At 36.9% G+C, this 144,179-nt stretch overlaps 1 protein-coding gene and 1 non-coding gene across 4 annotated transcripts; both read left to right on the top strand.

The window, feature by feature from the left end:
- Positions 1 to 30,218: 30,218 nt before the first annotated feature.
- On the top strand, positions 30,219 to 112,677 carry POT1 (protection of telomeres 1). Of its 3 annotated transcripts, none has more exons than XM_007538040.3 (21): positions 30,219 to 30,347; positions 30,731 to 30,781; positions 31,194 to 31,368; positions 32,870 to 32,942; positions 35,798 to 35,889; positions 46,714 to 46,827; positions 47,253 to 47,300; positions 53,355 to 53,469; positions 63,606 to 63,736; positions 67,494 to 67,784; positions 85,359 to 85,514; positions 88,555 to 88,724; positions 89,277 to 89,365; positions 92,692 to 92,748; positions 96,888 to 97,044; positions 100,153 to 100,358; positions 104,020 to 104,155; positions 107,082 to 107,170; positions 108,755 to 108,846; positions 110,143 to 110,248; positions 111,660 to 112,677. In XM_007538040.3, the coding sequence occupies exons 3-21, from the start codon at positions 31,246 to 31,248 to the stop codon at positions 111,770 to 111,772; spliced, it is 2,358 nt and encodes a 785-aa protein (XP_007538102.2). In that variant the 5' UTR covers positions 30,219 to 30,347; positions 30,731 to 30,781; positions 31,194 to 31,245; the 3' UTR covers positions 111,773 to 112,677. The 3 variants fall into 3 exon arrangements, with proteins under 3 accessions (XP_007538102.2, XP_060052500.1, XP_060052501.1); XM_060196517.1 differs by lacking the exon at positions 30,219 to 30,347 and adding an exon at positions 30,379 to 30,620; XM_060196518.1 differs by lacking the exons at positions 30,219 to 30,347; positions 30,731 to 30,781; positions 35,798 to 35,889 and having other exon boundaries at positions 31,318 to 31,368.
- LOC132540029 (U6 spliceosomal RNA) lies at positions 82,121 to 82,225 on the top strand. Its single transcript, XR_009551311.1, has one exon. It is a non-coding gene; the product is annotated as a U6 spliceosomal RNA (small nuclear RNA).
- Positions 112,678 to 144,179: the final 31,502 nt, after the last annotated feature.

The following is a 144,179-nucleotide window of genomic DNA, read 5'->3' as shown; positions in this document are numbered from 1 at the left end:
TGCCACTCTCAGTTAAACGTTATCTGAAACAACAGTGAAAAGCACAGTTTCAGCATTTATTGACACACTTTGGCCATATTAAAGGACTCTTCAAATTTAATCTTATTGGGCTTGGGAGACTGCATAATGATAATGCAAAAGATGTTCATGCCTGATGCTCTGAGGTTCCAGGTTCAATCCCCAGCACCACCATAAACGAGAGCTCAGGAGTGCTCTGATCTCTCTTTGTATCTTTCTCTCACTGTAGTTTTCTCTCATTAAAAACAAATAAAGTAAATAAAACATGTTTATCCTATCACAAACAATCATGTATATGTTTGGTCTTTAATTCATTGAATAATAAAGCATTCAACTTTTTTTTTAAAAGTAGCCAGAAATGGATGACTTTAAAAAATATGTATCCTTTCATAGTTCTGGAAGATGGAAGTCCAAAACCAAATGAAAGGATTTGTTCCTTCTATAGACTATGAGGGAGATGCTTTTTCCATGCTTCTTTCTTCTCTAGCTTCTGGTGATTATCAGCAAACCTTTGATTTCTTTGTCTTCTATATTAACGATAGAATCACTGGGTTTTTTTTTTTTTTTTTTTTTTTTTTTTGCCACCATGATTATCACTGGGGCTTGGTGCTAGCATTATAAATCCATTGCTCCTTCTGGCAATTGTTTCCATTTTATTGGATACGACAAAGAAATTGAGAGAGGTGGGGAAGAATGAGAGGGAATGAGAAAGATAGACACTTGCAGACTTGCTTCACAGCTCATGAAATTGGAAAGATGATACAACCTATAACCCAGAGCCACATCCAACCCACCTGTTCTCCATACCTCTTATTTAATAGAATTGGAGCTTTATATACAACCCCCAGTCAATGATCTTGGGTTATGTCTACATGACTCCTAAATCTCAGTCTTACCATTTGTACCTAGGTCTGTAAAAATCATAGATTTATTTAAAAATGGGAAGGCATATGCCTTATAAGTGGATATTCAAACTGTAAACATCATGTTGGCAGAACAATCTTGCTTCTAATAGAACTGTAAATAACCACTTGAGAGTCTATCCTAAAAGTATTAAAAAAATAGTCGGTAATGATCTAGGTACAAGAATATTTTTAGTAATTTTATCAGTGATAGAGAAATAAATCTAATTTAACAACAAAAAAATGAAGAAGCCAGGAGAATAGCTCATCTGGGTAATATGCCTGTTTTCTCTGTCTTTTCCATGACCCAGGTTTGAACATGTTCAGCACATTACAGGAGGAAGATTTATTTTATGCTGTGGTATCTTTCCTTAACTCCCTCTATCTTCATCTGTATCTTTCTGACTGAATAAGACTTGGCTCAGAGTGGTAAATCCCCAGTGCTGACTAGAAAAGAAAGAAAAAAAAGGAAGGAAGGAAGGAAGGAAGGAAGGAAGGAAGGAAGGAAGGAAGAAAAGAAGAAAGAAATTTAAATAAAATAACCTCTTGGGATGCCAAGCGGTGGCATGCCTGTTTAAGCACACACATTTCAGTGCACAAGGAACAGGTTAAAATTCCTGGTCCCCCACTTGCGGGAGAAAAGCTTCACCACAGTGTGAAGCAGAGCTACAGGTGTTTCTCTGTCTCTCTCCCTCTCTATTTCTATCCCACCCTTCTCAATTTCTTTCTGTCTCTGTCCAATAATAAATAAATAAATAAATAAATAAATAAATAAATAAAATAACCTCTTTAGTAGGGAGATAATTGAAGGAATTGTTTTTATTAAAAATTGACTTATGTATTAAAATACTATTTGATTTATTTTAATTTTATTTTTATTTATAAAAGTGAAATATTCACAAGACCATAGGATGAGAAGGGTACAATTCCACACAATTCCCACCACCAGAACCCCATATCCAATCCCCTCCCTTGATAGCTCTCCTCCTTTTTATCCCTCTGGGAGTATGGACCCAAGAACATTATGGGGTGCTGAAGGTGGAATGTCTGGCTTCTGTAACTGCTTCCCCACTGAACATGGGCATTGGCAGGTTGATCCATATTCCCAGCCTGTCTCTTTCTTTCCTTAGCGGGGCATGACTCTGGGGAGATGGGGCTCCAGGACACATTGGTGGGGTCCTCTGACCAGGGAAGTCAGGTTGGCATCATGTTAGCATCTGGAACATTGTGACTGAAATAGAGTTAAAATATAAAGCAGAACAAATTGTTGACTAATCATGAACCTAAAGGCAAGAATATTACAGATGAAGATTTGGGGATCTCCATTTTAGAAAAAGCTAGTAAGAATTTTAGGTATATTCCAAGGGATCCATGGCTTCACTAGTTTTTGCCTGAGCTTGACATCTGATATGCAGGTGGACCCAAGTTATTGTCAGGGGAGATGGTATCATAGTTGGAAAAAGCTCTAATTCAAAAAATATATGCACTCCTATGTTCATAGCTGCATTATTCACAATAGTCAAAGAGTGGAAGCAGCCTAAATGTCCATTATCAGATGACTGATTAAAGAAATTATGGAATATATATTCAATGGAATGCTACTCTGCAATCAAAAAAATGATATTGTATCCTTTGGGACAAAAATGAACTGGAAATGATTATGCTTAGCAAAATAAATAAAGAGATGTTAAGACAACTACCAGATGATTTCACTCATATGTAGAATCTAAATGTCTGATTTATATGAGTTTTCCAAAAAAAAATCAAAACAGAAGGAAGCAAACTAATATTTATGAAAATTGTGACGGTTGTCTTTAGGAGATGATATAGAAGGATATAGAACTTTGGTGGTGTGTGTGTGGTATGGACCTATACATTGTAATCTTACAGTCTTGTAACAAACTATTATTATAAAAATTTTTAAAGAAAACTATCAAATACTTAGAGGAAAATATTGGTTTAACTCTTTTTCATTTAAATTTTATAGACATTTTTAATGACATATGTCCAATTGCAAGGAAGACAAAAACAAAAATAAACCAATGGGACTACATCAAATTGAAAAGTGTCTGCACAGCAATAGAAACCACCATCTAAACAAGCAGACTCCTTACAGAATAGGATATCTTTACATGCAATAAATCAGACAAAATTCTAATAACTAAAGTACATAAAGAGTTCACCAAACTCAAAAACAATATAACAAATGACTCCATCCAAAATTGAGAAGAGGATATGAACACCGCTGTTCATGGAAGTACAATTTGCGATAGTCAAAACCTGGAAGCAACCGAGGTGTCCAACAACAGATGAGTGACTGAGAAAGCTGTGGTGTATATATTCAACTATTAAGAATGATAATTTAACCTTTTTCACCTCATCTTAGATGGAGCTTGAAAGAATCATGGTATATGAAATAAGCCAGAAAGTGGAAGATAAATATGGGATGATCTCACTCATGGAGAGAAGTCGAAAAGAACAGAAGGAGGAAACAAAAAATGAAATATGACCTGAGTTTGGTGTATTATAGCAGAGTAAAGGACTCAAGGGAGTCAGAGGTAGGGACATGGTGCATGAGAGTGAAGAAGGACCTAGGATGGGGATAAGAGTATTTTGTAGAAATCTGAGAAATTTTATACATGTATCAATAACTGTATCTACTATAAACTATTAATTCCCCCAATGATAAAATCAAGCTAAACAATTAATCTGAAAAGTAAGGGAAAGACATATATAAATAGAGGAAGAAGCAAACTTGGTCAGGTTCAATAAAACTTCAGTTAAGACAGAAAGGTGCTCTATGGGGAAAATACACTATCTAGAGTATCATATATAAAGTCCAATTGGTCAGGCCTTCATATACTGACCTGCACAATCGCTAGTTGTGGACTTTCCTAGGAAGGGAGTTAACATACACAGTCAAACAAATTGTTTATCAATCATAAACTTAAAGGCTGGAATAATGCAGATGAAGAGTTGGAGGGTACTCCATTTTGTAGATAGATAGTAGGCATATTTTAGTTATATTCCAACGGGCCTGTGGCTATAGTTTTTTTTTTCTCCCTGAGCCTGAAATCTGATATACAGGTGGATGCAAGTTATTATCTGGGGAGATGATATCATGGCTAAAATACTGAACAAAATTCTAGCCAACTGGATACAGCAGTATACTAAAAAGATTGTTCATCATGACCAAGTGGGGTTTATCCCAGGCATGCAAGGTTGGTTTACTAGCTATTTAACGCAGAAAATGCATGGCTCTAAAATATTTCTGATTCACTATTGATATTATTTTTATTTTGTTATTAGTGAATTAATAATTTACATGACTATAACATTACAGTGGTATAGTTCTCACATAAAACTCACCACATTTCTGTACCCTCTCCTCATTCCCACCCAGTTTGATAACCGACATAGTTTTCACAGTCTTAACTGCACTTAGACTATTCCTTATATTGTGAATATGAGTGAAACTCTTCAGAGTTTCTCTCAGAGAAATGCAGGTCATTTGGTGATAGATATAAACTATAGCAAAAAAAGAAAAGAAAAGAAAAAAAAGCCCTTAACACAAACACCAAATTAAGAAGTTCAAGGTATTATAATGATAAGAATAAGAAAAACAAGCAAAAAAAAAAAAAAGATAAAAGAAAGATTAAAAAGTACTAGAGGAAGTTGGGCGGTAACAGCAGGTTAGCCATATGTGGCCCAAAGCACAAGGACCAGCATAAGGTTTGAGCCCCTGGCTCCCCATCTGCAGGAGGTGTAGCCTCACATCTGCCTGTGTCTGTCTTTCTCTCCCCCTCTCTGACATACCCTCCTCTCTCCATTTCTCTCTGTCCTATCCAGGAACAACAATATCAATAATAGCTACAATAATAAAACACAAGGACAACAAAACGGAATAAATAAATATTTTAAAATAATAAATAAATAAAAGTATTATAAATAAAATAACATCATCTAAAATGATATAGAGAACAGTATGCCTGCAAATTTGCTATATCTAAAATTATGATAGATAATTAATATATAAATTCGGCACTCAGGTGGTAGCGCAGCCAGTTAAGAGCACCTGGCACAAAGTGCAAGGACCAGAAGAAGGATCCCTGTTTGAGCCTCTGGCTCCCCACCTGCAGGGAGTCACTTCACAGGCGGTGAAGCAGGTCTGCAGGTGTCTATCTTTCTCTCCTTCTCTCTGTCTTCCCCTCCTCTCTCCATTTTTCTCTGTCCTATCCTACAACGACGACATCAATAACAACAACAATAATAACTACAACAACAATAAAAAGACAACAGGGCAACGAAAGGAATATAAATAATTTTTAAAAAATTTAAAAATTAGTGCATAAATTCATTTAAGAGAGAATCTTTCTTAAATTTATCTCTTTTTCTTCTTTTTTAAAAATGTTTTGTTGGGGGACTAATGGTTTACAGTTGTCAGTAAAATATAATAAATTGTACATGCATAACATTTCCCAGTTTTCTACATAATTCAACCCCCACTAGGAACTTTTCTTATCTCATTATCACCATTCTTTGCTTGAATAGCCTCTATCCATTCCTTCCACCCCTTTTTTTATTTTAGAGTCACATATTTGCATGTCTTATGTTTCCGGGTCTGCTTTACTATGCATTACCTTGCTGAGAGGTGAATGTTATCTGTTTCTTTGTGGCATTCCTTCTAATAACTTTTACAAGGTAGGCCTGGTAATGGTATACTCCTTTAGTTTTTTGTATATCTAGTACTGTTTATTATTATTATTACTGGGGCTGGGGGTCAGAGCTACAAATTCACCGTGTCCAGTAGTCATTTTTTCTTTCTTTCTCTCATTCTTTTTGATAGAACAAAGAGATTGAGAAGGGGTGGTGGAGAGCTAGAGAGGAAGATAGATACATAGTCCAGCGGGAGCACAACAGGTTAAGCGCACGTGGCGCAAAGCTTAAGGACCGGGTGTAAGGATCCCAGTTGGAGCCCTGGCTCCCCACCTGCAGGGGCATCGCTTCACAAGCGATGAAACAGGTCTGCAGGTGTCTTTCTATCCTCTTCTCTGTTTTCCACTCCTCTCTCCATTTCTCTCTGTCCTATCCAACAAAGACGACATCAATAATAACTACAACAATAAAACAACAAGGGCAACAAAAGAGAATAAATAAATATTAAAAAAGAAAAGGAAAAAGAAGGAAAAAGAAGATAGACACCTGCAAACCTGTTTCACTGCTCATGAAGTATCCCCCTACCCCCCAGGTGGGGAACGGGGGCTGAAACTCAAGTCCTTGTGCGTGGTAGTATGTCTGCTTAACCAGATGCTATTGCTCCGCCGGTCTGGTATTGAGTTTCTCTCTTTAATCCATTTCTCTATATTAAATTAAATGCTTTATATTTTTTCCAAATATATTGACAAGAAATTTCCCTAAACTCTTTCTGATAGCTCTTCTGCATTTATATCATTAAGTTTCTGGTCTTCATCTTGGTTTTAGAGAACCAGTGTTTTCCTGCTTCCACCCATCTGTTTTGGCTTCTGTTGCTGGGTTTTGCTTTGGGCATGACTTTTAGAAGGAGCTTTGAAGTGATACATTATGGACCCTTCAGTAGCAGTGTCATCTGGTGTGGGGGCAAGGTCCCAATATCTTTCTGTTCTTAGACTGTTTCCTGAAAGTAGTAACTCTGAGTGAGGTCAAAGTCACTTTTCATGGCTGCAAGGCAGTCCAACTCCAATCACATGGAAACTCTGTAACATATAGGATATTCTAGAGTTTGGTAGGCTTCCCTGATGCCACACAGGTACTATTTTATGTTCCCTGGTTCCTGTGAACAATTGTGAGAAATTTGTTCAGGAGCCTCTGACTTCTACTGCTCTAAATGGCAGTCAAGAGCCACCCCTAACCTCCCCTCCCCATTTTTTTTTCAAGCTACTTGGTCCCTGAATGGTTCTGTGGAGGCCTTTAGATCTATCATTTAGATTTGAAGCTACAGTAAATATAGCGCCCACTAGCAATGTGGGGCTACATTTCTTCTCCAGTCCTTCTCTCCCTCCTCTCCTGCTCCTGCTGTCCACAACCTTAGTTGGATAGTGATATTCCTTTCTTCACCAGAAATCCAAGCTGTTCTCTGATGACATGTACTGAGTTGTTTTATTAAAATATTTGTTTTCTGGGAGGGAGCTGACTTTCCATGACAAGGTGGCCATAGTTCCGCCCCAGAAGTCTTATGTATTATTTTTTAGGAATTAATACTTAAATTCATAACTTCTTCAACCTCCAAGATACATGATTTCTAGAAACAATTGTAAATTTTTTCCAGATCGCTTAGTAAAACTTTCAGGAATGTTCTTACAAGGTATTCATTTAGAGAAATAATTACTTCCCACTACTTTGCAAATTTTTTACTAATTGTCTGAAATTTAATTAGATGAAAAAGAGGTAATTTGACTGAAAATATATATTTTCTTTCTTTAATTAGAGAAATAGAGGGAACAAATAAAAGAAAATTGTTAATATTTTTCTCTATTATGAGTATCAACTTGTTGTTTACCTAAACTTTTACTTCCAATGAAAATTTTAATAAAAGTTATAAGATGTAAGTATTTTAGGCTTGTTAAAAGAGAATGCTATTATTGGGCAACCAACCTAGGACTGTGTTCTTGGAATACAACACATTCCATTCAAAACTGAGGTAAACCAAGGACTGTTCACCCTAAATTGGCATAGCATTATTATATTTTTCTCTTTTTAACATAAACAATATAGTTGAGTTTCTGGATTTTACAAGAATGCATCTCTAAGGTATAGTTAAAGAGAGGAAGGTAACTCAGTTTTGTTTGAAAGGTTGACAGTTTTATGTTGTATTTTCATCCCAGGATGATGATTGTTTTTTATTTATAATAGTTGTAAGGGTACATGGCACTTACAAACTCATAAAAGACAAAGCTCCTATAAGGTTTCCCATCTAACTCAATATACTATATACTATATAAAGGCAAACAGGAAAGCAGAGAAGGGTTGGGAAAAAATCAATAGTGCAAAGCTTAGTGGAAGAAATGTGTTCTAAACTTTCAAGGAGAGGTGTCAAGGAATATGAAGAAGTTTTTTCAAGTACGAATAGCCTTGTTCAAAACCGTTTGAGAATTATACAAGTATAATAAGGAAATGGATTTCTGTATCATTTTTGTGCTATATCTTCCTGGTGAGTATGCTTTATTTGTCATAGTAATGACTATCTTTGACTTTATTAACATTTTCTATCTTAAACTTTTTCTCTGAAAGTTATACTGTAGCACCAGATTTTTGTTGCAAATAGTTGTCAGTTACATAATTTTTCTTCTCTTTACTTGAAAATGTGCAACCTTACTGCATTTTAGATGCATCTTTTTAAATGGAATATAACTGGAAATTTGTAGTCCTGTCATAGAAATTACATCTTTTAAGAGGCAATTTTATCACATTTAACCATTATGTGTGTATCCTTCTGTCTTTTTAAATTATTTTATTATTGATTTATTCATCTGGCTAGGGACGGAGGGGAGTGGGAAGACAGAAAGGGAGAAAGACAGAAAGACACCTGTACCCAAGTTGCAGATGCCACCATGATGCCAATCTGACTTCCCTGAACAAAGGACCTCACCAATGTGTCCTGGAACCCCACCTCTCCAAGAGTCCTACCCAACTAGGGAAAGATAGAAACAGGCTACGGGTATGTATAGAGCTTCCAATATCCAGCAGAGAAGCCATTACAGAAGCCAGACCTTCCACCTTCTGTACCCCATAAAGACTTTTGGTCCATACTCCCAGAGGGATAAATAACAGGGAAAAACCAATGCTTTATCTTTTGCTCCATATCAATATATATATATATGCATGTTTTAATTTTATTTTTTCTGGTAGAACTAATACTTAGCACAGTGCAATTTCACCTTTCCAGACTATCGTTTTCACTCAAATAGAAAAACAAGGAGACATAAAAAGGAGAGACATCACAACAACAGAGCTTTCCCCAAAGTCATGGTATCACTTATAGGTGTTAACTCTTTAACCTCATTGGATACATAGCAAAATGTGCACACTACAAGATGACCAATCTCTCTGGCTAACCCATCATTACATGATATAAACTTTATTTCTGCTGCCTTGCTCTTTCTTCCTTCTTAGCTGTCAGTTCGACTGGTAAAACATCATTACTAAATTTTTCTCCTATAAATTAGTGGAAGGTATGTGTTTTTGTCTTAAATTTCTAATACATATGACATAGTCTGACAAAGTCTAAAATTAACAAATACATTTATGTTCTTACCCATGACATAAGAAAGATGCCTTATGACTTTCTGTATAATTCAGAGGTACTATTATATATTTTGTTTTTACCTTTTATTTTTATTATCATTATTTATTTGATAGAGATAGCCAGAAATCAAGAGAAGATAGAGAGGAAGAGAGACAGAGAGACACCTGCATTATTGCTTCACCTCTCTAGCTAGCTAGAAGTTTCCCCCAGTAGGTAGGGATTAGAAGTTTGTACTGGGGTCCTTGCCCATTGTAACGTGTGCATTTGCCAGGGGCCAACCCCAGCAGGTTATTAGGGTCACCTGAAAGATGAGAGGCACTGGCACGTAATGAGGAAGAATGAGAGATGAGTGAGTTGATGCTGAATCAAGCTCAAGCAGATATCTGTCATACTTAAGCAGAACTTTATTTTTTTTATTTTTTATTTAAGAAAGGAATAATTAACAAAACCATAGGGTATGAGGGGTACAACTCCACACAATTCCCACCACCCAATCTCTATATCCCACCCCCTCCCCTGATAGCTTTCCTATTCTCTGTCTCTCTGGGAGCATGGACCCAGGGTCATTGTGGGTTGCAGAAGGTAGAAGGTCTGGCTGCTGTAATTGCTTGCCCGCTGAACATGGGCATTGACTGGTCAGTCCATACTCCCAGTCTGCCACTCTCTTTCCCTAGTACGGTGTGTCTCTGGGGAAGCTGAGCTCCAGGACACATTGGTGGGGTCTTCAATCCAGGGAAGCCTGGCCAGCATCCTGATGGCATCTGGAACCTGGTGACTAAAAAGAGAGTTAACATACGAAGCCAAACAAATTGTTGAGTAATCATGGACCCAAAGCTTGGAATAGTGGAGAGGAAGTGTTAGGAAGGTACTCACTGCAAACTCTAGTGTACTTCTGCTTTCAGGTATATATTTTGCAGTAGTTTATGGATACGTGTGAACGTATGCTCTCTCTCACAGAAACTGGTGTATATCTAGGTTTTGGGACTTTGTTAGAAAGTGAACCATCTGAGATGAAATTAGAGTATACTATGAAAGGAAAGGTCTCATCCGAGTAATGAAGCTGAAGGGTTGTCATTCCACAGGTGAAGTCTCTGGACACAGTCTGAAGTGAAGCATGTTGAGGTGGCAACTGTTATGTTGGTTAGGTTGTGCTCGGCGGATGCAATATTATTTGATATGGATTGGGAGAGGCATACGGGAAAGTGGGCCCTATCCAAGGGTTCCAGGACTGGAGGAAGCAGGGGCTCTATAGTGGAGATGTGAGGTTCCTGCTGTCTTAGGGTTCAAAAAGACAATCAATAGTTAATGTTATCATCACATTATTTGGTAATTGGGTTAACTTTGAAAAGTCCTTTTGTTAGAGTTTGCTGTACAGCTTCCAGTATCTTGTATACAGCTGTGCTATTGGATGCTTCTAATCTACTTGGTCTAGGCTTTTGAGACAGTCCACATATCAAATACACAGCCTATATATTAAAAAGATTCAGTTTGTGTTTTGAAAAACTTTGAGACATACAATTGATTTTGCCCCTCTCATATTGATTAACTAGTGATTTATATGTCTACATTTTGCTAGGAGTGTACATAAACACCATTCCCACCAACAAAAGACTGTGACCCATCCCTCATACCCACTCCCACCCCCCACTGGCCCAGGAAGCTGCATGTCTACCCCTCACCACAGGGTTTTTACTTTGGTGCCCTACTTACAATTTGGTCTTTTAGTTTCCCTTTCAGGTCTTCTTACTCAACTTCTGTTGATGAGTGGGATCATCCCATACTCATCTTTATCTTTCTGACTTAGCTCACTTAACATATTTTCTTCTAGCTCTGTCCAAGATGGGTCAGAGAGGGTGGGTTCATTGTTCTTGATAGCTGCATAGTATTCCATTGTGTATATACACCACAGCTTTCTCAGCCACTCATCTGTTGTTGAGCACCTGGGTTGCTTCCAGGTTTTAGCTATTATGAATTGTGCTGCTATGAACATAGGAGTACACACCTCTTTTTGGTTGGGTTAGTTATGGAGTCCTTGGGGTATAACCCCAGGAGAGGAATTACTGGATCATATGGAAGGTCCATGTCTAGCCTTCTGAGAGTTTTCCAGACTGCTCTCCACAGAGGCTGTACCAATTTACATTCCCACCAGCAATGTAAAAGGGTTCCTCTGTCCCCACAATCTCTCCAGCATTTGTTGCTGCTGTCCTTTTTGATGTATGCCATTCTTACAGGAGTGAGGTGGTATCTTAGTATTGTCTTAATTTGCATTTCTCTGACAATCAGTGACCTAGAGCAGTTTTTCATATGTTTGTTAGCCTTTTGGATCTCCTCTGTAGTGAATGTTTTGTTCATATCCTCTGCCCATTTTTGGATGGGGTCATTTGCTTTTTTGGTGCTAAGTTTGCTGAGCTCTTTATATATTTTGGTGATTAGTCTCTTGTCTGATGTATGGCATGTGAAGATCTTCTCCCATTCTGTGAGGGGTATCTTTGTTTGTTTAATAGTTTCTTTGGATGTGCAGAAGTTTTTCAATTTGATGTAGTCCCATTGGTTTGTTTCTGCTTTAGTCTTCCTTACAATTGGGTTTGATTCATCAAAGATGTCCTTGAGGTGTAGGTGGGAACTGTTTTACCAATGTGTTCCTCTAGGTATTTGATTGTTTCTGGTCTGACATCTAGGTCTTTGATCCATTTGGAGTTGATTTTTGTTTTTGGTGAGATAACATGGTTCAATTTCATTCTTCTGCATGTTACAACCCAGTTTTCCCAGCACCATTTATTGAAGAGAGCCTCCTTTTCCCATTTAATCCTTTGGGCCCCCATGTCAAAGATTAGATGTCCATAGGTGTGGGGATTTATTTCTGGGCTTTCAATTCTGTTCCACTGGTCTGTGTGTCTATTTTTGTTCCAGTACTATGCTGTTTTGATGATGATGGCTTTATAATATAGTTTAAGGTCTGGGAGTGTGATGCCTCCATATCTATTTCTTTTCCTTAAGATGGTTTTGGCAATTCTAGGTGTTTTCAGGTTCCAGATAAATGTTCTATTCTCTTAGAGAATAGAACATTCTCTTATAGAAGCTTGGTGGAACTTTGATGGGTATTGCATTAAATTTGTATATGGCTCTGAGGAGAATATTCATTTTGATGATATTTATTCTTCCAATCCATGAGCATGGGATATCTTTCCATTTCTTGGTATCAGTTTCTATTTCCTTGAGTAGTGACTCATAGTTTTCAGCATACAAATCTTTCACTTCTTTGGTCAACTTTATTCCTAGGTATTTGATTGATTTTGCTGAAACAGTAAATGGGAGTGATTTATGGATGTCTTCTTCAGATTTAGTGTTTGCATAAAGAAATGCCACTGATTTTTGTACACTGATTTTGTAACCTTATACCTTGCTATATTGCCTAATAACTTCCAGTAATATTCTGCTGGATTCTTTAGGTTTTTCTATGTATAGTATCATATCATCTTCAAATAGTGAGACCTTGACTTCTTCCCTTCCAATCTATACTCCTTTGATTTCTTTCTCTTGCCTGATTGCCATGGCAAGAACTTCCAATACTATGTTGAAGAGTAACCGTGACAGTGGACAGCCCTGTCTAGTCCCCGATCTGAGGGGGAATGCTTTCAGCTTCTGTCTATTGAGTATGATGTTGGCTGTAGGTTTGCTATATATAGACTCCACTATCTTGAGGAATTTCCCATCTATTCCCATTTTTTGTAGAGTTTTGAGCATGAATGGGTGTTGGATTTTGTCAAAGGCTTTCTCTGCATCTATTGAGAAAACCATGTGGTTTTTGGCTTTGCTTTTATTGATGTGGTGAATGACATTGATTGACTTATGGATGTTGAACCAGCCTTGAATTCCTGGGATGAATCCCACTTGGTCGTGATGAACAATCTTTTTGATATGGTGCTGTATCCGGTTGGCCAAAATCTTGTTTAATATTTTGGCATCTATGTTCATCAGAGATATTGGTCTGTAGTTTTCCTTTTTTGTTCTGTCCCTATCAGCTTTTGGTATCAGGGTGATGTTGCCTTCATAGAAGGTGGAAGGGAGTATTCCTGTTTCTTCAATCTTATGGAAAAGCTTCAGAAGTCTGGGTACTAACTGTTTCCTGAAAGTTTTGTAGAATTCGTTTGTGAAACCATCTGGTCCAGGACTTTTGTTGTTGGGGAGATTCTTAAGAACGGTTTCAATTTCTTTGTCTGTGATTGGTGCATTTAAATTTTGTAGTTCTTCTTGGTTCAGTTTTGGAAGGGCATATGTTTCTAGGAATTGTTCCATTTCTTCCAGATTCTCTAGCTTGGTGGCGTATAGTTCATATATATATATATATATATATATATATATATATATATATATATATTAAATGCTCTCTTTATTTTTTGTATATTTATTTATTTTCTCATTTTCTTGCACTTGTTGTAGTTGTTATTATTGTTGTTGTTTATGTCCCAGTTGTTGGATGGACAAAGTGAAATGGAGTGAGGAGGGGAAGACAGTGATGGGAAGAGAAAGATTGATACCTGCAGAGCTGCTTCACAGCATGTGAAGCGACTCCCCTACAGGTTTGGGGCTGGGGGCTCGAACCGGTATCCTTACGCCAGTTCTTGCGCTTCATGCCACATGCGCTTAACCTGCTTCCCTACCACTCAATTCCCTCCTTGAATATATTTTATGAGTGAACAGCACATGCATTAAATTAATCCTCCAGATAATTTGATTGATTGTTGGATAGTATGCATATGTCGATGACTGGATATCCGTGGAGTTCATTTTATGGTTTATGGAGGTAGAGCATGAATGATTGCATGTAACTGAAAGAAACTCTGTTTTAAATTAAGGCATACAATGATGTATAATATATATATAATATATTATATGCATAATATATTATATATAATAATATATAATATACACATAATGATGTATAGTTCTTTATAGAAGTTTCGCGGGATTCTCTGGATTTCTGTGGTGTCAGTTGTGATATCTCCTCCATCGTTTAGAATTCTATTAATTTTTTTTTTAATTTAATTTAATTTTTTTCCTCCAGGGTTATTGCTGGGCTCGGTGCCGGCACCATGAATCCACCGCTCCTGGAGGCCATTTTTCCCCCTTTTTGTTGCCCTAGTTGTTGCAGCCTCGTTGCGGTTATTATTGCCATTGTTGACGGTGCTTTGTTGTTGGATAGGACAGAGAGAAATGGAGAGAGGAGGGGAAGACAGAGAGAGAGGGGAGAGAAAGATAAACACCTGCAGACCTGCTTCACCGCCCGTGAAGCGACTCCCCTGCAGGTGGGGAGCCAGGGGCTCGAACCGGGATCCTTACGCCGGTCCCTGCACTTTGCGCCACATGTGCTTAACCCACTGCGCCACCGCCCGACTCCCTACAATTCTATTAATTTGAGTCTTCTCTCTTTTTTGTTTGGTGAGTCTGGCTAGGGGTTTGTCAATTTTGTTTAATCTTTCAAAGAACCAACATTTGGCTTCATTGATCTTTTGTATGGTTCTTTTATTTTCTATGTTGTTTATTTCTGCTCTAACTTTAGTGCTTTCAGTCCTTATGGTTGCTTTAGGGTTCCTTTGTTCCTCTTCCTCTAAGTCCTTGAGGTGTGCAGTAAGGTCGTTCATTTGAGCTTCTTCTTGGTGTTTAATATGTGATTGTATGGCTATAAGTTTCCCTCTCAGTACTGCTTTAACTGTGTCCCAAATATTTTGATAGGTTGTGCCTTCATTTTCATTTGTTTCCAGGAACATTTGAATTTCCTGCTTGAGTGAATCTCTGACCCAGTGGTTCTTAAGCAGTATGTTGTTTAGTTTCCAAATTCTGTGACTTTTAATAATTTTCTGTTTGTTATTAAATGTTAGTTTTACTCCACTGTGGTCTGAGAAGATACTTGCGATGATTTCAATGCTCTTGAATTTATTGATGCTGTCTTTGTGGCCTAACATGTGGTCTATCCTTGAGTATGTGTTATGTGGATTTGAAAAGAAGGTGTATTCCAGTTTTTTGGGGTGAAGGAGTCTGAAAATGTCCAAGAGGTCTAGTCTGTCAATCTCTTCATTCAATTCTCTTGTATCTTTATTGGTTCTCTGCTTTGTTGATCTGTCTAAGTGTGAGTGGGGTATTGAAGTCTACCATATTATTGTATTACTATTGATGTATTTTTGAAATTCTTTCAGTAGGTGTTTAATGTATTTAGATGGTCCCTCATTCGGTGCATAGATGTTAATATTTGTTAAGTCTTCTTGGCTGATTGATCCTCTAATCATTATGTAATGCGCTTGCCTATCTTTTATTACTTTATTTAATTTAAAATCTATCGTGTCTGAGATGAGAATAGCTGTTCCTGCCCTTTTTTGTGGACCGTTAGCCTGTATGATAGTTTTCCATCCTTTCACTTTAAGTCTGTGTTTATCTTGTTGTGACAGATGGGATTCTTGCTAGCAGCTTATGGTTGGGTTATGTTTTCCGATCCATCCCCCAACTCTGTGCCTTTTGATGGGTGAGTTTAAGCCATTGACGTTTATTGATATTATGGATTTAATGTATTGTAGTGCCATTGTTAAAAAAAAATTTGTTTGCTCTGACATATTGCAAGTATTATAGTGATGTTCTTGTTTATAAGAGGTCTTTTAGAACCTCTTTCAGGGCCGGCTTGGTGATGGTTGCCTCCTTTAACTGTTGTTTGTCTAAGAAGGTTTTGATCCCTCCATCTAGTTTGAATGAAAGTCTAGCAGGATATATTATCCTTGGTTGAAACCCTTTTTCATTCAGGGCTCCATAGATATCTTGCCACTCCCTTCTGGCTTTTAGAGTTTGAGTGGAGAAGTCTGCAGATAATCTTATGGGTTTTCCCTTGTATGTGACTTTTTGTTTCTCTCTTGCAGCCTTTAGGATCCTTTCTTTATCCTTACTTCTTCTCATTGTGACTATTATGTATCTTGGTGTCTTCAGGTCTGGGTTGATTCTGTTTGTACTCTCTGGGCCTCTTGAATCTTGATGTCCTTTCTGTTATTCAGGTCTAGGAAGTTTTCTTGTATTATTTCCTCTAGAATGTTTGCTTCCCCTTCCTCTCTTTCTTCCTCTGGCAGGCCAATTAAAAGAATGTTACTTCTTTTGAGATCATCCCATATGTCTCTGTTGTTGTTTTCAGTGTCTCTCAATCTCTTTTTAAGCTCTTTCACCTCTTTCTTCGTTTTCTCTAGCTCATCCTCTGTCTGACTAATTCTGTTTTCTGCTTCTGTTAGTCTGCTTTCCCTTGCCTCAGCTTCTTTCTTCATTACAGCTATTTCAGCTTTCAGTTCTCTAATTGCCTCAAGATAATCAGTATTTTCCTTGGGGGTCTCAACTGTTGTTTCCCTAATACTGCCATTCCTTTCCTCCAATGTTGTTTTCATTTCTGTGATTAATAATTTTATTATTGCTTGCATACTTTTCTTATCTATGGTTACTTCTGGCTGATTTGTAGTTTCTTCTGGGCTCTTGTCTTCATTCATTGGAGTAGCAGTTTTATTTTTTTTTTATCTACCCATTTTTTTTGATTTATGTGTTTCTTTTTTTTATATGCTCTGTTGTTCCCCAGTTGTTGTGTCTTGCGTACAAGCAACACTGTACTAAATACCTTTATGACAATTGCCCTCACCAACTTCAGGAATTACAGTAGCAACTGAAGCCAGTATTGAAGCAGTTTAATCACTACCAGTTAGCCAATTTCTCCAGTCTGTGAAAGAATAGTAACCAAATGCCAGTGAATAAGAAAGAGAAAAGAAAGAAGGGATAGCAAGAATAGACAGTAATGCAAATCTACTATCCACTGTATATTCTAAGAATAACAAGAGAGGAAAGGGAACTAGAGCAGAGATACACACATAGAAAGTCCACTCTGAGTCAGATTTCTTCCCCAAAATAATTCACAAATTCAGAAAGGCAAAGAAGAAGGAAGGAAGAAGTAAATGACAAGATTAAAAAAAAAAAAGAAGAGACAAGAGAGAGAAAAGTGAAAAGATAAGAAAAAGAGCTGTAATTAAAGATCAGTGAAAGGAAAGGTTTTTTTATTACTTTATTTTTAATTTAATTTAATTTTTTTGATTAGCTAGGAGGGGGAGGGTGGGGAGAGTCTGTAGAGGAGGTAGGATTAAGGAGACAAGTTCCTCCCACAATAGGTAAGATGCCCACTACCCTAGCACTGAAATATATGCTAAGAGTTAATTCTGATCAACCTAAAGGGGGGAAGATATATGCCTTTATATAATATTAATAGTAAAATAGAGCACGGTAAAAAAAATAAAATAAAAACCTGTCCCAGATTACCTCAAACCTTGTGATCAGAGGCAGCTGATTGTTAAGAATGAGAAAAAAAAAAAACCTCAGGACTAGACAAAGATAGCTGAAATAGACAGTTATGCAAATCTACTATCGACTGTATATTCTAGGGTTGGCTAAAGGAGGAAGGGAAGTTGAGCAGAGACACTCGCAGTGAGAGTCCACACTGAGTCAGAATTCTTCCCCAAAATAATTCCCAAATGTGTATCAGTGAATTCAAAAAAGCACACTGTTTGGTGATGTGGGGGCTGGGGGCTATGGCTTTGGAAGCTGTAGGATTAAGAAAGGATGAGAAGAATGAGCAAAATAAAAAAAGAGAGAGAGAGAGAAAAAAGAAAAAGATAAGAAAAAAACAGTCATAAAAGAGCAGTGAAAGGAAAGGTTTTTTTAAATTTATTTATTTTTAATTATTTATTTAGCTATGTGGGGTGAGGTGGGGGGGGGGTTGGCTACTTAGAAAGAAAAAAGGCCAGAGGTTTCAGAAGGGTATAGACTTAGAATGAATGATACTCCCTGGTGGGACAGGAGTTTGGTAAAGAAAGGAGCTCCTAGCAGGGGAGCCTGCTAGGAGCTGGTCCCTACGGACTGGTTATGGGGGGGGGGGCAAGGGGTAGGAGGTATGCTTAAAAATTAAAAGGAAAAAATATTTTCCCCTTTTTTCCTACTCTAATTCTTAACCCAAATTAAGTTATAGTCACCTCCTTGGTGTCACCGCTAGGACCCCTTATTGACTGGCCTACTAAAGGCAGAAAATCCTACCATTTCCAGGAGATGTGGTCAGAGCTCAAGCCATTAGCAGCTTCTCAGTCTGCCATCTTCCGGGAACACTCCAGAACTTTATTTTTATAGTCTCATCATTAAAACAAAAATCACCAAGTAAGAACACCACTGGTAGGGAACACCTCCTGCTTTGTGGAACATTCACAAACCAGGGGCACTTTTCTCCCTAGAGATCACATCACAGTTTCTATGTTTTTTGTTATTCCTATACCTGTGTGCTAGGCAAATATCCTATTGATTAAGATTAATATTCTACCTGTATATTTATGACATTCTCTTGCCCCTATGCATCAGAAGCCAATGGTTCATAGAAAGTTCAAGCTTGTTATGTTTCTAGGGGCCTTAAACAAATTGAGCAGCCCATTTTTCATATAATCTCTTCCACTGTTTGATCAAGGAGTTTTGTTTTGTTCCTTAGGCAAAGGCGGTGCTGATCTGGCCAGCCTATCCATAAAGTTAAGCTCCCTAACTGGAATCCATCTTTCTTGTGTGCTCACTATGTGACTTAGGTTCTCATGTACTATTGCTGCATAAGGAATTGGGAGCATAGTGGTGGGTGGTAGATTAAAAAGCCCATTGTATCTAGGCAGGTACCATAACTTTCATTTATTAATTATGTTATGTAAGGTAGCCTCTCCACTATAGGAACCACCAATCTTTCTCTATTTTAGGGGGAATACTAATAGAGGTGGTGTAGATAAAGGGGAAAACAATTTTTCCTATTGAAGTCTCCTGAAAAATTCTGCATTACTGATATTGCTTGTTCCATTACAGAGTGCAGTGCAGGTTTTGTCTTTATTTTTGTTATTTTTCAGGCTCTGAGCCTGGCCATAGGTAAATAGTATTAAGACCACACAGAGCTTAATCCCAACCCCTATACATAGAAAAAGGCAAAATGGTTTCAGTTTGGCCTGGAGAGTCCAGCCGTGTTGAACTCCCTATGAAGCTGGTATCATGTCAAGCAGCTTGCATGGCGGCATCTGCTCCATGCACTCAACCAGGTGTGCCACCATCCACCCCCTTTTATTGTTTTTAAATCACACACAGTCGTTACTCCCTACAGTAATGTAAATTTAGATTCACCACGAATTATCAATATGTATTCTTATTCTTACCATCTATTTGTGAATACTGATTTTACCTTAGGAGTAAAATTTTCTTCTACTTACAGTAAATCATCAAGTGGTAATTACTATGGTTCTGGGTCTCTAGAGATTAAAAATAAGTCCTCTTCATCTTAAAATATCTCCCCTTTCCAACTCTTGAAAGGTGCTGATTGGTATTTAGCACTATAGGCAAACCAATAATTATTCTCCTGGGGAAATTTTGAAGATCTTATCTATTCTTTACGTCCTTGTCTTTCTCACTGCTTTTGGGATGTCTGCTGCAGTTCAGATATTATTTCTTTGTAGGTAAAATCTCTCTACCCTTGCCCTTACTTCCCATTCTTCTTCTCTTTTATATTTGTTGTTTAATATTTTTCTCTTATCCTCATGTACCAGTAGTTTCAACTAAATATAATTGAGTCTACCTTAACTTTTTTATACAAGCTAGATTTTTTATTGCCACCAGGGTTAGCACTAGGGCTTGGTGCCAGCACAATGAATCCACACTCCCAGCAGCCTTTATTATTATTATTATTTTATTTGATAGGACGGAGAGAAATTGAGAGGTGAGAGAAGAGTAGGCAGAGAGAGAGGGAGGGAGGGAAGGAAGGAGAGAAAGAGAGAGAGAGACCTGCAGACCTGCAGACCTATTTGTGAAGCATCCCTCCTGCAGATTAGGAGCTAGAAGTGAACCTGGGGTCCTTGCGCATGGAAATGTGAGCATTCAACCAGGTCCTCATCATCAGGCCCTATAGAACAGTTTTCTGCCATTAGGACAGTGTGAATGACAGACCTCCCCACAGACATTCAGTGTTCTAAATCATGTCCCCTGGGTGGCTTATTTCAAGTTGAAGACAATAGAGTCCTTACGGTCTCACGAGTAACTTATCTTTCTCTCTTTTTAAACTATTATTTATTTATTTATTTAATAGATTAGACATAAATTGAGAGGGGAAGGGGATATATAGAGGGAGAGAGAAAGAAAGACACCCGCATTATCACTTCACCACTGAGGAAAACTTTCTCCCTGTAGGTGGGTACTAGAGGCTTGAACCAGTGTCCTTGCACATTACTGGGTGTCATTAGCCAGCCTTTTTAAGCACTTTCTAACTACTTAGAAAAAAAAAATATATATATATATACATATTTTACCAACAATTAGTCATTTTAACACAAGTTACCTATTTCATTGGAAAACACTTTTTGAGGCAGAATAAGCATCTTATTAGAGAGTCTCTGATCTTTAGTCATAGAAATTACCTTCTCCTTGTTATAAGTTTCTAATATTTTTTGAAGTTTTTGAAGTATATACACAGTTTAGAATTTTCATTTATATGTAGATCCCCCATGCTGTAATTACTTCTACCCCTCCAACTAATCTAGTTGAGGCAAATTTGATTATGCAACTAACCTGAGAATAAAGGTAGAAGGGAATTTTCCCTCTAACATAGGGCTTTCCATTTTATTTATAATTATTCATTGATTTATAGGTTCCAGTACTATAAAATCAGTTTGAGAACTTTTTATTTTGCTCTGGTTAAAATGGTTTCGGAAGGGATTGAATTTGAGACCCCTTATATGCATGTCTTATATGTTACAACTATGATACCTCCCCTGCCCCAATTAATTTATTTCCAACTTATATTCTACATTTATAATTCATTTCAACTTTATCTCTGATATTTTTGTACCAAGTTGGCTAACAATGAAGATTATAATTATATTCCTATTAAAATATTGTTTGCTCTCTAAAATTTCAAAATTAATTTATTATCAAGTTTAGTTTGATGACTCACATTTTAATACAGCATATTTCTCTCAAAGTGTTTTTTTTTTTTTTTTTTTGCTTTCTCCTCTTATTTTTGTTGGACCATTACTGTAGATGTATGTACTGACATCAGAGCTGGACTCAGGAGATTATGGGAGCAAATTTCTAGTAGGCTCTGCCAGGAATTTCTGTCTGATTATGTCTGGCTTCAATGAGGCAGGCAGTCACCCTTACCACTTTGTTCTGAGGGCAAAATGCAGTTGGTACTCAGGGAAACAATGGGCTCTATGCAGCTATTTCAGATTCACTCACCCAAAAAAATTCTTCCTGTGGGGCTCTCCTTATCCATTTGAGAACACTGGCTTTGAGCTTGAACAACCCTTTGGTAGTATTTCACATCTGTCTCTCATCCCTCTTTTCTATATATTTGGTCTGTAGCAAAACATGAACTTCTGTTTCCTGTATTTAAAATTCCACAAATGATATGGTTAATTAATTTTTAAAAATCTAGTTTTATTTTGTAAAATATTTATGGACATTTAAAGATGACTTAGGCTGGGGTGGGGTCTTGTGTTGTTCATTTTTACAAATTATCACTTTTAATGCTCCCTATAATTAATGGTTTGAAACCCAGTCAGCCCTCACCCCCTCCCTTTTCCCCAGAGAACTGCTCAACTCTGGCTCTGGCTTCTGGTGGTGCAGGGAGACTGAATCTGGGACTTTGGAAACTGAGGTATGCCAGTCTTTCTGCATAACAATTATATACTATATTCCCTGTCCTTTATTCTTTCAAACTTGACTTAAAAACTTGACTTCCAGGAGGTGGGTTCATTGTTCTTAATAGCTGACTAGTATTCCGTTGTGTATATATACCACAGCTTTCTCAGCCATTCATCCGTTGTTGGGCACCTGATTTGCTTCCAGGTTTCAGCTATTATGAATTGTGCTGCTGTGAACATAGAAGTATACATATCTTTTTGGTTGGGTGTTATGGTGTCCTTAGGGTATATCCCTAGGAAATGAATTACTGGGTCATATGGAAGGTCTATGTCTAGCTTTGTGAGGGTTCTCTAGACTACTCTCCACAGGGGTTGGACTAAGATACATTCTCACCAGCACTGCAGAAGGGTTCCTTTGTCCCCATAACCTCTCCAGCATCCTTTGCTGCTGTCATTTTTGATGTATGACATTCTCACAGGGTTGAGGTGGTATACACCTTTCCCATATTTGGGAGCTACTCTCTTCCCTAATCCATCTTTCTGGTCCTTTTTTCAGCCATGACATCATCTCCCCAGACAATAACTTGGGTCTACCAGCAAATCAGAGATCAGGCTCAGGAAAAAAACTAGTATAGTCATGGACCCTTTGGAATATAACTAAAATGGGCCTACTAACTATTTTCAAAATGGAGACCCCAAATCTTCATCTGCAGTATTCTAGCCTTTAGGTTCATGATTATTCAACAATTTGTTTGGCTTTATATGTTAACTCTTTTTCAGCCATCAGGTTACAGATGCTACCGTGATGCCAACCAGACTTCACTGGGCAGACTACACCACCAGTGTGTCCTGGAGCTCTGATTCCCCAGAACCCTGTCCCACTAGGGAAAGAGAGATGCAAGCTGGGAGTATGGGTTGACCTGTCAATGCCCATGTTCAGTGGCGAAGCAATTACAGAAGCCAGACCTTCTACCTTCTGCACCCCATAATGACCCTGGGTCCATACTCACAGAGGGATAAAGATAGGAAAGCTATCATAGGAGGGGATGGGATACAGAGTTCTCATGGTGGCAAATGTGTGGAGTTGTACCCCTCTTATCCTGTGGTTTTGCCAGTGTTTCCTTTTTATAAATAAAAATTTAAAAAAAACTTCTAGGAAAGGAATTTATGTGGGTTTATTTCTTTAGGAAATGTTGGGACTTCTTGTGTTTAATTTTTAGTGAGCTAACTTTAAAAATTTTTTATTTTATTACTGATCACACGATGCTAATATCATGGCACAGACATAATACATTCCATTTTATGCAAAAAAGTGAATATTTGCATTTTCACTTAAATGGTTTTAACATTCTATGTTGTTGTGTTCACTTTCATAAATTTGGGGAACATGTCAAAGATAGTTTGAAAATTCTCATTTTAAAACTTGGAAATATTTGAATAATCAAACTTTTCAATTAAAATTATAATATGCTTAATCTTAAAATGAGGAGTTGTAATCTGTATTTTATTTTATTCTTGGAAAAGATGTGAAATTATGAAATTTATGCAAGCCTATACAAATTGCCGCAAATAAAAATTCTGAGAATATTTTATCATTTTAATATTTAAATCAATATTTTATGCTACCTAAATGAGTTCTCTGGGATTTAGAATGAAGTAGAACTAGCATAACAGAATGCTTTATTTACCAAAAAAAACTTTATGAGGTATATCTCAGAATGTTCTCAAAAGTGATATTTTACTATTTCACTCCAGTTTGTTTATTTATACTAAAATTATTTGTAATAAAAAAAAGTTTCAGAACAGGTTCATATTAAACTAATGTTATCTCAGAATGAACAAAAACAAAAGTAGTTTTTACATGGTTTGTTTTGTCTTGAGACACTTGTTCATTTGTATTCAGAAATCCCTAAGGCATATGCGCTTTAATGTCTAATTCCACGTACCAGAAATACTTAAAAGTCTTCTAAATGAGGAGTAAATACCTAGAAAGGGGAGCCAGGAGATAGCTCTTTAGGTATGGAACACCTAAGTGAGATTCACCGCACTAGATGGTAGTGCACTAACACATGGAAAACAAGAAAGGGAACTTCATAGATGATGGAGTACTATTTTGGTATCTGGAGAGATACCCTCTCTGTGCTATTCTTCTTCCTGTTCTCCTTCTCTGCCTTCCCTTTCTTTATAGTCTATCCAAATCAACTTTCCCTTTTCCTCTCTTTCTAGATATATAGAATTTGAAACCCGCCTCCCCGGAGCCTTGCCCCTCTATGGAAAGAGAGAAAATAGGCTGGGAGTATGGATTGACTTGCTAATGCCCATGTCCAGTGGAGAAGCAATTACAGAAGCCAGAATTCCCAACTTCTGCACTCCATAATATTCCTGGGTCCATATTCCCAGAGGAATGAAAAATAGGAAAGCTTTCAAGAGAGGGTGTGGGATAGGGAGTTCTGGTGGTGGGAATTGTATCCTTCTTATCCTATGATCTTGTCAATATTTCCATGTCATAAATTTAAAAAAAATAAAAAATAAATGAACTAGGGATATTGGTGAGAGGTATCACACAGACATGAAACCCTCATTTTATTCTCTGGTGCCATATTAAAATAAATAATAGAATAAAAGGAAGAATGTGTCTTATATTCTTTCTTTACATTTAAAGAATCACATTTCTTCTCTGACACATTTTTTTTTTTTTTGCCAGAGAATACTGGCATGCAGCCATCATCATTATTATGGTGTACTCTCTGCATTCTGGTTGATTTTGACCATTGAGGAGCCCTGGCAGTAGATGATAGAAGTGCCATGGATCTCCTCTGAGGTAGTCTGCAGTCAACTTTATCACTACACTGAAGACCACATATTTGCCAAGACAACTTTTCTTTTTTAAATTTTTAAATTTATAAGATAAATAAAATATTTATAAATATTATAAGTAAAACAATACATTAGATATTATATTAACATGCATCTATATATTAAATAATATATTAAATAGGTAAGAGGGGTACAATTCCACACAATTCCCACCACCAGAACTCTGTATCCCATCCCCTCCCCTGATAGCTTTCCTATTCTTTGACCCTCTGGAAGTATGGCCCCAAGGTCATTGTGGGATGCAGGTTGAAGGTCTGGCTTCTGTAATTGCTTCCCCGCTGAACATGGGCATTGACAGGTCGATCCATAACTTTTTCCTTGTAAGATCCAGGAATTTTTTCTTGACTTTCTTGCAGATATAAGTGGTCTATAGTCTTACTAAGATTTGCTGACACAAGTGATTTACCAATGGAATGTTAAGATATTGTAGGATGGTGAATCAAAGGGGTGGAGAGGAAGTACTATAGATAAAATCCTTAGGGATTATTTTCTTTAAATTTCTTATCTAGTATTAGTATTTGCTGAGTGCAGAGTAATAGTGATTTTAGATATTTCATTCTAAAGCAAAAAGATGCTCCATTTTTGGCAGTCAATAGCAGAAAATTGAAGACTCCATGTAAAATTCCCTTTAAGAATAAGGGAAATTTGTTAACTCATGTTGCTAGAAATGCACACAATTATGTGATTTCAGAATTGCAAGTTATGTGTATTATAGTGTTACATTGATTAAAAGTTTAAACATTACCCTTAAGATTGCAGATTTAAAAAATAACCTGATCATTCAACACAGTTTTGTTTCATCATAAATCAGGGTTTTTTCATCATAATATGGTTGATTATCACATCTATTTCCATAGAGTAGTTGATATCACCGTTTCCTCACTTGGTACTAGGGTAAAGAGTGACTGATTTGTCATATTTTCTATGCACCATGAGAAAAAAATCTCCTACATTTCTCTTATTTTTTTGTATGAGGAATTTTATTTATTTATTTTAATAGTGATTTAATACTGATTTACAAAATTCCATGATAACAGGGGTATAATTCCCACCACCAGAGCTCTGGATCCCCCAGTCCCTTCATTTTAAGCTACAGAAGTTCTCCCAAGGTTGCAGGTATGGGTCAACTATTATTTCTACAACCACCTGTCTATATTTGTCTATATTTAGCCCTTTTTTTTTCAGGGGGTCCCCTCTTCTCTACCTTCCCAAGTCACACATACATCTATAATTATGTCCAAATGTCCTCCCTTTTTTCTCCTTTCTCTCCAGTTCCTGATGGAGTTGGAGTTCAGGGCCCTCTGGTCATCTTCCTATTATTTTTACCCCACTGGAAGTATAGATCAAACTATTTTGGGGAGGATGTTGAAGGTGGGAGTTCTGGCTTCTGTAACTGCTTCTCTGCTGGACATGGGCCTTGGCATGTGGACCCATACCCCCAGCCTGTTTCTATCTTTCCCTAGTAGAACAGGGCTCTGAAACAGTTCCAAAATAACATAGGAGAGGTCATCTGTCCCAGTCAGGATGGAATCACGAAAGCATCTGCAACTTGGTGGCTGAAGTGCAGCAAGATACAAAGTGGGGCAAAATGATTAATTAGCAGGAAACAAAAAGTAAGAGAAGAGCAGATGAGAACAGAGATCTTAGGGTAGAAAGAAGCTAAGAAGTCCACTCACATTTTCCTAGGGGCCTATGACTATTGTAGATTTTGCTTGAGTTTGACAGCAAGCATGGAGTTGGACAAAAATACTGTCTGAGAAGATGTTGGACTAGGGCAGAGAGTAGCTCTCGTTTTTGAAAGAAAAATCTATGCATAAAATTGTTTACCTCATTCACCTGATCCAGGGCATATATATATATATATATATATATATGATTTATTTATTTATAAGATATATATATTTATATATATTTATGCTTAGCACAAGAGCCTGTGTAATCTCTTGAGTCCCTACTGGTCTGAGCTAACAGTTCATGGCCATGGCTGGGAACATTGCAGACTGCACTCATTTCAGGACCAGTATTCCTTGAATGTCAGGGCAGGATGACCCAGCCTCCCTTCGGAGTAGGAGGAATCCTTACTATCTGCTGTATGATGACCGCCACTAGGTCCTGGAAAGGCCCACAAGACGGCTAATGATGATGTTCCTGATGGAAGTGGTGATTGATGGTGGAGAGAGGGATCCTTTTGAGGTCTAGACCTATCATATTTGTGTGGGACTCTGTCTTTATCTCTGTACTTGGCCTGAATCTGTAAGCCTGACAGTAAGAATAGGAGCTCCACAAACAAAACAAAATAAAACAAATAAAAAATAAATTAAAAAATAAGAGAGAAGGACCAGTAGAAAAACGAAAAAGAGGCAATTCTAATACAAAGAAAACTAAGGAAGGTATTGATCAAGATTAGTATTATTAGTAAATGGAAATCTAATATGAATGGAATTAATAGACAATTAGGAATACATGAAAAACCACTGATTATCAGATGATGAAACAAAAAATCAACTTTCTTTTTACCATTTTTTTCATTCTAATAGACTTAGAAGACTTAAACATTCTTATGATTTGTGGACCCTCTTATACCACTAGAATATGAAAGTAAGTAAGATTGAGAAAGTATTTTTATTCAGTCTATTTTTTCTCACTTTCTAAACTCTGAAACTTAGGTTTTGATTGAATATACACTGTAGGGATTTTTTTATATAATTATATTGTAATCATTTCTATTCACCTGTAATAACAGGAAAGCTATCCTGAGCTAATTTTTCACTACTGAGGATTAGATAAAAAGTAGGGCAAATAGAGATGATATTTCATTCTGTACTAAATGTAATAACTGTGACCCTATCATTTTAACAGTACATAATATTTGATGGACAAGTTGTGAGGAAGAATGATGAATTATCCATTAGCCATAGAAAGGCTCACTGTTTTGTATACAAATGAAAAATGAATAAAATACTATCAAGATTCATCAAAGGTACTCTATGACATAGACTTTTCTATTTCCTGTAAAAATGTATTCTCATAGTGAATAAATGCATGTCCTATTTAAACTAATAAGAAAAATATTTGTCAGAATCACAAAATGCACCTCTGTGCTAACAATGCTTTATGAACACAAAGCAGATTGTTCTCAAGTATTTAAAGCAGTCATAATGAAATTAAAACATGTAATTATTACATCAAATGTAAGTTATTTAAATGCATGCATTATACAGGCTTTAAAAGTGTGTCTACGGTGATTCAAAAGATGAGAATGAAAGCGAAGTAGAATACAGATTATGATTCCGTGTTAGTGACCGTGCTCCTCAGCATTTAGGGTTCAACCCTTAGCTTTTCAAAATACCATTAAATAAGACTCCAACACAATTTTTTTTTTTTTAGTTTAAGACTACATATGAAAGACTATTTTTTTCTTTTTTCCACCTTATTGGTAAGTTAATGGTTTACAGTATGGATCTTGACACATGGTATCTTTTCCCATCTCTTCACATAGTCTGCAGTACACTCTCACCACTCTCTTTTCCATCATTGCACACCAAAGTCCCACAGCCCTTATCACCCCCTGCCACTTCTTCCTTCCCCAGTCTTTTGTTTCAATGCAGTTCACTCCGTCTTGTTAGTCTATGTTTTGCTTTGTTTTCCTTTTTCTGTCCTTGTTTCTTAAGTTCCACCAGTAACTAAGATCATCTGGTATTTGTCTTTTTTTTTTCTGGCTTATCTCACTTAACATAATGCCTTCCAGTTTCATCCAAGATGAAGCAAAGAAGATTATTGGATCACTTATCAGATAGCTGTATAAAAATAACACAACTTTCTTAGACAATCATCTGTCTTTGGACATCTGGACTGCTTCCAAGTTACATCTGGACTGCTTCCAAGTTTTGGCTATTGCAAAGTGTGCTGTTGTGAACATTGGTGTACAGAAATTTCCTTTGATAGATATTTTCAATTTTTTAAAGATCTTATTTATTTTATTAATGAGAAAGATAGAGAAAGAAAGAGATAGAAAGACCCAGACATCACTCTGGTACATATGCTGCCAGGAATTGAACTTGAGACCTTGTCCTTAAGAATCTGATCTAATTGCGCCACCTCCTGGACAACAGTAGTTTTTCTTTTCTATTATTATTATTATGTTTTCTTCTCTTTCTTTCTTTCTTTCTTTCTTTCTTTCTTTCTTTCTTTCTTTCTTTCTTTCTTGTCTCCAGGGTTATCGCTGCTCCTGGAGGCTATTTTTCTCTTTTGTTGCCCTTGTGTTTGTTATTATTGTTATTGCTGTCATCGTTGTTAGATAGGACAGAGAGAAACCTAAAGAGGAGGGGAAGACAGAGCGGGGAAGAGAAAGACACCTGCAGACCTGCTTTACTGCTTGTGAAGTGACCTCCCTGCTGGTGGGCAGCCAGGGGCTCCAACCAGGAACCTTATGGCGGTCCGCTTTGCTCTAAGTGTGCTTAACCCGAGTCTTACGCCTGGCCCCCGCATATATATGATATTTGAGTGGTGAACAGGGACATCAGACCTCAACAAATGACACCTCTTCTGATAATTCTGAGTCCCTTCTCAATTTATTTTTCTTCTCCACTTCACCACAGAAACTTGTAAAGATTCACTTTCTGCTGTTCTACCCACACAAGATGATCTTGAACAAAGAATATTTTTTGAACATGTAAATGATTATGAATGCATTGTCAAAATGAGTGGGTTTTTTTTTTATTCATCACAGTTGTAATTTATTTACTGCTTTTGCAAAGTAGTTTCCGTAAGATGTTGTGTTAATATCTTTTGCTTAAACCATATTATCAGTTTTAGGTCATCCCAATCCTTCCAAGGACCGTGCCATAAAACCTTGTTTCTTTGGGTTCACGACTTCATTGTTCTCACTTTCTCATACCCAGTATTATACTGTTCCCCCATAAATATCTTACCTGTGCTTTTTTGTGTTCACTAAGTGACTGTATATTATTGAAGTTTATGATTAAAACATACGTTTACTATGCATTTATACTTGCGTTATCGTTGTTTCAATTAGGATCGTGGCTTTTGGAGTCATCTGCTAGAAAATTCACCCGAAGTTTACAGCAAAAGATATCAGGGGGTAAAAAAAAAAAAAAAAAAACGGGTCTCTTGTGAGCTGAATCACACGGACTTCAGACAGGAAATGAGAAGCAAGGAGCTCATGGTTCTGACAGTCTTCTGTAAGATGAATGTAACAGGACTCCAGGCAGCTCTAGTCAGCATCCAGGGACAAAATGGTAAAACCTGACGGGGGCGGCGTGGCTACTGGAGTTGCGACAACATGGGCAAAATAAAAAGCCCAGCAGCCGCCTTACACTCTTCCAGGGAGGCCGAGAGTCAGCTCGCTATGAATTCAGGGAAACTTTCAACTTTGAGGCCGTGGGAACTTCACAAAGTTCGTTCTCGGCCGGCGCAAGAGGTAGCCTCCCTTTAGCACCAGCTTCCGTGTACGCAGGCGTGGGAGCCGGGCGTCTAGCGTGCGTATGACGTCACGAGCGCGCCATTCTAAGCGCTTCTTGGTTTGTCGCTAGAGCTTCGGTGCGTTCTTAAGTAGGTTTGGCATCTTGTGTACTTCGGGGACTGAACGGGTATTAAGAGGGGCTTATTTAGTTTGGGTCAATCAGAAGTGGTTGCAGTTATCGTAAGTTCTGCATTTCTCGTGAGCCTGCTGTATTCAACATCTTGGTTGGCGTTTTGTTTGTAGCCAGCTGCAATTTGTCCTGGCCAGTCCTGTCAGTGTCTGTCGTGGTGCACACACTCTAGTGTGCATAGGATTCTGGAAGTTTAAGAAACAGGACTGAATTCACACAAGTGAGCAACAGTTAAGAGAATTACGTTTATGGACTGTGTAGAAAAATGGAACGAGATAACAAATTTCTTGGAGTAATCTATTTTTTTATTATTATTTTTATTTTAACCAGCACACTACTCAGCTCTGGCTTTTGGTGAAGTTGGGCCTTCAGGAGTCTCAGGTTTGGAAATCCCTTTGCATAACCATTAAGCTGTCTTCCCAGGCGTGGAGCTACAAGGGTTGGGTGCACAGTGTTGCAATCTAAAAATTTCAGCTCCCTTTACCAATAGTAGTTCCTTCTATTTAAAACACAATGATAGTGGCAATTTCTAGTGCAGTTTTCACAAATCATAAAATGTTTTCAGAGGTACTGCCTCATATACAAAACTAGGTAGGAAACGGTTCACTTTCAATGAATTAGAATGCTTATATTGATACCTGTAGGGAAAAAAAGACAGCTTAACTCACCCTCTTCTCCACACCCCAATTGTGATAACTAACTTAAAGGAATGGAAAAACAAAATAAGCTTTAACAACCTTAAAGCAAAGTACTGACTACATTTTGAATAAAATTCTGATTTTTGTGTTCTAAGCAACAAACTGTCAAGCTTTCCCACCTTCACAGCAGTGTGAAACAGATCTAATATGCCACTTGAATTGATAAAAGAAGTCCAAGGCATCCCAGAAGTTGAACCTCTCAGTAAATTGCAGAAAGTAGATTTCAGCGCCCTACAGCCAGGTTCTGATTATTGCCAGTCATATATACAGGTAAGAATTTTCGTAACTCAGAATGTATATTTTTCTAAAAGGAATGCTCACATTAATGCTGAACTTATAAGAATTATTTTATGAATGTTCTGTTTAATGATTTATAATTTTTTAAGGTTGATTATTTATGAAAAAGGAGGGGAGAGAGAGAACCAGATATCACTCTGGCACATGTGCTGCCAGGGATTGAGTTGAGGGCCTCATGTTTGAGGAGAGTCTGATGTTTTATCCACTGCACCACCTTCCAGACCACTGTTAAATGATTTCTGATTTACTTGCTTATTTATTGGTTTATTTATTTAGGTTTTTTTTTTGGGGGGAGGGGGAGAGCCAGATTATCAGTCTGGTACGTGCCATGCCAAGGACTGAACTCAGGATCTCAAGCCAGAGAGGTCAAAGGTTTGCCCACTGCAGCCATCTGTTTGACTGCAGGAATGTATTTTCTGGCTTAACATTTGCATATGAATACTTTGATGCTAAGTTATTCTTTATTATTCATCATTTATTTTAGCAAGCATTTGTTGGATTCTTCTAGAATAAGTTTTGGAGTTTAAAGAAATAAATATCTGGATTAAAGGTGTTAACATTCTTCTATAGGTTGACAAGTGCCTAAATAGCAAGCTTTTGATTCTGACAAGCTAGCCTGGAAAGTTGAGCTGGAATTTAGAGGATGACTGAGATTAAACCTTCTCTTGCATTCTGAGAAATGTGGATGTCATTCTAAAATACAGAAGACCATTTAATGTATTTTATGCAGTGAATTTATGATTTAGCTTGAGTTTAAACTGCTCTGCTATCTTGATGAAGAATGTATTGACAAGGGCAAGGTCAGAGAGGATATTTTGTTAAGAGGAAGTTGTAGTAATCTAGGTGAGAGTTGATACTTGACTGGACCAGTGGCATGGAAAATGACAGGAGTGAGACAATACATAATAATAAAATAAACACAACTAACATTTTTACGATGTATTTTTATAAATGAGACAGTATTTTATTTTTTAGTATTCATAAAATCATTTTTGTTTATATTTATTTATTTTTGTAATTAATAGTGGTTTTCAAGCTTGTAAGATTACAAGGTTTAGTTCCACACTGCACCCCCACCACAGTTCACTACCCTCACCTTCCCAACCGTAATCACTGTGGTTCTAACAAAGTCTTAAGAGTTTACTTTTGTTTGACTTCTTAAAAGATAAATATCTATGCCTTTTAAAAATACTATTCCAATTTTTAATTTTTATCTTAGTAATAAGCCCGTTTGGCTTTAAAAAAATCATTTTATTGAGGGGTTTAATGGTTTACAGTACAGTCATTGACACAGTGGTGTAATTTTATTATGCAGCAGGGCCCTCCTTCCTCTCCTTACCCAGAGTCCTTTGCTTTGATGCAATATACTATGCCCAGTCTACTTTTCATTTTATGTTCTCCCTATCTGGCCCTGTTTATTAAGTCCCTCTTATAAGTGAGATCATTCTCTGTGTTACTATGTTCTTTTTTTCAGGGAAAACTTGCATCTATTTCTTCTTTAAATTATGATGAAAACAAAAGAGCTGTTTTGAAAATTAGTCTACAAGGTATGTAAGAAGACCATTTCTACTTAAAAAATTGCCTATATTTTATAAATGTTTAACTGTGTGTATGTGTCCACAATAATTATTTTCATTGGTATTACATAATAATTGGTATAAAATCTTACAGAATGAAAGTTACTCTTCTCCTTACTAAACATTTTTTTTAGACTTTCTTACTTATTTTCCCTTTTGTTGCCCTTGTTGTATAACATTGTTGTGGTTATTGATGTCGTTATTGTTGGATAGGACAATGAGAAATGAAGAGAGGAGGGGAAGACAGAGTGGGAGAGAGAAAGACAGACACCTGCAGACCTGCTTCACCACTTGTGAAGCGACTCCCCTGCAGGTGGGGAGTCAGGGGCTCGAACTGGGACTTACTAAACATTTTTTGGTATCAGTTGTTTCCCTCCCTTGTGGCTTTTATTTCTGATTCCTTTAACCTAGTTGTTAGACTATTGCAGTAGCTAACTAGCTCCTTAGAGTTTTACTAGTGGAAAACAAACAGCTTAACAAACTTTTGGGTTTTTTTTTTTCCCCTTGAAATAATACTGCAAATTTACATCTCTACCTACTATTTTGAGTCCACCAGTTAAAGTCTGGTTCTGTAATTCTCCTATATTAAGCCCATTTACTTGACTTCCCAGTTCCTTTTCCTTCTTTTCTGGTAAGGACTCAAAGGCATTATATAATGGTTTCAGTGTTTGTTTTTGCTTTATTGAACTTCCCTTATTTCTTGATATTTACTGCAAATAATTGAAATTATATGGTTATATGGGATTTGTTTCTTTTTGACTTACTCCACTAAGCATAATACCCTCTAAGTCCATCCATGTTCATGTTGTTATGAATCACAGGATTTCAGCTTCCTTTTTTTTTCCTCAATAACTTAGTACCCATTGTACATTTCATCTTTAAGACTGTCTTTAAGTTCTCAAGTTACTGGCATTTCTTGTTGTCTTAACATCTAAACTATTATTTCATACAGTTTTTTTCTCTTAAATTTTATCTCCTTAATTTTTGTTGTTGTTGTTGTTATCTTTATTTACTTATTCGATAGAAACAGCCAGAAATCAGTAGGGAAGGGGGAGAGAGGTGTGCCACCACCCAACCTTTCTTCTTTTTTTTTTTGCCTCCTCCTCCTCCTCTTTCTTCTTCTCCTCCTTCTTCTCCTCCTTCTTCTCCTCCTTCTCCTTCTCCTTCTCCTGCTCCTTCCCCTTCCCCCCCTTCCTCAACCCTCCCCCTCCCTCCTCCCCCTCCCTCCTCCCCTCCCCCTCCCCTCCCCCTCCCCTCCTTCTTTTCTTCTTCTTCCTCCTCCTCCTCCTCCTCCTCTTCCACCCCCCCCCCCAAAGGCTGGAGTAAAATCCAGTCTTATTCCTTCATCTTGGCTAGAAATAGATATTTGATAGCTCATTTGAAATTTTGAAGTACACTGTATTTGATTAAAAGTTTCTGTACTTTATATTTGAGAAACATTTGTGTTACTATTTTTGAATATACTTGATTTGAGGAATTGGATGAAAGGTGAGTGAAAGGAGCTGATTGGCTGCTATGTTGTGTTGCTTTTGTGCTAGATTTCACGAGATCATAGAGAAGCAGATTCAGTAGTTCTAAGTCATACACAGACAAATAGTAGATTCTGGAGAATCTTTCATTTACTTCATAGGTGCATTTTATTTTAAGTAGTTGAATGCCTGAAAGCTGATAGTAATAACTTTTCTCAAATAATATAGTTGATTTCTTCATATTTGGCCTTTATGTAAGTTGTTTTACTGAATAAAGATAATATAGAGTCTCCCCAAAAGCCTAGAATATTCAAATGAGATTTGTTGTTGAATGCTAATTTTTAATTTCCCAAGTAATTTTCATTAGCAATCTCATAGAATGCAATTTTTAACTCTATATACACTGTCCTTTTTTTCTTCAGTATGTGGGTACTGTGAGAGAAAACCACAATATTTTAGATTAAAATTTAAGGTACTAAAAACTAACTTCAGATTGTTTTTTTTTTTTTCCAAAATGAAATATTTTGGGCGTTAAGTGCTCTACACTACAAAAATTTAGTAATTAATACTGTACTAAGTTTCTTTTCATGATAATTATGGAAAATACATAGAAAGTGGTTATTATTTGATCTTTTAAAAATATATTTATTTATATATTTATTCCCTTTTGTTACCCTTGTTTTCTTCTTGTAGTTATTGTTGTTGTTATTGATGTCATGGTTGTTGGATAGGACAGAGAGAAATGGAGAGAGGAGGGGAAGACAGAGATGAGGAGACTTGCTTCACCACCTGTAAAGCGACTCCCTTTCAGGTGGGGAGCCAGGGACTGGAACTCGGATCCTTATGCTTCCTTAAGCCGGTCTTTGCTTTGCGCCACATGAGCTTTGCCAGTTGCACTGCCTGACTCCCTATTTATTTGATCTTAATGTACTGTTTGCAGAAATTTATGATACATATTCTAGTTCAAACTTATAATTTAGGTCATAGTGCCTAGAGTAAGTTAAAAGTGAATTATATATTTTAATTATTGTTCCTCATAATATATTTTGAAGTAATTATAAGTTTTACAGTGAAATTTTCATCAATTTTTTGAATGTGTTATCTGCTATATCTAAAAAGTGTGTCTGGGACCCAGACAGTGGCATACACTCACATGCTCAAAGACCAGAGTTAACCCCACTTGCAGTGGGGGAGCTTCATGAGTCTTGAAGCAGTGCTGCAATCTTTCTCTCCACCTCTGTTTCCACCACCTCCTCTTAATCTATGTCTCTATCGAAATAAATAAAAAGAATATTAAAAAAAGAAAAGAAATCCTTCTAATAATATAAAAATAAAAATGTGTCTTTTTCTCTGTAGAACAAGAAAGTCCAAATTCAGAAACCGATACCATCAATGTGTTGTTTATTGGGAAATTAGCAAAGGACTGTGCAAAAGTTTTTTATGAAGGGGTAAGATATTTTCATATTACATTATTGTTATAGAGATATACATAAAATTATTGATGCCATATTCATGTTGTAGAGTTTTTTAAATCCATTTCCTGTTTAGAAAAGAGAGCATTCCTCGCTGTCAGCACTTATTTTTTAAATTTGTGATTAATAGTGGGTTACAGTATTTTAAGATTCCATTACATAGTTTTTATTCCATACCCACTATCAAATTTCTGTGTCTCTACCCTCCCATCTCCCAAAGATAACCACCATAGTTCTCAAAAGTCTAGAAACAGTTTTCGTGTGTGTGCTAGGTCACATGTATCCATTCTCTAGATTGCATATATAAGTGAAACCATCTGGTAGTTTTCTTTCACTTCTTTACTCATTCTGCTAAGCATAATCACTTTCAATTATACCCATTTTGTCCCAAAGGACACAATATCATGTTTTGTTTTGTTTTTATTACAGATTAATATTCCATGGAATATATATTCCATAATTCCTGTAGCCAGTCATGTGTTGATGGGCATTTAGGCTGGTTCTACTCTTTGGCTGTAGTGAATAGTGTAGTTATGAGCACAAGGGTGTATATGTTCCTTCACAGTAGTTCTTGTACACTCACATAAATCCCCCATTGGGGCTGAAGCAAATTTAACTGATTGTAAATGTGAAAATAAATTTGATTTTTGTTTTCTTGTGTGCTCTTAGATAACTTCTTTGATCCGAAGGTGTGTCTTCTTCAGTTTTGGGGAAATTTTCAGCTAATAATTTCTTCAAATATGATTTCTCTCTCCTTTTCTGGCACCCCTATGATTTGAGTGTTGTCCCATAATTATCTCATATTCTCTTCATTTGCTTTAGCTCTTTTTTCTTTTGTTTTGTTGGGTTTCCTTGATGGTTTCCTCTGCCTTCTCTTTCCATTAATGCTTTGATCTTTGCCTTTTGTCTTTCTACTCAATATTTTTTAGCTCAACTACTATATGCTTTCTTTCTCCCCACCTCACCCCCTTCTTTCTCTCTTTTTCTTCCATTGAATTTCTCAGCTTGGTGACCATCTTTAGGATATGGTTATGACATAATATTGGAGAAGTTTACATAGCTCTGTTGAAGTTGGTATTTTCTTCCAGTTGCTGCCTTGGTACTAAAATATAGGCAATTCCCTTTGTCTTTTCATCTTCCTTGATCCTGTTTGAGAACTTGGGTCCAGGAACATATATTTGAACTAAGCTGATAACCAGAAGCTCAATTTAGAGAACTCAGTAGTCATTCAGTTGTTGTAAATGGGGCTCCAGTCTGGGTTGTGACTCTGAGGATGTCAAGGAAAGGCTGTGAGCCTTGAATCAGCCTGCAGGTCAATTGTTACAGAAACTGAATTTCAGTTGAAAGGATAGATTTTTCTGAATCCACCCCCAGGGTTCTTAACTGGTCTTGTCTATCTGCATTATCAGTATGGCAGCCTGTGGTCATATCTGATTAATGAACCTTTAAAATGTGGCTCGAAAAGTTGAGGAGCTGAATTTTAAGCTTATGTTGTTTTAGCTTAAATATGTAAATGTGGCTCATTGAGAATGTGTTGGTGGCTCATTTTCAGAGATTAATAAACTATTTGGTATATAGATTAAACATTGTTTGCTATATAACCTGACCTTTTTATTTTAATTCTGCATTTGCTTTTTTTTAAAGAATCAATCGTGACATATTTAATGCTAATTGGAAATCACTTCTATATTTGCAGATATAAATTTGGCGTTTTAGTAGTAGTATTGAAGCATTTAGTATTATTTCTTTGAGTTACCAAGAAGTTTCCTAATAACTGAATTGCAGTTAGATATCTTAAAAAAAAACTGCTCAGAAATATTAGATGTATGGTTGTTACTAGTAAGTAAATGAAGAGAAAAAACTGCTTTTGCAAATCTACACAAATGAGATTGCTCTTTGTCTCCTATTTCATTACATTCACTAAGTTCAGTAAATACTGATTAAGAGCTGGCATTTTTCTAGACACTGTGGTAGGTTTGGGAATAACTAAAATGATTAAGGCATAGTGGTCAAGCTTTTGAAGCTCACTATCTCTAGTTCATCGGAAAGTCATTTAGTGTTTGAACACTCACATAAACACCCCCCCCCTTTGGGGCTGAAACAAATATAATTGATTGCCAATGTCAAAATAAATTTGATTCATCAAATGAATCTTTGAACAACAGCTGTAGTGTTGTGTCATGTGTAGGAATGCTTTCTTTTCTAGTATTTTAACTTAAAAAAATTATTTTCCCTTTTGTTGCTCTTGTTGTTTTTTATTGTTGTAGTTATTATTGATGTCATCATTGTTGGATAGGACAGAGAGAGATGGAGAGAGGAGGGGAAGAGAGAAAGGGGGAGAGAAAGATAGACACCTGCAGACCTACTTCACCGCTTGTGAAGCGACTTCCCTGCAGGTAGGAAGCCAGGGGCTGAAACCAGGATCCTTCTGCCAGTTTTGCACCACATGTGCTTAAGCCTCTGTGATACCCTCCTATTCCCAGTATTTAACATTTTTAGCAGTTGGGAATTGCCATTTATTTATTTGCTTATCTGTTTATGCATTGGCTATCAGGGTTGTTGCTGACCCACAGTGGCTCAGTGCTGGCTCTTGAGCTCCAATCAACCTTTGTTGTGATGAGGTTACAACTTTTACAACAAAAGAAAATTTAGCTTCATGCGGCCCGGGGTCATCCAGTTAAGCTCACAGAGTACAAAGTGCAAGGATCCAGGGTTTGAGCTTCTACTTCCCACCACTCCCCACCTTCAAGGGGAATACTTCACAGGTGGTGAAGCAGGTATGCAGATGTCTTATTTTTCTCTCTCCCTAACTGCCCCTCCCCTCTTAATTTCTATCTGTCCTATCCAATAAAATAAAAAAAAAAAATGTACTCCAGGAGCAGTGAATATGTAGTGCAGGTACCAAGCCCCAGTGATAATCCTGGAGGTAGAAAGAAAAAGAAAGAGGAGAAAGCTCAGTTTCTAAGATGTATAACCTAGAAAATATCCTGCAACTTTCAGTTTTAATATCAGATAGCTACATCACGACTGTGCTGAAAAGCTATGTACCATAATCCATATACGTAAACATAGATTAGCAAACATCACGAAGAGACGAAAATAATTTACTACAGCAGATGAATGAAGAGAAAACTTGGGGGGGGCGTCGGGGGTCCTAGTGCAATAAAACTAAGTAAACTACCTGAAGACGACTTTAAAGCAAATCATAATAAGTTCACTGAAACTAAGAGAACAGTGGGTAAACAAAGTGAAACTTTTGATAAAGACAGCAAATAGGAGCATTGTTCAAGCAAAAATCATAGGGACAAAATTTGCAGTAGTTTAGTGTAAAGAGTGAAATAGAAGGAGGGACCATGTGGTATATAGTTCACATGCTACTACTCATAAAGTCAGGGATTCGAACTCCTAGTCACCACCACCTGCAGAAGGGAGATTCCCAAATGGTGGAGCAGTGCTGTAAGTCTCTCTCTCTCTCTCTGTCTCTCCCCTCCCCCTCTCTCCTTCCCTCCCTCCCTCCTATCTCTCATCTATCAAAAAGAAAAAAGTAGGGAGTCAGGTGGTAGCACAGCAGGTTAAGCACACATGGTGCAAAGCACAAGGATCAGCTTAAGGCTCCCAGTACTTCTACTACTACTACTACTACTACTACTACTACTACTACTACTACTACTACTACTACTACTACTAGCGTTTGCCCTTCTTCCGTAGCCAGTCAACAGCGTCAGGTTGAGCCTGATGTAAAGTTTCGAGACCTCCTTTGAATCTGGAGAGGTGGCAGTCGTTGACTATGTGGGTCATAGTCTGTCTGTAGCCACAGGGACAGTTCAGGTCGTTTCTGGCTCCCCAGCGATGGAACATAGCGGCGCACCGGCCATGGCCTGTTCGATAGCGATTGAGGAGGGCCCAATCATAACGTTGCTAGGTCAAAGCCGGGTTGACGCTTGCAGGGGTCTGTGATGAGGTGTTTGTTCTTTACCTCAGCTGACTGCCAACTCTGTTTCTAAGAGTCTGGAACAGAGAAGTTCAGTGTAGGCATAGGAGACCAGATTGGATGATGAGACGTCAAGCGTTGGACAGGGTGGGCAAAGATATCCGCGTATATTGTTAGGTCCGGTCGAGCGTAGACATGGGAAATGAACTTAGATGATGCCACATCCCGAGGAATATCTGGCGGGGCGATGTTGCTAAGAACTGGCAGCCATGGAACCGGAGTGGAACGGATGGTTCCAGAAATTATCCTCATGGAGGAATATAATTTGGAATCGACCAAGTGGACATGGGGGCTACGGAACCATACTGGGGCACAGTATTCTGCAGTGGAATAGCATAATGCCAGAGATGATGATCATGATCCTAGTGTGGAAGCGCTCGCGCCCCATGAGGAGCTGGCCAATTTTGCAATGATGTTATTCCTCGCACCCACCTTTGCTGCAGTTTTTATGAGATGTTTGTGAAATGACAGGGTGCGATCGAGAGTAACGCCAAGATAGACTGGCTGGGCTTCATGCCGGATTCTCCTATCGTCAAGCTGCACATTAAGCTCATGCGAGGCCGAGGCATGGTGTAGATGGAAAACAGATGATAACCATTTTTGCAGTGCCAGGGATTAGTCGCCATTTTTTACAGTAATCAGATATCAGAGACATGTCTTTCGTGAGTGTTTCCTCGAGGATGTCAAACTTGGATGCCTGAGTTGCACAGCAGATGTCATTGTTTTATTGTCAACAATAAAACAATAAGGGCAACAAAAGGAAAAAAAAAATTTAAACTAGCTGGGAATGGTGGAGGCATGCAAGCCCCAAGCCCCAAAGGTAACACTGGAGTCAGCAAAATAATACACAGTGGAGAGAATCCACAACAGAACTGACTAAATTGATTAAGCCAAAAGTTGAGTATGCAGATTGGAAGACAATGTAGTTTGGAATAGTCCACAAAGGACAGCTAAAAGAAAACTGAATTAGCCAGGAAGAGAAGGATGATATGAGATGATCTCACTCATGGACAGAAGTTGAGAAATAAGCATGGAAAGGGGAGACACAAAGTAGAACTTGGACAGGGTTTAGTGTATTGCACCAAAGTAAAGGACAATGGGGGGAAGGGCAGAGGGGGTGTCTAGGTCCTGGTGCATAATGGTAGAGGAGGACCTAGCCAGAGAGTGAGTGTTTTGCAGAAAATTGAGAATTGTAACACATGTATCAACAGCCATTATTCCCAACAATAAAAATATTTCTTTCAAAAAGAAAATAGAATTAAAGCCAAAGACACCATATTTATGAGACAGCATCAAAAACAAGACTGTATGGCCTGTGAAATCATTTGGTCTGGCCCTGCAGTTGTAGATTATTCAAGTGCCAATCTTCTTCTTCTTAATTGTCAGCTTCTCCTTCTCCTCCTCCTTCTTCTTGTTCTTCTTCTTCTTCTTATTATTATTACAGTGCACTGCTCAGCTTTGGCTTCTGATGGTTTTGGGGATGGAACCTGGGACTTCAAATTGCATAAAAGCCTTTTTGCATAAGCACTATGCTATCTCCCCAGGCCTTCATTGTTTAAGCTGATGATCTTGTATGGCCTACCAATACCTAAATGGCCCTTGGCAGAAAAAAGATTCCCTACCCTTGATTTAGAGGAACAGTGTTCACATAATAGGGGTTTGGAAAGAGAAAAGTGACAGAAACCTTACTTGAAGAACTAATTGTCAAGACTATCTCCAAAACTGTGTCAACAGACTTCAAATCCAGGTTGGTCAAAGCTTCAGATGCACAGGAGAAATATTATTACACTTAAAAGGACAAAAATTAAAGATAAAGTATCCTAACAGCAAGCAGTAGGTTAGTTTATGGGAACTTCCATTTGATTATCAGTAAATTTCTCAGCAGGAACTTACAGGACATAAGGGATTGGCATGATATGGAAAGATCTCCAAACAAGAATATTTAGCTAGGTTATTACTCAGATTTAAGTAAGTGTTTAGAGAGATTTTTCAGACAAACAATAATTAAAGGAATTTTTTATTTCCACTAAACTGGCCTTGCAGGAATTATGAAACAGATTTCTATAAGATAAAAAGTCTAATTGGAAACAGGTGCTAAATTTCACAGATTGCTTTTCAAGTTATGAGTGTCTATTATTATTATTATTATTATTATTATTATTGTTTTATTTATAAAGTGAAAACATTGACAAGACCATAAGCTAAGAGGGATACATTTCTACACAATGCCCACCCCCAGAGCTCCATATCCAGTCCCCTCCCTTGATAGCTTCCCTATTCTTTATTCCTCTGGGAGTATGGAGTATGGACCCAGGATCATTGTGCAGTACAAAAAGTAGTCCTTTTTTTAAAGATACTCTGTAAGAGTTATTTATTGTAATGAATTGCTTTAATTTTTTATTTATTTGTACAACTTTTTATCACATTCCCAGATTCTAAATGACATCTGGCAGGGTGAGGTATTCTCATTGGAAAAGCTTTTCTTCAGAACTTGGGAATTTCTTCTGCCATTTCCTCTGCCATGTATAATTTCTGTTGACAAGTTCCTAGATAATTAAAAAAAAAATTCCCAGATAATTTTATAAGTGTTTCCTTATGTTGTTTTTCTCTAGATGCTTAAAATATTCTGTTCTTACCTTAAGCTTTTAATAATTTATCATTTGTTTTGGTGTGCACCTGTGTTTATTTTGTTTGGCACTCTGACTGAGACTGAGGCATCACAAATCAGTGGTGCTTTTAGCTGGTATTTCTTCATATAGTGTTGCTGCTCCTTTTTCTTTTCTCCTTTTGGGGCCACTCTAATAAGGTTATTGTTCTTCATGTAATTTTTTATTATTACTCTTAACACTTTTTCTGCATTTCAAATGATCTAAAAGACTTTGTTTCTATTTCTTTATTTTAGATAAAGTGGTAGAGAAGCTTTGGTAAGATATGAAGTGAAGGTGTTAGATTAACTGAAATTTCTGAATAGTTCTGACAGTGTATAGTTTCCTAGGTTGTGATGATTTCTAAATAAATTAGTGGAGAAATAATGTCATTATTGCAAAATGACTCATATGTGTCGGGCTGAGCTTCACTGACAGGAGACAGATGACCAGGGACTCATGGTTGAGCTGTAGGCAGTATCTCTTTATTCATGCAGGACGCAACACAATTTAAGCCGAGCTAAGCTAAACTAAAGGTACTCTAAAACTCACAATGCTGTCTTTATATATACTTGCCAAGTAGGGTGGAAACAGGATGTGACATAGAGAGGGTGGAGAGAAAAGTGACTGGTGAAAATCAGAGTGTGACAAGGAGGGGACGGAGCAGGCGAGAATCCTATCACTGAACCACCAGTGCCCTGGAGGGAGGGTGGTGCTTGTTAACAGTGGTTATGTAAATAGAATAGTGTTAAGCAGGGGGGATTTAAACCAAATGAAACAGAAGGGGTCTCATGCATACCAACACATATGGATATTATACTGCTTTATGTTGAGGGAGCTTAGGAGCTATGTTTGTTTGTCTGTTTTCTTCTTCATCTTCATCTTCATCTTCATCTTCAGATAGAATGAGCAAGACAGGCAGAGAGAGGAAAGGAGCCATAGAGCCATATAGCACCAAAGCATCCTTCAAATGATCTTGGGGCAGGACGCATACCTGGGTCACACACATGACAAAGCAGCTCACTATCTAGGTGAGCTGTTTTGCTTGCAGTGTACAGTGGATTCTCTCTTTGTTGTCCTTTCTGCCTTTATCTGACAGAGAGAGAGAGAGGAGGAAAAGAAAAAGTAAAAAAGTAAAAAGAAAAAGTACAGTTATAGACGTCTGCATTTGGAATATAATCCAAAGATTTATTTTCACAGAAATGGTCAGAACACTACTTATTTACTTTATTCATTTGTTTATTTGAGGAACATATTACCAAGTTTAAATCTTACCTTATTTGAAGGAGCTGGTAAACAATTTTTTTTTCTTAAAATTTGAACAAAGAAAAGAATCAATGTAGTGATTGTTTCCTCTTAAAAGCTGTTATTAAGGGAGTCAGGCGGTAACGCAGTGGGTTAATCTCAGGTGGTGCAAAGCGCAAGGATTAGCATTAAGGATCCCGTTTTGAGCCCCTTGCTCCCCACCAGCAGGTCTGCAAGTGTCTATCATTCTTTCTCCCTCTCTGTCTTCCCCTCCTCTCTCCATTTCTCTCTGTCATATCCAACAATGAAATCAATAACAACAATAATAATAACTACAATAAGGGCAGCAAAAGGGAATAAATAAATAAATATTTTTAAAAAAAGACTAAAGAAGCTATTTTTAAAAAACTGTTATTAAATCACTGGTATATTTTAAAGCCTACTGTTCAAATTAAATAAAATGTCAATAGTTGCTAATAGTCCTTAAACTGCTAGTTATTCAGAATCAGAATGATAGTTATTTTAGATGTGCTTTTATTTTTTTTACTTGATAGGAAATAGAGAAAGGGAGGGGGAGATAGAGAGGGTGAGAGAAATTGAGATACCTGCACACCTGCTTCAACCTCAGTGAAGTATCCTCCCCCCCGGCTCCCACAGGTAGGGAGTGGAGGCTCCAACCCTGGTCCTTGGTAATATGTGTACCTAACCAGGTGCACCACCACCACGCCCCCTCCCTTTTTTAACTTTTTAAATTAAGATACAGTTCTGATTTAATTGTCAGATAATGAAGTTATATAGCTATTCTCTGTATGGAATTCTCTGACAGTTACAAGAAAGGCTGCTAGGAAATAAACAGTTAAAATCATGTTTTCGCATATACTTGTATACACATACTGTGTGAGACCATTTAGTTAGGATAAACCTATGTAACTAATTTTGATGAGGCACTTATTCTTCTTGCTCTTGAAGGCTTGACTATTTCAACTAAGCTAAAATGCTTAATGTTCATTGTGACATTTATGAATGATGAGGAATTCATTATTTAAGTATATTGGAAATGGTGCCATATAAGATTACAGGGACATAATTCCACACCTTTTACACCACCAGAGATCTGTGTCCCTATTCCCTCCATTGGAAACTGTATTAGTTCTCCCAAGATCACAGATATGTGTCGACTATTATTTCTATAACTATCTATATTCCTATATATTTGCTCTTTTTTTTTTTTTTCTATGGTCCTATCTTCTCTTCCATTCTAAGGCACACCTATTATTCCTCTTCTCTCTCTGGGTCCTGATGGAATTGGAGTTCAGAATCCTCTGTTTATCTTCCCCTAACATTTGCCCCACTCTGGGAGTATGAACCAAAATTCTTTATGGCATGTGGAAGGTATGAATTCTGGCTTCTATAATTACTTTTTTGCTGGACATGATTGTTGATCCATACCCCTAGCCTGTTTCTGTTTTTCCCTAGTGGGTTTGGACTCTGGAGATGTGAGGTTCTGGGACACATTGGTGAGGTTATCTGCCCAGGGAGTTCAGGATGAAATCCTGACAAGATACTACAAACACAGAAAGAAAATGACTAATTTTCTGACATTTGTATAAGTTGTTTCAAAGATTTCAGTGATACCAAATGTGTTTTCACTTTTATAACATCCATGTGTAGAATATTGATGAAGACATATAATTAGTGTATTTTTAAACTTGTTTCCTGATACTGTTTGATCAGATTGAGGTGAGCATCTATCTACTCTGGCATCTCAGAATAGATTTTAGCGCTGAATTTTGTGATTGATGTTGATGTTTGAACAACTGCAGCATACTTTTTCAGAAATTTAAAACCATGTTAAAATTAGAGGAATAAGTAACATAATATAGCAATACACAATTCATTGAGTAGCATGTTTCAGACTTTGGTAAATAAGACAAGGGCCATTTAGTCACAGAATAAAAGGCAGGAGTAAACAGAGAATGACTGTTACTACACAGTTAAATTGAAAGAAAGTACCTCTGTTCTTATTAGTTACTAGAGTTTCTCATTTATATCTGATACCCTGGATTTAGATGCACATATTTAGCTTTGCAACTACTTATAGTCTGTGCATTAGTAACATGTCTTTCTCAATGAGTTCTCAACTCATATTTAGTTTCATTTACCCTTATTAATGTTGGATCACCTCATTGCTCATTTTATTCAGGCATATTTGTTCACATAAGTTGAAATAAACATTATCCTTATTATTTTTGAGTTCCACTACATTTATTTTGTTTGTTTCTTAGTTTGTGTTACCCTGTTTGTAGAGTTGTAACATTGTGCTTATTTAAGACTGCATTGTTAAATATCCTTTTGGTTGCTGTGAAAATTATCTATTTATTTTCATGAGAAAGAACAGAGCACTACTAACTCTTGCATATAAAAATGCCAGGGATTAAACTGGCAACCTCGAACTTTTAAGTGAAGGAGCCAGGTGTACTCCCACTGACCATCTCCCTGACACTGAATACACTAACCAAGGAGTTAGTACTCTCAGTCAATCTTATTTTTAAAAAGCATTAGACAAATTTAGGCCAAGCAGTTTTTCATCTTAAGTGATTTTTTGTTTTAGTAATAAAATTATATTGTATGCTAGTATTAGAAATGATTTGAAGAGGCCAGGCAGTGGGTGGAGCACCAGGTTATATGTACACATTGCAGTGATCAAGGACCTGAGTTCAAACCCCTGGTCCCCACCTGCAAGGGGAAAACTTCATGAGTGATGATGTAGGGCTGCAAGTGTCTTTCTGTCTCTTTCTATCTCCCCCCTCCCGTCTCAGTTTCTTTCTGTCTCTATCCAATAATAAACAATTTAAAAAAATTAAAAAAGAAATGTTATGGTAACGATTGAAAAAGGATTAATAAAATTTTCTGATTTAGGACACCGTTGCAATAGCTGGATTTATTGTTTCATCACCATCTTCCTCAACAAGCCAAGGTGAAAAACATAACTTAGTTTTGAAAGCATTTGAGGACTTGCAGTCAACTGTTTATGTAAGTGCCAGTTAATCTCCAATCAGATTGTAATTTTACTGAGCTAGTGTGATGGAATAGAAGTGGTATTTCTATAAATCTGTAAGTAAATTATTTAGTCTGATTGACTTATTTTAATTGAGTAAGGTTCAATAAATTGAAATTCCTTTCTTGACTTCATTTAGACAACACCAGAAAGAAAAGAAAAATTTCTTATGTCATTTGTGAAATTTTTGAAACTCTAGTGTTAGACTATGGGTATTAATGAATTAGGCTGATGCTTAAATGTTTGTTCACATTTCACTCTTAACTTTGTAAGACATAACTTTATGCCAATCCAGTGAACCTTGAATATTATGTACTAGCATGGGTAGATTTGCTACAATTAGAGATACATAATCATGGTCTATCATCTGTATACAGACAATCCCTTTTTCTTTTTTCAGGTATTTATTAAATCTGTAAGAGATTTTTCTGCAGAATCAATGTCCTTGGTAAGTTAATATTCTGTTTAAATCAGCCTGTGTACGCACATACATATATGCATATACAGACAGGCACATGTTCAATTCACTTTATCATTTGATCTGAAATAGTACCAGTAAGTGGAAGAGTATAATACCACTTTTTTGACATCTGACATAATATTTGAATTGTATGTTTCACTAGTTATATCTGGTTGCTTAAAGTACCTGCTAATATTTTGTATAATCCACATGTACAAGAGAATTAAAATAGAAAAAAAATAGTGAAGAACTGGGATTTTTACTACCTTTGAACCAACTCAGAACAAATTATTTTTTAAATATTTTATTTATTTATTAATCAGAAATGGAGAGAAATCAGGAAGGAAGCCGGTGATAGAGATGTAGAGAAAGAAAGAGATATCTGCAATACTGCTTCACATTTCACAAAGGGTGCTTCCTGCAGATGGGAACCATGGGCTTGAAACTTGGTCCTTAGACATTGTAATGTCAGCTCTCCCAAGTGCACCATGACCTGGTCCCCAGAAAAATTCATCAGTTGTTTTTAAATGGATTGCATCTGATGATCTGATGAATTGTGATTTTACAGATGTTAGACTTGAAAGCTTATCATGTTTCTGTTTTTACTGTTTTGTTTTTTTTTAAACATTTCATAGCACTTTGTTATAACAGTGAGAGGGCTCTTTTTTTTTTTTACAGGAGTGCCTGTTGTGACATTTGAGGAAAAAGTAACATACCGATAAAGGGGTGTGTGTGTATGTGTGTGTATATATATGTGTGTGTGTGTGTGTGTGTGTGTGTGTGTGTGTGTGTGTGTGTGTGTGTGTGTGTATATGTATATATATATACATATACATATATATATATATATTTTTTTTTTTTAATTGCCACTATGCTTATCACTGGGGCTTGGTGCCTACATGATGAATCCACTATTCCTGGTGGCCATTTTTCTTTCTTTTTAATTGAGAAATTGAGAGAGGGAGAGAACTGCAGTACTGCTTCCTTGCTTGTGAAACTTCTCTCCCTATCCATGTAGATGGGGACTGGGGCTTTGAAGCAGATACGTTCTATTCTGCTATATATGCCGCTGCTGTGCTCGCTTCGGCAACACATATACTAAAATTGGAAAGATACAGAGATACAGAGAGGATTAGTATGGCCATATATGCCACTGCCTGACCCCAAGGGTGTTTCAGATTTTGAACCTGAGCTTACTGCTTGTCCACTTGACAAGACTGATGAGGTACAGATTTTAAATGTCAAGTACTACTATAATAGTATAATTGCATTTTTTAAATTTATTTATTTATTTATTTTATTATTTTATTTTTATTTTTTTATATAAGAAAGGATTAATTAACAAAACCATAGAGCAGAAGGGGTACAACTCCACACAATTCCCACCACCCAATCTCCATATCCCACCCCCTCCCCTGATAGCTTTCCCATTTTACATCCCTCCGGGAGCATGGACCCAGGGTCATTGTGGGTTGCAGAAGGTAGAAGATCTGGCTTCTGTAATTGCTTCCCCGCTGAACATGGGCATTGACTGGTTGGTCCATACTCCCAGTCTGCCTCTCTCTTTACCTAGTAGGGTGTATCTCTGGGGAAGCTGAGCTCCAGGACACATTGGTGGGGTCTTCAATCCAGGAAAGCCTGGCCAGCATCCTGATGGCATCTGGAACCTGGTGACTAAAAAGAGAGTTAACATACGAAGCCAAACAAATTGTTGAGCAATCATGGACCCAAAGCTTGGAATAGTAGAGAGGAAGTGTTAGAGAGGTACTCACCGAAAACTCTAGTGTACTTCTACTTTCAGGTATATATTTTGCAATAGTTTATGGATACGTGTGAACATAAGCTCTCTCTCACAGAAACTGGTGTATATCTAGGTTTTGGGACTTTGTTAGAAAGTGAACCACCTGAGATGAAATTAGAGTATACTATGAAAGGAAAGGTCTTATCCGAATAATGGAGCTGAAGGGTTGTCATTCCACACGTGAAGTCTCTGGACACAGTCTGAAGTGAAGCATGTTGAGGTGGCAATCGTTGCATTGTTTAGGTTGTGATTGGCGAATGCAATATTATTTGATATGGATAGGGAGAGGCATGCGGGAAAGTGGGCCCTATCCAAGAGTTCCAGGACTGGGAGACATAGGGGCTCTCTAGTAGAGATGTGAGGTTCCTGCTGTCTTAGGGTTCAAAAAGACAATCAATAGTTAATGTTATCACCACATTATTTGGTAATTGGGTTAACTTTGAAAAGTCCTTTTGTTATGCTTTGCTGTACAGTATCCAGTATCTTGTATATAGCTGTGCTATTGGATGCTTCTGATCTACTTGGTCTAGGCTTTTGAGAGAGTCCGCATATCAAATACACAGCCTATATATTAAAAAGATTCAGTTTGTGTTTTGAAAAACTTTGAGACATACAATTGATTTTGCCCCTCTCATATTGATTAACTAGTGATTTATATGTATACATTTTGCTAGGAGTGTACATAAACACCATTCCCACCACCAAAAGACTGTGACCCATCCCTCATACCCACTCCCACCCCCCACTGGCCCAGGAAGCTGCATGTCTACTCCTCACTACAGGGTTTTTACTTTGGTGCCCTACTTACAATTTGGTCAGGTCCTGCTTTTAGTTTCCCTTTCAGATCTTCTTAGTCAACTTCTGTTGATGAGTGGGATCATCCCATACTCATCTTTATCTTTCTGACTTAGCTCACTTAACAAATTCCTTCTAGCTCTGTCCAAGATGGGTCAGAGAAGGTGGGTTCATTGTTCTTGATAGCTGCATAGTATTCCATTGTGTATATATACCACAGCTTTCTCAGCCACTCATCTGTTGTTGGGCACCTGGGTTGCTTCCAGGTTTTAGCTATTATGAATTGTGCTGCTATGAACATAGGAGTACACACCTCTTTTTGGTTGGGTTAGTTATGGAGTCCTTGGGGTATAACCCCAGGAGAGGAATTACTGGATCTTATGGAAGGTCCATGCCTAGCCTTCTGAGAGTTTTCCAGACTTCTCTCCACAGAGGCTGAACCAATTTACATTCCCACCAGCAATGTAAAAGGGTTCCTCTGTCCCCACAACCTCTCCAGCATTTGTTGCTTCTGTCCTTTTTGATGTATGCATTCTTACAGGAGTGGGGTGGTATCTTACTGTTGTCTTAATTTGTATTTCTCTGACAGTGACCTAGAGCAGTTTTTCATATGTTTGTTAGCCTTTTGGATCTCTTCTGAGGTGAATGTTTTGTTCATATCCTCTGCCCATTTTTGGATGGGTCATTTGCTTTTTTGGTGCTAAGTTTGCTGGGCTCTTTATATATTATGGTGATTAATATTATATATTATCTTGTCTGATGTATGGCATGTGAAGATCTTCTCCCATTCTGTGAGGCATCTCTTTGTTTGTTTAATAGTTTCTTTGGATGTGCAGAAGCTTTTCAATTTGATGTAGTCCCATTGGTTTGTTTCTGCTTTAGTCTTCCTTGCAATTGGGTTTGATTCATCAAAGATGTCCTTGAGGTGTAGGTGGGAAAGTGTTTTACCAATGTTTTCCTCTAAGTATTTGATTTTTCTGGTTGACATCTAGGTCTGATCCATTTGGAGTTGATTTTTGTTTCTGGTGAGATAAAGTGGTTCAATTTCATTCTTTTGCATGTTACAACCCAGTTTTCCCAGCACCATTTATTGAAGAGAGCCTCCTTTTTCCATTTAATCCTTTGGGCCCCCTTATCAAAGATTAGATGTCCATAGGTGTGGGGATTTGTTTCTGGGCTTTCAATTCTGTTCCACTGCTCTCTGTGCCTATTTTTGTTCCAGTACCATGCTGTTTTGATGATGATGGCTTTATAATATAGTTTAAGGTCTGGGAGTGTGATGCCTCCATTTCTGTTTCTTTTCCTCAAGATGGTTTTGGCAATTCTAGGTGTTTTCAGGTTCCAGATAAATGATTGTAGTGTTTGTTCTATTCTCTTAAAGAAGCTAGGTGGAACTTTGATGGGTATTGCAGTATAATTGCATTTTTAAAATAGGAAAAAAGTATAATCAACACAAGAATTCATCTTTGTTTCAAAATATGAATTAGTCTTAGGTATTCATATTTGACAAAATTGTTACATATCTGCAAATATTTGATACATTGTGAACTCTTAAATAAGGTGAAAATATATAAAAGAACATAGGAACTAGGCAGAAATATTTATTTCAGAAAATCCAAGTATATGCTCTACTTGAAAATAACAGTGGAATGGGGTAGATAGCATAATGGTTATACAAAAGGCTTTCCTGCCTATGGTTCTGAAATCCCAAATTCAGTCCTTACACCATGATAAACCAGAGCAGAGTGATCTTCTGTTTTCTTTGTATGTGTTTTTGACTCTGTATCTCTCTCTCATTAAAATAAAATATTAGAGAAAAGGAAAGGAAGAAAAGGAAACCTAATGGCTGGGAGACAGCATAATGGTTCTATCAAAATATTTTCTTTTTAAAAATATTTTATTTTTAAAAAGGAAATACTGACAAAACCATAGGATAGGAGAGGTACAACTCCACACAATTCCTACCACCAGAACTCCATATCCCATCCCCTCCTTGATAGCTTTCCTGTTCTTTAATCCTCTGTGAGTATGGACCCAAGGTCATTATGGGATGCAGAAGGTGGAAAGTCTGGCTTCTGTAATTGCTTCCCCGCTGAATATGGACGTTGACAGGTCGATCCATGCTCCCAGCCTGTGTCTCTTTCCCTAGTGGGGCGGGGTTCTGGGGAATTGGAGCTCCAGGACACATTGGTAGGGTTGTCTGTCCAGGGAAGTCTGGTTGGCATCATGGTAGCTTCTGGAACCTGGTGGCTGAAAAGAGAGTTAAAACAAAAAATAAAGCCAAACAAATCATTGACTAATCATGAACCTAAATGCTGGTACAGTACAGAGGAAGAGTTGGGGTGGGGGGTCTTTGTTTTGTAGATAGCTAGTAGGCCTATTTTAGTTATATTCCAAAGGGCCTGTGGCTATTCTAGATTTTTTTTCCCCTGAGCCTGAAATTTGATATGCAGGTGGATCCAAGTTATTGTCTGGGGAGATGATGTCATGGCTGGCAGAAGGACCAGAAAGCTGGATCAGGGAAGAAAGTAGCTACCAAATATGGGAAAGGTGTACAAATATTGTTGACTGTAAAGCCCATCGATTTGATCTGATCTGGGGCCCATATTCAGCTATTGTGACCTCTGCATCCCTGTAGATCTGAGCTCACATTCTGTGGTCATAAGTAGGAATGTTGCAAGCTGCCTCAATTTCAGGACCCATCTTCCTCAAGTGTAGCGTAGAGTATGTTGTCCATCCTCCGAAGGGAGGATGGAACATTCTCTACCTTTGTTGATCCAAGTTGAGGGCAAGGTTGGGGGTCCACAAAGGGGTCTATTTTGTTCCTGATAGAGATGACTGGTAACAATGGAGAGAGGGATTTATTCGAGGTCTAGGCCTATCATATCTGTTTGGGAATCTCAGGACTCCCCGGGTAATATAAAAAGATTTTCATGCCTGAGACTCTGAGGTCCCAGGTTCAACCCCCAGTACCATCATACACCAGAGTTAACTAGTGCTCTGGTTAAAAAATAAATAAATAAGAAGTAATTTAGCTCTGTGTATACATACATGGGATAATTTATGCAGAAAGACAAATTATACTTAAGTTATCTACTGATTGAGTTAACTGGAGTATTAATTCGATGATCAGAGTGGTCAAGGACTTTGAGCTATGCTGCTGACCTTTTCTGTTCATCTCTACATTTAGGGATGTGATTGGACATTTTATTAGTTCTAGTAAGCTGATTAAATTAGTGCATATTAGTCACAGATGCTGACCATTATTCTTTGATCATATAACTATTTTATGCAAAGTTTGGTGAGATTTCTAAGTATTTTTTTGTTATGAAATAATAAAATAACATTGTATGGATTTAAAATTTAAAGTTAAATATATTTAGTAGTAACATGATTCTGTAAATACTTAATATCTTCTGTGTATCCTCTGTCTCCTCTTCCTTTAGATTCCAGCGACACATTATGTATATACACCATTAAATCAACTTAAGAGTGGTATGATTGTCAACGTTTATGGTGTTGTGAAGTTTTTTAAGCCTCCATATCTAAGTAAAGGAACTGGTAAGTATCAAAATAGATTGAGATTGTAGTGAGCTGGAATTGCATTGCTGGTTTTAAGAACACAGGTCCTTTAGAACCCTTGTCTTAGAAACTCCATTCTATATAGAATTGCAACACAACATCACTACACTTTTTTGTCGCCATTTATACTTATTAAATAAATTTGTATGTTCACAAGAGTAAAGGATACTATGCTATTATATAACCTGTAAAACTGACTAAAAGTTAAGTGCACAGACATAGAGAATATTTAACAATACTGTAACAAAGGTAGTAAATTTGGTACAAATATTACAGAACAGTTGTAAGAATTATAGCTAAGTATAATATTAATGCATCTATAATGTAAAATAGGTCAATTGTGATTTCATTAACAAAATGGGAGGAATTGAAGTGTAGAACTTTTATATGCAGTACAAGTTTTTATCAGATGAAAATAAGCAGGTAGGGGCTGGCATAGTGCCTCTGTTTTGTCATGCATGTAACCCAACTTCAATACTGACTGAACTTCAGAGCCTAGATAACGTCCAAATTCATATTTTAATGATCAACTTAAATGTCAGTTTACTAGTCTATATTCAGAGCCCCATTGCTCTGAAGGAAGATTCAGTGCTGTGCTTGATATTTTTGTACAAGAACAAATCCATAGCTGTGTCCATACAAGCAATATTATCTCAAAAATACAAATAGATTTGCATAGCTAGTTATAGAAAGGAAAATTACATGTATGAAACTCAAATCTGGATAGATGAAAAGTTTATTCACTTATGTATATTTAGCTAGATTTTTTTTAGCCATAACATCTCAGGCATGAAAATAGTTTTGCATAATTATTATACTGTCTCTCACCCACATTAACTAGAATTTTTGTTTAGAAATCTGTTTCTGTTTCATTTTATTCAAATTATTATTAGTAGTAGTTCCTTTTATTACTGAAATCAGTATAGTTTTTTTTTTTCCCTATAGAGACAAAGAGAAATTGGGAGGGAAGAGGAAGGTAGATTAGTAGAGAGAAAGACAAGACACCTGCAGCACTGCTTCACTGGTCCTGAAGCCTCACCGTTGCACCCACCCCCCGCCCCCCACTCCTTGCACGTGTGGATGGGGCCTTAAGCCAAGGCCCATGAAACATGGTGATGTGTGTTCTACCAGATGCACCACTGCCCAACCCTCTGAAGTCAGTATAGTTTTATATTCATTCTAAAATTCTTAACTATCTTTCCCTTATTTTAAATTCAAACTGTCAAGAAGAAATCATTTCTATTATTAGTGTAAATCCGTAATGCAGGTGTGCAGTCTATGACCTGTGTTTGCTCTAGAGTTGGTCTGGAGTCATAGAGAATTATGAAGTAAAGCTCTCTATTTTTGGTAAAACTTAATTTACTCTAGAATTCCATTCTATATATTCCATTTTATATATTCTATTCTATATATATATATTCTATATATTCCATTTTATATATTCTATTCTATATATATATATATATATATATATATATATATATATGTAAGAATATCTACCTAACCTTCCTATTTCAATAGTCTTTTTTTGTGATGATGATGATAATGATGATGTTGATGGAGAGAAATTATATAACACCCCATTGGCATTACATAAGGAATGATCTTATTTGTGTGCTGGATAGCAGATTTCCATGTAAAACAAATCATTATAAGTACAATGTTGTAGGTATAAAATTGTACATATAACATTGCCTTGATTCAGTGATTTTCGTGCCTGGTTTTTAATTTGAATGTTTCAGTGATAGCTTAACATATGTGAGGGAATATTGCTGAAATGGTGATTGATTTAAGAACAGTATTCTTGCTGTAGATAAGAGGTAAAACAATTTGAATGGAGCTGTTTTTATGGATTACTTAATTTCTGTATGCATATTTCTTTGATTGAAGACTTTGTTTAGTTAAACTACTAGCTTTTCTTTAGAATAAAGCTCTGGTAATTTACACTTAATCATATTGAGGAGATAGGGTGAATTACTCAAGATTGCAGAATATAGGGCTTAAATAATCATTTGTTATTTTCTTAGATTTACAGCAAGTTATAAGAAATATTACTGAGATTGTCAGATACTTTGTCAACAGCCTAAACATGAAATCTTGCCAAAAAATGAAAGTAGTTGAAGTCAATACTTCATGTGTTTTAAGAGTTATATACTATTTAGGTGAAGTTGGAATAGTGATTTACGATAGGTCTATTTTCTCATTCTTCCCTGCCAATATTAGCTATTAAAAATATAGACTATTAAACTGACATTTAAGTTAATTATTAAAATATGAACTTGCAGTTTGTCTATATTTACACAGGTTTTTTTTTTCAGTTTTGACTAAGTAATAAATGAGTAGTAAAATAAATATTTTGTTATTTTATGTAGTCACTATTAAAGGAATATTTACTTGATAGAGCATTTTATTTTCTAGAACAACTTAAATAAAATTAGTTTCACAGTGTGAATTATTAGTACTTGTAAAAATGAGTAACTTGAATTCTGTAGATCTCATAATGTTAATTGAGGGTAACAAAATGCCTTCATTTAAGTGTCTATTTATCTTTATTCTTGAGATTAAGTCATTAACATTTTATACCATCTCATGATTTTGAATTTCTGCTTCTTATAAGCATATACATATTTAAGTAAAAGTAAAGTACATATAAAATTTTACTTTTCTTAAAGATCCTCTTTTTTATAGATGCTATTATTTTGTAAACCCTGTTACAAGAAACTTATTTTAGAATAAATATTTGAAAGATTTATTGTCATGTGAATATAAAAGTGTACCAGCACTAGAATTCAAGCTAATTTCAGTGAGCACTAAAAATAGTTTCCTTCAGTCTGGGTGGTGGTGTACCCAGCTGAGCACACACATTACTGTCAGGTTAGCGTCGAGAGAAGGAGAGATGACCCAGGAACTAAGCTCCTGGCAGCAAAGCAATACAAATCTTTATTCATTGGAGTGCCCCAGAGTCAGGTGGTAGCACACCTAGTTAAGCCACGTGGCGCCAATTGCAATGACCTGCGTCAGCCTCTCAGTCTGCATGCCCGCCCTCCCCCAGGTCGGGACTATTTGTGCTTGTTAAATATAAAGTTCTGGGATTGTTTTATATTCCTAATTTACAAAAGTGATTCATCTTGAAACATTAAAAGTGAGAGGAATAGTTTAGAATTACAACCAATTAAAATAGCATTATAAATATAAGTGGTAAGTAGCATTCTGATACAAATGTGAAATCATGTGTTTTATTACAGATGAATCTGTGATTTCACAAAAACTATCACAAAACAAAATAATTACATATATACAGTCAAAAGTTTGTATGTCATGACCAAGTGAGATTTATCCCAAGGAAACAAAGCTGGGACAATATACATATATGTATAAGTGTAGTCCACTACATCAACAAATGGAAAACTAAAAAAGCACATAATTATTTCAGTAGATCCAGAGAAAGCTTTTGACAAGACCCAACACCCTGTCCTGATACAAACATTAAGGAAAATGGAAATCAGTGGAAAATTCCTCAATCTAATTGAATACAGCAGACCTACAACTGGTATCATGTATAAGGGCTAGAGACTGAAATCCTTCCCTCTTACATCAAGTATAAGATAAGGCTGTCCTTATCTTATACCTGATGATCCCACTCATAAGCAGAAGTTGAGAAAGAATAACAGAAAGGGAAACTCAAAGCAGGATCTGACTAAATTTGTAGTAGGGCACCAAAGTAAAAACCCTGGGTGGAGGTGAGGGTGGATGTTCAGCTTCATTGGGGGGGGGGGGGGTTAGACAGGCAATGGTACACAGTCTTTTGGCAGTGAGAATAGTGTTAAAAAACAAAAAGATAAGGCTGTCCAATGTCACCCCTACTATTTAACAGACTTAGAAGTCCTAACCATAGCCAAGTCAAAAGAAGGGGATAAAAATAATCCAGATCTGAAAAGGAGAAAAGCTGTCACTAATAGTAAATGATTTGGTAGTGTACATAGAAAATCCAATGATTAATCCAGCTGAAAACTCATGGACATTGTCAAACAATATATTAAGGTGACAGGTTACATAATTAAAATATTGGTCTATGCAAATAGCCAAAAGATGAAGAAATTCAGAAATATTTCAAAACAGTCAGCTATCTGGTAGTAAATTTACCAAAGAACTTGAAAGTCAACACTACTTAAGAAAATAGAAAAGGAGTAGGGCAGTAGCTTAGTGGGTTAAGCGCACGTGTCCAAAAGCACAAGGACTGGTTTAAGGATCCCGGTTCAAGCCCGCCCCCCCCCCACCTGCAGGGAAGTCGCTTCACAGGTTGTGAAGCAGGTCTGCAGATGTCTGTCTTTCACTCCCCCTCTCTCTCTTCCCCTCTCGATTTCTCTCTGTCCTATCCAACAACAATGACATCAATAGTAACTACAACAAATAAACAACAAGGGCAACAAAAGGGAATAAATAAATAAACATTTAAAAAAATAGGAAAGACACAAAAAAAATAGAAAGATATTGGGGGCCGGGCGGTAGTGCAGCGGGTTAAACGCACCTGGGGCAAAACACAAGGACCAGCGTTAGGATCCCGGTTTGAGCCCCTGGCTCCCCACCTGCAGGGGAGTCGATTCACAAGTGGTGAAGCAGGTCTCAGGGTGTCTGTCTTTCCCCCTCTCTGCCTTCCCCTCCCCTCTCAATTTCTCTCTGTCCTATCCAACAACAACGACGACAATAATAGTAACAACAACACTGATGAACAGCAAGGGCAACAAAAGGGGTAAAATAAAATGGCCTTCAGGAGTGGTGGATTTGTGGTGCAGGCACTGAGCCCCAGCAATAACCTTGGAGGCAAAAAAAAAAAAAAAGGAATAGAAAGCTATCACATGCTCATGGGTTGGAAGTATTAAATTGCTAAAATGGTATCTGAACCTAGAGCTTTATACATGTTTAATGCAATCCCCATCACCATTCCACCAAGTTTTATTAAGGAAAAAGAACAAATACTAAAGTTTTTGCAACTGAAAATACCTAGAACCACCAAAGTAATCTTGAGAAAAAAAAAGAATAAGAATGGAGGCATTACTGTTCTCAAGTTTATGCTACAGTGCTATCACAATGAAATTGCCTGATACTAGAGCAAAAATAGATACTCAAGAGCAGTGGAATAGATATAAACACCCAGAAATAAACACACACACTTACAGACAACCAATATTTAACAAGAGATGGGACTCAGAATATCAAATGGAGAATATACTGTCTTTTCAACAAATGGTGCTAGGAAAATTGGATTGAAACATGCAGAAGAATGAAACTAGATCACAACATATCACCATGTGCAAAAGTCAACTTCAAGTGGGTCAGAGACAGGGACATTAGACCAGAAGCTATCAAATACATAAAAGAAAACATTGGCCAAACATTCCATGTAGTTTCCTTCAGAAATATCTGTGACGGATCAAGATCAAGTAAAAGAACAAGGGAAATAAAAGTATAAATAAATTAATGGGACAACATGAAACTGAAAAGCTTTTACATAGCCAAAGGAGCCATATCCAAAACAGAAAGGTCCTCTGCTGTATGGGAGAAGATCATTACATGCCATATACTAGACAAAAGAGATAATAACCAAAATTATATAAATAGGTCATGAAACTCAACAAATCAATAGTCAAAAAAAAAACTTAATATAAACCTATATATATATATTGACTTAAAAGGGGGGATAGAGGTGGACCAGTCAATGGCACAGCAGGTTAAGCGCACATGGCATGAAGTACAAGAACTGGCATAAGGATCCTGGTATGAGCCTCTGGCTCCCCACCTGCAGGGGGTTGTTTCATGAGCAGTGAAGCAGGTCTGCAGGTGTCTGTCTCTTCCCCTCTCTGTCTTTCCTTCCTCTCCATTCCTCTCTGTCCTATCCAACAATGACAGCAATAACAATAATAATAACCAGGGCAACAAATGGGAAAAAATAGCTTCAGGTGCAGTGGGTTTGTAGTACAGGCATTGAGTCCCAGTGATACACTGGAGGCAAAGGGGGGTGGGAGTTGAGTGCAAAAATAAAATTTTTACTAGAAAGATAATCTGTTGCCAACAGACATGAAAAAGTGCTCAAACTCACTGTCAAGAGAAATGCAAGCAAAACAGCAATAAGACATTTTAAATCTGTGACAGTGCCATACATCATAAAGTACAGGAACAAATACAGGTAGAAATATAGGGGAGAGAAATAGAGATTCTATACTATTTCTAGGAATATAAATTTGTTTGAATTGTGTGGAAAAGTCTGGAGTTTCCTCAGAACACTGGAAATAGATCTACTCTATAATTTGGCAGTTACACATACTGGTGATCTACCCAAAGAAAAATACAAGGCATCCAGAGAGATCTATGTACACCTGTGTTCATAAACCTAGAAGTCACTCATATTGTCCAAGAACATATAAGTGGTTAAGATAGATCATCGATAGATAGATTAGATAGATCGATAGATCGATAGATCGATGGATAGATAGATAGATAGATAGATAGATAGATAGATAGATAGATAGATATGGATGAATGAAATGCATCAGCTATAGAAATGATGATATCTCCGTTTTCATATCTGGGCTGGATATTGAAGGAATCATGTTGGGTATTATGTGGATGAATACAGGATATTCTCACTTAAGCGAGACAGGAAAAGGGGAAAATGTCAGGCTTGGGCTAGGTAAAGAGTTTTTCAGCAAAGCAAAGGGCTCTGAACTAAGGCAGTGAAGGGGAGATATCCAGTACAGGACAGGGTTGGTGGCAGTAGTTTAGACACCCATCACAATGAGATAAGAAACTGTACCTGTATGTCAGCAACTGTACTATAAACCATTATTTCCGTGTATTGCACCAAAGTAAAATATTCTGGGGTGGGTGGATGGGGAGAATACAGATCCAAGAAGGATGGCAGAGGACCTAGCAGAGGTTGTATTGTTATATGGAAAACTGGGAAATATTGTGCATGTACAAGCTATTGTATTTACTGTCAAGTATAAAACATTAATTCCCCAATAAATAAATTAAAAAAACATTATTTCCCCAGTAAAATGATATGGAACATTAAAGAAAAAAGGCAAATGTGATGTATCAGATAAAAGGAATTATGTAAAAGATCTATGTTGTGGAATTTTTAAAAATATTTATTCATTTATTTTCCCATTTTCATTGTCCTTGTTTAACACTGTTGTGATTCTTAATGTTGTTGAATAGGACAGAGAGAAATGGAGAGAGGAGGGGAAGACAGAGAGGGGGAGAGAAAGACAGACACCTGCAGACCTGCTTCACACCCTGTGAAGCAACTCCCCTGCAGGTGGGGAGCTGGTGCTCAAATCTGGATCTTTAAGCAGTTCCTCGTGCTTTGTGCCACCTGTGCTTAACCCACTGTGCCACTGCCCGACTCCCTGTTGTGGGATTTTTATGGTTGGGAGTTAGAGGTGTTTAATATCAGTAGGTATCAGATTTCAGTTTCCTTTAGTGTCCTTTTCCCTCCTCCCCTTTAATTTCTGAGTTTCTCAGGAACTTTTCCTTAAACATACCCTATGCCTTATAGTTCCCTGTTGTAATATATTAGTATATTACTAGAGCCCTAAACAATGTGAACTGGCTAAATTTGATGATAAATACCTACTTGGGCTTTGTTACTGTTTTGACCTTTTTTAGATATTAAAAAAAAAAAGTTTTGTATCCAAAGCACTTTTTCATATATATATATATATATATATATATATATTTTTTTTTTTTTTACAAACAAGTCACATCTTGTTGTTTTGCGCGGGTTATGTTGTTTTCACCGGGCTGGCTTCACGGGCGGGTAACAGACGACCAGGGACTCATGGTTGAGCTGTAGGCAGTATCTCTTTATTCATGCAGGACGCAGCACAATCTAAGATGAGCTAAGCTAAACTCAAGGTACTATAAAACTCACAATGCTGTCTTTATATATACTTGCCAAGTAGGGTGGAAACAGGATGTGACATAGAGAGGGTGGAGAGAAAAGTGACTGGTGACAATCAGAGTGTGACAAGGAGAGGATCAGGGTGTGACAAGGAGAGGGGGTGGAGCAAAAACATATCATGAAACAGTGGGGATTGAACCAATGCCCTGGAGGGAGGGTGGTGCTTATTAACAGCGGTTATGTAAATAGAATGAAGTGGTTATGTAAATAGAATAGTGTTAAGCAGGGGGGATTTAAACCAAATGAAACAGAAGGGGTCTCATGCATACCAACAACATCTCACTACAAAATGGGTTTATTGTGTCACTACAGATGAGAAAAAGTGACCAAAGCTACGAACACATTATTCACAGTCATTCTAGCAGTAGCAGGTTCAAGAGACAATATTAGCAGTATGCTTGTCAATCTAGCTGCAGTTAACAATTAGTATAGAATTTGGAGGATTTGGGTTGCCATGTAAAATTAATGACATCCTATGTGGAAAATTACTGTGTGTACTAGGATTTATTTTCAGATAAAACATTTCAAGTACGGAGTTAGAATTAGCTATCTCATAGGTGTGGTATAAATCTAGCAATGATAGCTATTATTTTCCTTTTCTTGTCACTAAAAACTCATATGGCTAGAGAATGATTTTATTTTCTTTCTGGAAATGCTACATGGTTCTGATATATTAGGTTTTTTAAAAGCCTTGCCATTCAATAGAGAAAATGATCCATTGCACTCTTATTCAGGTTTGTCTTATATTTCCATTGCTCATCTATTTAAACGCTAAAATTCACGTTGTCAATATCTTTAACAGAAAACAGTAAAAAGCAAAACCAAAATAATTTTTAAAAGAATTGTCTAAACATTTACTGATGTCAGTTACCTTGCAATTAAACCTGTTGTTTTTCTTTCATTCCCAAATCATAGTAGAGATAGACAGGTATGTTTTTGTTTGTTTGTTTCTCCCCTAGGTGTATCTTAGGCCATTGATTCACACAGATACCTCACTTTCAGTTCTCACCCTGGAGTAGAAAAAGGGGTTACTATTTGAGTACTGAGAAGGGTAGTAAGATCAACACATTTATTAAAACTATGAAAGTGTTTGAAGTTACTGCTTTAATGGTACTCTATTAGTTTTTGTTTTTATTTTTTAATTTTTTTTCTTAGTTTTCTTTCTTTCTTTCTTTCTTTCTTTCTTTCTTTCTTTCTTTCTTTCTTCCTTCCTTCCTTCCTTCCTTCCTTCCTTCCTTCCTTCCTTCCTTCCTTCCTTCCTTCCTTCTTTCCTTCCATTCTTGCCTCCAGGGTTATTGCTGGGGCTGGGTACCTGCACCACAAATCCACTGTTCCTGGAGGCTGTTTTTTTCCCTTTTGTTGCCCTGGTTGTTTTATTGTTGTGGTTGTTGCTGTTATTGATGTCATTGTTGTTGGATAGGACAGAGAGAAATGGAGAGAGCGGGAGAGAAAGACAGACACCTGCAGACCTGTTCACTGCTCATGAAGGGACCCCCCTGCAGGTAGGGAGCCAGGGGCTCGAACCCGAGTACTTACACCAGTCCTTGCACTTTGCAGTATGTGTGCTTAACCCGCTGCACTACCACCTGACCCCCGCTATTAGTTTTTTTTTTTTTTGCTTGTTTGCCAGTTTAAGTTGAATAAGATCCTTCTCTTGTTCAAATGTGTCCTCAGAAAGTCATTTTCCCTTTGAGTTTGTTTTAATATAGTTTCCTATGAATTGCACATTTTAACTAGACATTTATGATAAATTCCCATATTTTATACCAGTTTTCATGGGATTGTTATGTAGAGTTTATTGACACTACATGACATTTGCTGAAATTATCTTCTAGTCTTGTTTGTTTTGTAAATTAATTTCATCCACTTTGTGATACCTAAACTTTGAAGTAATGAAATAATTAACATTTTCCCTACATATATATTCATAAGTCTTTTACTAGAGGTTTTTAAATTAAGTTTTATAGAACACTTTTGTAAAATAATTGGCAGGGTATTTTGAAAGGCAGGAAAATACCTAATGTTTTGACTCTATGAAAACTTAATTAAAATTAAAGGAACACTAAGATTACCTGTGTACTTTGAACTCAACATATCTTACTTTGACAAATGCTTTGAAGTTACTAAAAGGTATTTTTTGTGTGTCTTTCAGATTATTGCTCAGTTATAACAATTGTGGACCAGACAAATGTAAGGTTAACCTGCCTGCTCTTTAGTGGAAATTATGAAACCCTTCCAATAGTTTATAAAAATGGAGATATTGTTCGTTTTCACAGATTGAAGGTATAATTTGCACAGCTCAACAACCTAAATATGGCCCCACATGTATATAGCCACCAAATATATATGACAAAGGGGTGAAAACACCTCAGTGGGGAAAGACAGGATTCCTCCACAAATAGTGCTGGAAAACTGGACATCTATACATAAAAAAAAAGTGAAAGCTAGTCACCACTTAACCCCATGCACCAAAATCAGACCTAGAGATTAGACCAGAAACTCTAAAATCCCAGTCTTTGTCTCAACTTTAGATGGAACCAGTAGTAATAGTTTTAGGTGGTGTAAGTCAGGAAGAGAAGGATGAATACAGCATTATTAAATTGACTGCCACTTCTGGAGTCAAGCTGTTGTCTTGAGTGTTTATCCTGCATGCTTGTCCACTCAAGCCTGCACCCGCCTACGGCAAGGTGAATTTCTTTAGAAGTTCCAGTTGTGATGTTAGGAGACTCCAGGTATCTTTTTGTTGCTTTCCCTAGTTGATAGGAGTTGTGATCTTTTGGCAGCTGCTACTCCATCACATGCTTAATGTTCATATATCCAGCTGTGTTATCTTTCATTTTATGGCAGTGTTATTTATTTCCTGTTTAAAAGCAAAAACTTTTAAGATGTTTATAATAAGTATACCTAGAGAGTAAAACAGTGTATATTCAATACACTAAAGAAACGTATCTTTAAATGATTGCAAGATGCGAAAAATTCATCAGAGATGTAGAAACTAGAAAAACTGAACAGCAAATGAGTAACTGCAAAGAACAGCAAATAAACAAAAAGGTGTATGAAATGGGTTCTATTTCAGATTATCTATACCTGTATTTACTCAAAATAAAGAAATAGAAGGTATCTAGTCTAAGGAGCAAGGATTAGAGAAAAATTAACAGACCCTCAGGAGTCTTGGGATAACTTCAAATCATGAATGACATAATTTGAAATCCAGGGCAAAAGAACCTGAATGGGGAATATTTGTATTTGTAATAATAAAGAATAGAGATTTGCCAATAGCCAGGGTTGCTCAACGCTTTGATCAAAGAGAAAGGATGCAGAAGGAGGGAAGAAGCATGATGGAGAGGGAGGAGTGAAGAAAGCCAGACAGATAACTCATTTGGGCAAAGCACCAGCTTTGTCATGTAGATCACCCAGGTTCTAGTTCAGTCCTCTTCACACCAGGAGAAGTTCTAGTGTTGTAGTATCTTTCTCGCTATCTTTCTGTCTCTACCTCCTTCTTTCTTTCTGAAAACTTCATCCCAATGTGGTGTGAAACCTTTGCGATAACAAAGAAAAGCAAAAGTACACTTAACCAAATCCTTGGTGAAACCTTTGAAATAATCTGGTAGAGAACTGACAAATTCCATATAATAGAAAGGTGGTGGTGGTAGCTGTCATTTTTTTTTCCTCTATTGGGAGGATTAATGGTTTGCAGTCGACAATAAAATAAAAAGTAGTTTGTACATGTGTAACATTTTCCGGTTTTCCACAAAACAGTCTAACCCCCTCTAGGTCCTCTTTTACCATCATGTTCCAGGACCTGACCGCCCCCCCCCCCCAAGAGTCCAGAGTCTTTTACTTTGGTGCAATACACCAAACAGTCAGGTCTATTTCCTTATTGGGAATAATGACATCTATGAAAAAAAAATTATGTTAATTTAAAGTGGTTATTTTAGAAAGCTTATTTAAAATTGTATATAAGGGAGCCAAGTGGTAGCGCAGCTGGCTAAGTGCACGTGGCGGGAAGCACAAGGACCCGTGTAAGGATCCAGGTTCAAACCCCGGCTCCCCACCTGCAGGGGAGTCCCTTCACAGGTAGTGAAGCAGGTCTGCAGGTGTCTTTCTCTTCCCCTCTCTGTCTTCCCCTCCTCTCTCCATTTCTCTCTGTCCTATCCAACAACAGTGACATCAATAACAACAATGGCAACAAAAGGGAATAAATAAATACTAAAAAATTATATATATATATATATATATATATTTTACCCAGAACTTAGTGTCTGGAGAAAATATTCTTTCTTTGTCTCCAGGAGTTGGAGGGTATGGCATAGGGTGGTGTGACCCAGGTGACAAGAGTGTTAGACTTAAAAACACGAGGTCCCAAACTCTCTATCGCCAGCCTCACACATGCCAGAGTGATGTTCCGATTCCCTTCTTCTCTCTTTCTCTTGTGTTAATATTCTCTTTTTTAAAGAATATTAGTTTTGTAGGTACACATAGTAAATTTACTTATGGGGCTGAAGTGATAACATAATGATTCTGCAAAATGCTTTTCAAGTCTGAGGCATCAAAATCACAGGTTCCATCTCTAGTACCACCATAAGCAAGAGCTGAGCAGTACTTATGTAAAATAAATAAACAAGTAAAATATACTTGTGAATGTTAATAGGGAAAACCAGAAGACTTAAGAGTTTGAAATGAATACAAAATGAAAGTGAAAATGAAGACATTTGTTTATAAACAAGATAACCTATAACCAATTTTTCTATAGTACAAGAAATACTCAAGGATGGTATTCAAAGGAAAGAGAAGTATTACTCCATAAACTTTATTTGGTAGACAATGACAAAATATAATTCCCAAAGAGTAAATTAATAAATGTGAAAAGAAGTATTTTATGTTATTTCTTCGTATAATTTCACTTGAAGACAAATGACTATGAAAAGAAAAACAAGATTATAAAACAAAAATAAAATTGTAAAGTTGATTTATAAATTAGGTAGAGAACTACAAGGCTGGGTAATATAGTAAACTATACCTCTATATTGTTAATACCTTCAGAGTTTATTACATTTTTATTAGAAATTGTAAACCAGGATATGGAAAAATAGGAAATGTGAAATAGAATGTAGATCAAATATGATAAAAAATATTGGTTATTTCAAACATACTTTGAGATATGATTCTTTTATATCTCTGAGGACGTAAATAAAATACTAATATGTCCAGAATGAGATAGAAAAGGTGCAATAGGAAAGCAAATATTTTCACAGGCTGAGCAAGATGGGAAACGTGTAATAGGATAGTAGATTCAAATATTACCATATCAATAATTACATGTGTGTCAGTGAACTAAACACAAACCCAAGCCCAGCAATCCTGAATTTAAAAAAGCCGGAACTATACGTGTGATGGCAAGAAATGAAGACACAAACATGTTGGAGGTAAAACTGTAGGGAAGATATACCAATTAATATGCATAAAGAAAATGAAATAACTATATGAATGTCAACCACCTATATACATGCTCAAAAGTAGGCACCCTTTCTAGGGACAAAAGATTGCTTTAGGTAATGGAACAGTCACAAGTTCATGTTTAACACCCAAGTCTCATCAGAAAGGCAGAATCCTTATGCAAGTCTGAATCCTCTCAGCTAGATTGATGAAAGCTTTGCTTCATCTACATTTTACTCATTTTAAACTCAAATTTCAAGTGTTCTAGTTTACCCTACAATGTTCACAAGTATATTAAAGGCATTAAGCCTTTAATATTTGTAAGTCATATCTTAATAAAAGCAAAAGTAAATGGACATCTCTAAATTTTCCACATGACTCTTAAAATCAGAAATAAATTTTGTGTAGTAGATCTTATGGATCTTAATGTAGCTCGGTTGATTTTACTACTTGGTGTGATGAATATATGAAATTGTTAGAATCATTCGTCAGTAACCATGCTTGCAAGAGTTTATAATCTCCAATATTTCTCTAGTTCATGTTCTATATCATTAAGCTCTTTCTGTTTTCTTTTTTTTTTTTCTACTGTGTCCCACCTTCTTAGATCCAAATATACAAAAATGAGGCTCAGGGTATCACCAGCTCTGGCTTTGCATCCTTGACATTTGAGGGAACTTTGGGAGCACCCATCATACCTCGCACTTCAAGCAGATATTTTAACTTTACCACAGAAGACCACAAAATGGTTGAAGCCTTACGGGTTTGGGCATCTACTCATATTTCACCTTCTTCGACTCTAGTCAAATTGTGTGATGTTCAGCCAATGCAGTATTTTGACCTGACTTGTCAGCTCTTGGCCAAAGCAGAAGTGGATGGAGCATCATTTCTTCTAAAGGTAGATATTTTTATTTCACTTTAATATTTATCATTTTTGCAAGCAGGGATTTTATAAATTATCTTTATTTATTTATTTTACTCTTTTTTTATGTATTTATTTTCCCTTTTGTTGCCCTTGTTGCTTTTCATTGTTGTTGTAGTTAGATAGGACAGAGAGAAACGGAGAGAGGAAGGGAAGAAAGAGAGGGGGAGAGAAAGATAGACACCTGCAGAACTGCTTCACCATTTGTGAAGCGACTCCCCTGCAGGTAGGGAGCCAGGGGTTTGAACCGGGATCCTTTTTCCCGTCCTTGCACTTTGTGCCATGTGTGCTTAACCCGCTGCGCTACCACCCAATTCCTTATCTTTATTTATTTATTTATTGTATAGAAACAGCCAGAAATTGAGAGGGAAGGGGAGATAGAGAGAGAGAAAGAGATACCTGCAGCACTGCCTCACCACTTGTGAAGCTTTCCCCCTGCAGGTGGGGACCAGGGACTTGAACCCCACAGTCCTTGCTCATTGTAACATATGGGCTCAACTAGATGTGCCACCACCTGGCCCCTCCAACAGGGTTTTTATTTATTTATTTTTAAATTATATTTATTTATTTATTGGATAGAGGCCATCAGAAATTGAGAGAGTAGGGGGAGATAGAGAAGGAGAGAGACAGAGAGACATCTGCAGCACTACTTCACCACTTGCAATGTTTTCTCCCTGTAGGTGGGGATCAGGAGCTTAAACCCAGGTCCTTGCACATTGTAGTATGTGCACTCTACCAGGTTCACCCCCACCCTGTCCCCCAACAAGGCTTTTAAGACTTGCACAATTCCATGGTTCCTGGTGAAATCTTTATTTTCTCTTCTTTCTCTTTCACTATCATAGAGAAATAGGGAAAGAGACAGACAGAGAGAGGAGATACCACTCCACCACTCCTTAAGCTCCCACTGTGCATGTGCAACTGTGTGGTGCTAGGAGCTCAAATTCAAGCCCTCGAGTTTGATAAATGAAGGTTGACTGTTCCCCAGTCCCATGGTATCTTTAAATACTGGAAATTGTAAGTTAGCACTCTCTAAGTAATAAAGCGCTTACTGCAATTTTCTGATAGAATAAATATTCATGCTGTGCATTACATGAATAACTGAAAAATCTAACTTAGCCATTTTATTTTTTTCAAAGTACTTTATTGAGATATCATTTCAGTATTACATACTTTAGATGTGCCTCACTGAAAAGCTACATGTGTATATACTTGCCTTTTTTGATGAGCCTGGATATTCAAGCAACTTTAAGTGTGTACAAACATTGTTTTCGAGAGTCGGGCAGCAGCGCAGTGAGTTTCGCGCAGGTGGCACAAAGCGTAAGGACTGGCATAAGGATCCTGGTTCGAGCCCCCGGCTCCCCACCTGCAGGGGAGTCCTTCACAAGCTGTGCGCAGGTCTGCAGGTGTCTATTTTTCTCTCCCTCTCTCTGTCTTCCCCTCTTCTCTCCATTTCTCTCTGCCTATCCAACAATAACAACATCAATAACAACAACAGTAAAACAACAAGGGCAACAAAAGGGAATAAATAAATGTTTTTTAAAAAAATTGTTTCCGTATTAGAGATTTAATAATGGTTTGTAAGATTATAGGGGTATAGTTTCATACTGCACCAACCACCAAAGTTCTGTGTCAAACGGATTTCCTCTTTATGCTATGAGTCCAGAGAAAAATGCTCTCATCCAATCTATAGTTTAAGTGTAGTATAGTATAGTATAGTATAGTATAGTATAGTATAGTATAGTATAGTATAGTATAGTATATATAGTATGCTTTTATGTATTTCTTGTTTTAGTAGAAATAAAGTATGGGCTTTATTTTACTGTTTTGTTTACTTGTATTTCTACATTGTGTGCATTTCTATTCTCCTGTCAAAATTATCTTTATTTTGTGTTATCACTGGGAATTTAAAATTTTGAATAGCTATTATTTAATTAATGTATTTATTTAGTTTTGTCATCACTGACTGGAATTTCACTGCTCCCGGCCAACATCTCCAGATATAAAGAGAGTGACAGAGCTAGAAAGACACCATAGCAGTGAAACTTCCCTCGGTGTGATAAGGGTCAACAAATCTGGGTCATGCCTATGACAGACAGATCAGCCAAATGAATGGTCTTGCTGACCCTAACGAGTAAGTTTAAGTTAATTTCTCTGTCAAAAATCAGACCAGAAATAATTTTTAACTTGTGTTTTAAAAGGAAAAAGAAGCAGACATTACTTCAAATAAGATCTGGTCACTGTAAATTTAGCCCAGTTATTTCCTTTTTCATCCTGAGTATTCTGTTATTTGGCACCCTTTTTTAGTAACTGTGATATTTTAGTGTTAATTATCTAGTAGATACACCAGTGGTTGGAATTAAAACCATGATTTACTATATGGATTGATTTTATATATCTGTAGACCCACAAGTATTAAACTACATTTTCCTTAATTCTAACACATAGTTTACCTCTCTGAACATAAATGGAATTTCTCATAGGTAATTACAGTTTCAGAAGTCTTGTTTCTTGAGTGGATTATTTGTAGATATCTTTAAGTCAGTGTTACTACAGTAAGTTTGTGTATCTGTATACAGTTTTCAGATTAAATAAATTACATAAGCAAGAAAATCATCATATTAAAACAAATACTCAAAACATTTTTGCAAACCCAAATCAAATACTTAGTTGTTAAGAAAGAAAATACTGGGAGTCGGGCGGGGTAGCACAGCGGGTTAAGCACAGGGGGCACAAAGCGCAAGGACCAACCAGAGGATCCTGGTTCAAGCCTCCGGCTCTCCACCTGCAGGGAAGTTGCTTCACAGGCGGTGAAGCTGTCCTATCCAACAACGACGACAACAACAATAACTACAACAATAAAACAACAAGGGCAAAAAAAGAGAATAAATAAATAATTTTTTTTAAAAAGTGGGAAAAAAAGAAAGTAAGAAAGAAAATACTCCTCTACATGCTGTTTTAAAAAGCTGTTAATTAAAAAGCTTATTAAGAATGTAACATTCAGAAGTTATAAAGACTAGCCAGAAGCATATTCAAAGACATATGTCAGAGCCCTAAGTCTTTATGAAAAGAAAAGAAAAACAGAATTTTGAATAAATTTTAACTCTATAATTTGAATCTATAATGTAATAGAATTAAAGAAAACAGGAAGTATTTCAGTAAAGATATACTTTATTTTATTTTAATTTATATCTAATAAAATATTCAATGTTTCTAGAAAATTGAAAGATATTTAAAATTAATACATAATGAAAAGATTCTCTTCTTGATTCCATCTCTTTTTAAAAATATTTATTTATTTATTCCCTTTTATTGCCCTTGTTGTTTTATTGTTGTAGTTATTAATTATGTCATTGTTGTTGGATAGGACAGAGAGAAATCGAGAGAGGAGTGGAAGACAGAGAGGGAGAGAAAGACACCTGCAGACCTGCTTCACCGCTTGTGAGGCGACTCTCCTGCAGGTAGGGAACTGGGGGCTCGAACTGGGATCCTTATGATGATCCTTGTGCTTTGTGTCATGTGCGCTTAACCCGCTGTGCTACCACCCGACTCCCGATTCCATCTCTTATCTTCATCTTTGTCTCTTCTCCAAAACTATCAATAGGTAACCACTGAAGGACATTTCTCAAGTATCTTTTCAGAAATATTTTACCATGCATACCTTTTTTTCTCTATTTGTATGAACTTGATTATATATTATTCACAGTACTCTGGTGTTGCTTTTTTAACTTAATCCTTTTTCTTTTTATTAAATTTATTTATTTATAAAATGGAAACACTGGGAGTTGGGCGGTAGCGCAGTGGGTTAAGCGCAGGTGGCGCAAAGTGCAAGGACCAGCGTAAGGATCCGGGTTCCAGCCCCCGGCTTCCCACCTGCAGGGGAGTCGCTTCACAGGCGGTGAAGCAGGTCTGCAGGTGTCTATCTTTCTCTCCCCCCTCTGTCTTCCCCTCCTCTCTCCATTTCTCTCTGTCCTATCCAATAACAACCACATCAATAACAACAACAATAATAACTACAACAACAATAAAAAAAAAGACAACAAGGGCAACAAAAGGGAAAATAAATAAATAAAAAAAAATTAAATGGAAACACTGACCAGACCATGGGATAAGAGTGGTACAATTGCCACCACCAGAGCTCTGTATCCCATCCCATCCCATCCCCTAATAACTTTCCTATTCTTTAACCCTCTGGTGTTGTTTTCGACGGGTTAGGTTGTTTTCGCCGGGCTGGCTTCACGGGCGGGTAACAGATGACCAGGGACTCATGTCTGGGTTGTACGCAGTATCTCTTTATTCATGCAGGACACAGCACAATCTAAGATGAGCTAAGCTAAATTCAAGGTACAGTACTCTAAAACTCACAATGCTATCTTTATATATACTTGCCAAGTAGGGTGGCAACAGGGTGTGACATAGAGAGGGTGGAGAGAAAAGTGACTGGTGACAATCAGAGTGTGACAAGGAGAGGATCAGGGTGTGACAAGGAGGGGGGGTGGAGCAAAAACATATCATGAAACAGTGGGGATTGAACCAATGCCCTGGAGGGAGGTGCTTGTTAACAGCAGTTATATAAATAGAATGAAGTGGTTATGTAAATAGAATAGTGTTAAGCAGGGGGGATTTAAACCAAATGAAACAGAAGGGGTCTCATGCATACCAACAATTCCCCCTTTCTTTTTAACTAATGGCCATTGTAGGGTGAACAGAAACGTATATCATACAGGCGTTTTCAAAAGAACTGGCATAAGACATGGAAAACAAAATAGGCGAGCAGCAATAACCAGTGTGATGCCAAGGAGAGCTTTTCTTGCCTCAAAGGGCAAGGCCTAGCAGGCGAAAGGGCATTTCTTGCCTCTGGGAACGCTTCATGCCTCTGGGGGCATCTCTTGCCTCAAAGGGCGTTTCCTGCCTCTGTGGGCATCTCTTGCCTCTTGGGGCGCTTCATGCCTCTGTGGGCATAACCTAATAAGGAGGGGGAGCTTTCTGCCTCTGGGACAGAGCCTGCAGGCGAGGGGACATGGTCTATAAAGTCTCAAGGCAATTGGCTGAAGTTAGTCTTTGAGAAACACAGCTGTGTGTACCAGTAAGTCCGATGGAGGTGTCAGTCCAAAGTAGCTGACCACAGAAGAAAATGCCAGAGGATGAAACGCTGCACGTCTGTCTCGATGGGGAATGTTGGCCACCAGAATTCTGCTTTTCTGTAGAGAGTGAGCTTTCGAGTCTGTGAATCTGTTTCTTCAGGTCGTGCCAGGTCACATCATTGGTTTCCGGGGGCGATGTCAGAGAACGGGTCCAAATGGATTTCCGGGAATTCCATTTGAGTAGATGCTTTTTTATGTGAAGACTTTGACAGCTGAAATTCACTTACTTGTCAAACAAAACTTGTAGCAGATTAGAAGTTTACTATAATTGATAACTCCATTATAATTGGAAGTCCTTTCTAGTATGATTTTAAGGTTGTTTAAACAGTTTAAACTCAATAAAATGTGGAAAGGTAAACAGAAGAACCACAGTTAAAAGCCTCAGGCATGGGAATAATTAACATAATCATTGCACTATCTGCCCCACCCATAACTCATATAGTTTTCAGGATTAAACGTTTCAGATTCATGTCAAGAAGTAAAAGAGAAATCAAAGGAGGGAAAAAACAACTTTTTGGATTGTTTCTGGATGTCTCTAGAAATCATGGCTGCGTCCAGCATTTTTTTTAAGTCAATGTCAAACAAAAATTCAGTCATTCAAATCATTCTCTTATGAAATGCAACTTGAACCAGATTATCAAGATCTCACCATGTAGGATTAAGAATCCCCGGAGGGCGACCTAGTCCAAAAAGGTCCTCGAAATTCCATTTAGGGTGTTTCTGACTGTTCCTGCTGGATTGCTTCAGGCACCCATTTTTATTTATTTTTTTTTTTTTTATTTTTTTTTTCCTTTTTTTTTTTTTTATTTAAATTTTTAATTTAAGAAAGGATTAGTGAACAAAAGCATAAGGTAGGAGGGGTACAACTCCACACAATTCCCACCACCCAATCCCCATAACCCACCCTCTCCCATGATAGCCTTCCCATTCTCTAGCCCTCTGGGAGCATGGACCCCGGGTCGTTGAGGGTTGCAGAAGGTAGAGGGTCTGGCTTCTGTAATTGCTTCCCCGCTGAACATGGGCGTTGACTGGTCGGTCCATACTCCCAGTCTGCCTCTCTCTTTCCCTAGTAAGGTGTGTCTCTGGGGAAGCTGAGCTCCAGGACACATTGGTGGGGTCTTCAATCCAGGGAAGCCTAGCCAGCATCCTGGTGGCATCTGGAACCTGGTGATTGAAAAGAGAGTTAACATACAAAGCCAAACAATTTGTTGAGCAAACATGGATCCCAAGATTGGAATAGTGGAGAGGAAGTGTTGGGGAGGTACTCACTGCAAACTCTAGTGTAATCCTGCTTTCAGGTATATATTTTGCAGTAGTTTATGGATACGTGTGTGCATACGCTCTCTCTCACAGAAACTGGTGTATGTCTAGGTTATGGGACTTTGTTAGAAAGTGAACTACCTGAGATGAAATTAGAGTGTACTATAAAAAGGAAAGGTCTCACCCGAGTAATGAAGCTGAAGGGTTGTCATTCCACACGTGAAGTCTCTGGATACACTCTGAGGTGAAGCATGTTGTGATGGCAATCGTTGCTTTGGTTAGGTTGTGATCGGCGGATGCAATATTATTTGGTATGGATTGGGAGAAGCATACGGGAAAGTGAGCCCTATCCATGGGTGCCAGGACTGGGGGAAGTAGGGGCTCTATAGTGAAGATGTGAGGTTCCTGCTGTCTTAGTGTTCAAAAAGACAATCAATAGTTAATATTATCATCACATTATTTGTTAATTGGGTTAACTTTGAAAAGTCCCTTTGTTAAGGTTTGCTGTACAGTACCCAGTATCTTGTATATAGCTGTGCTATTGGAAGCCTCCAATCTACTTGGTCTAGGCTTTTGAGAGAGTCCGCATATCAAATACGTAGCCTATCTATTAAAAAGATTCAGTTTGTCTCCTGAGAACCTTTGAGACATACAATTGATTTCCCCCTCTCATATTAATTAACTACTGATTTATATGTCTACATTTTGCTAGGAGTGTACATAAACACCATTCCCATCACCAAAGGACCGTGACCCATCCCTCCCGCCCATTCCCACCCCCCACTGGCCCAGAAAGCTACATGTCTACCCCTCACCACTGGGTTTTTTCTTTGGTGCCCTACTTACAATTTGATCAGGTCCTGCTTTTAGTTTCCCTTTCAGATCTTCTAAGTCAGCTTCTGTTGATGAGTGGGATCATCCCATACTCATCTTTAACTTTCTGACTCAGTTCACTTAACATAATTCCTTCTAGCTCTGTCCAAGATGGGTCAGAGAAGGTGGGTTCATTGTTCTTGATAGCTGCATAGTATTCCATTGTGTATATATACCACAGCTTTCTCAGCCATTCATCTGTTGTTGGGCACCTGGGTTGCTTCCAGGTTTTAGCTATTATGAATTGTGCTGCTATGAACATAGGAGTACACACCTCTTTTTGGTTGGGTGTTATGAGGCACCCATTTTTAAAAGCGTCTTCCCATCGAAGAAAGAATCCAATCAGGAGAGTAGAACTAACCACGTGTCTCCATACTTGGGAACTGCCAGGGTACTCGAGAATGTTCTTCAAATTAGAGTAGTCCTTCTCCATGGGAAACATTCGAGAAGAAGTCCAGAAAGTCCCAGGGGAAATCCCCATGCATGTCCCAAGGTCTCCGATCACGGTCATAAAGAATGAAATTATGGCCTGGAGCGAAATGTAGTCCTTTTCCTCGGGAAACATGAGAGAGGGAATCCAGAAAGTCCAAGGAGAAATCTCCGTGCATCTCCCAAGCTCTATGATCCCAGTCATAAGAAACCAAAGTTCCCAGTGAGGGAACCAAAGTGTGGCCCAGAGTAAAATGTTCCAGAGACAGAGAAACTGTCTCATAATGAAACAGTAGAGGCTTTGGCAAACCTCTTTGTAAGTAGAAAGGCAACCCATGGTGGATGGGTAGCCAAGTTTACTTATCTGGACGATGGGGGGGTAGGATCCCACGTTGATGCCGGTCCATGTTTCAGGGCTTATTTCAGTCCCTGTTCGGGCGCCATATGCCGGGATAGCCTGAGGGTACTTCTTCCCGAGCTAGTGCTCTCTGGGTTGGAGAGAACTCAACTGGAGCTGATCTAGGCTGCTGTGTGGGAGAGGGATCAGGAACTCGTGCTGCACCAACTTCCACAGGAGATAACACTCTGGAACTCTCGGAGCCGGAAAGCAATTTCCAAGTGTCTTTAATCAGAAGAGCAGCTGTTTTTATACTCTCCAAGTAGGGTGGAAACAGGATGTGATATAGAGAGGGTGGAGAGAAAAGTGACTGGTGAAAATCAGAGTGTGACAAAGAAGGGATCAGTGTGTGACAAGGAGGGGGTGGAGCAGGAGAGAATCCTATCATAGAACCACCAATGCCCTGGAGTGCTTTATGTAAAAGTGATTTATGTAAATAGACCAAAGCTTTGGATCAGTAAAATCCCTATATAGGCAGATGGTTAAGCAGAAGCCAGGGGGAGATGGCAACTACCCAACACTCTGGGAGTATGGAATCAGGATCACTATGGAGTGCAGAAGGTGGGAGGTCTGGTTTCTTTAATTGCTTCCCTGCTGAACATGGGCATTGGCAGGTCGATCCATACTCCCAGCCTGTCTCTCTCTTTCCCTGGTGGGGCAGGGCTTTGAGGAAGTGGAGCTCCAGGACACACTGGTGGAGTCATCTGTCCAGGGAAGTCCAGTTGGCATCATGGTAGCATCTGGAACATGGTGTCTAAAAAGGAGTTAACGTATAAAGCCATACAAATTGCTGATTAAACATGAACCTAAAGGCTGGAATATTGCAGATGAAGATTTGGGGTCTCTGTTTCGGAAATAGAGAGTAGGTCTATTTTAGGTATAATTCAGAGGGCTCATGACTTTATTAGTTTTTTCCTGAGCCTGACATCTGATATGCAGGTGGACCTAGGTTATATTGTCTGGGGAGATGGTGTCATGGCTGGCAAAATGGCTAGAAAGCTGGATCAGGGAAGAAAGTGGCTCCCAAATATGGGGAAAGTATATAAATATTATTGACTGTAAACCCCATCTATCTTATCTGGGGCCCATCTTGAGCATAGGAGCCTATGTAACCTCTATATCCTTGTAGGTCCGAACTTGCATTCTATGGTCATCAGTAGGAACATTCTGAGTTGCACCAATTTCAGGACCCATCTTCTTCAGGTGGTAGATAGAGTATGCTATCCAACTCCCCTTCAGAGGATGGAACATTCTCTACCATTGTTGATCCACATTGAGGGCAAGATCCTATGGGGGCCCCCAAAGGGGTCTATTATGTTGTTTCTGATGGATATGGCCAGTAACAGTGGAGAGAGAGGGATCTATTCGAGGTCTAGGTCTATCATGTCTGTGTAGGTTTCCCAGGACTCCCCAACTAGGGCCCCAGCTGATGGGGTGGCCCCATAGTGACTAAAGAGTCATCATTAAAGTATGCCAGTCTCTTGCCCTATTCAGCTTTTGCAGTCCTTACTTTATCTGACATGGTTAATGTTGGAGTGAGGGAAATGTAATAGAAAGTAGGTGAGGAGAGTATCTAGGTCTAAGTAGAAACTATTTCATTATGAACTTTATGGTGTCTTTTTAGGTCTTTCTACTTGCTTGCTTCATTTATTGACTGCAAAGTATTGTGCACTTTTGCTTTAAGGTATATATATATATATATATATATATATATAAATATATATATATATATATATATATATATATATATATATATATATATATATATCTTAATTCTTACTATAGAGATTATTCCAAGTCACCACTCCAAAAATCCCTTTCATTGTATGGAGGCCATAACAAGTTAACACAAACCAGGCAATTCTAGTAATATAAGTGTGTTCTTCATAGTTACAGAGACCAGATGTTTAAAATCAGTGTGTCAGCAGAGCTACACTCCTACTTAAGCTGGTGGAAAAAAAAAATCCATGTTTGCCTTTTATGACTTTTTATTGTTTTTGATCATCCATGGTATTCCTTTAAAAATTTTTTTGGTATTATCTTGATTTATTTATTAGATAAAGATATCCAGAAATTGAGAGGAAAGGGGGAGAGAGAGACACCTGCAACACTGCTTCACCACTTTCAAGGCTTTCCTTCTGCAGGTGGGGATTGTGAGCTCAAACCCGGTCCTTTCACATTGCAACATTTGTGTTCAACCAGGTGTGCCATCACCCAGCCCCTCAAGTGTTCCTTTATTTGCTGGATATGTCGCTTCATCTCTGGGTTTGTTGTCATATGACTTTATGCCTTTTGTATCCTGTTTTAAGAATATCTTACGTAGTATGTTTAATTTACTTTTGCACAGGCAGTGTTTACAAATGGGGTTATTTCCCAGATTCCAGGTAGAAATGAATTTTGGAAAGCATAGTTCACTATTTTTTTCTTTATATGGCATGAATTTTTTTTAATTCTTTTTTTAAAGATTTTTAAAAATATTTATTTCCTTTCTGTTGCCCTTGTTGTTCTTGTTGTTGTAGTTATTATTGTTATTGATGTTCTTATTGTTGGATAGGACAGAAAGAAACGGAGAGAGGAGGGGAAGATAGAGAGGGGGAGAGAAAATAGACACCTGCAGACCTGCTTCACTGCTTGGTGGGGAGCCCTGCAGCTCACACTGAGATCCTTATGCTGGTCCTTGTGCTTTGCACCACATGCGCTTAACCCACTGCGCTACACTACCGCCCGACTCCCTGGCATGAATTTTTTAATTTTTTTTAATTTATTTTTTTTATCCAAGGCATTTTCAAGATTTTATTAGTCAAGGAGGACTGGGTTTGAGACATACATTCATTTAATGAGCCATTTTAGAAAGTAAACAAAGAGGGGTACTTTTACATAAATGGGGTAGACTCCAATGCAATTAAAGTATTCAGTCACAAAATAGATGTGTGGAGGAATGGTTGTGTGGCCCTGTTTGTGTTTCCAAATGTGTCTTTTTTTTATTTTCCCTTTTGTTGCCCTTGTTTTTTATTGTTGTAGTTATTGTTGTTGTTATTGATGTCATTGTTGTTGGATAGGACATAGAGAAATGGAGAGAGGAGGGGGAGACAGAGAGGGGGAGAGAAAGATAGACACCTGCAGACCTGCTTCACCACCTGTGAAGTGACTCCCTTGCAGGTGGGGAGCTGGGGGCTTGAATCAGGTACTTGCACTTTGCGCCAAGTGCGCTTAACCTGCTGCGCTACCGCCTGACTCCTGCCAAATGTGCCTCTTAATGCTCAGTATACACCTACCTCTCTTCCCATCTATCCTCAGCCATTTTTCCTGTCCTCTGGTGGTCTGTCTTGCATGTATGCCTAGGTTTATGCTGACTCAGCTGTTAACCCTTCCTCATTTCACCAATACATATATAGATATAAACTACTTCCCCTTTCTCTTGTTGATTAACTACTCTTTTTTAAAAAACTTGCATTCAATTGGTGAATTTAGCAAGTTGACTTAAGCATCTGTCATCTGTCGTTTATCTTTGAAAATGAATTATGTGGAATAGAATTGCTCATTTAAGGGCAAGGATGATAGCTTGGCCCTTTAGAATACCAACTTGCATGCCTGGGTCACAAGAAACCACAGGTTCAGTCCCAGCCACCTGCCAGATAGGAGCAGTTCTCTTTTTTTTGTTTGTTTTTTATTTTTTATTTATAAAATAGAAATATAGACAAGACTGTAGAATAAGAGGGGTATATTTCCACACAGTGCCCATCCCAGATCTCCATACAGTCCCCTCCCTTGATAGCTCTCCTATTCTTTATCCCTCTGGCATTAGGGATCCAAGGTCATTGTGGGATGCAGAAGGTGGAAGGTCTGGCTTCTTTAATTGCTTCCCTGCTGAACATGGGCATTGGCAGGTCGATCCATACTCCCAGCCTGTCTCTCTCTTTCCCTTGTGAGGCAGGGGTCTGGGGAGGCGGGACTCCAAGACACATGGTGGAGTCATCTGCCCAGGGAAGTCCAGTTCGCATCATGGTAGCATCTGGAACCTGATGGCTGAAAAAGAGTTAAGATAAAAAGCAGAACAAATTATTGACTAATCATGAACCTAAAGGCTGGAATATTGCTGATGAAAATTTGGGGTCTCCATTTTGGAAAAAGCTTATAGATCTATTTTAGGTATATTCCAAGGGGCCCATGACTTTACCAGTTTTTGCCTGAGTCTGAGAGCTAATATGCAGGTTGACCCAGGTTATTGTCTGGGGAGATGGTATCATAGTTGGAAAAAGGACTAGAAAGCTGGATCAGGAAAGAGAGTAGCTCCTAAATAAGGGGAAAGTATATAAATATTGTTAACTGTAAACCCCATCAATTTGATCTGGGGCCCATATTCAGCACAGGAGCCTATGTAACCTCTGCATCCCTGTAGGTCTGAGCTCACATTCTATGGTCATGGCTGTGAACATTCCAGGCTGCACTAATTTCAGGACCCATCTTCCTTGGGTGGTAGGTGGAGTATGTTGTCCAACCTCCCTTCGGAGAATGGAAGAGTCCCTGCCATTGTTGATCCACATTGAGGGCTAGGTCCTATTGGGACCATTATGTTGGGGGTCCATTATGTTGTTCCTGATGGAGATGAGCAATAACAGTGGCAATAACAGTGGCAATAACAGTGGCAATAACAGTGGCGAAAGGGATCAGTTAGAAGTCTAGGTCCATCATGTCTGTGTGGAAATGCCAGGGCTCCCTGACTAGGGCCCAGGTGATGTGGTGGCCTGGTAGTGACACCCTCTTTTTATTCTTCCTCTCTCACAATAGAAATAAATTAATTTATTATTTTTTTAAATTCATGAACTCTTGAAATTTTGGTAGCTCTTACTAAGTTGTCCCTTGTAAAGATTGTTCCACTTTCAGCAGGGGCTGGGAGGTAGTGCTCCTGATTAAGCACACCCATTACAGTGCACAAAGACCCGGGTTTAAGCTCCCAATCCCCACTTGCAAGGGGAAAGCTTCACGAGTGGTGATACAGTGCTGCAGGTGCCTCTCTCTCTCTCCTTCTCTTTCCACGTTCCCTCTAAACTTCTTTCTATCATATCAAATAAATAAAGTTTTTTTTAAAAAAGTTCCCTTTTAAACAACTTTTAGCCTTGCATGAAAGTACTAATTCCCAGCGGATGAGCAAGTTAGTGCACCAGGTAGAGCATATATGTTTGATGCACTACGACCCAGCTTCAAGACCCCACGCCTGACCTACAGAGGGCAGTTTTGAAGAGTGTTATATCACTGCTGCAGATTTGTCTCTCTTTCTCTCCCCCTTTTTCTCACTTTCTCTCTGTCTCTAGCCAACAAACAAATCCATTAATAAAATAAAAAAGAAAGTACTTACTCCCAATAGTAGTGCCTATAGGAATTGTTATATATGCTTGATGATTTTTTTAAAAATTCTGTCTTGTAAGACAGAATAATGATTTTAAAAGAAAGTGTAAAGATTTAAAAAAGAAGTGTGTGTGTGTGTGTGTGTTAAATAGAGTGAGACAGGGAATGGTGGGGACATAACACCAAAGTTTCCTTCAGTGTGGTGAGAGCCAGACTTAAACCTGAGTCATGCACATGGCAAAGCAGCACACTATCCAAGTATGCTATTTTGTTATCCCTGTATTGTTAATTTTTTAATTAAACATATTTTTATTTCAATGAGAGAGATACAGAGGATAAGATAGATATGTAGGTAGGTAGATAGAGACACCGATAGACCAGAGCATTGCTCAGCTCTGGAATGAGACAAAAATATTTACATATGTGAAGAAAACTAACATCAGAAAATATTGCATCTAGCTTTTTTATACAGGTAAATTAAGGAAATAATAGCTTTAAAGTCAAGGCTGACTGTTTAAATTTATATATAATTTAGGTTTTTAAGTTATTGAATTAATTACTGAAATGCTTCTGTGAACATACTTGGCAAATGCCTCAAAATGAAAATGAGTTAGATGAAAAGCAGTCCAACATCTCAAGAAAAAAAGACACATATTGCAGATTTATTCATTAATATAGAAACCAGAATTCTTGAGCAGATATAAAGCAGAATCCTGTATGTGTTCAAATAATATATATATTTATTTAGTTTATCACAGTTTATTTTTAGGATTCAGAAATGGCTTTAATCTTAGGAAAACTGTAATTATCTTTGTGAATGTTAAAATTATATGATCATTTCTCTGGATTATAAAAATATTTGGCACATTTCCTTCAGCAGCATAAATACTGAAATTGGAATGATACAGAAAACATTAGCATAGCCTCTGTGCAAGGATGTCATGCAAATTCGTGAAGCATTCCATATTTTTTATCTCACTCATAGAATTTGAAAAACAGGCTCAGAAGGGAAAACCCTAAGCAGAACTTGGACTGGAGTTGATGTATTGCACCAAAGTAAAAGACTCTGGGATGGGTGGGAGAAGGTTCAGATCATGCGACATGATGGCAGAGGAGGACCTAGTGGGCATTGAATTGTTATGTAGAAAACTGGGAAGTACTACACATGTACAAACTATTGTATTTTACTGTTGACTGTAAGCCACTAACCCCCCAGTAAAGAAGTTTAAATATATATATTTGGTATAACGGATTTAATACACTTCCTTTATTTTTTTAAATTATCTTTATTTGTTGGATAGAGACAACCAGGAATTGAGAGGGTAGGGGAGTGCTAGAGGGAAGAGAGAGAGACCTGTAGTCCTGCTACACCATTTGTGAATCTTTTCCCCTGCAGGGACTGGGGCCTCAAACCTGGGTCCTTTTATGCTGTAACATGCGCTCAACATGGTGAGTCACCACCCGGCCCCAATATGTTTCTTTAACTTGATAATTTCTAGCAAATTTAGCAAACAAAATAATGATGAAATTCCAAGGTTAGTAATGATATAAATAAAGGAAAATTTGGGGGCTGGGGAGATGTGTTAAACGGATAAGCAAAAGACTCATGCCTGAGGCTCTAATGTCTGAGGTTCAGTCCGCAGCACCATCATAAGCCAGAGCTGGGCATTTCTTCAGTTTCTTTGGCTCTCTCTTTCTCTCCCTTTCTTCCTCTCCCTCTCTCTCTCTCTCTCTGTCTCTTTCTCTACATATATATATATATATATATATATATATATATATATATGTTTATATATATATATATTGTTAAAAAAATAAAAATACTTAAATAATTTTAAAAGTTGCACTTTCTTCTTTTGTTATGTTCAAGAAGTCCTGGAAAATTCACTAATTTAAGCAAAGAAGGGGAGAAGATGAGTCATTGTACACACAAATAAAAGAAATTTTGACTAGGGAAAAAATCAGCTTTTGTCTGTTTCTTTTGTTTTGTTGCATAATACTAGCTACTGCTCCCAGAGGGATTTTTCTGATTCTTTGAATCTTTAGGGGACAGAGCGTGATAAAAATGCAATGACTGTTTATTTGATAATGTGATAGTGTCACCAGTTTTATCTAGTACTTCCTCTGAGAGCTGATACTGACCAATGTTTTCTCTGTAGAAACAGAGTATTTCCTTACTCAAAGAACCTGTTTGTTTTTGTCCATCTCCTATCAGATGCCTCTTGTCAGTCTTTTTATAGTATTGCATAGTTCAGCTTGTCTCTGGATTCCCTCCTCTATGCAGAGTAGCTTATGTCTCTATAGTAGTGTATAATGTGCTGTGTTCATGTTTCCATCCTTTCCCAAAATGTCGCTTACGTAACAGTTCAGTGTTCCTTTTCTTTTTTTTTTTAGCACCTAGGCTTTTACTCATTCATATTCATAAAGCTGAACATAGGAGAACGATAGTTGTACTTTTTAAGATCTTTTTCAAATCAGAACAAAGTGGAATATAGACAAAGGTCAGAATCTTTTCTTAAAAGCTAGGAATCTATATTTAAGAAAACTATCAGAGCTACTTGTAAAAGTTTATTATTAGATATAAAATCTTTTTCTTTTGTCCCCCTTACTGGGTTGTCAGAAAAGTGATGACATATTTTTTTTTCTAAATTGTGTGTACTGTGTGTTAATGGGGGGGTACCGGTTCTAGTGATAAAGAGTCAGAATTGAGTGAAGTATCCAGCTTATAATTCATTTTAGACATTCTTGTCAGAAAGCAAAGGCTTGTACAAGTTTTTTTTTTTTTTTTTAAGATTTATGTATTTATTTATCTTAGTGTTAAACACAGAGAGAGTGAGACAAAGGAGAGACCAGAGCAGTGCTTGGTTGTGGATTTTGTTGCTACTAGAGATTGAACCTGGGAGGCTGGGAGAGAGCATAATGGTTATACAAAATGACTTTCATGCATGGAGCTCCAAGATCCCCAGGTTTAATCCCCGGCACCTCCATGAGCCAGAGCTGAGCAGTGCTCTGGTCTCTGTATCTTTATCTCTCATTAAAATAAACAGAAAATATTTAAAAAAAAAAATTAAACCAGGGATCTTGGAGCCACAGACATACTAATAACTGTGCTCTAACAAACTAAACTATTTCCACTCAGGTTTGGGCAATACAGAATTTATTTACATAGTCATTCTGAGCTCTGAATTATCTTGCTGTAGTAATGAGGATGCCTTTTATCATTCCATTTTAAATAAGGTAATTTTTCACCTGAGAAATTTAGCTAATGCTTTCACAAAACAAAGGATGATCAGTGTCCTTCCTGCCCAGCTCATTTCTTAAGTAACTTCTAATTAAAAATAATATCAATGCCAAAGTATTGTATTTCTGGTGTGATCTGCCCTGAACACCATCAATAAAATGATATAACTACGAATTACTTAAAGTACTAACATTTGAAACAACCCAAATGAATAGTAATCATTTCTTTTTTTTAAATTTTTTTACTATCTTTATTGGATAGAGATAGCCAGAAATTGAGGAGAAGGGGGAAGTAGAGAGAGAGGGATAGAGAGACACCTGCACTTCACCACTTGTGAAGTTTTCCTTTGCAAGTGGCAACCAGGGGCTTGAACCCAGGTTCTTGGGCATTGTAACATGTGCGCCACCACCCGGCCCTAGTAATCAGTTCTATCAATGTGTTTGCATCTACATTATGATATGAATCCATTGACAGTTATGCTTTAGAAGAATAAGTTGCCTGAAAAATATTCAACAGTAAACTAAAAAATGAAAGCAAAGAATAATACTAAATTGCTAAATAATAAAAGGGAAACAAATCACACAGAATAAAAAAGATGAATTTAACATATATACATTAATAAGCCCATAAGCGTATTTTCTTTACATTTTCTGCATGACTTATAGACAACCAGTCCTTTAATAATAATAATAATAATAATAATAATACCTGCATCACATTTAAGTTTAGCATATATTTGCTAATACACTTAATTGCATTTTTGTATTGACTGTTAAATAACTAATTAGATAATTAAATAACTCATTTAATCAACACAGTTCTGCAAAAAGGTTGTTCAATTTTTCTCTCCCTGTTTTTGGCAGGTATGGGATGGCACTAGGACACCATTCCCGTCTTGGAGAGTCTCAATACAAGATCTTGTTCTTCAGGGGGATTTGAATCATGTCCACAAACTGCAGAATCTGACAATTGACATTGTGGTCTATGATAACCATGTCCAAGTGGCAAAAGCTCTGAAGGTAATGTTCTTTAGCTAACATGTGCTTTTATATTTTGAGGCTAAATCACATTTATCATTGATACCTACATTCTAGAAACTTCTAAATTGATCTTCCTTTAATTTTTAAGCCATAAGTATATATCTAAAATAAACTATTAAATTATTAGAGTTTGCACAAATTCCTTAAAATTAAAAACATCCTCAAAGTGTACATAATTATGGGATGGGTGGTTGTTCACCTGGCTGAGTTCACGTTAGAATGCATAATGCATCCCCTTGATACCTGGTTCTCTATCAAATAAAGATAGCTTAAAAATTTCAAATATATGCCAGTTTTTCTATGGAAATAGTAAAGAAAAAATTTATTGTGCTAGATGCACTGCTTTAATATTATTAAATATAATGTCTGAGGGTTGAGGAAGTTGACTTTTATGTGGGTATACATACAAATGTTCATGCCTAAAATAGTAGAGAAAATTTATTGATGCAGGTATATTTAGTGTCTTTACTCTGATTTTGTTAACATTGACGATTTTTTAAAATAAACAAATTCTGAAGTATTTTTTTTAGCAGTTTTGAATTATAAAGGTTTACATTTTGGATCCCATTTTCACTTTTTAGTACCCTTATTTTTTCCTCTGCTGCCTTTCTACATCTTTATGTTCATTCAGTTATCTTGATTTTCTTGTTTGAGTCCTGAATAACATTCAGCACAATACTTTTCATAGAATAAAGATGAAGTAAAAAGAAAAAAATATCTGCTGGTGAAGAAGGATTGAATCAATGAGTCCTGTGAATTTTGTTCATGTTTTTATTCATCTGCCTTTTTGTCTAGTTTATCCAACCCACCAGAGGGTGCTATGAGCACATACAATTAAAAACCATAATAAGATACTTGATTTTTCCCCCAAACATTATTATGACATTATATTCTTTATTTTTAGTGTTTTGGACAATTAAGAAATATTTTCTTTGTGTAATTGTATAACTGTGGGCTTTTATTTCATATTTAGTGATATCACATGTATTTATTCTGAGAAAATTCTGTATTACCATCTCATGTTAAGGAAACACCTAGGGTCTGATGACATTGATACAGGTGAAATCTTATCAGCACTTAAACACAACTGTTTATAATTGCATTTTTTACTGAAAAATGTAAAATATATGTATTTTCATTCCATAAGAATGGGGGGAAATGTGGATATTTTTTAAAACAAAGGAAGTGGTTCGTGCCATAGATATATCTAACACACTTTACAGTTTACCTTAGCCATAACATCTTTTCTAAGTCTTGCTTTCATCTAATTCCCTAAACATTTTATGCAAACACTGAAATTTCAAACCTGGTCTAGAAATTAGTGAGTTTCCAATCTTACATTATATGTTCACACATTTTTAAAAGAAAACAAAACAATTGTCATAATTATGTTTCTGCCTTCAGTGAACTAAGAGCTACAATTGGTTGTGTATGTGTGTATGCATACACGCATTGTATGTGTGATAAAATATGTATGATTAAATAATCAGTTCACAAGGAAAGTCTTGACAGTTTTGCATAATAATTTCTTCATAGATATATTTGCTTTCTTTTACTTTTAATATTTCTGTATTGGTATGAAGATCATTGACATAACAATTTAAATATATATGTATATTTATGTTTTGATTATGACTCACTGATATTTTTTTGCACATTACTGACAAGACTAAGCAATATTTGCCTGTAATAATACAGCATCTAGAATATTTCATAGCATATTTCACAAATTTTAAAAATGCAATGCTGCCTCCAGAAGGATTTTCTGGAAATAGCACTTACAAATGATTTTTTTTCCAGACCTTTAAATTTTGTTATGTTATGAACTGCAATAATAGAGAAGACAGTGTGATAAATTCACTTGTACCTACAGTCCAATTTAACATTTCACCATATTTTGTCACATTTATTTTAGGTAAATTTAATTTAAAAAATGCAACTGTACATGTTGAACTTTCCTTGTACCTCTGCTTATTTTTAATGTTTAGATCCCCATTAACTTTTACCCTAAGCTGGAGAGATATATATAAACCCATGTGAATATTATTCTTTTAAGATATATTTGAATTGCAGCTGTACTCACCCATTAGAGCAGGCCTGCTTGGCCATTGTGGTTCCACTGCGGTTACAGGATGGTGACAATTGTTCAGTGCAATTTCCCAGAAAATGCAACTCCACCAGAATGAATGAAATGTATTTCCCCATTCCATTCATCCCATCTTAAGTGAAGGCTAGTAAAAAAAAAAAAAAAAAAGATATATTTATGCTTATTCCTACAGTAATACAAGCTGGGGTTTTATCATTATAGTTTTATTCTGAAGTAGTCCAGAGACTGATTCCTATGTCTTCTCTACAACTTAGTCATCACAATTGAAGCTTCTTTATATTTAATTCCTCTGAAATGCCCTATATTCAAAATGCACGTGTAGCCTGTGGTAGCAGCATAATGGCTATGCTAGACTTCCGTGCCTGGGGGTGTTGCACCAAAGTAAAGGACTCTGGGGAAGAACGGTGAGGGAATGGGTGAAGAGAACCTCGATCCTGATGCATGATAATGTGAAAGGACCTGAGTTGTGGGTAAAAATGCTCTACAGAGAACTCTCACAGGGAGATAAGAAATTGTACGGGTGTGTATAATGTAAACTATTAACCCCTCAATAAAAGATGTAAAATTCTTTCATGTCTGAGGCTCTGGAGTTGTGGGTTCAATCCCCAGAATCACCATAAACTAGAACTAGATCGGGTCTCTGGTCTCTCTTTTATTTCTCTTAGTATCTCCCTTTTATTAAAAATAAATGAAGAAATAAGACACATGGATATATATGGATAAAAATGTTTAGATTTTGATCCTATATCCTTGAAGCTGATAGGTAGTACACACCAGTGTTATCATCCCAGTTATCCTTTCTGATTAACCACATCCATAAATTGACGTGTCATAGTAGTTGTTAAATAACTTGGATAGTAAGACTTATTTCATTTTTTCCTCTGTGTTCTAAACAATAAATGATTTTTGTAGGTTGGAAGCTTTATTAGGATTTATAGCCTCCATACAAAACTTCAGTCAGTGAATTCAGAGAACCAGGCCACATTGTTAGCCCTGGAGTTTCATCTCCATGGAGGTACCAGTTATGGTCGGGGAATCAGAGTCCTCCAAGAAACTAACTCTGATGTAGACCAGCTAAAAAAGTAAGCTATATATATATATAGCATTAAACTAATGTATAAGATAGGTTTTGGGGGGCTAGGGTGGGGAATCTGATAATTTCTCCTTGTAAATGATCTTCCTAATCTTTGTAATTACCTGTTTTTTAAATAAATGAACAAAATGAAGCAAATGCAGTGACCATGAGTTCCAAGGGCAAAATAGCAAAACTGTGGTTATAATCTCAAATTTCCAATAGTTACTTATGCTCTTATATTTACCTGTTGCTCTTTTCGCTCTTCTACCATTTACTGTATTTTCCAAGTAAAGCAACAGCAGTGGAAACTGGAGCTTAGCTAATGTTTGGAACACTTGATTAATATTTAGGATTTCAAATATATTTAATCCTGCCATGAAAAAAAAGTAATGACTTTCTAAAATGCCTGTACCTCATGAAAATAAGTAACAGATGTTTTAGCATACACATAGCCTTTTTTTGTACATTGTCAATGAATTCTTGGTTTCTATAGTTAAAGCTAAACTGATCTCATTGACTTTGAATTTCACAGTTTGAAATTCTATTCTTTCAACTTCAGGGTTTTAGAATCTGTAGATCTGACAGCCACTCAGTGTTCAGATGTGATCCTTCAATCAGAACTTGAAGACAGCTTTCCAACGGTTTCAAGTAAGGTTAGCTTATAATATTAGTACTCTTTAATATCATTTTATCTTTGACTTTTCCTCTTTCTCTTTTTCATTAAATGCGTGTTCATTGTTATGTGTGTGCTTAGCCAAGTGTGCCACTGCCTGGCCCCCATTGTGAAGGGACTCCCAGAATTACTGTCTGTCTCCTAGGCAAAAGTAAATATTATTCTTTTCTTAATTTGATGATAGCAATTTGAAATTTGGTGGTAGGAATTCATCTGTAGTACATGTGTGTGAGAGAGCATTTTTTTAATTTTAAAATGTTATTTTTGCTTCCAAGTTTTTAATAGTTCTTGCTGCTTTGTTTCAAACAGCCCAAATGCTTTTGAATCATGCATGGTTTAAAGGTATGCATGGTTCCCTGTCTTTATTAAATTAGTCAAGTCAAGTATCGGGTTGTCAGGAAAGCCATGATATAATTTTCTGTGTTTTTCTTTTTTTTTTATCTTTTTTTATTTTCCCTTTGTTGCCCTTGTTGAATTTTCTATTAAAAAATATGTCATGAGTTCCCTGAAAATCCAGTAGTTTCAAGATTTTTTTTTTATTTTTTTTTTTATTAATTAACAAAACCATAGGGTAGGAGGGGTACAGCTCCACACAATTCCCACCGCCCAATCTCCATATCCCACCCCCTCCCCCGATAGCTTTCCCATTCTCTATCCCTCTGGGAGCATGGACCCACTCCCAGTCTGCCTCTCTCTTTCCCTAGTAGGATGGGTCTCTGGGGAAGCTGAGCTCCAGGACACATTGGTGGTGTCTTCAATCCAGGGAAGTCTGGCTGGCAGACTTCAAGATTTTAATAAGCATCTGGTTTTATATTTATATTATTCATGATTATCTACTTGAATAGGTTATTAAGTCTAAATTCTATTTTAATTGTTGGTGTTGTGTTGTTTTCATGAGTGTTTTACTAGTCAGGCATATTTTTTCAGATAGAGACAGTCAGTGACAGAGACAGAGAGAGAGAGACCACACCATTGAAGCACCATTGGTAAGGGCTGGTTTAGAACCTGTTCTCATGCACAGCAAAGCAAGTACCTCCCTCTTGCCGTTACTGTCTAAATTTTAAAACTCAGTCTGGAAGTTATTTTTCCTTACCACTCTATCTTAATATCAACCTGTGCATTCTGGGACCTATATTCTAGGTTATGTCTCTCATGGTTTTTTTTTTTTTTTTTTTTTTTTACAATGTAACTCTACTTTTTCACAAATGCTTCCTCTCTCTTTAGCAGTAATGGTAAACATAAAAATTAACATGAGTGTTGTAGAAGTGCCTGCATTATTATCTAATTTTGACAGTACTCCTGTGATGTCGATTTTGTTTGTCTTAGAAAAGAAACAGAATTTAAGTAATAGGGGTCATTTAATTTGCTCAGCTTTCGTTAGTTGTTAACAGATGAAGAAGTCCCATCTTGAAATGATATTTTGTGGGCTTTTGTGCATATTTACAATTAATGTCCTCACTCTCATAAACCTGTCCACATTTCCTAGTACCTTAGTGATGGCATGTGAGTGTGATCTGTAATTTCTTCAGTCCCCAATAGGAGTCTCCTTTATTTCAATTGACAACCTTTCAGAGACATAATTTTTTGTAATTATTTTTGAAATCATTTCCTCTTTTCATAAAGAATTTGAAATTTCAAAAGTATAACTTGTCACAATAGAAAATAACATCCCCTTCACATGTCTTTACACCCTCTGAGGTAATGCTAACAGGTATGATTGTAAACCTTTGTACTTAAAAAAATAAACCTTTCTCTCTATTTAACACACAAACATAAAACCACAGTATGCCAGTTGCTTTCACTTTTTAGATTTATTTTCTTGAGATTATATTTCTTCATTAAGAACAAGACCAGAGCAATATATTGTGAAGTGTTATTGACCAAACTCAGTATCTTATTGTGCTACTATTTCATAAGCTACAGCAGTTCTTTTTTTTTTTTTTTTCAACTATAGAGTAAAGATCTCTTTCTGGACTATTTTATATTATTCAAACTTACATATTTTATTGTAAGTGTCTAAGATTATTGATTCAGCCTTGTTTCACTTAGTAGACAGATGCATAGCTCCTAGTTTACTAGCAAAGAATGCTTTAGTAGCATCCTCGAAAATGTTTTACCTACTTATTAATGAAAGAGCTACAGAGAGAATGCTAATACAGTGAGAGAGAGACCAGAGCACTGCTCAGGTGTGGTTTATGGTGGTACTGGGGATTGAACCTGGAACTCAGAACTTCAGGCATGAAAGTCTTTTTTTCACATAGCCATTATGCTGTTTCCTCAGCCCTAATAATAGAACTTTCATACCTAAAAGAAAGTCCTAAAATTGGGGTGGTTGGATCACAGTAAGCACATCTTTTATTTTTAATAGATGCTACCAGATTACATACCCAAAATTCCTTAGGATACATATGTAACTAATAGTGTAGACGAATGTCCTTTCCTAACACTATCGTTTGTGTTAAAGATTAACAATATATATGACCTATTACTATTTGGGAGATGTAAGATGATCCATTCTCTGAGGGCTTAGAAACTTGAAAGGTGTAATTCTAACCCCTTATAATTAATCCCTGCTTGAATTGTCTGCTTTTACCCTATCCATTACCTGGTTTTCTGATTGCTTCTTTACCATTTTTCTGTATGTGGGACTATACATGTGTATATTGCATATAATATTTTATTACTTATTAGCTTTAAGGTTCACTATTGTTTTCTTGCAGAATGACAGATACTAATAAAGTTCACTGAAGTTATACGTTGGCAGTTAAAAGTAATTATAAATGTGGTTTCTTTACATCTAAAGTAATTGTAAATTGTTTTTTTGTTTTTTCTGAGTTTTCTGTTTAATTCCATGGATATAGATTAGTCTTTTTGTTAATTCATGTTGTCTAGATTATGATAGTCTTGAAGCAAAATAGCATAATTCCTGCAAATTTTTCTTCTTTTTCAAGAAATTTTTCAAGAATTCAAGAATTTTTCAAGAATTTTTTCAAGAAATTTTTCTTCTTTTTTTGTATTTTATAGTCCATATTCATTGCATTTCTACTTGAGTGATAGAATCTACATGTCTGTTTTATAGTAGTCTCTGACATTTTAACTAGGATTACACTTAAGTTTTCAAACAAATTTGAAGAGAATTGATATCTTAATAATGACATATTCTGTCTATGGACATAGTAAATCTCACTCTTAGACTTGATTTTCTTCTGCTTTTTCCAGAAATGGTTTATAATTTTCAGTGCCACTTTACATTTTTAATGGATTTTAAAACTCTATTATTTGTTTTTCCTTTTCTTTATAGGTTCTGGCTCAGTTTCACTGTATGAGGTTGAAAGATGTCAACAACTGTCAGCAACAAGTAAGACCATGTTTATTTATTTTTTTTAATGAGTATAATAGTGAGCATAGTAAAATCTGTGGTGTGATGTACTACATTGAGCCTGGGACTTTGTGGTTTCATTGCATGTAAGTTCCATCCTCTACCATTTTACATGTTCCTAACCCTAAATTGTAGGAATTTAAAGAAATAAAGCTTTCTTTTTTCTTCTAATTTAATTTTTTTTCTTCATGCAGTTTTACTACATTGTTAAAGCTTTAAGTACAAGTATCACAATGGAACATAAATTCTCTCTTTTAATGAAAGACACAGTGACTCCATAGGTGGAACATTATTAAGAAATAATTTGTTCTTTGGAATGTATGTATACAGTAGTGATAAAAGAGCCTTTGAGAAATTATCTCTAAATGTGGGGAAATGTTCACTTTCCATGTACATTTTTTTTTTTGTAAACCATTAACCTCCCAATAAAGTAATAAAGAAAAATAATTTTAAGGAACAAAAAAATACATAATATTAACAATTCATCTCTGACTTCGTGATAATATAAATCTTGTATTTTTAATTAAACAAAACAACATTTTGTTTGTTCTATTCTTATAAGTATCTGTATCTCAATTCTTAATCATTTTGCAAATACTTTCAATTTATTCTAGTTATAATTCCTGTATACCTTTGTATAACCTCTAAAATGACGGCTTTTAGACCTTATAAATTAACTCTGTTAAAAGAAAATTCAATTCAGTAAGCTTTGCTTATACAAAGACATCTTAGAAACATTTATTTCAGAAGAAATGCAAAATTACTTATCTGGAAACAACATCAGAGAACACCTAAGTCTTCTGAAGAATTGGTATTCAGTATAGTAATTTTCTCAAGATTGTTAATACTGTGCATACATAGTATAGCAATATCCAGAACATTTATTATATATAAACAGTTATTTTCTTTATTAAAAACTATTGATATTTAAACTCATACTGTTCTGTATACTATTTATGTAATTTTATTGGGAGAGGAGGGCCTAGTGCTTTATAATACAGTTGCTGACACATGGGTACACTTTCTCAGCTCTCCATAATAGCTGTCTGCAAAACTCTCACCCCCAACTTTTCCACCATCATATATCAGAACCTCAACACACTCACCACCCTCTCTCCTTTCCTCTACTTTCCCAGTGTTCTTTGTTTTGGTGTAATAATCATATATACTTTATTTTCTACTCACAAATCTTAATTATTTGCTTCTAGGACAAACGATTTGTTTTTTCAATAAGATTGGCAGAATTAAAATTACTAAATTAAAGGGGGAAGAGAAGGCAGGGCCATATAAAAATATGGATATATATATATATATATATAGTAGCCAGCCCATATTTGTGGTTAGTAGTTAAAATACAGAAAATTATTATTCCACTCTTGTAAGGTTTGTAAGATTTATGTATCTGCTCCATCTTCGAAAACATAGCAAAGTACAAAAGATGAGTAAAGATTGTTACTTTAAACCAAGGATAGCAAAAAAAATAATAAATATTTAACCCTATAAATGATAAAAAAAAAAGACTTTCCCTATCTCCCCCTTTCACATAGCTAAGTAATTTTCTTTTTTTTTTATTTTTGAAAAAAGGAGACATTAACAAAATCATAGGATAAGAGGGGAACAACTCCACACATCCCCTCCCCTAATAGTTTTCCTATTCTCTATCCCTCTGGGAGTATGGACCCAAGGTCATTGTGGGATTCAGAAGGTGGAAGGTCTGGCTTCTATAATTGTGTCTCCCTGAACATGGGCATTGACTGGTGGATCCATACTCGCAGCCTGCTTCTCTCTTTCCCTAGTAGGGTGGGGCTCTGGGAAAACAGATTTCCAGGACACATTGGTGGGCTTGTCTGTCCAGGGAATTCTGGTCAGCATCATGCTAGCATCTGGAACCTGGTGGCTGAAAAGAGAGTTAACATACAAACAAATTGTTGAACAATCATGGACCTAAAGGCTGGTATAGTGCAGATGAAGTGTTGCGGGAGTCCTCCATTTTGTAGATAGCTAGTAGGCATATTTTAGTTATATTATAAAAGGGCTTTTTTTTCTCTGAGCCTGAAATTTGATATGCAGGTGGATCCAAGTTATTGTCTGGGGAGATGATGTCATGACTGGAAAGGGAACAGAAAGCTGGATCAGGGAAGAGAGTAGCTTCAAGGTCTAGGCCCAGCATGCCTGTTTGGGAATCTCAGAACTCCCCGAATAGGGCCCCAGCTGATGGGGTGGCCTGACAGTGACTAAAGAGTCATCATTAAAGTATGCCAGTCTCTTGCCCTTTTCCAACTTTTGCAGTCCTTGCTCTGATATGGTTAGCTTCGGAGTGAGTGAGAGAACTGTAATAGGAAGTAGGCGAGGAGGGTATCTAATTCTAAGTAGAAACTATTTCATTATGAACTTTATACTGACTCACTGCAGACTACTGTGCACTTTTGCTTTCAGGTATATATTTTGGCCTAATTTATGGATAGATGTGAACATATGCTCTATCTCACGGGACCTGGTCTATATCTAGGTTTGGGGACTTTGTTAGGAAGTGAACCACCTGGAATAGAATTAGAGAATGCTATGAAAGGAAAGGTCTCACCCGATTAATGAGGCTGAAGTCTGACGTCTCTACCTGACATCTCTGGACAAAGTCTGAAGTGAAACATGCCGAAGTGGTACTCATTGCGTTGATTAGGTTGGGATCGGCAGATGCAATATCATTTAGTATGAATTGAGTGAAGCATGCAGGAAAGTGAACTTTACTCTAGAGATTCCAGGACTGTGGGAAATAGAGCCTCTAAAGAGGAAGCAGGAGGTTCCTGCTCTCTTATATTCTGGTATATCTCCCTCTCTTCCTGTCTCTTGCTGTGTTTTTCTTTCTGTCTGAAAATCTTGTTCTGATTATTATAGTACAGTCATTGTCACATGTATATATATTCTCTTCCACCCTTCCTTATCCCCTCCATTCCCCCAGAGTTCCTTGCTTTGATGCAATACACCATATACCCAGTTTAATTTTCACTTATGTTTCTCCCTCCCTGTCCCTAATTTATATAGACCCCACTTATAAGTGAGATCATTAAGTGTCTGTCCTTTTCTCTTCAGCTTACTGCAGTTAAAGTAATGCCTTCCAGTTCCATCTAAGATTGCATTGCTGGTGGGGTTGTAAATTGATCATACCCTGCAAGCATTGCAGCTTTACTGCTTATCCCACCCCAGCAACTATGAAAAATAATAATAAAGATTTAAAAATATATATTTAAGTATTTTATAAGAGAAGGATTAAAAAAAGAAACCAGATCACTGCTAGTCTTTGGCATATATATGGTCCTTCCAGGGATTAAACCTTAGGTCTTTAAGCGCTCATGGTGTGAAGCACAAGGACCTGTGTAAGGATCCAGGTTTGAGCTCCTGGCTCCCCACCTGCAGGGTGGTCACTTCACAGGCAGTAAAGCAGGTCTGCAAGTGTTTATCTTTCTCTCCCCCTCTCTGTCTTTCCCTCCTCTCTCTATTTCTCTCTGCCCTATCCAACAACAACTGCAATGATAAGAATAACAAGAAGAACATCAAAATTGGAAAAATGGCTTCCAGAAGCAGTGGACTCAGAACAGGCACTGAACGATAACCCTGGAGGCAAATAAAGAAAGAAGCAAACAAACTTGCGTCCAATCTAATACCTTGGGTCTACAAGTCAGTCTGGAGATTTCTCAGAACACTGGAAATAGACCTACTGTATGACCCTGCAATTTCTCTTTTAGGGCTTTATGTAAAGAAAAGAAACATGCCTATCAGAAGAGATCTATGCATACCTGTGTTCACAGCAACACATTTGTAATCACCAAAACTTGAAAGCAGCCCATATGTTCAAAGACAGATGAGTGGCCAAATATATATATGTTTTTTTTTTTTTTTTACACAGTGGGATACTACTCAGGTGTCTAAAAATCTTGACCCAGAGTAATGAAGTCCTGGTGACAACATTAGAAAAAAGACAGCCCTTGTATTCATAGAGTTGACAAGTAATACACCTTAAACTATTGTAATTTTATTTTATCTATTTAATTCAGGAGAATTTATGTCATAGTATACCTATGATTCTTCTAAATTATTCTAATTTAATATAAAGTTCTTTGTAGTCCTTACAGATCATCAGTATTTGGAGAAAACTCCTATATGTGCTATTTTGAAACAGAAAGCTCCTCAGCAGTATCGCATCCGAGCAAAACTGAGGTCATATAAGCCCAGAAGACTCTTTCAGTCAGTTAAACTTTATTGTCCTAAATGCCGTTCACTGTAAGTATTTTCTATAGTATAGCAGAAGTTTCAATTTCATAACATTGTGTATATGTCTTTATGAATGTTAAGAAATTAATAACTTGTATGTTTTTTTATTTTTCTTTATTGGGGAATTGATGGCCTACAGTCAACAGTAGAATAAAATACATTAATTTCTACATGTGTGACATTTCTCAGTTTTCCACATAATAATTCAAACCCACAAGGACCATCTCTGTCTTCCAGGGCCTGACCCTCCCTCCCACCCCAGAGTCTTACTTTTGTGTAATACACCAATCGTAACTTGTATATTTTATTTTGAAAGAGTAGTGCTTTTTTTTAAGGGAAAATACTAGATTCTTAAAAAAAAAAAAAACCATGTAAATCCATATATATATATATATATAATATATATATATATATATTTTTTTTACAAGAGCACTGATCAGCTTTGGCTTATGATAATGCACAGGACTGAATCTGGGACTTGGAACCTCACACATTACCATCTGTTTGCATAACCATTATGCTATCTATATCCCCCTAAATCCATGATTTTAAATAGTGGCAATAATAAAAATTTCTATTTATAGTAATTGATAAATGCAAATAATAGTAAAATGTGAAAATATATGGGGGAGCTTTCTTAAAAATTTAATTACTTGTGAGATAGAAAGCAGAGCAGTATTTTAGCATATGCAGTGCTGGGTGTTGAACTAGTGACTTTACACTGCAAGACTTACAGCTTTATTGCTTGTCACCACCCCAGCAACTATAAAAAATGTTTTAAATATTTTTTAAATATTTAAGTATTTTATAAGAGAAGGATAAAAAAAGGAAACCAGATCACTGCTAGTATCTGACATATAGTCCTGCCAGGGATTAAACCTTGGGTCTCAGGAGTATTGGGAATGCAAGTCCTGTTCTGTAATTCTAAGCTATCTTCCCAGCTCCATTAAAAAAAAAAAAAAAAAAAAAACCTCTATAGGATATATGCCTAGGAAAGGAATTACTGAGTCCTAAGGTCCATTTCTAGCCTTGTAAGGGTTCTCTACCTGCTAATGCTCATGTCCAGCAAAGAAGCAATTACAGAAGCCAGACCTCCCACCTTCTAAACACCATAATGTTGGATCTATACTCCCAGAGGGATAAAGAATAGGGAACCTTATAATGTAGGGGATGGAATACAGAACTCTGGTGGTGGAAATTATATGGAATTGTACCCCTTTTATCCCACAGTCTTGTCAGTCATTATTAATAAAAAAATTCACAAAGTAAACTTATTAAATAAAATTCTTAACTAAACAATAACTGATTAATTTTTTCTGATTAAACAATATGGAAATTTTTGTCATAAATATGTTTTACTGACTAACAACTATTATAGTAGATACAGATTGTTATCATACGCTGAGAATTTCTCAGTTTCTTAGAGTCTTAATTTTAAATATAAATTGTTTTATAAATGTATTAATATATATGAGATTGCAATGATTATATACTTATTAGTAAGCTCAATACACATTCTGAACATTGTTTTTAATTATTTTTATACAATTTATTTTCCCCTAAGAATATAAAATCCCTAGTAACTAGTAATAGGCAGTAGTAATAGTAATCCCTAGTAACTAGTAATAGGTAAGATCAATGTATATATTTGATACCATTAATCAAGTTTTCACTAGCTACCATGTATAAATATATATGACTATCTCCATTATTTGTGTGTGTATATATATTTATTCCTGCATATATGTACTGATACGATTCTGTAAGGAAATGCACATATATTTCCTCTCATTAATATATGATTTTCTCTTTGACCTTCAAATCTTCTTAAATAAAATAGGAGACAATCTTCTTACTCCACATGAACTTGAAATTATCTTGTGATAATTTCTTGTGATAATATTGTTGGTGAAAGTGAATAGAGATAGATAATGATTTATAAATCAGATCCCCCATGAAAGTGAGATTATTTAGGTTGCAAGTAGGTATTTACTGGAGTGAGAGCAGGGAGTCTACTATTCCTCCTATACATGCCAAGAAGTTAACCATTCTTTAAAAAAAAAAAAAAATGAGGGGGGTGTTGGGCAGTAGCGCAGCGGGTTAAGCGCATATGGCACAAAGCACAAGGACCGGCGTAAGGATCCCAGTTCGAGCCCCCAGCTCCCCACCTGTAGGAGAGTTGCTTCACTAGTGGTGAAGCAGGTCTGCAGGTGTCTATCTCTCCTCTCTGTCTTCCCCTCCTCTCTCCACTTCTCTCTGTCCTATCCAGCAACGACAACAGCTTGACAACAATAACAACTACAGCAAGCGCAACAACAAGAGCAACAAAAAAATGGGGAAAAATGACCTGCAGGAGCAGTAGATTTATAGTGCAGGCATTGAGCCCCAGCAATAACCCTGGAGGCAAACAATAAATAAATAAATAAAAGCAGAAGGGGAGAAGAAGAAATAGGTGCTAAAAATCATCAGTAAACTTGACATCACAAAACCAGACAGGGAATTTGGCAGTGGTTAATGTAACCTAGTTATGAAATATCTCAGTATGTCTGTCATTTTTCTTCTTCCTTCCATCCTTCCTTCCATCCTTCCTTTCTGCAGGGTTATTGCTAGGGCTTAGAGCCTGCCTGACTCCTTTGTTTGCAGCAGCTCCCCCCCCCCAACCAAATAGCATTTTGTTAAATACAAGTAATTTAATATGCAAAATGAATTATCTCCATATTTAAAAATCAGTTTTCAGGTGCCTAGCTGTGGTGCACCCATATGAGTGAACATGTTATACTATGCACAGTGATTCAGGTTCAACACCCCAGTCCCCACCTGCAGGACAGAAGTTTCACAAGCAGTGAAGCAAGGCTACACGTGTCTCTCTTTCTCTCCTTTTCTTTCACACCCTCAGTTCCTCTCTGTCCTATCAAATAAAAAGTAAGGGGGAGGGTGTTTGTGGGGGGGGGATATAAAGGCCTCCAGGAGCAGTGGATTCCTAGAGCCCCAGTTATAGCCTTGGTAGCAATAAAAAAATAGTAGTCTACTCATCTGCAGATAAACAAGTTTTATAGTTAGTTATTAAATTGGAATTCCAAGCTTAAACTGACTACTTGTTATTGTCAATGATTTTAGGCAAGAAGTTCCAAGTGCGGATGATTTGGATATAATTTTACAAGAGGGTGCAACTAAAACCCCAGATGCCAAGCTACAAAATACGTCATTATATGACTCAAAAGTCTGGAGCACTACAGATCAAGGCCAACGAAAAGTAGCTGTCCATTTTATTAAAAATAGTGGTATTCTCCCACTTTCAAATGACTGTCTAATTTTAGTTGAAGGTAAGCTTAAAGTGAAGTACTGTTTATTAGAATATAACTTTTTGGATCAAGGAAGAGAATAGCTCCCAAATATGGGAAAGGTGTATAAATATTGTTGACTGTAAATCCCATCGATTTGATCTGATCTGGGGCTCATATTCAGCTTAGGAGTCTATGTGACCTCTGCATCCCTGTAGATCTGAGCTCACATTCTGTGGTCATGAGTAGGAACGTTCCAACCTGCCTCGATTTCAGACCCATCTTCCTCAGGTGAAACATAGAGTATATGTTGTGTGGAGTTGTACCCCTCTTATCTTATGGTTTTGTCAGTGTTTCCTTTTTACAAGTAAATACTAAATACTAAAAAAACAAAAAAAAGAATATAACCTTTGCTTGTGTCTGTAAGTATGGTTAAATATAAAGGCAACCTAGTACATACAAAGTCAAAATATTAATTTAAATGTCATAAAATGGAATATATTTTATGTAATAATGACAAATGTACATAAGTAAATACACGTAACTAAATTGCACTTTGTCTTTGCATCTGTCCATCTTTCTGAAAACCTGCGTACAGTGTAATCAGATCCAAGCTGATTATTGAGCAGAATAATACTGGCTGCTTACTAAGAACAGCTGCTGCTGTTTGGCCTCTGGATGTCACTGTTGTTTCATTAAAATAGATTGAAAGTCATCTATGATAGTGGAATCAGGCAGGTTAGCCTAACATGTTTTAAAAGAATATAATTTTGAATCATGTTTATTTCTGTATTCCGTCCCACTTTTGTCTTAATGTTTATCTAACATGATTCCCATGCCAAATTTTAAGTTCCAGAATTTTTGTTTATTTGTCTTTAGATTTTCTTCTTTGATAATATTTTTTTGAATAAAAAAAATTGAATTTGCCTTAGGGAAGATTTTAGTTTCATTTTATGCATGAACTGATCCTGAAGTGAGTTCAGATTGCCTTTATTACCGACACGCCTATAAAGTAGTGTGTAGTCATTTTAGAAAAAAAAACACAAATATACATGTATATAAACATTGTCATCATAGATTTCTCTGTTTTAATACATTTACTTTATACCAGAAACCATTTTGATTGATTTTTATATGTTCATTTAATCGTCACAACTGTATGAGTTGTTGCTTTTTTTTTTCTTTGAGAAGAATGAAGCACCAAGAAAATGTAATGTCTTTACCAGTATATGTAAAGGGTAGAAATAAATTATTTCCTGCTTGTTAGCCTAGTAACTCTGTGACAAAATTTCATCTGCCCTGGAAAAAGTATAATTACGGGAGAACAGGGACCTAAAGAAATGTTGCTCAATTACGTAGTAAAATTTCATGGAATGCAAATGTGCCTTAGCATTATATGCAATTGTCTGTTCCCTTACGTTCACAGTGTATATATTAGTGCTTTAAGATACTTAACCTCTTCTTGATCAGTTGTCTTATTTGGTAAAGATTTTTGTCTCAACAAGTAGATATATATAACAACAAAAACATGGACACACGCACCTGCACATACACACACATACAACTGGAACAAGAGTATTTGTATATTCAAAACATAAAAGAAAGCTGTGACTCTCTGAAGTTCTACAAGAGCTATTCTAGTAGTTTAAGACTGTGAGGTATACCTTAGGGTTATTTTATGGTATCATTCTCCTAGCAATGGTTTATGTGAAACCAAACTGGCATTGAGGGCCCAAAGAAATCTTAAATAAAGAAATTCCCTTAGCTCTAAATTTTTATCTAGTTACCAATCATCTTGTAAAATTTTTTACCATTTCCCAATTTCATTTATTTGTTTTCCACTTTATGGGTGGGGGGGTGGGGTAATGGTTTACAGTATAGTTGTTGACACTTAAGTACAGCATCTGACCTCCCATGATAGTTGTTTAGGTATCTGCAAGATCTCTCCCTTAACCTAAATATTTTTCCATCATCATGCACTATAACCCCAGCACCGCTCAGTTCCATCCTTATCACTCCTTCCCCAGAGTGCTTTGTTAGGGTACTATTCTCAATTTTCCTCTCACTCTCCAGCAATACTGAACTGCCAGTAGCTGTTCTAAATCAGTTTATCTAATTGTCTTTTTTCTACCCCAGTTTTCCTCTTGAGAATTTCTGTTCTGTATCATCAGCATTAAACCTGTAGTCCCCTTTAATCATCAAGTCACACAAATTATTTAATGAGCACCCACATGTTGCCGCCCATTTTTCTGATTCACTAGCCATACATAATTAATGAAGGGTTAGCTCTGTGGCTCAGTGCCTTCACAACTCTACCACTTCTATGTGCTATTTTCTTCTTCTATCTTTGTTCTTTCTTAATAGAGGCTAAAAACAATGAGAAGCAACCGAGAAGAAGGGGAACCACTCCACTACTCACCTAATTGTCCCCTTGCAGGTGGGGCCAGGGCTTGAATAGAGTCCTCACATATGGTATTGTGGCCATTCTACTAAGTGTGCCAACACACTACTCACATATTTAAAGGGATTGTATTGCCTACTATATCTATAAACTCCCAACAGAAACTTCTTATATTTTAGTTGTGTCTCTTCATTTGTAGATTTATTTCCTTATTAGAATTAATGGAAGCTCCCTGGGTTGGACATTATTTGTTTTATTCTTTCTCTTTTTTTAAAGATTTTTTTAAAAAGTATTTATTCCTTTTTGTTGCCTTTGTTTTATTGTTGTAGTTATTATTGTTGATGTTGTTGGATAGAACAGAAAGAAATCGGGAGTCGGGTGGTAGCGCAGTGGGTTAAGCGCAGGTGGCGCAAAGTGCAGGGACCAGTGTAAGGATCCCTGTTCGATCCCCCAGCTCCCCACCTGCAGGGGCATCGCTTCACAAGAGATGAAGCAGGTCTACAGGTGTCTATCTTTCTCTCCCCCTCTCTGTCTTCCCCTCCTCTCTCCATTTCTCTCTGTCCTATCCAACAATGACAACATCAATAACAGCAATAATAACTACAATAGTGAAACAACAAGGGCAAGGAAACAACAAGGGCAGAGAAAGGGAATAAATAAAATATTAAAAAAAAAAAAGAACAGAGAGAAATCTCGAGAGAAGGGGAAGGAAGAGAAGAGGAGAGAAAGATAGACATCTGCAGACCTGCATCACTGCCTGTGAAGAGAACCCCCTGCAGGTGGGGAATGGGGAGCTTCAACCGAGATCCTTATGCCAGTCCTTGCGCTTTGCACCAATAGACTTCAGGTCTATTGCAGAAGGGCTGATTCTTTTTTCGTTTTCTTTTTTTAAAATTTTTATTTATGAAAAGGAAACATAGACTAAACCATAGGATAAGAAGGATACAGCTCCACACAATTCCCACCACCAGAACTCTGTATCCCATCCTAAAGGAGGGAAGCAGAAAGAGGATAAAATGGGCCAAGGGCAGTATCCTATGGTAAAGGAACATGATAAGGCAGTGGAGGGTGTGTTGATACATGTTATGGCCAGATGTGAGATTTTACTGAAACTTCTGACCATCGCAGTCTTATAAATCAACATAGTCACACTAAAACAAAACAAACAAACAAAAACTGTTAAAAAATGTCATTTTAGGTTAATCTCCTTAGTCTTTTAGCATACCTCATTTGTTACTTATTGGTTCTTCATTTTCATTTATTTATGTTTGTGCTAAGGATTTACTATTATTTGTTTAATAGGAGGTACACTCAGTGAAATCCACAAACTCTCAAAAACATTTCATAGTGTAATTCCTGTGAAATCTGGTCTGGAAGACCTGGAAGTCCTCAACCTTTCAGCACCATTCCTTATACAAGCAAAAATACATCACTATGGGTATGTTTACATTTCTGAGAATTTGGGGATGGGGGAATGAAAACTTTTGAAAAATATCTCTACTTGGTTAGATATTTTTCTGGCCCAATAGTTACACTTCTGTTAAGATGTTAAGATTTTGTGTTTACCATAGAATCTGTTTACAAGTTTTCCTTGAAAACTCATTTATTTTTCAATTTAAGCTTATTGACATTTCTTCATTTGTACAGTTGCCCTTGGTACTTTCTGATAATGTTTAAATCTCCACATTGTATGTTTTTGCTACATCTCAATTAGATGGCTGAGAAGTGATTCCATATTGTATGTTTTTGAATTAATATTTGCATCCATATTTTTACTTAATTGTCAAAGTAGTAGACTTGTGTTTTTAACTTTTTCTTTATTTTAATGCTTTTTCAAACATTTTTGAGCTGCTAGCTCACTTAATACATTGTTATTTATTTATTTATCTATGTATTTACTTATTGTACCAGAGCACTGCTCAGCTCTGACATAAGGTGGTGCAAGGGATTGAACCTGGTACCTCAGAGCCTCAGGCAAGAGAGTCTGTTTCTATATCCATTATGCTGTGTTCCCCACTCCATTGGTTTTTATTTTTATTTTTTATGTTTTATTTATTTATTATGGTATAGAGACAGAGAGAAATTGAGAGGGGAGGTGGGAGGCAGAGAGGGAGAGAGACAGCGAGGTACCTACAGCCCTGCTTCACCACTCATGAAGCTTTCCCCCTGCATGTAGGGACCCGGGACTTGAACCCTGGTCCTTCTGCACTGTAATGTGAGCTCTTAACCAGGTGTGCCACCACCTGGCACCAGTTTTTATTTTTTAGTATTTGTCTTAAGTCTATAATTTCTTCTACGAAGTAATCATACCTCTAACTCAAGATTGTTCATATATATATATATATATATATATATATATATGTATGTGTGTGTGGATATATATATATATATATTCATTTATAAATGTTTATACTTTTTATTATACTTTCTTCTGTGACCCAAGTTTTATTTAGTTACACTTTTAAACAATGAAATACATGCATTTTACAATATTAAAATATATGATTTAGATTATATTCTATTATATGTATTTCGTAGAGACAATGAGATTTGTTTTGCTTTGTTTTACTCTAGAATATCTACACTCACATTTTGAATATATTGTACAGATATTTCAAAAGCAAATGTTCAGGTTTTAATATTTTGTGTCCTACACCAGTTTGTTAATAAGACTCACCACTTGTTGTTCCTTTTTAATTTTTTCTGTTAACCATCTTTTATAATTCTTATTTTATAATTCCCCTGTTACTGTGGCTTGGTGACCTTTTATTTTGTGAGTTTTTGCATTATTCATTTTGATAGAGTTCATTCAGGTTCATTATTTTATCTTTCAGGTGAATTATTTTCAAGTGAATTATTTGTGTAGTACCTCCATATCTAATCATAATTATTTATTCTAAAGGTTTTTTTCCTCACATTTTTGGTGGTGGTAGTATTGGTATCTTAATTTCTTCTTCCCTTGCTTTCATATTTCTTTATTTTTACATTTCATTAGGCATAGTAATTACATGATATGGCTATAGTTTAATAGTTTTCTTAACAGACACCTGTGTATATATATTTTTTATTCCTACATTTTATATTCTTTTATCCATGTGTACTATTACTGTTTTGTTTTCTACACCATTTTTTTCTTAGCATTTCGCTTTTTTATTTTCTATTCTATTTTATTGATTCATAAACATATTCTTAATTTGCTTTTTTCTTTTACTACCTTGGGAATTATAAATTCCCTATTCAGGAGTTGGGTGGTAGCGCAGCATGTTAAGCGCACCATGTTAAGCGCACGTGGTGCAAAGCACAAGGACCAGCATAAGAATCCCAGTTCGATCCCCTGGCTCCCCACCTGCAGGGGAGTCACTTCACAAGCGGTGAAGCAGGTCTACAGGTGTCTCTCCTCTCTCCATTTCTCTCTGTCCTATCCAACAATGATGCCATCAATCAATAACAATGACAATAATAACTACAACAATAAAAAACCAGGGCAACAAAAGGGAATAAATATTTTTTAAAATTCCCTATTCAATTTTTATTTTTCCTTTAACTTTTAATATGTATACTTACTTCATCAGTGTCTAAAGTTAGTAAATATCACAGCCTTTGTAAAACAGTAGTTCTTCATTCAGTTACCTTTTTTTGTATTCAATACAATAAGAAACCTTTATGTATTTGAAGAGTAGGAAATTGTGATATTTAATGTAGTTTTATTTTTTCCATATTGCTACTAAAAGTGAATCTCCATGAACCTTTTGAATGTTTGTTTTTATATTTTCATTCAAGTGAATTTTCAACATGTCTTAAATATTGTGATCATATAAGAAGCATAAATTACTTGTACTTAAATAATGTGTAAGTTTAAGTTTTGTATGGCTTTAGGCAGAGTAGAGCGAAGAAGGATAATTCAAGTACTGTATGATAAACTATGATCCTCTAACTATAAACATACTAAATATATGCATTGCCCCAAACTTTCTCTTTACTGACTTCTGAGAAAACTTCAGTTTTCTCTTTTTGACCATATATAATTAATACCCTGACTACTATATATTGTTTAGGATACCACAAAATTAAGCATCATTACAATTTACCTACTTAACCTTTTTATTTTACTGAATAAATAAATTATCATAATTAGTGAACAGTCTGAACCTGGAACCATACTCTTATTTAATTTTTTTATTATTTATTCTGGACTGTTTCCTTTATTCTTTTGTAAATAAGCTTTTTATAATTCTCTTTGTATTTCCTATTATAAGAGGTACTGTACTTACATTTAATAACTTAGTATTTTAAGCTGTAGTATATAAAAGCAAAACTGTCTTATGTTAGAATGAAATTTAAATGTTTTCTTTAATTGATTTCAGATGTAAACAGTGTTCTAGTTTGAAACCAATACAAAATCTAAGTTCCCTGGCCGATAAAGTTTCATGGATTCCCTCTTCTGTGGCAGAAGGTTAGATACATTTTTAAATGTTATTTTATTATGTGATAGCAGAAAAGAAAGCAGAGCATGTCCCTTGTTCTAGCATATATAGTGTCAGAGAGCAAGCCCCCGGCCTCACATATACACTTCCTCCATTCTGCTTACTTAGCCACCTCCTCAACAGCTAGATACATTTCTGTGTCCTGCAGTGTTAGCTGTTCTTGTGTAAAGCGATCTTACTGTAAGGCTGTATTTAAGTATTTGTTGGTATAGTGAAATCAGAGAAAAGATTGGGTTAAAGTTTACTTTTTCTTGAAACTATTCATAGTGATTGTGATCTAATATAAGGTAAATATTTAAAATTTACAAGCATACCTTTAAGTAACTGCAGCATCTTCTAATTCACATTTTAATATTAAGTAATTCCTTCTATGGTTAATCGTTACTTAACATCGCTTTGCGGCCTTTTGGCTAAGATCAAGTGTAGTTAATTGTTACTTATATTTATAAATACAGTCTGAAAAATTATTCCATCTCATAGTATCTTGGGTTTCTCAAGAAGTGATTCTCAAGAAGATGTCCGTCTTTTTATCCAGTAAAGTCTGTCACTGGAAGAAGAATCTCTTTTATCACATTCTTAACTGTGGCTATCTAGTCTAGACATAAAACCTCTGCAGTCCTAAGGGCTTAGCACTTTGCAAAGAAGCCTACCCCATTAAGTTTTAGATAAAATTTAAGTTGTAGATAAAATTTAATTTAATTTAATTTTGACAAAACAGATGGCATCACTTCTCACATTCCCTTTTACTTTATTTCCCTTCCTTAGTAAACATTCACTTTTCCAATGGTCATCTCAGTGTCTGGCATTCAAAACTGGAAAGAAAACTACAGATGTACTTTGACCAATTCAAAATATAGAGAAAACTTGTTTTCCTAAAATTGGATTCTGTCTACTAACCTGAAGTGTATTTGCATTGTTATTTATTAGTACATGTGTTTGGTGTCTTTCTGTTTTAATATAGCTATATGTACTGTTACTTGGTACAGTTAAAGATCATAATTGGTACCTTTCATACTGTCATGTTTTAGGTCATTTGGGCATTTAAAGTGCTTTTCACTGGGTTAGCAACTTCTTAAAATACATCTTATTCATTTATTTTGAATAGAGACAGACAGAAAGTGAGAGGGAAGGGGGGATATAGAGAGAATGAGAGATACACTGCAGTATTGTTTCACTGTTCCTGAGGCTTCCTCACTGCAGCTGGCAGCCTGGGTCTTTAACCTAAATCCTTGCACACTATAACCTAAATAAATCAGGTATACCACCACCCTGCCTCTTAGGAATTTCATTTCATGAATCAGTTTTTATGTTTTCTATCAAAATGTCATTTTATCTTAAATATGTACTATGTTATTACTCGGTTTTTAAAAAATGCTTCTTTTGAGTTTTTGTCCTTATATAGCTATTGAGCAAAAGGCATATGTATGTTTTTCTTTATCTCTTAAAGAATCTCAGTCAATAAAACTAGCATATACTATCAGACCCAAAATTTTGTTCACTTTGATTTTAAGGGTAGAAGATTCATATGGTTTGATATATTTTTCCATCGCTAGCACTGGGTATTGTGCCCCTCCAACACGTATTTGTGATGACATTCACTCTTGATGATGGAACAGGTGTATTGGAAGCCTATCTCATGGATTCTGTGAGTAAAAAAAGTGGGGAAATTTTTCTGGTTTTGATTTATGTGCACCACGAAGTTTTATGGGAACTTAGAAGAATACATAAAATACAAGTCATGCACTGATAACCTTTTTGTCATTTTGTTGTTGTGTTGACACTGTGTGAATAAGGAAAATTTGGGGAGGAGAGATTCTTTCTTTATACCATTCAGTAGTTCTTCCTAAGGAGCTACTCACCATGTAGGCATTAAATAATTTCACTAGACTTTTCTTTGCCTCCATAGTTTATGCTAGCAGGAACAAAAGAACTTTATAGGGAGATATTTGCTGGCAGTACCACATGTTTCAAACTCCCCAGCCCCAATCTTTGTCCAGCTATCTGTAATACATAAGGATAGTGTTATTAGGCAGAGAACTTCGTGGGCTTTGCTCCTGGGCATTTTCACCACTTTCAACAGACACTTTATTTTTGCTTTCAATCTTGGAGAAACAAAGAGGAAGTAATAGTGGGAGACAGAGAGAAAGAGATACCACTGCAACACTCTACGATTTGTGAATCTTCCCCTGTGCACGGTGCTCCAGGGTGCTATTGAGGACTGGTACCCTGCTCCTCAAATATGATGAAGTATGTGCTCTACTGGCTAGTTGTCTCCTGGCCCTTCAAGTAGTACTTTCTAAGAACTTTCCAAGGAGGCCAAGGACAAAGGCCAAACATCTTGAAGAACTTCATTTTTTTAATCTTTGCACACAATGGGAATGATTCTGGGTTAAGGTTGTGGAGAATTTTTCTCCTGTCTATGCAAGTTATCCATCTACTGGATAAGTATTTAATGAATACTTATGATGTACTATTATTTGTGATAGGGCTATGTAGCTATGAGTGAGTAATCACAGTTCCTTTCATTTCATAAGCAGATATCATGTTTATAATCTAGTAGAGGAAATAATTTAATAGATCAGTATATATTATACCATACTCTTAAATATAGCACTAATCTTGTTCCTATAGTCAAAGAGAATAATAATAAGGGGCCAGGTGGTGGCACACCTAGTTAAGCACACACATTCTAGTGCACAGAGTCCTAAGTTCAAGCCTCTGGTCCCCACCTGCAGGGGGGCAGTTTCACAAGTGATGAAGCAGGGCTGCAGGTCTGTCTGTCTCTCTCTCTCTCGTTTTTTAAGTTCAGGCTACCACTCTAGTTTATGAATGCTATAATTTTGATAGAATAAATTATATTATTTTAATTATGTAATATTAAAATGCTTTCATATTAGTCATGACCTTTGAAAAGATTTTTTTTCCTTCTCTAATTTTTAAGGACAAATTCTTTCAAATTCCGGCATCAGAAGTCCTAATTGATGATGACTTTCAGCAAACTGTGGATATGATTATGGATATGTTTTGTCCCCCCAAAATAAAAATTGGTAGGCAATTTATTTTAATAGTCCCATTCCTTCTTCTCCTTGTTGAAGATACCACCTAATATATGTTCAACCTATAGGTCTTCAGAGGTTTGAAAACTTGGAAATATTAGTCCAATAAATTACTAAGTCATGTGTGGCTACTATATGATCTACCTTTTAGTGAAATGGTGAAAGGGATAAAATAAATGTAAACCATAATTTCTGAAGTAAAAAAAAAATTACAAAATTTTTTGAGGTTCTGTAAGATAAATTAGCCAGCAAAGCATGGACCTTTCTGGAATCATAACCACCATACCTAAATGTAGGATTTTGATCGTTACGGCTATCTCTTTTCTCAAGTATTTAATCTATTTAACAGCAGTGTAAGAGAGAGCCTATATATTTTTTGTTTAATTATTTATTTATAAAAAGGAAACACTGAAAAGACCATAGGATAAGAGGGGTACAACTCCACACGATTCCTACCACCAGAACTCCGTATCCCATGCCCTCCGTTGATAGCTTTCCTATTCTTTATCCCTCTGGAAGTATGGACCCATGGTCATTGTGGGATGCAGAAGGTGGAAGGTTTGGCTTCTGTAATTGCTTCCCCACTGAACATGGGTGTTCACAGGTCGATCCACACTCCCAGCCTGTCTCTTCCCCTTGTGGGGTGGGGTTCTGTGGAATTGGAGCTCCAGGACACATTGGTGGTGTCATCTGTCCAGGGAAGTCTGGTTGGTATCATGGTAGCATCTGGAACCTGGTGGCTGAAAAGAGAGTTAGCATACAAAGCCAAAACAAATTGTTGACTAATCATGAACCTAAAGGCTGGAATAGTGCAGATGAAGAGTTGGGGGGTACTCCATTTTGTAGGGAAGCAATTACAGAAGCTAGACCTTCCAACTTCTGCATCCCACAATGACCTTGGGTTCATACTTCCCTGAGAGATAAAGAATAGGAAAGCTCTCAGGGGAGGGGAGGGGATGGGATACAGAGAGCTGGTGGTGGGAATTGTGTGGAGTTGTACCCCTCTTATCCTATGGTTTTGTCAATGTCTCCTTTTTATAAATAAAAAGCAAATTAAAAAAAAAATAAACAAGGTCAGTGAGAAACCAACAGGAAAGATAGAAATGAAAATGGGGATGAAATGGCTTAGTATCTTAGCTATTAAACATTTAAAAGCCTCATATGTAATTGATTTTTTTTTTTTCTGTTGCTGGGGACAAATAGAAATTAGTTGGGATTGCTACAAAACAATAGCATAAATCCGATGTGTATTTGGAAAAGTAGATGTTAGTCTTGTTAAGTATATTTGTTTTCTTTTCATACTATATTGAGTTTATTCTCTGAGCAAAACTCTATGTGTAAATACATATTTTAGAGTTACTATTAATTTTCAGTGGTTAAATAGCTTGTTTTCTCTTTGTAGATGCATATCCGTGGTTAGAATGCTTCATCAAGTCATACAATGTCACAAGTGGAACAGAACAACAAATTTGCTATCAGATTTTTGACACCACAGTTGCAGAAGATCTTATCTAATATTCAACTCAACATATAAAGAACATTGCACGCACTGACATTCTTTATATATACCAGAGCACTGTTCAGCTCTGGCTTATGGTGGTGCAAGGATTGAACCTGGGACTTCAGAGCCTTGGGCCTGAGAGTCTCTTTGCATAGCCATATTGCTATTTACTCCCTCAGAATATTGTAATTTCAAAATTATGAGCATACTGTATTCTGTGAGTTTGCTGTAAGGCTTGTACAGGATTTGTTTTTAGTGTTAAAACTTTAGTGTTAAAACTTTTTGACAAATGGACTTTGTGTTATCATAATGGCTGCTGTCAGTTCAAAATGTTCCTTTTGCTCACAATACTCAGTATGATGACTTGAAAGCTATAAACAAAAATACGTTGAATAAACAATGACTTGTTTCCATTTATTTTTTGTAGTCCTTTCAAGAAACTGTGTTGTTACCCTGCACTGAAAATCACTTTCGCTACTGGTTGTTACATGTTTCCCATCTCTATCTTCTTAGCCCTGGCTAAGTTGCTTTAACTGATCTGTTTTGTTGTTGTTGTTGTTTATGGAAATACTCATTGTAGCTTGAAAATTGATTTAAGAAATGTTCTAACTTTAAATCATTCAATCTTTACTGAGTGGAGATTTCAAGCAGATAGTAGTTTGGTTTTGTTTTTGTACAAGAGTATGGTTAAAGAGCCATTTCTTAAGATACCTGTCTAAAAGAGCTATAGTGTATTTAAAAGTGATTTACTTTAAGTGGTAGTGACAGAATTGCTCTCCTTAGGTTCTGATATTGACTGATTTAGGATAGATCCATTTTTTCAAGCCTGAATTATATGTTTTGATTGCTTATTCCTCTGCATGTTAATAGTTATTCCATTCTACTTCATCCTAATAAAGTGATCAATTTTACAATGTTAGTGACTTATTTTTTTTAAAGATTCTTTTTTTTAATATTTATTTTACTTATTCCCTTTTTGTTGCCCTTGTTTTATTGTTGTAGTTATTGTTGTTGTCATTGTTGGATAGGACAGAGAGAAATGGAGAGAGGAGGAGAGACAGAGAGGAGGAGAGAAAGACACCTGCAGACCTGCTTCACCGCCTGTGAAGCGACTTCCCTGCAGGTAGGGAGCCGGGGTTCGAACCGGGATTCTTATGCCGGTCCTTGTGCTTTGCGCCACCTGCGCTTAACCCGCTGCGCTACAGCCCGACTCCCGTTAGTGACTTATTTTTATTGCTCTTTCCTATGGCTTTATGTAAAATATTTTTGTTTCAGGTTGAACATTGAATGGAATACTAACTCATTTTTATTGTCTACTTTAACCTTAAAAAGTTTGTCAAGTTTAAGGTAATGAATATTCAGTCTGATATACATGCATTGATATATATATATGTATGTATATATATATATATGTATAGATTTATGTATATTATTTTTAAAAACTGATGTGAATTTGACTAATTCATTATTAGGGAAGAATAAATCAATATGTGCATTTCTTCAACTTTTATTTATTTTTACTACATTGAAGACATGATTTAAGGCAAAAAAAAGAATCAAAGCAATGTGTCATTATAACAGATACTCAGAACTATGTACTAAGCACTTAACATGTATTTAAGTTTCACAGTAATTTATTTTCTTGATAATAAAGCTAAATCTTGACTAATAATCTGTCTTTACACAGTAATTAGCGGACAGTCCTTAAATACAGATAATCTGCTCAAATGCTTCACTGTTCCAAGATTCTGGAGCAACCACTAACATGGAATTTTCTGCAAGTGAGTACTGCCTTAAACACTTTAATCATATTGGAAATAGAGAATAAGAGGTGTCTGTGATATGTTGTCTTACATTATTAAAAGCTCTCCATGCCTTATTGGTGAAAAGATTGAATATCTGATTTCTTCTGTTGCTTTCCATTCAAAATTCTAGCTCCTAAGTATATCAGCACAGCTTCAGATTTAACTAACAGTCTCTCTTATCACACTGTCATTTTTCTGAGACAAAGGGTACAAAGCAATCACAGAAACCAGACCTTCCACCTTCTATACCCCATAAAAATCTTTGGTCCATACTCTCAGAGGGATAAAGAATTAGGGAAGCTTCCAATGGAGGGGATGGGATGTGAAACTCTAGTGGTGGGAATTGTGTGGAATTGTGCCCCACTTATCCCACAATAATATCAATCATAACTAAATCACTAATAAAATAAAAAGAACATGAATAGCAAGTATTCCTTGTCTAGATATAATAGTTGAAACTGCATTGCTCAGTGACTATACTTATTACTCAGACTCTTATTTCTCAATTTCTTAGTTTATAGCATTTCATGTAAAATAAGTATACCTCCAAAATGTAGTGCCATCATTTGCCATTTCTTTTTACCCTTGACTATGTTGCACATTGGGAACTTTTTCCGAATAAATACAGAAGAACCAGTGTTGATAGGAGAAATTGGATACATTACTGCCTATCTAAGAAAGTAACCTCCACAGTAAGGCTGCCCAACGTTAGCATCATTGTAAAACTTAGACTCTAGCTTCTTGAAGGTCACTGGAATGACACAATACCTTTATTGTGCCTGCTTCTCCCTCACTGCCTTTGTTGTTCTTTTATTTATTCAGAGTTTATCAACAACTTACACCCCTTACGTCTCTCTTTTTTTCAGATAGACACACACACAGAAGAGATCTCAAAGTACGGGTTTCCTTTAATGTGGTGGGAGGCTGGCTCAAATCTGAGTCTCACACATTGCAAAGCAGAACACTATCCAAGAAAGTTATTTCACGATCACACCCCTTAATCCAGTTCTGTACTTTCTGGAAAACCTCCCTTGATATTTTTTTGTCTGTTTGTTTGTTTGTTTTGTAAAAATAGTTTTGGGAATTTTTCAGTATTGCTTTGATTTTTGACTATGCATTTTTACCAAGTATTGTTTTTATCCAGGAAAAAATTAAGAAAGTATATATTTATAAGAATTTGACCAATTTATATTCCCATCAGCAGTGCAGAAGGGTTCTTCTGTCCCCACAGCCTCTCCAGCATTTGTTGCTGCTGTCCTTTTTGATGTATGCCATTCTCACAGGGGTGAGGTAGTATCTCAGTGTTGTCTTCATTTGCATTTCTCTGATAATCAATGACCTGGAGCAATTTTTCATGTGTTTGTTAGCCTTTTGGATCTCTTCTTCTGTAGTAAATATTCTGTTCATATCCTCTGCCCATTTTTGGATGGGATCATTTGCTTTTTTATTGCTAAGTTTGGTGAGCTCTTTATATATTAAAAAAAAATTGAAATAGCACAAAGTATATTAAGTTCATTTCCTGCTCTAACATATGCAGCAGGAGAAGCTAATGATAACAGTTTGGTTTGTAATTTTCCATAAGAATAGAAAAGTATAAATATGTACATTTTAATAGCATCATGCTATAAACTATATTTCTAGTGCATACCTGTGTTCAAAGCAGCACAATTTGTTAGTTTTTTTATTTCTTTATTGGTGAATTAATGTTTTACATTCGACAGTAAATATAATAGTTTGTACATGCATACCATTTCTCAGTTTTCCATATAACAGTACAACCTCCACTAGATCCTCTGTCATCCTTCTTGGACCTGTATTTCTCCACCCTTCCAGCCCACCCCAGAGTTCTTTACTTTGTTGCAATACGCCAATTCCAGTTCAGGTTCTACTTATGTTTTCTCTTCTGATCTTGTTTTTCAACTTCTGCCTGAGAGTGAGATCATCCCATATTCATCCTTCTGTTTCTGACTTATTTCACTTAACATGAATTTTTCAAGCTCCATCCAAGATTGGCTGAACAAAGCAGCACAATTTGTAATTGCCAAAACCTTAGAAGCAACCTAGGTGTTCAAAAACAGATGAGTGACTAAGAAAGTTGTGAAATACATACACAATGGAATACTACTCAGCTACTGAGAATGATGAACTCGCCTTATCCTCATCTTAGATGGAGCTTGAAAGAATCATGTTAAGTAAGATAGGCCAGAAAGAGATGGGTGGATATGGGATGCTCTCACTCATGGATGAAAGTTGAAAAATAAGAACAGAAGGTGGAAAAGCAAAGCAGAACTTTGGAACGGGTTTTGGTGTATTACATCAAACAAAAAGACTTTGGGGTGAGGGAGCAGATTGTAATGCACTATGGTGAAGGATGACCTGGACTGGGGATGAGAGTGTTTTGCAGAAAATTGAGAAATTTGACCCAGGTACCAACAACTGACTATATTTACTGCAAAACAGTAATCCCCCTATAAAAAAAAATATAGGGAGGCTGGGTAGTGGCACACCTGGTTGAATGCACATATTAAATGCACAAGGACCCTGGTTTGAATCCCCACTCCCCACTTGTAGGGAGAAAGCTTTGTGAGTGGTAAATCAATGTTGTAGGTGCTCCCTCTATTACCCCTTCCCTCTTGATTTCTGGCCACCTCTGTCCAATAAATATTTTAAATTTTAAAAAATAGTTCTACAATTTATATCACTTTATATAGTAGACTATTATTTATGTCAAAACACAGGGAGAAATTTCTTTATAATTGTTCAATGTAAGTCACTTTTAAGTGGATCATTCTGATTATTTTACTTTTTTATTTTTTGCTTTTGCTTTGATCTATTTAAACTTTTTATCATGCCAAGTATGATATTTTCCATTTTTGCAAAAAAGAAAATGTGTCCATGAAATCCGTATGTGCTGACTTTGTTATCTCATAGCTATTCATAATATTTTGTCACATCTTGCCACCTTTTGTCTGTGGCTACTTTCCCTTTCAATAATGCAGTCACTGGGACTTGGTGTTATTATATGTCCTAGAAGTTTTCAAGTTGTCAAAAGTTTGGAGGCTTTTTTCTGACTTCCTAATACCAGTTAGGGCTCCACCATGACACAGGTTCTTCAATGCTTTGAAGAACTTACTGTGAAAAGAATTTGTTAATATAAGCAAGGGGAATGCTTCTATAATGCTCTTTACTAAAAAGTTGAACTCTGTGAAGGATATGGTGAGTCATACTTAAGTTCTAGAACATTATTTTAAGAAAAGTCTGAATCAGCCTTTCTCTGGTGGCCCCTTGCAGATCTGTGGATAATGTCAAAGTCTCCAAGCCCATTCCATGAAAAAGCAGAATTAGTCAGCCAGTCAAATCTAGGCTTAGGGATCTCTGTCTTTTCATCTGTCTAGTGCTTGGAAGTAGTACCCCAACTCATATAAACAGAAACTTACTAGTAAGATATGAGGCCATATCTTCTGGGGGCAGTCAAGAAATGATTCAAGAACACTGTTTTTCTGCAATATTGTACTTGAAGCTAGTATGAAATTCAAGATCACTCATCTATGTAGAGATAAATTGTCCCTTCCACTCAAAACTGATTTTGATGGATTGAGAAGTATTCCATATCACTTGCAGTTATAAGGATAATACATCAATGTATAGAGGAGCTCTCCTTCAGATGTGTCAGTTGGTGGAACATGCATGGGTAGTTCAGACTTCTCTGCTATTTTTAAACTACAATAACATCTTAATGAATGAATGTCTGTCTGATTCCCTTGAAATGTGGGCCACAAAGTCAGATTGGTAGTGGTGGTGTGTATGTGTGTTGGTCGTGGTTGCCTTTGTCCTCTGCTTTAAGTTTGGTTTGCAGTGTAATCTATTGGAATTTACCTAGCAACCTAGTATCTAACTGCCATTATCAATTTTTGCAAAGGAAAAAAAAAACTTACTTCATCTATTTATGTTATTTTGAAGATTTGGAGCAAATGTTTATTGATTATATTATCTTTCTCATTTATTACTCAAATGTGCTAGCAAACATTGCTGCAGCTTCTAAACACAAATACCTTTTCTTATATAGCCCAAGACAATAGTGTAGACTTTCTTTTTTTTTTTACTTCTTCAGAATGATTATCTCCTATGAAATGTGAAATCCCAGAGAGAAACTGATTTATCTTTTTATATATTTTAATATTTTATTTATTGAATAGACATAGAGAGAAATGGAGAGGAAGGGGGAGATAGACACAGAGATACTGGCAGCATTACTTCACTACTTCTGTAGCTTTCCCCCTGCAGGTGGGGACCAGGGGCTTCAACCCAGGTCCTTTCCCTCTGTCATGTGTGCATTTAACCAGGTGCACCATTACCTGGTCCCCTGAGCTACAGATTTTAAGTGCATACAAAGAGGGAGGTAATTGGGAATACATGACAAATACTTAATGTTACATGCCCCATAGGTTCCTGACAGCTCACAGCATAGAAAAGCTTGAGGGAGTTGAAGGAGGCTGGCACACCTACCCAGCACATATACACTCCCAAAGCCCTGCCTCCCGCTAGAAGTCCCAGTATATCTTCATAACACTATTTCCAGGTTTTTGTCCTCCATTAAATGACAAAGTACCCCTAAGATTTAAAGTCTCTTGCAGGATTAGCTACCTCTTTATTTTTATTTTTATTTATTTATTTAAGAAAGGAGATATTAACAAAATCACAGGATGGGGGGTACACCTCCACACAGTTCCCGCCACCCAGTCTCCATATCCCATCCCCTCCCCTGATAGCTTTCCCATTCTCTATCCCTCTGGGTGCATGGACCCAGGGTTGTTATGGATTGCAGAAGGTGGAAGGTCTGGCTTCTGTAATTGCTTCCCTGCTGAACATGGGCGTTGACTGGTCGATCCATACTCCCAGTTGCCTCTCTCTTTCCCTAGTAGGGTGAGTCTCTGGGAAAGCGGAGCTCCAGGACGTATTGGTGGGGTCTTCAGTCCAGGGAAGCCTGGCCGGCATCCTGATGGCATCTGGAACCTGGTGGCGTTTCCAGCAGTTGTTGTCTGAACTCAAACCAGAAGCTACTTCTCAGTCCGCCATCTTGGCTTCGCCTCCCATATATCAATTAGCTACCTCTTAAGTGACTTTCTGTTCAAATTTTCCGTAATACTTAACAGGAGAGGTGTAATCTAAAATCAAACTTACTATGTAATCAAAAAAAACTCCCAATGACTATGAATAATTGTGCTTCCATAGATAGGCAATCCTGTGTGCTTATTGCTCAATAGTGAAAGTTCTAGAACAATATCTCACTTTTAAAAATTTAGCATCTTTGACAAGCATTTTTCTGTAGAATGATGTAAATTGAATAATGGAGGTTAATATAAACAAAAATGCCGAGTATCAGGTATAGTCTGTTGCAGCAAAGCCAAGAACTGTGGGGACAAGAAAAGAAGGAGTTGAGATGGTATTGGGGACCCAGTGCAGGATGATGGGATAGTACTTAAGTGAGTGGTGAGAGTGGTATGAGTCTTCTTTACACTACCCAAACATAAAGACACCAAACTGCATAGATCTTTGCACAACACACAGAAGACAAAGGAACAGTAACTAAAATACGTAAATTGCTAGGTAAACTAAACACTGAAAAAACAAGCAACACCATTAGAAAACAGGAGGGGGCCAGGCAGAAGCATAGCGAATTAAGCACACATGGCATAAAGTGCAAGGACTGGCATAAGGATCCTGATTCCAGCCCCCGGCTCCCCACCTGCAGGGAGGTCTCTTCACAAGTAGTGAAGCAGGTCTGCAGGTGTCTATCTTTCTGTCTTCCCACCCTCTCTTGATTTCTCTCTGTCCTATCCAACAACAATGACAGCAATAATAGCAATAATTATAACAACAATAAACAACAAGGGAAAAAACAGCTTCCAGGAGCAGTGGATTCGTAGTGCAGGTACTGAGTTCCAGCAATAACCCTGGAGGCAAAAAAAAAAAAAAAAAAAAAAGAAGAAGAAGAAAAGAAAGAAAGAAAGAAAATGGGTCCAGGACATGGACAGACATTTCACTGAGGAAGAGATCCAGAGGGCCAAGAGATACATGAGAAGGTATTCAAAGTCACTAATCATCAGAAAACTGTAAATAAGACAACAATGAGATATGTATCTACTATATACCTGTGGGAATATCACATCAGACAGGACATAAATGACAAATGTTGAAGAGGATGTGGAGAAAAAGGGATACTAATTCACTGCTAATGGGAGTGCAAAATGGCCCAACTATTGTGGAAAGCAATTTGGAGACACTGGAACATTAGGAATGGACTTACCCTAGAACCCAGCAATATCTCTCCTGGGGATTTACCCAAAGAAGACAGAAACACTTGTCAGAAGAGATCTGTGTACATTTATGTTCATAGCAGCACAATTTGTAATTACCAGAACCTGAAAGCAATCCAGATGCCCCCTCAAAAAAATGAGTGACAAAAAAAAAAATTGTGGTATATATACATGGAGGAATGCTACTCATTGGTTAAAAACGATGAGATTGTCACCATTGCATCCTCTAGGATGAAACTTGAGGACATCATGTTGAGTGACATAAGCCAAAAAGGGATGAATAGCAAATAATTTTGTTTATTTTTTAAATATTTATTTATTCCCTTTTTGTTGCCCTTATTGTAGTTATTGTTGTCATTGTTGCATAGGACAGAGAGAAATGGAGAAAGGAGGGGAAGACAGAGGGGTAGAGAAAGACAGACACCTGTAAACCTGCTTCACCACCTGTGAAGGGACTTCCCTGCAGATGTGGAGCCGGGGGCTCGAACCGGTATCCTTACGCTGGTCCTTGCGCTTTGCGCCATATGCACTTAACCTGCTGTGCTACTGCCTGACTCCCAAATAATTTCATTTATAAGAGGGAGTTAGTAAAGTAGGGACAGGGTGGGAGAGCATAAAGTGAAACATGGACTGGACTTTGTGCATTGCTTCAAAGCAAAGGACTCTGAGGAGAGAGGAAAAGGAAGGATAGGAAGAAAACTTTGGGGGCCTTTGAAATAGTATGCATATGCCAATGATTATACCGTAAAGCATTAACCACCTCAATAAAAAAATTTAAAAATACAGAATGGGTACTTAAAAGTCAGGTCAAGCATTCATATTCATGTTAATTCATATATTCTATTCAAAAAAGGCTTAACATGGTTTAAAAAAAAAAAAAGCCAGATGTGGAAAATAGTCTTTAGGAATAAGACAAGATTTCTAAATAAAAGTAGAAGTGAGTGTTACATAATACAGTAAGCCTAGCCCCAGGCATTCTGTAGTATTTTTTTAATTTCTTTATTGCAGAATTAATGTTTTATATTCGACAGTAAATACAATAGTTTGTGCATGCATAAAATTTCCCAGTTTTCCATTTAACAACACACCCCCACTAGATCCTCTGTCATCCTTTTTGAACCTGTATTTTCTCCCCACACACACACACCCATCCTAGAGTCTTTTACTTTGGTACAATATGCCAATTCCAGTTGAGGTTATAAGCACTAATAAGTTATTGTGAGAAAGCTGTACTTCCTGGACTGAAAAGCATCAATTCCCTTGTGATATAAATGTTGCTGTGAAAATTAACTCTCCATATTTTTTTTTCACTTCTAGTTGTAGGTAGTAGAAATAAACAACTTACCTTTAGTTTTTTTGTGTCAGAAGAATGTGTACTTTAATGGCTCACAGTCATTTGTCTAGGAATTTGGTGGGAGCGTATTCTATCTATGCCAAGATCCCTAAATTCTAAGTGTCCAAACATCAGATCTAGGTATCCTTGATTCCTTCTCATTTACTAATAGCTCACATATAGATCATTTGAAAAATGTTCATGATGCATTCATTAAAGGTATCAAGAAATTAAGGTTAAATTTGTTTACTTCCTCCTTTTCCTCTATACAATACCTTTCCTGCCTAGACTACAGAAATACTTAACTCAAGACGCGTTGGTGGTATAGTGGTGAGTATAGCTGCCTTCCAGAAATACTTCAGTTGGTATTGCTGCTTCCACAATTTTTCCACATGTTACCTCCCTTTATCATAAGACTAATCTGGGCAGAAAACAGAAATTGTGCACATGTATCAACAACTGTAGTTACTGTTTACTACAAGCCATTAATCCTCCACAAAAGCAAATACTATCATTTTTCAGTGCTTTTTTAAAAAATAATTTTATTGGAGGATTTATTGTTTACACTACAGTTGTTGACACATGGGAACAATTTCTCATCCCCACATCATAGGTGCCTCTCACCCCCAACTGAAGTCCTTTTCCACCATAATGCACCAAGAAACTAAAACTGTCCCCATAACTTTCTTCCTTCCTCCTTTTCTGCCTGTCTTTTAACTAAAGTTGGACATACTATCTAACTATAAGGTTTAATTTAATGAGCATTCTCAATGGAAAGAGAAGAGGAAATGACAGGACAGCTGCTTTCAAATGTCTCTTAAGCACAAAACACACACAAAGGGAAAAACAAATAGAATGTAAACGTGTCGTGACTTTTTTTTTCTTTCACAAGTTCATTCCTGTTGGTTGTCTTTCCTCTTTTAGAATGAGAATTCTTTGTCTCTGAGAGATCTTTCTTGAAAATTTCTATTTCCCCATATTTATGCTAGTGTTTTTAGAAAGAGGAAAATTAATTACTTAGCTCCTTTCTCTGAGCAAAGTTCTTTAAACTATAAATTTTGGTCTATAACAGCTTGAACATTACTGTTCTGGCAAAACAAAATTTAATCATTAATATTTGCTAAGTTCCTGGCAGTCCCTTTTAGACACAGGCAATATTTTCAATGAAAAGTTATAAACAAAACACCATCTATTTGAATAACTTCTTACAATTTATAGTGTTCATCTATAGAGTTTAGATTAGTAATATTGATCTTCCCCAGACTTTCTTATGTCCCTCCTCCAACCTTGGAACAACTATTGATTTGATTCTCCCTATTGTAGAGAAAATTAACAAATATGTCTCCACACATGTGTTATGTGGCATGAGTTAAATGAGTGAAATGGTGTATTTACTGCAGAATTTATTTAGCCTATTTTTTTCTTCAGATTAATGGATAGTGAGAAAATTATAACAGGCACTTCAACTAAAGATAGTAGAAGGAAATAATGTACTTATTTGTTACAGTTCTTATTTCATTAGAATGCTACATTTAGAACACCTTCCTGTAAGCAGTTTTTTTTTCTATAAAGTTATTTAGTGTTACCAAGTAGAAACTTAAAAAAAAAAAATTCCTTTTCATGTTAAGACCTAAGCCAGAAAGAGAAGGATGATCCCCACTAATAGACTTAGACATAGAAGTTGAAAAATTGTACCCCTCTTCCTATGGTTTTGTCAATGTTTCCTTTTTATAAATAATTTTAAAAAAGAAGTTGAAAAATAAGAACAGAGGGGAAAACACAAAGCAAAACTTGGACTGGATTTGGTTTATTGCACCAAATTAAATGACTCTGGGGGCAGTTCAGGTCCTGGAACATGAAGACAAAGGAGGACCTTAATGGGGGGTGTGGTGGTGTCAGAGTGTCATGTGGAAAACTGAGAAATGTTACACAAGCACCAACTACGATATTTACTGTCAACTGTAAACCATAGTCCCCCATAAATTAAAAAAAAAGATTCTTCTTTGTGATCAATATTACTCTTGTAAACTGTGAAAAGTTAAGAATAACAATAATGCTTAAAAAATGTGTTGCAACCATCACCAAACCGGCCCTGAAAGAGGTTCTAAAAGACCTTTTATAAACAAGAACATCACTATAATACTGGCAATATATCAGAGTAAACAAAAAAATTTTTTTTTCTTGAACAATGGCACTACAATACATTAAATCCATAATATCAATAAATGTCAATGGCTTAAACTCACCCATCAAAAGGCACAGAGTTGGGGGATGGATCAGAAAACATAATCCAACCATATGCTGCTTGCAAGAATCCCATCTGTCACAACAAGATAAACACAGACTTAAAGTGAAAGGAAGGAAAACTATCATACAGGCTAACGAACCACAAAAAAGGACAGGAACAGCCATTCTCATCTCAGACACGATAGATTTTAAATAAAGTAATAAAAGATAGGCAAGGAGATTACATAATGATTAGAGGATCAATCAGCCAAGAAGACTTAATAATCATTAACATCTATGCACCCAGTGAGGGACCATCTAAATACGTCAAGCACATACTGAAAGAATTTTAAAAATATCAATAATAATACAATAATAGTGGGAGACTTCAATACCTGACTCTCACACTTAGATCAACAAAGCAGAGAACCAACAAAGATACAAGACAATTGAATGAAGAGATTGACAGACTAAACCTCTTGGACATTTTCAGAGTCCTTCACCCCCCAAAACTGGAATACACCTTCTTTTCAAATCCACATAACACATACTCAAGGATAGACCACATGTTAGGCCACAAAGACAACATCAATAAATTCAAGAACATTGAAACCATCCCAAGTATCTTCTCAGACCACAGTGGAGTAAAGCTAACATTTAACAACAGACAATTATTAAAAGTCACAGAATTTGGAAACTAAACATACTCCTTAAGAGCTACTGGGTCAGAGATTCACTCAAGCAGGAAATTCAAATGTTCCTGGAAACTAATGAAAATGAAGACACAACTATCAAAATATATGGGACACAGCTAAAGCAGTAGTGAGAGGGAAACTTATAGCCATACAATCACATATTAAACACCAAGAAGAAGCTCAAATAAATGACCTTACTGCACACCTCAAGGACTTAGAGGAAGAGGAACAAAGGAAAACCTAAAGCAACCAGAAGGACAGAAATCACTAAAGTTAGAGCAAAAATAAACAACATCGAAAATAAAAGAACCATACAAAAGATCAATGAAGCCAAATGTTGGTTCTTTGAAAGATTAAACAAAATTGACAAACCCCTAGCCAGACTCACCAAACAAAAAAGAGAGAAGACTCAAATTAATAGAATTGTAAACGATGGAGGAAATATCACAACTGACACCACAGAAATCCAGAGAATCCTGCGAAACTTCTATAAAGAACTATACGCTACCAAGCTAGAGAATCTGGAAGAAATGGAACAATTCGGACTTCCTGGAAGATGGCGCCCTGAGAAATCGCTAACAGCGAGTGCTCTGATAGTATCGTCGGCAACGGTAGGATTTTCTGCCTTTAGCAGGCCAGTCAATAAGGGGGGGGCACCAAAGAAGTGATTACAGTTTAATTTGGGTTAACAATTAGAGCAAAGGTGACACGGACTAGCGGGGCGCCATAATTCCCAGGCGGCGCCAGGCAAGGCGAGTGCGCCGGGCATTGTCCTCCGCCCGCCCGGGAAGGCGGCTCCTCCTCCGGTTGCAGAGCGTGGCGGGCAGAGGACCCGGAGAGAGCACTTTAGCTCGGGGGCTGCCTCTTGGGAGTCGCCAGGGTCCACCGCGACCCTGAGAGCAGATCCAAAGACTTTTTGAGCATAGCTCTCATTGGATCAAAGGACTTGGAGCTAGTTTTCATTTTTGAGAAATCCTTTAAAAAAGTCTGGAGGGCGGGGTTTCCCGGAAGATGAGCTCCGGACACATCTCGTGTAAACAATAGGATTTTCTGCCTTTAGCAGGCCAGCCAATAAGGGGCCATAACGGTCATACCAAGGATGTGTCTATAACTTAATTTGGGATAAGAATTAGAGTAGGGGAAAAAGTTCTTTTTTCTTCCTTTTAATTTTCAAGCATACATCCTTCCCGCCGCACCCCCCCCTCCCCCCCCGTAAGCAGTGCCTGGGACCAGCTACTAGCAGGATACCCCATACCACCAAACAGGGTTTTTTTTTTTTTTTTTAATTCACTGATACACATTTGGGAAGTTCCTCGCACTGCTCTTTAATTACAACTCTTCTTCTTATCTTCTCCCTTTTCTCTCTCTTATCTCTCTCTCTCTCTCTCTCTCTCTCTTTTTTTTTTTTAATCTTGTCATACACTTCTTTCTTCTTTGCCTTTCTGAATTTGTGAATTACTTTGGGGAAGAAATCTGACCCAGAGTGGACTCTCGATGTGTCTATCTCTGCTCTAGTTCCCTTTACACTCTTGTTACCCTTAGAATATACACTGGATAGTAGATTTGCATAACTGTCTATTCTTGCTATCCTCTCTTCCTTTTCTCTTTCTTCACTGGGATTTGGTTACTATTTTTTCACGGACTGGAGAAATTGTTTGGCTAACTGGTAACGATTAAACTCCTTCAATACTTACTTCAGTTGCTACTGTTATTCCGGAGGTTGGTGAGTGCAAGTGTCATAAAGGTATTTAGTACAGTGTTACTTGTGCTCAAAACACAACAACTGAGGAACAACAGAGCATTAAAAAAAAAAAAAGAAACACATAAATTAAAAAAAAAATGGGTAGATTAAAAACAAATAAAACTGCTACCCCAATGAATGAAGACAAGAGCCCAGAAGAAACCACAAATCAGTCAGAAGTAACCATAGATAAGAAAAGTATGCAAGCAATAATAAACTTATTAATCACAGAAATGAAAACAACATTGGAGGAAAGAAATGGCAGTATTAGGGAAACAACAGTTGAGACCCCCAAGGAAAATACTGATTATCTTGAGACAATTAGAGAACTGAAAGCTGAAATAGCTCTAATGAAGAAAGAAGCTGAGGCAAGGGAAAGCAGACTAACAGAAGCAGAAAACAGAATTAGTCAGACAGAGGATGAGTTAGAGAAAACTAAGAAAGAGGTGAAAGAGCTTAAAAAGAGATTGAGAGACACTGAAAACAACAGAGACATATGGGATGATCTCAAAAGAAGTAACATTCGTATAATTGGCCTGCCAGAGGAAGAAAGAGAGGAAGGGGAAGCAAACATTCTAGAGGAAATAATACAAGAAAACTTCCCAGACCTGAATAACAGAGAGGATATCAAGGTTCAAGAGACCCAGAGAGTACCAAACAGAATCAACCCAGACCTGAAAACACCAAGACACATCATAGTCACAATGAGAAGAAGTAAGGATAAAGAAAGGATCCTAAAGGCTGCAAGAGAGAAACAAAAAGTCACATACAGGGGAAAACCCATAAGACTTTCTGCAGATTTCTCAACTCAAACTCTAAAAGCCAGAAGGGAGTGGCAAGATATCTATCGAGCCCTGAATGAAAAAGGGTTTCAACCAAGGATTATATATCCTGCTAGACTTTCATTCAAGCTAGATGGAGGGATCAAAACCTTCTTAGACAAACAACAGTTAAAGGAGGCAACTATCACCAAGCCGGCCCTGAAAGAGGTACTAAAAGACCTCTTATAAACAAGAACATCACTATAATACTTGTAATATATCAGAGTAAACAAATTGTTTTTTAGAACAATGGCACTACAATACATTAAATCCATAATATCAATAAATGTCAATGGCTTAAACCCACCCATCAAAAGGCACAGGGTGGGGGGATGGATCAGAAAACATAACCCAACCATATGCTGCTTGCAAGAATCCCATCTGTCACAACAAGATAAACACAGACTTAAAGTGAAAGGCTGGAAAACTATCATACAGGCTAACGGTCCACAAAAAAGGGCAGGAACAGCCATTCTCATCTCAGACACGATAGATTTTAAATTAAATAAAGTAATAAAAGATAGGCAAGGACATTACATAATGATTAGAGGATCAATCAGCCAAGAAGACTTAACAATTACTAACATCTATGCACCCAACGAGGGACCATCTAAATACATTAAACACCTATTGAAAGAATTTCAAAAATACATCAATAGTAATACAATAATAGTGGGAGACTTCAATACCCCACTCTCACACTTAGACAGATCAACAAAGCAGAGAACCAATAAAGATACAAGAGAATTGAATGAAGAGATTGACAGACTAGACCTCTTGGACATTTTCAGACTCCTCCACCCCAAAAAACTGGAATACACCTTCTTTTCAAATCCACACAACACATACTCAAGGATAGACCACATGTTAGGCCACAAAGACAGCATCAATAAATTCAAGAGCATTGAAATCATCCCAAGTATCTTCTCAGACCACAGTGGAGTAAAACTAACTTTTAACAACAAACGGAAAATTATTAAAAGACATAGAATTTGGAAACTAAACAACATGCTCCTTAAGAACCACTGGGTCAGACACTCACTCAAACAGGAAATTCAAATGTTCCTGGAAACTAATGAAAATGAAGACACAAACTATCAAAATATTTGGGACACAGCTAAAGCAGTACTGAGAGGGAAACTTATAGCTATACAATCACATATTAAACACCAAGAAGAAGCCCAAATGAACGAACTTACTACACACCTCAAGGACTTAGAGGAAGAGGAACAAAGGAACCCTAAAGCAACCAGAAGGACAGAAATCACAAAAGTTAGAGCAGAAATAAACAACATCGAAAATAAAAGAACCATACAAAAGATCAATGAAGCCAAATGTTGGTTCTTTGAAAGATTAAACAAAATTGACAAACCCCTAGCCAGACTCACCAAACAAAAAAGAGAGAAGACTCAAATTAATAGAATTGTAAACGATACAGGAGATATCACAACTGACACCACAGAAATCCAGAGAATTCTGCGAAACTTCTATAAAGAACTATATGCCACCAAGCTAGAGAATCTGGAAGAAATGGAACAATTCCTAGAAACCTATGCCCTTCCAAAACTGAACCAAGAAGAACTACAAAATCTAAATGCACCAATCACAGACAAAGAAATTGAAACGGTTATTAAGAATCTCCCCAACAACAAAAGTCCTGGACCAGATGGCTTCACAAACGAATTCTACAAAACTTTCAGGAAACAGTTAATACCCATACTTCTTAAGCTATTCCATAAGATTGAAGAAACAGGAATACTCCCTTCCACCTTCTATGAAGCCAACATCACCCTGATACCAAAAGCTGATAGGGACAGAACAAAAAAGGAAAACTACAGACCAATATCTCTGATGAACATAGATGCCAAAATATTAAACAAGATCTTGGCCAACCGGATACAACAACACATCAAAAAGATTGTTCATCATGACCAAGTGGGATTCATCCCAGGAATGCAAGGCTGGTTCAACATCCGTAAATCAATCAATGTCATTCATCACATCAATAAAAGCAAAGCCAAAAACCACATGATTATCTCAATAGATGCAGAGAAAGCCTTTGACAAAATCCAACACCGATTCATGCTCAAAACTCTACAAAAAATGGGAATAGATGGGAAATTCCTCAAGATAGTGGAGTCTATATATAGCAAACCTACAGCCAACATCATACTCAATGGAGAGAAGCTGAAAGCATTCCCCCTCAGATCAGGGACTAGACACGGCTGTCCACTGTCACCGTTACTCTTCAACATAGTATTGGAAGTTCTTGCCATAGCAATCAGGCAAGAGAAAGAAATCAAAGGGATACAGATTGGAAGGGAAGAAGTCAAGCTCTCACTATTTGCAGATGATATGATAGTATACATAGAAAGACCTAAAGAATCCAGTAGAAAATTACTGGAAGTTGTTAGGCAATATAGCAAGGTATCAGGCTACAAAATCAATGTACAAAAATCAGTGGCATTTCTTTATGCAAACACTAAATCTGAAGAAGAAGACATCCAGAAATCACTCCCATTTACTGTTTCAGCAAAATCAATCAAATACCTAGGAATAAAGTTGACCAAAGAAGTGAAAGACTTGTATGCTGAAAACTATGAGTCGCTACTCAAGGAGATAGAAACTGATACCAAGAAATGGAAAGATATCCCATGCTCATGGATTGGAAGAATAAATATCATCAAAATGAATATTCTCCCCAGAGCCATATACAAATTTAATGCAATACCCATCAAAATTCCACCAAGCTTCTTTAAGAGAATAGAACAAACACTACAATCATTTATCTGGAACCTGAAAACACCTAGAATTGCCAAAACCATCCTAAGGAAAAGAAACAGAAATGGAGGCATCACACTCCCAGACCTTAAACTATATTATAAAGCCATCATCATCAAAACAGCATGGTACTGGAACAAAAATAGGCACACAGACCAGTGAACAGAATTGAAAGCCCAGAAGTAAATCCCAACACCTATGGGCATCTAATCTTTGATAAGGGGGCCCAAAAGATTAAATGGAAGAAGGAGGCTCTCTTCAATAAATGGTGCTGGGAAAACTGGGTTGAAACATGCAGAAGAATGAAATTGAACCACTTTATCTCACCAGAAACAAAAATCAACTCCAAATGGATCAAAGACCTAGATGTCAGACCAGAAACAATCAAATACTTAGAGGAAAACATTGGTAAAACACTTTCCCATCTACACCTCAAGGACATCTTTGATGAATCAAACCCAATTGCAAGGAAGACCAAAGCAGAAACAAACCAATGGGACTACATCAAATTGAAAAGCTTCTGCACATCCAAAGAAACTATTAAACAAACAGAGAGACCCCTCACAGAATGGGAGAAGATCTTCACATGCCAGACATCAGACAAGAAACTAATCACCAAAATATATAAAGAGCTCAGCAAACTTAGCCGCAAAAAAGCAAATGACCCCATCCAAAAATGGGCAGAGGAAATGAACAAAACATTCACCACAGAGGAGATCCAAAAGGCTAACAAACATATGAAAAACTGCTCTAGGTCACTGATTGTCAGAGAAATGCAAATTAAGACAACACTAAGATACCACCTCACTCCTGTAAGAATGGCATACATCAAAAAGGACAGCAGCAACAAATGCTGGAGAGGTTGTGGGGACAGAGGAACCCTTTTACATTGCTGGTGGGAATGTAAATTGGTACAGCCTCTTTGGAGAGCAGTCTGGAAAACTCTCAGAAGGCTAGACATGGACCTTCCATATGACCCAATAATTCCTCTCCTGGGGTTATACCCCAAGGACTCCATAACACCCAACCAAAAAGAGGTGTGTACTCCTATGTTCATAGCAGCACAATTCATAATAGCTAAAACCTGGAAGCAACCCAGGTGCCCAACAACAGATGAATGGCTGAGAAAGTTGTGGTATATATACACAATGGAATACTATGCAGCTATCAAGAACAATGAACCCACCTTCTCTGACCCATCTTGAACAGAGCTAGAAGGAATTATGTTAAGTGAACTAAGTCAGAAAGTTAAAGATGAGTATGGGATGATCCCACTCATCAACAAAAGCTGACTTAGAAGATCTGAAAGGGAAACTAAAAGCAGGACCTGATCAAATTGTAAGTAGGGCACCAAAGTAAAAACCCAGTGGTGAGGGGTAGACATGTAGCTTCCTGGGCCAGTGGGGGGTGGGAGTGGGCGGGAGGGATGGGTCATGGTCCTTTGGTGATGGGAATGGTGTTTATGTACACTCCTAGCAAAATGTAGACATATAAATCAGTAGTTAATTAATATGAGAGGGGGAAATCAATTGTAAGTCTCAAAGGTTCTCAAAAGACAAATTGAATCTTTTTAATAGATAGGCTACGTATTTGATATGTGGACTCTCTCAAAAGCCTAGACCAAGTAGATTAGAAGCTTCCAATAGCACAGCTATATACAAGATACTGGGTACTGTACAGCAAACCATAACAAAGGGACTTTTCAAAGTTAACCCAATTAACAAATAATGTGATGATAATATTAACTATTGATTGTCTTTTTTAACCCTAAGACAGCAGGAACCTCACATCTTCACTGTAGAGCCCCTATTTCCCCCAGTCCTGGCACCCTTGGATAGGGCTCACTTTCCCGTATGCATCTCCCAATCCATACCAAATAATATTGCATCCGCTGATCACAACCTAACCAAAGCAACGATCGCCATCTCAACATGCTTCACCTCAGAGTGTATCCAGAGACTTCACGTGTGGAATGACAACCCTTCAGCTTCATTACTTGGGTGAGGCCTTTCCTTTTATAGTACACTCTAATTTCATCTCAGGTAGTTCACTTTCTAACAAAGTCCCATAACCTAGACATACAACAGTTTCTGTGAGAGAGAGCGTATGTGCACACGTATCCATAAACTACTGCAAAATATATACCTGAAAGCAGGATTACACTAGAGTTTGCAGTGAGTACCTCCCTAACACTTCATCTCCACTATTCCAAACTGGGGATCCATGATTGCTCAACAAATTGTTTGGCTTTGTATGTTAACTCTCTTTTCAATCACCAGGTTCCAGATGCCACCAGGATGCTGGCTAGGCTTCCCTGGATTGAAGACCCCACCAATGTGTCCTGGAGCTCAGATTCCCCAGAGACACACCTTACTAGGGAAAGAGAGAGACAGACTGGGAGTATGGACCGACCAGTCAACGCCCATGTTCAGCGGGGAAGCAATTACAGAAGCCTGACCCTCTACCTTCTGCAACCCTCAACGACCCTGGGTCCATGCTCCCAGAGGGCTAGAGAATGGGAAGGCTATCATGGGAGAGGGTGGGTTATGGGGATTGGGTGGTGGGAATTGTGTGGAGTTGTACCCCTCCTACCTTATGCCTTTGTTCACTAATCCTTTCTTAAATAAAAAATTAAAAAAAAAAAAAAAAAGAAATGGAACAATTCCTAGAAGCATATGCCCTTCCAAAACTGAACCAAGAAGAACTACAAAATCTAAATTCACCAATCACAGACAAAGAAATTGAAAGCATTATTAAGAACCTACCCAACAACAAAAGTCCTGGAGCAGATGGCTTCACAAATGAATTCTACAAAACTTTCAGGAAACAGTTAGTACCCATACTTCTTAAGCTTTTCCATAAGATTGAAGAAACAGGAATACTCCCTTCCACCTTCTATGAAGCCAACATCACCCTGATACCAAAAGCTGATAGGGACAGAACAAAAAAGGAAAACTACAGACCAATATCTCTGATGAACATAGATGCCAAAATATTAAACAAGATCTTGGCCAACCGGATACAGCAACACATCAAAAAGATTGTTCATCATGACCAAGTGGGATTCATCCCAGGAATGCAAGGCTGGTTCAACATCTGTAAGTCAATCAATGTCATTCACCACATCAATAAAAGCAAAGCCAAAATCCACATGATTATCTCAATAGATGCAGAGAGAGCCTTTGACAAAATCCAACACCCATTCATGCTCAAAACTCTACAAAAAATGGGAATAGATGGGAAATTCCTCAAGATAGTGGAGTCTATATATAGCAAACCTAGAGCCAACATACTCAATAGACAGAAGCTGAAAGCATTCCCCCTCAGATCGGGGACTAGACACGGCTGTCCACTGTCACCGTTACTCTTCAACATAGTATTGGAAGTTCTTGCCATAGCAATCAGGCAAGAGAAAGAAATCAAAGGGATACAGATTGGAAGGGAAGAAGTCAAGCTCTCACTATTTGCAGATGATATGATAGTATACATAGAAAAACCTAAAGAATCCAGCAGAAAACTACTGGAAGTTATTAGGCAATAGAGCAAGGTATCAGGCTACAAAATCAATGTACAAAAATCAGTGGCATTTCTTTATGCAAACACTAAATCTGAAGAAGAAGACATCCAGAAATCACTCCCATTTACTGTTTCAGCAAAATCAACCAAATACCTAGGAGTAAAGTGGACCAAAGAAGTGAAAGACTTATATACTGAAAACTATGAGTCGCTACTCAAGGAAATAGAAACTGATACCAAGAAATGGAAAGATATCCCATGCTCATGGATTGGAAGAATAAATATCATCAAAATGAATATTCTCCCCAGAGCCATATACAAATTTAATGCAATACCAATCAAAGTTACACCAAGCTTCTTTAAGAGAATAGAGCAAACACTACAATCATTTATCTGGAACGTGAAAACACCTAGAATTGCCAAAACCATCTTGAGCAAAAGAAACAGAAATGGAGGCATCACACTCCCAGACCTTAAACTATATTATAAAGCCATCATCATCAAAACAGCATAATACTGGAACGAAAATAGGCACACAGACCAGTGGAACAGAATTGAAAGCCCAGAAATAAATCCCCACACCTATGGACATCTAATCTTTGATAAGGGGGCCCAAAGGATTAAATGGAAGAAGGAGGCTCTATTCAATAAATGGTGCTGGGAAAACTGGGTTGTAACATGCAAAAGAATGAAATTGAACCACTTTATCTCACCAGAAACAAAAATCAACTCCAAATGGATCAAAGACCTAGATGTCAGACCAGAAACAATCAAATACTTAGAGGAAAACATTGATAAAACACTTTCCCACCTACACCTCAAGGACATCTTTGATGAATCAAACACAATTGCAAGGAAGACTAAAACAGAAACAAACCAATGGGACTACTTCAAATTGAAAAGCTTCTGCACATCCACAGAAACTATTAAACAAACAAAGAGACGCCTCACAGAATGGGAGAAGATCTTCACATGCCATACATCAGACAAGACACTAACACCAAAATATATGAAGAGCTCAGCAAACTTAGCATCAAAAAAGCAAATGACCCCATCGAAAAATGGGCAGAGGATATGAACAAAACATTCACTACAGAGGAGATCCAAAAGGCTAACAAACATATGAAAAACTGCTCTAGGTCACTGATTGTCAGAGAAATGCAAATTAAGACAACACTAAGATACCACCTCACTCCTGTAAGAATGGCATTCATAGCACCACAATTCATAATAGCTAAAACCTGGAAGCAACCCAGGTGCCCAACAACAGATGAGTGGCTGAGAAAGTTGTGGTATATATACACAATGGAATACTATGATACTATCAAGAACGATGAACCCACCTTCTCTGACCCACCTTGGACAGAGCTAGAAGGAATTATGTTAAGTGAACTAAGTCAGAAAGATAAAGATGAGTATGGGATGATCCCACTCATCAACAGAAGTTGAGTAAGAAGATCTGAAAGGGAAACTAAAAGCAGGACCTGATCAAATTGTAAGTAGGGCACCAAAGTAAAAACCCTGTGGTGAGGGGTAGACATACAGCTTCCTGGGCCATTGGGGGGTGGGAGTGAGTGGGTATGAGGGATGGGTCACATTCTTTTGGTGGTGGGAATGTTGTTTATGTACATTCCTAGCAAAATGTAGACATATAAATCAGTAGTTGATTAATATGAGAGGGGGAAAATCAATTGTATGTCTCAAAGTTTTTCAAAACACAAACTGAATCTTTTTAATATATAGGCTGTGTATTTGATATGCGGACTCTCTCAAAAGCCTAGACCAAGTAGATTAGAAGCATCCAATAGCACAGCTATATACAAGATACTGGAAGCTGTACAGCAAACCATAACAAAAGGACTTTTCAAAGTTAACCCAATTACCCAATAATGTGATGATAACATTAACTATCGATTGTCTTTTTGAACCCTAAGACAGCAGGAACCTCACATCTCCACTATAGAGCCTCTACTTCCCCCAGTCCTGGAACCATTGGATAGGGCCCACTTTCCCGTATGCATCTCCCAATCCATACCAAATAATATTGCATCTGCCGATCACAACCTAACCAACGCGACGATTGCCACCTCAACATGCTTCACCTCAGACTGTGTCCAGAGACTTCACGTGTGGAATGACAACCCTTCAGCTTCATTACTCGGGTGAGACCTTTCCTTTTATAGTACACTCTAATTTCATCTCAGGTGGTTCACTTTCTAACAAAGTCCCAAAACCTAGATATACACCAGTTTCTGTGAGAGAGAGCTTATGTTCACACATATCCATAAACTACTGCAAAATATATACCTGAAAGCAGAAGTACACTAGAGTTTTCAGTGAGTACCCCCCTAACACTTCCTCTCCACTATTCCAAGCTTTGGGTCCATGATTGCTCAACAATTTGTTTGGCTTCGTATGTTAACTCTCTTTTCAATCACCAGGTTCCAGATGCCACCAGGATGCTGGCCAGGCTTCCCTGGATTGAAGACCCCACCAATATGTCCTGGAACTCAGCTTCCCCAGAGGCAGACCCTACTAGGGAAAGAGAGAGGCAGACTGGGAGTATGGACCAACCAGTCAAGTCTCATGTTCAGCGGGGAAGCAATTACAGAAGCCAGACCTTCTACCTTCTGCAACCCTCAATGACCCTGGGTCCATGCTCCCAGAGGGATAGAGAATGGGAAAGCTATCAGGGGAGGGGGTGGGATATGGAGATTGGGTGGTGGGAATTGTGTGGAGTTGTACCCCTCCTACCTTCTGGTTTTGTTAATCCTTTCTTAAATAAAAAAATAAAAATAAATAAAAAAAAAGAATGGCATACATCAAAAAGGACAGCAGCAACAAATGCTCGAGAGGTTGTGGGGACAAAAGAACCCTTTTACATTGCTGGTGGGAATGTAAATTGGTACAGCCTCTTTGGATAGCAGTTTGGAAAACTCTCAGAAGGCTAGACATGGACCTTCCGTATGATCCAATAATTCCTCTCCTGGGATTATTCCCCAAGGACTCCATAACACCCAACCAAAAAGAAGTGTGTAGTCCTATGTTCATAGCAGCACAATTCATAATAGCTAAAACCTGGAAACAACCCAGGCACCCAACAACAGATGAGTGGCAGAGAAAGCTGTGGTATATATACACAATGGAATACTATGCAGCTATCAAGAACAATGAACCCATCTTCGCTGACTCCTCTTGGACAGAGCTAGAAGGAATTATGTTAAGTGAGCTAAGTCAGAAAGATAAAGATGAGTATGGGATGACCCCACTCATCAACAGAAGTTGAGTAAGAAGATCTGAAAGGGAAACTAAAAGCCGGACCTGACCAAATTGTAAGTAAGGCATCAAAGTAAAAACCCTGTGGTGAGGGGTAGACATGCAGCTTCCTGGGCCATAGGGGGGTGGGAGTGGGTGGGAGGGTGGGTCACAGTCTTTTGGTGGTGGGAATGATGTTTATGTACACTCCTAGTAAAATGTAGTCATATAAATCACTAGTTAATTAATTTGAGAGGGGGAAAATTAATTGTATGTCTCGAAGTTTTTCAAAACACAAACTGAATCTTTTCAATATATAGGCAGTGTAATTGATATGCAGACTCTCTCAAAAGCCTAGACCAAGTAGTTCAGAAGCAACCAATAGCACAGCTATATAGAAGAGACTGGATACTGTACAGCAAACCCTAACAAAAGGACTTTTCAAAGTTAACCCAATTACCAAATAATGTGATGATAACATTAACTATCGATTGTCTTTTTGAACCCTAAGACAGCAGGAACCTCACATCTTCACTATAGAGCCTCTACTTCCCCCAGTCCTGGAACCATTGGATAGGGCCCACTTTCCCGTATGCCTCTCCCAATCCATATCAAATAATATTGCATCTGCCGATCACAACCTAACCAACACAACTATTGCCACCTCAACATCTTCACTTCAGACTGTGTCCAGAGACTTCATGTGTGGAATGACAACCCTTCAGCTTCATTACTTGGGTGAGACCTTTCCTTTCATAATATACTCTAATTTCATCTCAGGTGGTTCACTTTCTAACAAAGTCTCAAAACCTAGATGTACACCAGTTTCTGTGAGAGAGAGCATATGTTCACACGTATCCGTAAACTACTGCAAAATATATACCTGAAAGCAGAAGTACACTAGAGTTTGCAGTGAGTACCTCCCTAACACTTCCTCTCCACTATTCCAAGCTTTGTGTCCATGATTGCTCAACAATTTGTTTGGCTTTGTATGTTAATCTCTTTTCAGTCACCAGGTTCCAGATGTCATCAGGATGCTGGCCAGGCTTCCCTAGACTGAAGACCCCACCAATCTGTCCTATAGCTCCGCTTCCCCAGAGGCAGACCCTACTAGGGAAAGAGAGAGGCAGACTGGGAGTATGGACCGACCAGTCAACGCCCATGTTCAGCGGGGAAGCAATTACAGAAGCCAGACCTTCTACCTTCTGCAACCCTCAACGACCCTGGGTCCATGCTCCCAGAGGGATAGGGAATGGGAAAGCTATCAGGGGAGAGGGTGGGAAATGGAAATTGGGTGGTGGGAATTGTGTGGAATTGTACCCCTCCTACCCTATGGTTTTGTTAATTAATCCTTTCTTAAATAAAAAATAAATAAATAAATAAAATAATAAAAAATAAAAATAATGTGTTGGGGGGCCGGGTGGTGGCACAGCTGGTTGAGAGCACATGTTACAATGTGCAAGGACCCAGGTTCGAGACCCCGGTCCCCACTTGCAGGAGGAAAGCTTCACAAGTGGTGAAGCAGGGCTGCAGCTGTCTCCCTGTCTCTCACCCTCTCTACCCTCCCTTCCCTCTCGATTTCTGACTGTCTCTATCCAATAAATAAAGATAATAAATAATTTAATAATAATAATAATGTGTTGGAAAAGCAGATGTAGGTTCCCAGAATACTGATAATTTGCTGATAGTTAATAAAAGAACAAAATAAGGACTAGAATGTAATCTTCAAAAACCAAGTTTCAGGAGAGTGCATAAGAACGTGTAGATTTTACATTAAATTCAAAAAGAAAGTTCATTAACTGTCTAACCTCATCTCATTGTGTGTCTAAGTATTTATTCAATAGACAAACTCAACTGAGCTGTGATCAGAGAACACTGTTGTATAAGTCAGAATGAGATAATAATAAAAAAGAAAAACGTTATTTCCTTCAAACATCATATACATGCTGATACTTTGAAAAGTAATCAGTCAATAAGCTCTAAGTTTTAGATCTGGGTATCTTTTCCCTATATCCTTTTTTTTTAAACTTGTGTATCCTTTTTTTTTTAATGTTACAAGGACTATATATCAAGTTATATGCAGACTAAAGCAGAAAAACCTTTTTAGTAACTTTACTTATTCACTGTATCATGTTCTTAGATGGAAGAAAGCCTAGAATAAATGTGATTTTCATAAACTGCTTTAAAAAAAAGTCTCCATACATTAAAAAATTCATCACAGCCTTTACAATATGTTGCTACCTTCTAGGATAAGGAGGGAAACTAGTAAATAGAGTAGATTTTTCTGAAATTTCTATTTTGCAACTAAGAGGCATGCTTTAAAAATTTAGACAGATAATCCTATAGAGCGTTAATACAACATTGGAAGAGCACTGCTATATTGTTAATGTTTTAGACAGTCAGATTTGATATGAAATCACTTAATATCTGTGAAATAAAGTGGTCAACTGTGCATAATCAGTTATTTCTTCTGATGCTAAAATTCTATATTCAGATGTCATTGAATAGTTTAAGTATCCACTAAAAATTATTTGAACAATGTATCTTGAGGAGATTCAGATTCAATGCATAATTCACGAGAACCACTACTGATTTTAAGTTAACATGATGTAAAATAAATCTACATTTTTCATAAACTTCACATTAAATATAAATCATTATTCCTATGTCCTTGACAAAGAGGTTGATTTTTCTGTTTTTAGGATTTTATAGATGACTAGAAATTCAAAATAGTATTAAGGCTGGCATATTTTTCGTTCCTTTTCTCAGTGGAGAGGCCATGATTTAATGATTAGATTTTACTATACCTTTAAGTAGATATGAAAACCACATTTCAAAAAAATTACACTTCCATTCAAAATAACCACAGAAATGAAATTTTCTGCTGGTAGTAACTCATTTAAGCTCAACTTCTAAAATTAAGGTGATTGATATATGTCACTGTATTCATTTTAGTAATTTCTGGATTTGGCAGGCAGGAAATAATCCATTTAATAGACATTTTCTAAAGTGCTCTTTTATTATTTCTGTGCAGATGTGGTTTGAGTTTATTGAATGTGTTTATCCTTTCATCAGATATTCATCTGAGATTGCTTTCCAAAAGCAAAATGGAATGAGTTTGGGGCTTACAAATGCTTAAGGAACTTATTACGCATATTACAATGATAATGCAAACAGCTTAAAATGTTAGCTTTGTATCTGATGCATGACATTCAAGAACTAAGTATGAGGGACAATTTCAGAATACTAACTAGTTTTTGTATATAGCCACAATCCATATCTTTTTTGAGAGCAATTCCTTTTGATCTCAAATACACCTGAGTAGAAGTATCTGAAGTAAAATTCTCTGAGATTAGTTTTGCATGAAAACTGAACTAAATTGTCCTTGTTCTTGTCCTCTCTTATCCGATGGAACAAATAGGCTAAAAAGATTTAGTATCTATTGGAAAGCCAATATTTGTCTAACAATTGAAGGCCAAGAGTGAATTTAGATGAAATAGAAACCTTTGATTTCATAGTTTGTCTCTTCAAGGAAATTATTGTTAGGCAATACATTTAACTGATTTGTGTGATCCACTTATTAGCATCTTCTGGTAATTTGTTAACATATATGCATAAGTAGATGCATATCTATAAAAATAATAATTTAAACTCTACTGTGACTATTAGGAACAAATTGAATGTGAAATTGTGGATAGGAGTAGAAACATTCAGCAAGTAAGGAATGTCCATGTGACTAAGAAAAGCCAGCCAGACTCAACTGTCTCACCATTTCTAGCATCATTATATATTTTGTTTAAAACCAACAAAAAGCATGTTTTCTGATATCAAGTAAAAATACTTTGGACATCTAAATGCAATCCACAATTTCAATCAAAAGATTGTTTTCTATTTTAATTTCAGATTGTGCTCTTATTTTCATTTCTCCTCCTCCTCTTCCTCTTTCTCCTCCCTCTCCTTTAAACCAGAGTACTGCTCAGCCTAGGTATCAGATGGTGTTAGGAGGGGCTGGGTGGTGTAGCACCTGGTTGAGAGCACATGTTACGATGCACAAGGACCTGGGTTCAAGGCCCCAGACCCCATCTGCTGGCGCACAGCTTCACAAATGATGAAGCAGTGTTGCAAGTGTCTCTTTGTCTCTTGCTACCCTTCTATCTTTTCCTCCCTCTCACTTTCTGGCTGTCTCTATCCAATAAATAAAAGATAATAAATATTGATAATAAATAAATAAATTTATGTCTGAAAAAAGAGATGGTGCTAGGGATTGAACTTGTAGCCTCTGGGGACTCGAGTATGAAAGTTGATGCTCCTAAGAGGTGAGTTGTTTCTGTACCCTTTTGATTTTTCTTTCTAAACCAGAGCTCTGCTCAGCTTTGACATTTAGTTGTGCTAGGGACTGAATCTTAGGAGCTCTGGGCACGTAAATATTTTACATAATAAACAATGCTGCCTCCATGGACCCTTTGTTCTTCTGTAGTAGAACAAAACATAGAATTAATAATTTATAAATGTTTATAAAATTTTTTAAAAATTATAAATGTTTATCTTTATTTTTGAAAAAATGTCAAGAAGGCTGGTTTATTTAACATATATTTCAGTTCAAATAAGAAAGTAATAATTATTAATAATTTAATTTATAATAATAACATTAATAATTTAATTAGTTGCCCTTTGACTCGTCAATTAAACTCCCAGAGGGATAAAGAATAAGAAAGCTCTCAAGGGATGGATTGGTTGTGGATTTCTGATGGTGGGAGTTATGTAGAATTGTACCGCTCTTATCCAGTGGTCTACTCAATATTTCTATTTTATAAATAAATAAAAATGTTTTTTAAAATGCTAGTTGTATTAAGATATAATTAACATATAACACTGTGCAAATTTAGGACATGCAATGTATTGATTTACAAACTTACATACTACAGACTGCTAACCACCATAGTATTAATTAGCATCTTCATCACATTAAATAATTACTCCTTGTATCTCATCAGTTATACCAACTCTGGAGGTATCTTATCCACTCAATGCATTTAGAAAGTCCAGCTTTTCCCAGTATGCCATCTTCTTCTTTCTTGGTTTTTCCTTAGAAATGAGAGGTTATGTGATTAAATTACCTCATTAAAATTCAGTATGTGAAACTGTACTGGATAACCTCTCCAATACTTATTCAGTGTTTGGATATAGAGTTTCTCTGGTCTTTGTCCTTAAAGTTGGTATTTGAAACATATATAAAGCTCCAGTAAAGAAATTAAAAGAGGGGGACTTGCAGGAGGCACGGTTTATGGAGTAGCTGCAATCAGGCCTTTGCTGTCTATGATACAACTATTAAACACAAGAGACACATAATCTACAGCTGAAAACAATCCGCAGCCTTAGGTGGGTGCCGTTGGGGGTGATTGGGGAAATGGGAGTGGGTTGGAAGACACAGTAGGTTGAAACTAGTGCTCTGGGCTGAGGACTCTCAGCAACTAACCACACCATCTTGGACAGTAATGCAGTTAGCAGACTCCCCCAAAGAAAAGAAATTGGAGCTTAAAACCTCTCAGTCTTTGACTCCGGGTTCTGTTAGCTTTTGTTTCTTCTCAATCTGAGTTTAAGACAAAGACAACTCAGCCCACAAGGTATCCCAAACACCCCTCCTCACACCCACCTCCACAGATTCAAATAAGTGGAAAACAAAGACCACAACAGCACCACCTGCTGGCCAATATCACCATCACCATACATGCAAAAGCAAAGAGGCAGAAAGTTAAATAGCCTGTCACATCAGAAAAAAGTAAATCAGAGGAAATTTCAGATACAGAGAGTGTATCAGAGACAGATGATAGAAATTTTATGTTTCAAGAATATAAACAAGAGTTGAAAGAGTATTTTTCTTTGGAATTTGATAAGAAGCTACAAAGTGTGAAAGTAGAATTCAATGCAGAGTTCACTAAGCAGTAAACAGAATGGAGGAACTATTTCAAAAAGAACTGCAAGGACTGAAAGGTATCTTTAGTGCAGTTCAATCTCAGGTAGAAAGCTCAGGTAATAGACTCACACACGCAGAAGGAAGAATTTCCAACCTAGGAGACACAACTAGCCCACTCTTTCAATTCAAAGATGAGGGAGAGGAAAGGTTTAGAAAGAATGAAGCTACTCTCTGTCAAATTGGAGACTCCTTAAAAAGGTAGAGTATGTGACTTATAGAGATGCCTAAGGGAGTAGGCAGGATCAAAGGTCCAGAGGTAATTTTCAGAGAAATTTTAGATGAAAATTTCCCTCACCTAGGCAATCCTCAGAATATACCTATTTTGGAGGCAGATGGATCACCTAGACTCACAAATCAAAATGACCAACAGCAAGGCACATTATTGTAAAATTATTAAAACTCAATGACAAGGAGAAAATTTTGCAGGCTACTAGGGAAAGGAAAGAAGTTACATATAAAGGGAGAAATATCAGACTTTCATCAGACTATTCTTTACAAACCCTAGAGGCAAGGAGAGAGTGGAATGACATATTCAAGGCACTAAAGGAGAGGGAATTTCAGGCATGAGTTTTGTATCCTGCAAAATTATCCTTCAAGTATGAGGAATAAATTAAAGTATTCCCAAATACTCAAAAACTAAAGGAATTTGCCGCAATCAACTCCAACTTCCAAGAAATATTAAATGGAGTCTTAAAGGAAGGAGGAAACAAAGGAACACATGTTCTCAGTGAGGTGAACAGCAGTAGACTAGAAACAGAAACACAATAAAGTAGAAAGAACAACAAGCAAATAGGGGAGGGAATTAAAACACAAAGAAGCCTTATCAAATGTTTGTCAATCAAGATAAACTTTAGAAAGACTTTTCTAGATACACAATGCTAGTTACTATGCACAGGATAACCACAAAACAAGAGAACAGAGATTTGCAAAGAACACAAGAAAAATTAGTGAGGAATTCACTACAGAAACCCATCCACATAGTAGGTTAGATAGAAACAAATGGCCAAAGACTAAACAATTTAAAATAAACTTAAAAAATTAGAATGGATTTAAGTAAACCACATATATCAATAATCACCTTAAATGTGAATGGCCTAAATTCACCTGTCAAAAGATTCAGAGTAGCTAAATAGATTAAAGAACAGGATTCATCCATTATATGTCTTCAGGAAACACACATTCAAAGAAAAGACAAATGGAAACAATATAAGAGGTTGGAGAAAGATGTTCAAAGCTAATAACTCATACAAAAAAGGGCAGGAACAGATTACTTTCAGGCAAAGAAAGTAATGAAAGAGAAGGACATTGCATAATGGTTAAAGGTTCAATCCAACAAGAAGATATAACCATCATTAATACATTTGCCTCCAATTTAGGAACACCCAAATATATAAAACAAATACCTACTGAATTCAAGGAAGCCATTGATAGCAACACAATAATAGTAGGAGTTTTCAACACACCACTCACAGCAAAAGACAGAACATCTGGACAAAAAAATCAATAGAGAAATAGCAAACTTAAATGAAACCATAAATGAAATGTACCTAATAGATATATACAGAACTTTCCATCCCAAAAGTAATGAATACACATTCTTTTCAAGTTCACATGGAGCATTTACATGGATTGACCATATAGTGGGCCACAAAGACAGTCTAAACAGATATGTAAATATTAGAATTATAAAATGCATCCTCTCAGACCATGAAGGCATGAAACTAGAAATCAACCAAAAAAGGAAAATAAATCTCCCCAAAATCTGGAGAGTGAATAATATGCCGCTGAACAAAAAAAAATAGGTCATTGAAGAGATCAAAAAAGAAATTAAGAATTATCTTGAGGGAGTCGGGCTGTAGCGCAGCGGGTTAAGCGCAGGTGGCACAAAGCACAAGGACCGGCATAAGGATCCCAGTTCGAACCCCGGCTCCCCACCTGCAGGGGAGTCGCGTCACAG

This window comes from Erinaceus europaeus, chromosome 8 (assembly GCF_950295315.1).
Source record: "Erinaceus europaeus chromosome 8, mEriEur2.1, whole genome shotgun sequence".
NCBI classification, from domain to species: domain Eukaryota; kingdom Metazoa; phylum Chordata; class Mammalia; order Eulipotyphla; family Erinaceidae; genus Erinaceus; species Erinaceus europaeus.
Note: the sequence above shows the minus strand (reverse complement) of the source record. Positions and strands in the feature narration are given on the sequence as shown.

Excerpts from the sequence above, each read along its gene's own strand:
- POT1 (XM_007538040.3), top strand. The coding sequence starts at position 31,246 with ATGCCACTTGAATTGATAAAAGAAGTCCAAGGCATCCCAGAAGTTGAA. Across the intron at positions 35,890-46,713 it reads CAAAAGTTTTTTATGAAGGG|GACACCGTTGCAATAGCTGG; the intron begins GTAAGATATTTT and ends TTTCTGATTTAG. Across the intron at positions 88,725-89,276 it reads GATGTAGACCAGCTAAAAAA|GGTTTTAGAATCTGTAGATC; the intron begins GTAAGCTATATA and ends TTTCAACTTCAG.